Consider the following 142,916-nt stretch of genomic DNA (forward strand, 5'->3'; position numbering starts at 1 on the left):
CTGTACATTTGGAAAGAGCCAAAGTGAAAAGCAGCCACAGCCTGTGCACAGACAAGTGATCCAGTGCCTAAAAGGGTTCTTTGAGAATAAACCTCAGTGCTCTGCATGAGACATCTCTGCAGTGACATCTGTGACACCCCAATGACACTCAGTGCAGCCCTAAAGCTGAACAACAAACTCCTGTTTCCAGCCCATCCCACTGGCTGCTCTCTCTGCCTGAGGTAACCTCAGTGCTGAGATTGTTTCCTTCCAAATCAGAGGATGTAGATTACATTTTTACAATTTTCAGAGACATAAAGCTCCCCATTCACACACATCATTCTCCTCCTTTAGTGAAGGATTATTTTTGGTTCCTTCCAGCCTGTACAAGGTAGCAAAGTAACAAACATTGATCTAACAGAGTCACTGGCAACCAGACCAGAAACCTCTGCTTCCCTGTGAAACCCAGCCCAGCCTCTCCTGCTTTAGGTTCCTCAGTGTTGTGTTTTGTTCCCCTTGAAGCCAAGCCCTTGTAGCAAGACAGATAAGGGCTGCTCACAGACTATTACCTTCTTCCTGACTCCTGTGGTTTTCACATCCCATCAAATTGTCATTTAGCTGAAAGCATGTCAGACCATTTCACAGGACCATACTGGAATAAATTTAACTGTACTGGAAATTGATGCTGGTGTGCTGTGAAACTGATTGGGTTGGAAGTGAACAAAACATTGTTCCTCAGTCATACGTGGAAAAGACTAATGGTATTGAGAAATAATTTTAAAACATAGTAACTCTGTTAACCTTATGTGTCCTGTTTTAGGTGAGCCACAGTGCAGTTCCAGATAAGATCTAGCTGAAATTTGAAAGTGATGGGTCAATATAATGTGCTTTTATTAATGGAAATTATACCTTGTGGTCACAGGTTGTGTATGTGGCCCAAGTGACTCTGAATTTAGCCCCTTTCCTCATATTATCCCCCTCACTGCTTTATCTGCCTCACTAAAGTGAAATAAACTAAAAATTCACTAAGTGTTGAAATAAACCTGCGGACTTCAAAGCACAAAAACAGACGCAACCATGAAGAAATAAACAGAACAAAGAATCTTCACTCCCCACCAGCACCCCACTTTCAGTTTGGTGGCTCCATTGACAGCAGCTTCCCTGGGTGCAAAATCAGATTTGCCGGTACCAGATTGGAATTAAATGTGAACACAATTCTTGTTAATCTAAGCTTTTAACCTCTCTAACAACAGCATCATTTAGAGTTCCAATACAGGACTGAAGAAGTGGCCATTTTCTCTGCTTCCTTGATAAAAGAAGGGCTCCCTGATAAAGGAAAGGCTCTTTATTCAGTCCATTTTGCTTTGCTTTCCCCAAAGATCACAAACGTAGAGAGCAGCCCCGCACCCAAACGAGCCACGGCAGCCTCGCCCCCAGCCCTGCACGCACATCTCTGATTTCTGTCTGCGGCTTTCCCAGCGATGCCTGCAGGCTGCCGAGTGGCACCCGGCTAATCCGCGATGCTCCAGCCCGACCCGAGCCTGACAAAGCCTTCGCACCTCCCGCAGCCCCTCCTCCTCCTCCCGAAGTGAGAGACGGGCGACGCTTTTATTCCTCACCGGGGAGCAAGACGAGCCCAGCTCTGCTCTGAATCTCCTCTGCTCGCTGACACGCGTCAGACACAACATTCTCATCCTTAAGAGCTGGAGCAAAACAAAAACAAAGCAAGAGCCCAAAAAAACCCAGTGAGCTCCAGTCCCTGTCTGGAAAAAATAAACAGCCATTATGCTCCTCTCGCCAGAGCCCAGCCACGTCCTTTGTTTGATGGAAGCTGGGTGATTTCTCTGCTCCATCTTGGCACTGCACAGGTTAATGAACAAACCCCACATATTTACAGTCTCTCAGGAGAAGTGAGATCCGACTGACTGCCACGTGAGGAAGCACGAAGGGACAAGGTTTATGGACGTGGAGATCTTCTCCCCCAGCTCATTCCCTCCCTGGCTGCGGTCACAGGCCAAGTTGGGAGCTCTCTGTGCCAACAAACCGGCCCTTGCTGCTTAAGGCCAAGGCCTGAGAAGTCAGGCTGGCTCTGCTGCTTCTGCACAGGACAATGGAGTGCAGGGGCAGTGGTGCTGCTGGGCCAGAGAACTCTGCTCAGGAGATGGGGCCTGAATATTTAAAGTAGGAAAATTCACTTTAATCTACAACTTTTGGGGGTCTTGAGCCAGGTGCCAGGTAAAGGGAACACACTGCAGTGCAAACTGGACAACAGCCTGGTTCCCAAAGAGCACTGCTGATGCTTTTGTTCTCCCAGAAGCTGTGTCCACAATAATTCCAGTTACTTATGTGCAAATGAGAAAAGCTCTTGCCATAGATTTACCCAAACCAGGTTTCTCACAATGTTTGTTTGCCCTTCTGTTTGTTTAAAGCAGGAGTTCTGAGCAAATCTGTATTTTACTGGGATAGCCACAAGCAATGGACAGCTTGAGCCTTACTCCTTCACCTTGGGCCAGAGCTGTTTAACTTGAGAGGGAACCACCTTCCTCATACTCAACAAATCTCAATTAAAATATCCTGCAGACACAGAATTCTACACTTAAAGGACTCACAAAGGAGAAAGAATTGCCTAAATCTGCTTTCCATTTTCCTTTATTTGCACTGTTGGAGTCACTGCTAGTCCATCCTCACCTGGCAGCAGTGACAGGCAGGACCTGGCTGGTTGTGCTGGGCAGCCAGACCCTGGCACTCCCTGGTTCTCACTGCTCCTGCTGGGGTTAACCAGCTGTTGAGAGTTTCGGGAACACACAAGACACCAAATTACATAAATACTGTGATTATTTGGAATGTGTTTTACATTCATCTCATGTGTGTGTTTGGCAGTGTTGGTGCACTTGTTTTGAAGCTGAATAAAGCACATGCAGAGTGGTCATGGATGTGTAAAAGCATCCAAATATGAGAATGGCTCTTCAAACCTAGTGAGCCAAATCTTTCTCTTTTGGAGAAGGGCTCTGTAATGATGATTTACATATTTTCACTGTGGAAAAGTAGATAAATACACAGCATTGCCTTGTAAGCCTCCTGAACAGTCCCCATAAGGGCAGATGGCAAAGTTTATCCTATAGCTCAGGTTCCAAAATGTTGATTTGTTCACCTGGTCTTGCCCAAACCCCGTGAGACATGAAAATACAAATTCTTACAAGACTCTAGTCCCAGTTCAGGTCTCTCACAACACTTACAAAACAAACAAGCTTCACTTTCTCTCCTGATGACTACAGCCTTCCCTGAAAAATTACAGCTTTATTATGCATAATTCAATTTCATCAACTGCTTTTCTTTATTGTCCCTCCTAATTATGCACACATATACTTGTTATTTATTGCAATACATAAATTATGCCCCAAGCATAGCACAGAAGTACACACACATTTCTTATGCAAGAATAGAAAAATCAGCTAGGCCTATCAGGGATTTATTTACTCCCCTGTCCCATTCTGGATTTGTAGGTGTTTGTACAGATTCAGAAACCACATCTGAATTCTGTCTGAATTCTCCCCTTAGTTGAGGGGGGAGAATTCCCTACATTATGGAATTACCTGCATTCCATAATGTACCACACCAACTTTAAATGCTTTTTTATTTCTGAAGAACAAGGCCAGATGCACAGAAGTTTTTATGCTTCTGACAGCCCAATGATGACAACACAGTAACCCAATTTGTTGCCTGATTTTGGCTGAGAGGGGCTCAGGTCAGTGGTGTTTGATGTGCCACATGCAATACTTTTAAACTCTGGTCATGATTCAGGACTGCAGTCCAAATTCAGACTTTAAATGATGCACCACAGGATCCCTGTTCTCCACAAAGCTACAGAGGGAGCTTGGGCAATGAGATCTGAACTTTAGACTTCAAAGGTATTGTCTGAAATGAGTCCCTGTGGATAAACCCCTTCAGGGTAGAGCTTGCTTCTCCTGAGCCCACTTTGGCTGTGCTGACCACTCACCTTCCCTGCAAGAACATCTGCATACAGCAAACTAAGCCCAAAATGTCAGGTTTTTACCAGCACATATTGAACACCTATAGAACATAATTAATCTCAAGGGTACATTCCCTCTGCAGGGTGTCAGGAGAGCACAGAGTGCAGAGGCATCTGTGGCAATGAAGAATGTAATGCCTGCAGGTCTCCTTCTCCCCCAGAGGAGATTTGAGAGCCCCCTGTAATGGATGTTTATTTGTCTGTGGTATTGATTTATTAATTTGTTACACACTAATCATTAATCAGCATCTGGTGCCCAGACAGTACAAGGGGTCACACAATGCAGCATCACCCACTGCCCTGCCAGGCCTCTCCAGAACCCTCAGATGCTAAAACACCAAACTTTCATTTCATAAAGGAATTGCCAACACTGCTCTGCAGTCCCTGGCTGAGCCCAGCCATGGGAGCTCTCCCCTCATGTCCCTGAGGTCACAGTTTGGCCAAACACGTGCAGAACATGCTTGGCTCATTACACATGTGCATATCAAATCCACACTCAGCAGCAAGGGAACATAAGACAATATATGGTAAAATACTGGGACTGCACTTCAAAGATCAGGATGCAATTCCAGGGACTCCCAGGGTGACTTTGGCCACAACAGTCCCTCCCCTGCTTCAGCTCCCATCTGTAAGAAGCAAAATAACCATCCCTCATCTTTACTTCATCCATCTTTGCAATTTAAACTCAGAGTTCTTTGTAGTGGTGTCTCTTTCTCAAAATACATCCAGCTCCCAGTACACAATGTCCTCCTCAGAACAGCCTTATGAAAATGCATCCAAAAAATAAAATAAAAAGAACCATATAAAACATCTACTGATGAGATAAGACCACCAGCATAACAATGCAGTGAACAGCTGTAATCTGTGGGAGGATTATTTCTCTTTGCCACAAATGCCATCTATTTTTCAAGACAAGCTCTTCTCTTTCATAGATCAGGGAACTCAGTATCTGCAGACAACTTCCCTTCCCACCAGTATGGTTTTTAAAGGCTCACAGTAATTTGTGACATTAATTAGAAGACGTCACATTTTAATGACAAATATTAGTACTAGTCTGCTTGATTAACATAATTTATTTTTTCATTGGACATTTTATTCCAGATGAGCTGCTTTTCATCCATCCATATTTGCTGGGGGAAAAATGCATCCTGACATGCAATGTTAATGTGCCCTCTGAGCTGACCTCTTATCTCTTAACTTTTCATTCTCACCCCCCATTCTGTGCAGTGCCTGAAATGAGCTTTAGCAGCAGCTCCTGGTCAAGACTCTCATACATTGGAGCCCTGCCAAGGCTTTTGGGGTGTTTAGCACTGACTAAAGGTCTATTCCTATGACATACACATTTAAATTTAGCACTAAACTGGTGGGGAAGAAAAGAGAAAAATATGTAAAATGCCACTTTCTGACAAGCAGAAAATTAGAATTCATTCCCCTGAGAATTAAATGGACTTTTCTGCTTCCAGTCACTAACTATGACAAGGTTAACATTTTTCAGTCTAATGACTAAGGACATTAAGTGTGCATGTGAATAAGAAATAAAATTCCTGGAGGGTATTAGCTAAGTTGTGACAACAGCCCAAGCTGACAACAGAACTCTGAGGCTGCAGATTGCAGCCAACACTGATCCTCTGCTGAGAACCAATGGATACCACAACATGGAGGGCATCCTTCTGTCCTGCAACAACACCAAAATCACAGCAAGATCCACGCCTGGCTGGGGGCAGAGCTCATCTCAAAGGGCATCCAGAACATTCCCAGTACCCCAGGAAGGGGCACCATGTCAATCAGAGGCCACAAACCTCTGAAAATACTCCAAAAATAAAAAATCCCAAGTGCATCTCTTACTTCCCCAAGGATTCTTTCCCCACTCCTGATTTAATTCTGATATGACACAAGGATTAGGGTAGGAGATGAAGTTATTATTTGTGACTTGCCTTAGCTTCTGTCCTTCCCAGTTGTGTTTTCCCTGTAGCTCCTCACTGTCTGACTCAGCTGTGGCTTCCAGACAATAAAGGATTTCATGGGATGCAGCATAGAGAGCTCAGAGGAAGAGAGAAGTCTCTGTGTTATTGATATGCCCTTGATGATAGCATTAGGATACTGGAAATTATGGACTATTGGGAATCTGTCAGGGCATATGTAAAACTGGGGCACTAAAAGGTAAGATAGGAAAATTTTAATTTCAAATATCTAATTTCTTCAGTGAAAAATAAGTGCAAAAATTACATTTAGAGATACAGGTCAAGTTAGAGAAAGCCCTTTTAAACAGGGACAATTAATATGGATTCTATCAGAACAAATAAAAGCTGTGAGAACATCAATAGAATTCAACACAGAGCTCTCATTTTATTGTTTCTGCCTTTGATTTGGTTTCAAAAGCTGCTTGGCCACAACTAAGAAAAATCCAAACCTTACAATTTAGGGGAGAAATTAAATGTTTTAAAAAATTAAAATAGACATTAGGACTAAAAAGAAGGAAAGAAAACCAGAAGAAAACAAGTACTTTCAAAACCACAAAATCCACCTTTAGATTAGCCAACTGGAAGGATTCACCAATTTCTCTTTGCTTTCCTGTGGCTGTCAGGGCACTCATCAGTCCAAAGCAATCATTTTTTAATTTTTCTAGTCTGAAATCAGCGTGATGAACTATTAGGCAGCTCTGCAACAAACCATGTGTGCTGTAACATCAAAAGCTGGATTCTCCTCTCTCCATGTGCAAAGCACCAGGCACACCTCAGCCTGTGGAAGGTTTGTGCTTTGCCAGAGCAGTGTGAGGATTCCTGCAGGTTTGGCACCAGTGTGAGTGCTGCACCTGCCCTCCCCCAGCTCTGACCACATCCCACACCACTCTCACTCTGCACTCTCATTACTTTTGGTCCCTGGTCTCATTACCTCACACTTCCCTACAATAAACTGCATGAGCCACTCACCTGCCTGTAATCCTGATAAATCCAAATCATTTAAAATGAGTTTGTTACGTTCCTCTGCCCCTCCAAATTCCCCAGCCTTATTTTATGTCATCAGCATATTTCAGGCACTTTTGAAATTACATCCTGCTTGAGGTCACTGCACTCATTTTAATTCCACCCCCTAGCACATCAGTGCTTTAACTCCCTCCTGATTTATTTATACTGTTTATTATCAGAGCCCAATTCAATCAATAAAAGCTGGGATCCAAACACATGCACACGTTTGAATTATGCATACAAACACTCATCAGGGGACAGAAGACAACTGCTATGGTCTGGATCATTCCTCTAACATCTGGCAGCTCATAGGTAAGGGGGCTCAGAGCCATGAATTTTTATACCTTGACTTCTGCTTGACCCCAGTGGTTGTTTGGCTACTGGAAACCAAATGAATTGAAATAGCATCAGAAATTCCATGGAAGAGGCTTGGCCAGGGGATCTCTGCATTTCTATCCCAAGCCACTATAACTGTATTTATGGCTTTCTGAGCTGACAGTTCCTTTATTAGCTCCTGTGCACACAGGAATTCCAGAAAAACACCAGCAACCCACAGCAGACAGTCATGTCAAGCAAATGCTGCAAACAGAACAGTGTACAGAGAACTGGAACCTAAAGGGAAACCAAAGCACAAACCTCAATTGCAGCCTGGCTTAGGCATCAAACCAACCCAAACAGGCTGCTGGAAGCAGAGTAGGAAATTAATAACTTCTGGCTCCCCTCTGCAAACCACCACCCTCCCCAAACCTTACTGGTCAGCAGATCCTCAGGCACAGCTCACTGCTGGCTTCTGCTTGCCTTTGAACACAGTTGGTGGTTACAACCCTACAGCACTGCAAATTCAGAAAATGAAGGCAGAGAATGTGTGGACATGCTACAGACAGACTGCCCTTGGAATTGTGTGCCCCAGTTCATCTGCAGTTCCATTTCTCTCAGTCCTTTGCCACCTCCTCACTGCTCTTCCCTCCCTACCATGGCTCCTTAGCAGCCATCCCTCATAAGCAATCATCCTCCCTGCTAATCACTCTTCTGAAAAGCTGTTTCTATTTCTTACTGCTCCAAGCTCTTGTGCCACAGCAGAGCAGCACAGGGAAGCATGGCCTGAGTGCTGGGGACTAAATCACAGCCCCTCTGCCCCTCCTCATCAATTTGACACTGACAAAATTCCCTCCTGAACCTTCTCTGGCCTAGAGTTACATGAATTCCTGGAGTCTCTCTGAAATCCTGTTTTAATATTTCACAATTTATGCACAGAGTATTTCAGCTTTTCTATCAATACATTTCTGCTTGGTAACTCCCAGTTTGAATGCTGACTGTGTTTTGCATAAATTAACTAAATTGCAGCCCTTCTGTTTCATTGGTACTTTTTGTCTGCTTCCATCAGGAACAATGTCAGGGAGATTGCAAGCTGACTACAATTCTCTTTCCTAAGCAAGAGAAAAACATGTAAGAGCCCAATCAGCACCAGTTTCCTGATGCCTGTTGGGCTTTATTGTACTCTGGCATTTAACAATTTCTGTTCATTTGGTTCACTTTAAGAAGGGAATGTAACAATTGCCACAGTGTTCTGAGCCTCTGGTGTGTATTGATAAATATGGAACAGGTGTAACAACAGCTTCTTTTTCTTTCTCCTTAGAAACTCCCTGAGCTAAAAAGTTGTTTGTGCAATGCCAAAGCAAGAACAGAACTCTGCTGCCAAGCTCCACCACTCAGCTTCCAATGGAGATGTGCAACAGGCTGGATGGAGTTCACAGGTGAGACAAGACCAAGCTTGGTGTGAAGCTGCCAGGAACACAAAACTCTGCTCAGGTGCTGCCTGAGGCTTCCCTGCAAGTTCCATATCCCTACAGGTAGAGAAAGTTCCATCAACTGATGGCAGATTTTAAAGATTCTTTTACTACACAGCACAAGGAATTCCACATTCAGCCCTGGTTTGGCAGACAACAGTGCTTCCACCCAGGAGAGGTTTCATTAACCAAGAAATGCACTCACATCTCACCCACAGCAAAAATCAGTTACCACAAGTTGGTTTATAAAACAGTCACAGGATTTATTGAGATAAATACAAAGTTACATAGATTCTTTATTCTGACAAATGGGTGACACTTCCAGAGTGTCCCCACTTAACTGGGCTCTGAACACCACGGTGTAGTGACACAGCTGCCACATGCCCATCCCACCAGGGCCACAAGGAGGCTCAGACCTAAACAACACGACCAACATGCTTTGGATCACAAGTGCTGGCTCATTCCCTACAGCATCCCAGCAATATTGCACCAACTACTGTTATTGTCATGTTCCTTAGCTGGAAATGCTGAAAAGTGATATCCTTACTGCTGCTGTGCAAGTGGATGGACTACCTAACTTTGCTCCACCCGACTTTTTAAATACATATTTTTGCATAATTTAAACAACCCAGAGAACTGCACGTGAACACACTCATTGCATACATTTGTCTAGACAAGACATAAAGTGCAGCCTTTAGTCATGCTGAAATCATTTCTAGTTTAAAACTAAACCAAAAGGACAAACTTGCAGAGGGTAAATCTGGGTCACAGACCTGCACATTGTCTACAAAAATCCCATCCCAGAGCTATGCTGGCCCCCATTAGGACATGCAACTGTGGAGTGTAACAGGAGGTTTTAAACACCTGACTGAAATCACCTCGTTCAAAACCAACCTGAATTTGGGAGCCAGAGAGGTACCAAAATATTGTTAAAAAACAAAGAACTTTGTTCAGCCTTTTAGTGAACTTTTATAGCTGGTGGCTTACCCTTGACACACATCCTAGTTAAAAACTCCTACTGAACACTAACCAAACATGCTAAACCCTATGGAAGCTTGTGTTTCCCAGTGGATTATTGCAAGTCAAGGAATTATTGAAGGTGATCTGACAAACAGCAACCTGGCTTGGGTTAATGTTCAGGGTATTTCATTTATATACAGTTATTTCAAACATACTTACATATACACACACTTAAAAAAATCTGTTCAGTGCTGAGAAATTTAATGAACTGATAATAAAAAACAGAAGTGAAACCTTGTCAGAAAGGCTTTAGAAAATCTGAACTGTTAGAAAATATCAGTATAATGCCAGCATTAGGAAAAGATATTAGAACTAGAAAAAATTAATTTGAGGGGTCTTTTTGTTAAGAAATTGTAATCATAAAAAGTCTGTACTGAAGAAGCATTTGTTTTAAATTATAAAAAAACTGTAAAAAATTAAATGTAGAATATTGCAGAGTTTACACTGTTTGCTGCAATAGCAGTGGTGTATTTCTGCCTGCAACTTCCAAACAGCATTTTGTGATCTTTCAAGACAAACATTTGCTACAAATACTGTACATATTATAATACATGACTGGTTAACTCACACAAAAGTGAGCCCTCCCAAAATACAGAACCCAGCTGAGGAACCTACTCACTGTATTGCCACATTCAAACAAAACCAGAACAGGTATTTCTGAAAACCTTCCCCCATGTGAACTACTTACTATGGAACATGAAATAAGGGTGAATATTTACAGGTCTGCTGAGGAGAAAGGACTCTGCTCTCAGAAAGAAAGTAACTTATCACATGAAAGCATTTCTTTAGTGTTTAAGCATTAGTTTTTGAGCTGGACAAAGTTTCAATCCACAATAAAAAAAAGACTGTTTTTTTTCCAGGACCCACATTATTGCAGATTTGGGATCCAAAAGAAGACAGGGTCCAGCAGAAGTATAGGCTTTACAATTTTTCTGAGGCCAATTTGACTAACACAATTCTGCTCTTTCTTCCAAGCCCCTGTTCCAACAGACAGGAGCCATCCCACTTCACCTCACATGTCTGACTTGGTGTTTGCCCCAGAGCTTGCCCTACAACCCACAGAGGCTGCAGAGCCAACTGTGGCACCACCTTTCCCCTGAACATTTCCCCACTGGGGTTTTGCAGAATTTAGAGCTCCTTTGTTTCTTAGGAGAAGCTGTTTGGGGTTTAAGCAGTGGGCAGGTTAAAAGGTGTTTGTTAAATGAGGTGTGCATGTAGAACACACAGACCCAGGCCTGTATCTCTCTGTAATTCCCTTGTACAGCTCCTGGTGCAGAACTGAATCTCTCCACTCAAGTGACCTTTGCTGGGGCAGAGGAGGAATTTTCCACTTAGGAGCTCTCCATTCTGCCTGCTCCTGGGAGAGGCAGCAGCAACAAAACCTGACCTGTAACACCTGCAAGGGCACTCAGAAATGTTGCTGTTATGATCTGTTAGCACTGTAAGGGTATAGCTCAGAAGGAACAAATTAATGGAAACCTCACAATATACAAAGAATCTTGAGCTCTCTGTACTTTGAAAAGTATCACACACAAAAATGACCAACCAATGCTTAATTCTAGTAGTGAACCTACTTTAAAAAATGAAATGATTTTTGAGTTATTCCCACTGATACAGAATTAAGTTCTTCATAATTTTTTGTTACAATTCAAAACTATTCACATATATACACTTTTTTTTCAAATAAATGCAGTAGGTGGAACAGTACAAAGATTATAATAAAAGTGAGGAAAGAACAGCTTCAGGAAAGTTTGCTACAATCAGGTTTTAAGATTTAGCAATCTTTTTAAGCTTATAGCAAACTTGTACTAACAGAAATATTTTGTTAAAAAATGAAATGTAAATTCCAATTATGCTTAAACACAGAGTACGGTGTAAGACTTTACAGACAGTACTGAGGTGCAGGTGAGGTCAGAGTTATCACCTCCATTTATAACGGGAAAACCAAAAGGAAGGAGTTACTCACAGGAATCAAACACACCGCTGCAGATGAAACAAGGTCATGAAATGGAGACTGCAACATTTCTCAACACCCCCTTTCCTGCTCAAATAGGTAACAAAACCCACCTTGTCTGTCCTCATTACTCACACTAACAGCAACTAGGTGAAAAACCATCCTGCTGTTCAGCCTTCACTGCACAACAACTCCTTATTGTTTTTCAATGGTGATATTGTCCATGTTATCCTGTTTCAGTTTTATGGTGGCAAAGAAAGACACATCTTGATCTCTGTCAGACTGCAGGGCTAGAATGGTTTCTTCTGCAGCTTCTAGATGAGGATTGCCAACACTTTTAAAATAAGCTGGAATAAGGGGAGAAAAAAGACAATTTAAATCAAATCCAAAGGAATAAACCCTAGAGCATAAGTAGTGCAGAAATACAGAGAATGCCAAAACCATCTGGGGCAGTTTATCCAGCTTACAGTCTCCTTACAGAAACCACAGGAAACTAAGGAAGCTGACAGATAAAGAGAAATATGCTGCTTCTGATTCATCTTATTAGCTACTTAAATACTTCTAAGATAAACTTTTTTGCCAAGCCCTAAATAGAAATGTATCAATGAGCAACAGGAAACTGCTACTGTACAACACATTCCAAACATTTTCCATACTTTATTCTGACAAAAAGATAGGAGATTTCTGTGCTTCTTTCTCTGAATAATCAGAGGGCAGGACAGAAATTAGATCTGAGATTCACCAGAAGAGCCCAGATGGGTGTTCAGGAGGCTGGACCCGCAGGCAGAGCTGCCGCGGGCGGCTCGCGGGGCCGCAGTGCCCCCGTGTGGGGCCGCTCGGCACCTGCAGCCCCCTCGGGATGAGCGTCCCATCGCACCTTCCGGGGCTGCAGAGCCACTGCAGCACTCTCAAATCTGAATCTAAATCCTAGATTTCAGTGCGTGGCTCTGTTTTACAGCCTTGCACCGACTGAGCTGCAAGAGCTGTGCTCCAGAGGAGAGCCCGAGGTGCTGGATCTTTCCAAGGGAATGGAGGACCACACCTTTCTCCAGCAGTGTCTGCCTGAGAGCCTTGGCCAGCAGCACCCTGACGTTGGGCACAGGATCTGATGCAAGGCTTAGAAGGCTGGGGAGTAAGTGTTCAACAAACTGGTCCACAGGCATGCACTCCTCTTCTACTACAGCCTATGAGAAAAACACAGAACAGAAAAAGCAAGATTTATGTTAAAAATACACTATTTGCCATTCCTTCAGTTTCTTTCCACCTTGTCCTTAATTTGGTCTGTTAAAAAAGCTCTGAATGAGAACACCTCACCCTGTGTCTCACCATTTTGAATTTCAGCCAAAGATAGGCCAGAAAGAGCAGATTAATTTCTTTCAAGAATGTTTTAAGAAATGCTGCTCTCTTGCCTGTCATCACTCTTTTCCCTTTGAATGCCCAACCCTTGCTCCTCACTGCTACCCAAGTAAGCATTTTTGGTTTGGAGGGGGTGAGTGGTGGCAGTAAAGAGGGAAATGGCTCCTGGCATCCAGCACCTGTTGGTGGTGTGAGGAGCTCTTGTGATGATCCTTTAGCCTAACATTTGTTTAATCCTTGGCCATGCATCTCTGTTTGCCTCTGGGATAGCAGATATTCCAAGGACTAGCTGTGGCAGCTGGAAGCACAGACCCAGACAGGGATCCAGCCTGGGCTGGGACAGCCAGATGCCAGCACTGAGACCACACTGACTCTGACCAAACCAAAAATAACAAAAAAAACTGTGAGTCAAATTCCAGCTTTGCCCACATGCTGCAAAGCCCCAAATTTAATGTACACATAGAAACACAGAGAGACAACATTCCAACCTGACAAATGAAGGCAAAGGCTTGTCTCCCAACCCACTTGGAGCAGTGGCGAAACCGCACCACGAGCTCATTGATGAAATTCAGTCCCAGGGCATTGGCACTGTTGGCATAGAACTTCTGCAGTATTGCTACAACCTGTGAGCCAGAGGAATGGGAAAAGGAGGGGAACAAAAAGAACAAATGAAACTTCAGCCCTTAGACTTAAAAAGGCATCATTTCATTTGAATTCTACAAGGAACACCGTATTCAATGTAGTCAGCTCTGCTTGTAGGCTTCATAACAAATTAAATTAACTCTGAGGAAAGATCAGTAGTTGGTTGTTCTGTGTTTTGTTGTGGTTTTTTTTTTCCATAGAATGGAGGAAGGTTTTCCAATTCACATATACTGGCTTTCATTCACTTCAAAGGATTTCTCATTCACATACAACCACAGAGAAAAATTTCAGTATCTGTGGCAGTCAGACAACTCAAAATATTTTATAAACTTTCCACTTCACTTTTTTCCACATTGATTCCTGTGTTTATCAAAACATCCCTATTCACACTACTGTCTGAAAACACAATGATTTCAGGTACCCTCTGCAGGACCATTTTGCTGCTCTCCTGCCAGGAAGTGAACTACATCCCCTACCAGTTTGAAGGAGATCCACCGAACTTCTGACACTTTATCAGAGCACAGAGTCAGTGCAATGTGCCTTAAGTAGTCATAGACATCATTGGGGTTGTAGAGCTCCAGGATCAGGATCAGCTGCCTGGAACACAAAGGAAACCATCACTGTACCAGGTGCAGCACCAGCCTGCTGCCATTCACCAGCCCTCACAGGTGGGGAAGGAGCACCAAAGCACCAGGGTTACTACAGAGCCCTTGGGCAGTTTGTTCTTCTCTTCACTTGTTACAGGCACAGGCTTTAATCCATCAGGGAGGCCCAGAGAAACTGTGATCCAAACACATGTACCAGTGTATCAACATTAGCCAAAAGAATAAGGAAAAGCTACAAACAGAAGCATGAGAAGCCTTTTCCAGCTTCAAACAATTACCCTGGATATTCTTGCAAAGCAGACGCTGAATATTTACCTCAGTGTAGAAATCTACATTTCAGAAAATAATTCCTATCACAGAACCACCCAGAACTCAGTCCAGCCACAGAAGCAGCAGCCACACAGAGCCCAGGCAGTGGCAGCTCCCCACCAGGGCTCAGGGAGCTGCTGTGTAACTTCTGTGCCACTGAGAGTTTGTTGTGCCAAACTACAAAGGGAGAGCAAGTCCTCAACAGGCCAAACACAGCAACAAAATAAACAAAGATCAGACTTCATCTGCAAACTATGGCTACAATGGTGCTGCAAATATCTACAGGGCTTGTAGAAAAACAACTGCAGGATGTTAATCTACTTCTGTTTATATACCTAGTCTTATAGAAGTACCAAAAAAAAAACCAAACCAACCTATTTTTTAAGAACTGATTTTTCTTTCCTACACATTAAAAACATTTTTACATGCATGTCACTAATTTTTGCAAGAGTCTTGAACTAATAAATTCTCACTGAATACTATCTATCACATTGTCATATTTCATCAGCTGCAAGTGAACCAGATCTCCATTTTAGTAAATCACAGGCATTTTAGTCATACATTACAACACAACTCATGAAGAAAAAAAAAAAAAAATCAAAAATCCCAAACACCCTCAACTCCCCCCAGATAACCCTAACAGCCAGTGGCTTTTTCCTTCCTAAAGAAAGGTTGTGAACTTTTAGCTTCTAATCTAGATGTGCTAACTTCTGAATGTAATTACTTATTTCCAAGTTAGTAATACAGATTAAAAATCAGAAGTTAACAAAATTACATACTCTGCCAGCTCGTAACGAAACCTCCAGTTCCTGCTGTTATCAGTCACCACAAATTCTTGCAGCTGGTAAAGATACTCCCTCCTTTTGTCTGCATGAAGTAGCTAAAGGAAAAACATTACTGGTATCAAACTGATAAAACTTCAGACTTGCAGTTCTCTGGTGTGTCACTATTCACACCAATGTGCATTTTCCTACTTGAAAGCCAGTGACCAATCACAAGGTGCTCCCTAAAAGCTGTGCACAGTCAGCTGAGTGCCTGGACACACACAAGTGACATCCAAAGCACAAGAAGTCATCCCTTCAGCAACACCCAAAGCACCATCTCTGGATATGAGAGTGAGGAACCAAAAGCTGAGGATCTGTGTGCATTCCACAGCAGCCCACCAGGATCTGCTCTCTTCTCTCCCAGCCCCAAACACAAATTGCTACTGGGCCAATTCTCCCAGTTTACAACAGGCAGCAGCACTTACAACCACATTTACAAAGGGTTTTCAGCTTGGTATTTTGTTGGGATATGGAGAAAAGAGAAGCAAGGCACATTAAAAGAAGGAATCGAGGCACACACACAAAATGGTAGCATGGTGAAAAACTAAACATTGATTAGATACTGAGACATGCACAGGTCATTCAAAACTCTTCATAAAATGGAGTCAGAAAAAATTTCATGTTGAGAAATTTATTACATTTTCCTACCTTCAGAAAGTCATAGAGGTGTTTGAGGACACCGATTCGCACTTCATCCAGGTCTTTCAGGAAGCCATTGAAAATTGGCACCAGATCAGCAGCTGTGAGCTGATCCCCCAGGATCACAGCCAGCTCATGGATGGAGAAGGCCAGAGTGCGCCGCACCTTCCACTGCAAACGGGCAGCAAGGGAACCGTGAGGCACCAGGACTACAACAAACAAGCTTTTCAACTACCCCTGGGTGAGGGCTGAGAGCAGGACAAACAGGGCTAGGAGAAATGTTAATCATATTTATGAAGTCTGCTTTAAATCTGGAATTTTGTATTTTTAGTGCACATTTATTCCTCTATATGAAATTATGTGATCTTATAACTACAGTACAGACTGAAGAAAAAAATCTCCTCCTCAAAATTCTGATTTTTGTTACAAACTTTTTTTTCTTACCTGTACATCTGAAGCCAGTGTCTCGTAGGTGTCCTTGAGGCAGTGCCAGTTCTGCCTGCCCAGTGTCAGGGCCACCCCAGGCAGGCTGTAGGCACAGTGCTTGGCAATCTCAGTGTCAACAGTCTGGGCCCGAGCAGGGTCAGTCATGGACAGGTACTGGTCCAGTAAAGGCTGGGGGATGATGTCCTACAGACAGACACACTTCCATTTAGGAGCAGAAAGAAAATACAGCTGCTGTGCTACAGTTCTACCCATCAGCCAGCACCAAAACACAAGAGACACAGCACCCCCTGTGTGTTACCCTCACCAAGGGTACATGGCTCCAGTGGTTATTTATCCTCTCGTCAGGACAGAGCAGTCAGCAAGGAACAGTCATTACAGCTTTATCAACACCTTGCACCCACCAAGCTCAAAGTTCCTTCTATGGTGATGCCAAACAGAGAATCAGTGACAGAGCAGACACTCAGTGCCTACCTTGCTTGCACAGGTTGCCTCTAAGGCACCAAAAAGGCAACAGAATGTTGCTAATTTTCCCATCTAAACCAGGGCTCTCCTTGAGTTCTGGAGCATTCCTTCACATTCTGCAGCTGATCCATTGCACAAGGTATCACTGCTTTAAGGGTAAGATGAATTACTCCAGTACTCCACTAAATCCATTAGATGCCATTTTAATCACCTGTAATTTTGACTTGTCATCTTCAAATGGTGGATTATTTTCTTGCTCTTTCCTCAAAAAGACACTGGTTCCTCTGTGTTTTTCCTCTGAGTCCTGTAAAAGAAGGTACCAGGTAGTGAAATGAAGGAGATTTGGTGGTGTTTGGGCTATTTCAAAGCATCACAGTGCAGAACAGAGCTCAGATTCAGAACAGCCCTGCACAGGCAGAGCCTTGTTCAGTGTGTTTATGCAAGTACAAAAAGACAACAGTTGCACACTGAGGCAAACAGACTGTAGCAGCAACAAGGGCAGCAGTAGTTAAGGTTTACTTCTAAAGAAAGCAATCTAACATCTCAAACCTAACATTCATACACATTTTGGATGGTTACTTTTAAATAGTTTTTATTCTTGAAATTAACTTAAATTATATTCAACAGAATTTAATCAGAAAAAAAACTTGCACAAGACTACTGCAAATCTTTACCTCCTGGGTCATTTGTGTGCAAACAGAAATGATAACCCTTAATGGCTTTTCTTTTGTTAATTAGAGTAAGTAGAATGTGATAGCTTGGTCTAGTAATGTTCAAAGGCTTTGGATAAAAAGTGGATCAGTTATGCTAGGACTACATAACCCCACACAGCTCAGACATGAAGCACAATGTGTACTTACTGTGCTTTTCAGCACACTGGTGCTTGACTGGTCACTGATATCACCCTGGGAGGCAGGGGATGAAAGAGTGTTCCCCTGCACCTGCTTGCAGGCAGCATCTGAAACCACTGTTTCATCCAAAATCATTTTGTTCTGAAGATTGTCACCACTTTCTTCCATTTTTTTGGTGTCACAGTCACCAACAGAATCAAACTGAGCAGCTCTGAGAGCAGCAGACAGCACTTGGACCTGAGCTGTAGAAAGCAAAAGCTGGTTATTTAGTCTTCTTTCTGCATTTAAAGGCATTAAACTTGTAATTAACTCATCTGAAAAGAGAAAAGGTAGCCCAGTAGGAGCTGCACACAAATGCTGTATTAGCAAACATTTGCTCTTGGAAAGAAAAGGCATTTTACTGCAGAGCACTCCAGAGACTTGGTGAACACAAGAAACTGAGCTGGCTATGGATGACAAGAAGGATTTGGTCCATGAAGCACAGATCCCACTATCAGGCCAAAGGGCCTGTTTCAGGTGGGTAAGGAGGAAGAACTGAAATGAGGGCCATTCTCAGTCAGCCAATATTACATGAATTCAGCTTGTAACAGGTAGCACTGTCCCTAAACCCACAGTATCTACAGTACTCAAAACCTGTTAAAACTGTCTTTAACAAGCTGTTTTCCCTTTTGTCTTTAAATCAATTTATTTTTATGCAAACAGAAGCCAGGAACAATTCCCCAGTTACTCTAGAAATAATTTAGGTCTTATGAAAAAAGCTGTTACATAACCTTCTACTATAATTTACTACTCAAGGTAGGTTCATCACCCTATGAAGATCAAGCTAATTAAAATGCAGTCCAGTGTTTTGTAAAGGCCAGAAAACCTGCTCAGAGAAAACACAGTTTTACTGTCAGAGTCCCACCTTGAACATCTGGATCATCTATGTGCTCCTGTAAGCTTTCTAGAACCTTTTTTATTTCATTGCTAGCAACACAGTTATTGCATGGCCCAGAGCAGCCATCGCTGTGCTTGTCAGCCTTGAACTGCAGCAGCTCCAGGTCCTGACTGATGTCGGGCAGAGGAGGGCGCCAGTACAGGAATGTGTTAAACACGTCCTCGGCAGGCGGCAGCCCCGGAACACTGCTCTCCTTCGTGCCTTCAGAGCCACCAGCAGCAGCTTTGTCACCCTGACACAAGGCAGACACATCTTCTCCTGGGCTGGCACAACAATCTGAACTTTGTTCCAATGAATTTTTATTTAGGTCCTCAGAGAGCTTTGTATGAACTTCTGCTGAAGTCCCCAAAGTCGATGATTCTGCTTTGATTTCCATTGGTTGTTCTGAGCTAGAAACAAAGTTATTGAAAGTAAATTTTAAGTACTCTGTAACAAGAAGTTTTCAGTTAAATACTTCATAAAAGACAGCAGCAACAACAGAAGCTTTTCTCTCAAGAAAGACAGAATTTGCTACCACTATGCTTTACTTCACTAGTTATCCCTTTGCCCTCCTGTGAAGCCAAAGTGAATTTTTCAATAATCTGGTTTACACTCCAATGGGTGACCTCACTCTTCAGACCTTTTCTGGAACTGCATTCTCAAATTGAATTTTTAGCTTTGCCAAACAACAAAACCCACTTTTTTTAACCCCTTCCACTACATCCCATCTTTCCCAGGATTTACCTGGACAGTGCAGCATTGGCACTGGAAGACATCACAGTGATATTGTTGCTTGGCTGACAGGGATTGGAATTCACATCTTGTGCTGGTGGTCGGATACTCAGTGTCCCATCCTCTCGAATGTACAGACCAGCACTTGAAGGGTTTGCAAAGGTAGAAATAAATGGGCCAAGAGACTGAAAAGCAGCCTGACGAACCTGTGGTGGTGTGAGAGCAACAGTCAGGCTTCGTGCAAGTCTCACAGAGTTGAAAAATCTAAATTTGGTGCAATTTTTAGTAAGAATCAATGTGTTCTTAATATAACAGCTTCATTTAATACCAGCTATAACCAATTACCAAGTAAGTGCCACTTAAGCAAAGGGTGATACACTATGCATGTATCTACAATCACTATACAGAAATCTTTTGGGAGTTATAAATTTGAAGGACATCTGTTTACTTCAACTCATCTATTTAACACAAGCAACCTTTTCTCAGAAGAGTATTTAAATTCATAAACTGTTGAGAGAGAGAAAACAAACTGTCTCATTAGAGATTAGTTTTTAGCACATGAAGCTCTGATCTCAGCAAATGCACTTCAGAGCACTACTAAATGTGTCCATTATTTGTTTAGGATGTGCCTGGGAGGAGGCATCCAGCCCAGAGGGAGTTACTCACCCATCTGCAGGTGTCACTGATCAGGCTGATGAACAGTGGGGACAGTTTGCTCCTGCGAACCTCTGGGGACGTGGTGTAAGACACTGCCATAAAGCATTCAGCACAAGCCTTCCTCATTCCCCACACACTATCAGAACACAGCTCAAAGAACTTGGGAATCTGCCAAAAAACACCAATCCAAAACCAATTAAAGACTAAACAAAGACTGCAGTAATATCAAAGTATTTGTTTGAAAACTGGAGACAATAAGTAAAAGAACAGAAGAAACAGGGACAGGTTAAATGCATACACTAATTAAAGGAATTGGAAAAAACCCATCTGTCTGTCACTTACTCCATTAGGAATATGTACACAACTATTTGCAGAAAGGAAGAATAGAAAGAATTATTAATGGCCAATTTTCCCTGAAATCATAATAGAATTGATGATCATCTAGTTCAGGAAAAAAGTGGTAATTCTACAACATGTGTGCATACATAAATATGTGTATATATATATATATATCTGCTGTCAATTACATTGTTAAACATGTTTTGCAAAGGAAGAACTTGGCATTTCTCTTAATTCCCAGTTTTGCTGTGTAATTGCAACCAAGGCCTTAGCCAAATCAATTAAAAAATGCATGCACACTGATTAATTTATAGAGAAGACAATAAAGGAACTCATTATTAAACTTTCTGAACTGAGAAATACAGGTCTTGCAAATTGATTTGGTTTTTACATACCAGCAGTCTTTCAGTGGCTTCTTGCCCAACTGCATTACAGATGTCACCAAAATTAGCTGCACAAATCTAAGAAATAAAAAGTCATTAATAACACTGTGTCTCTTTCAAGGGCATTAGTTTGATTATCAACTCCACCATGCATTATTTATCCCATCAAACAACTGCACATGTTTTGACTCCTCCAATTTCAGGCCTGTAACTGCGTCATGTAATATTAACTCATCCAAACAAAGAGTCACTGGAGCAAGTGTCCATACACCACATGCCTCTGGGATCAATAGCAATAAAGGTTTCTGCATGAGGAGCATCATCTGCACCAGTAACCACCAGAAGGGACAATAAGCCCCCATGAAAGTTTAAATCACTTTGAGCAACAGCTGTCAAACCCAAAGCAGGCCAGAACATGATACCAGGGTCAGGACTTAGGTGTACTGACAGCACTACCCTGGCTCAAGGTGGCTTAAGTGCTTTGCTGAAGCAAGGTTTAATCAAGGTCTCGAGTTCGTGCCATTTACAGGCCACTACAGAGCTCTCATTAAGGCAAAAGGGACATCCCCTCAGAAAAAGATGTTGGCAAAATCTGAAATCATTTAAGATAGAGCTGTGTTCATACACATTTTAGTCACTCCCTGTGCTTATTTAGAAGGCACTAAAAGCAGCTCAAATTCCAGCAAGTGCAGCTTATATTGCAAACCAAGCTGCAGCTTGGTGTGACCCTTAAGTCTACACAACTATTTTAATACTTCTTATGCTACAAGTTTCCTTTTGAACTCAAACATGAGTTAAAGTAAGTCTTACACTTTGGGGATTTCTCCTTTCAATAATAACAAATTTCTTTTTAAAGGAAGGATTTCTCAAATGTCCATTACTTCTGAATTTTGAAATAAGATGCTAGAAATTATAAAAGTTGCTACTATCCTATAATCAAGCACAGCAGCTTACAAAAAGACATTGTGCAAAACTATTAAATGTGCAAGACCAGTTATCAGTTTAACTACTGGACCCGACCTACTGGCCAAAGTCTGTTCCTTACTGAGGCACAGAAACTAGAACCATGTCAATAAATCAAAACTTCTCTTCCAGGTGCTTTGAAAGTCCATCAAGTAGAGTTATAACTAAGCTATGCAGGAAAGCATTTGAGCAGCAGCACAAACTCATTGTCAGGTGGTTTAGGGCTTGACACACACCAACCTTTCGGACTTGGAACAATTTCCCATCACTGCACAGCTCACAGAAACGAGGGAGCAGCATGTGCTCAACTGTTGTTCTGCTCAACATTGAAGCCATTTTACAGATTATCTGAAAATCAGGAAAGGAATATGAGTAAAGAGAAGAACATTATAAAGCTTTTAAGCACAGCCAAATATTCCTCCTAAAAATTACCTCAGAGAGCAAGACAGTGATTACAATCAAACAGATGAAACTGCTACACATTATTTGTATTTCCATACACCTGTTTTATGTAAAGCACAAACACAGCTTTACTTTCAATCATTATATGCCAGAACATAACATTTCTGCATTTAACTCCTTGTCTTTTTTATCTGATTTAAATAGACTTTTTATTAATAGATTTGTTTTCAAGGTGTTTGCAATGTGCAAACACTGGCATTTTGTATGAAGAAAAAAAGCTCCATTGCACTAAGGATCTTATAAAAACCACACTCTTGGAGCATATTAGAAACATCCCAAGCTTCAGCATGCAATAAGAGATTGGTCTTTAACAGCTCAGATACTTAAAGTGCACAGTCCCAGCTCTATAGGCTCAGATACCACAATAAAATAGAAGTTTGCCATACAGCAGGAGACAAAAAAGGGAGTGCAAGAAAAATGAGTTATTTATGTGAGCCACTGCACACTCTGCAGGAATGATGAACGGAATTTTAGGAGTTAACAGTGTAAAGGAAGTTAGCAACATGCTCCTTAATTCAGCTTTCTCTGAGGAACCATCAGTTTCCTCTACCAACACAAACCATGTTTCTGCTGTGAAAATCATGTGCTTTGGGTTGGGTGTTTCCTTTCAGCTGTAATTCTTGTGTTTGCAAAAGGAGAAAGTGAGGGGCTCTGATGCACCAGGGGTTTAATGCTTACACAAACATCATCAGATTACAGTCCCCATCTTTCTGGTTTTATTTTTAAAAAAATATTGAAGCTTTCTACCTTCACAAAAAAGAAGCTTTATTCCTTTCTAGGAATGCTTGTCCTTGTAATAGAATGCTCAGCAACTAAGGAAGAGACCATTCAAGGACTTTCCTACAAATTTTCAAACTCCTAAAAGGCATCTGGTGCTCAGATGTCATCCTGGAAAATTGCCTAAGCAATTCCCAACTCTCAAACAAGGAAGAGGAAAATCTAGCTGGTAAAATATTTTACAGGTCAAGTGTCAGATATCCATGCTGAAATGTAATTACACACCAGCACTTTTCTGTGGAGTCAACTGGTTTCTTGAAAGTCACCAGGCAATGTTTTTTTCAGAACACTTCAGAACAGAGATCAGGTCACATTTCCACAACATTACTGTGAAACCTGGTAAAGCAAATGTAAAGAACACTCTGGGGAATGTAACAATCCTAACAAGAATTTTAAAAAAGGCTGCCAAGGACCAATTGTATTTTAAAGCTATTCAGCTACTATTTTGACATCATTTGGCATCCTGAAGCATAAAGATGGTCTCTTTAAATCTGATATTTTCAAAAATGCAGAATAAAAATTAAAGACTTGCTTTGTTAAAGGAAAAATCCAAACATCTTACTGAATAAACACAGAGTTTGATGGCTTACTTTTTTAATGTCAGCACTATTCCTGGACCTCATCTTAATCACCACTATAAATTAATGTTATCAACTTACATTGACAGCTTCCACCTTGTACTCATCATCACTGTCAGGAGCAGAGAGGTCCAGCAGAATTGGACACACCTTATTTTCAATGTCACTCTGAGCCACAAGATCTTGTTCCAGCAGAATCAGCAGTGCTTCCTGGCCTGCCTTTCTGACCTATAAACAAACACACAAAACCAGTCTGTCACTATAAAAACAACATTTACAGATACAAGAACCACAAAAGCCTCTATGCTTTGAATGGACACAAAAAAAAAAAAAAAAAAACCCAGAAAAAAAGTCTTAGTTTTATTATCATAAGGAATTAGTAACAAATATTAAAGTTTAATACAATCATTAGATGGCATTTCATCACATTCTGAAAATAAGATAAAAGATGAAGTAGAAGACAGAGTTTTCAAGTCATGACTCCAGTAACAGATTCTGTCCATGTGCTGTCAGACAAATCCTGAAGTCTCCCATTATCTATCTGCTAAGGGAAGTACTAAAAACAAAAACCAAAAATACAAAAAAAAAAAAAATCAGACCTCCCTAGCAGAATGTACTGAAACCAATAAACACAGAGCTCTACATAACAGCCAGATATCAACCAACATGGAATTTTCTCTTATCCTTTCTCATGCCTTAAATTCACTGAACCACACAATTTTCCAAGGATTCAACTCCTGTTGTTTGTTTTTCCTACCTGATTGTTAACATCTGTGAGGTACCTCACTACTATGGGCATAAGGTATTCAAAAAATGCTGTTGGGAATTTTGGTCGACTTTCTTGTAGAAAGATGGCAATGGGAGGAATCTGCTCTATCAGCTCTGTGCGAACAGTGGGCTCTGGAAATACAAGTCAGGTTACATTGGTAAACATGAAATGAAGATCAGGTATCTTAAAAAAAAGGTAGCATTTTTCTTTATGTTTTCACAACAGGAAAATTAAAATAACTGAAACATAGAAATAGCATCACTGAGATTGCCTGCTCTTAAAAGAAAGCTGAATAAAACAGAGTAGCCTTACATACATCATCACAGTTCAGAGACTTGGGAGCAGGTCCCAAATCGATCCAATAAAATGAGATAAGCTAGAAAATCAGTCACCATGAATGTATGCATAAGAACTATTAAAACACAAAACTGCTCTGTGCCACTTAAACCAAATACAACAAATCAAATTTAACAAATTTCTTGAAAAATGTTGCTTGAGGCCCTATACTAAGAATAGGCCTTTTATTTAACATTTACCATACAAAATATTTCAAAACCAAGAGATAAAAATGAATCTGTTTCCACTGACAGATCTTCCTGCTGGATGATTCAACTTCCTTAGTTCATTCATTGTCTTCTCAAAATCGGAAGTCAGCATTTCCTATGTTGCAATTTACATAAAATAACTTACACAAATTAAAAAACAAACAAAAGCAAACTTTCAAACCTGCATCTTCAGAGAGCCTGACCACTATTTCCATCACAGTCAGAAAGTCCTCTTCATTGTTACTGAAATCTCGAAAGACATCCAGAAGACCCCTGGCAATAATTTGTCTGTGGAGTGAACACAACAATTGCCTTAAAATCCAGCCAGTGCCTCTTAGATGGGATGCAAGGGGAACTTATCACATGTAAATGGCACCATAAAACAGATCAAGCTGTTCTCTGAACATTGCAATACCAACAAAATAAAAATGGAATCAAGAGATCTTATTTGATAATCAAGGCTGAAAAATCTCTTTTCATGGAAGTGTTATACAAGTTATTCAAATAGAAATAACATCAGGCATGTATTTGGGAGAATAATGAAAGACAGTAACATCTTAACATGCACAGTGCACTCAGACTCAGGCACCACCAGGTGTGCCAGCTGTGCCCTTACCTGTTAAATACATTATCACTGAAGGCATATTTCTCCAGACGAGCCAGTGGAGTTAAGTTATCCTGGCCAGGAATATCCAAGAATGCTGTTATCCTCATGCTATCACAGTCTGGTCCATAATCTTCAAAGCCAACTTGAAAGACATGAAAAGTAACCCAAAAAAAAAAATAAAAATCCAAGAGTCAGCAAGAGATGTTACAATGTAAAATACAAGAAACCAGTAACTATTTCTTTAAAAGAAAAGTAATTGCACATCACTGCAAACAGCTTACAAAATCATCTTAAACTATATCTAATGAAGTTGAGTATAACACTTGCACACAGACTTGTAAATCCAAGCTTTAAAATTTAACTGCCAAAATCCTTGGCTTTAAACACTTTACTTTGCCCTTTCAGTGGAGGATCCACATGCATTGAGTTAAGAGGGCTCAGCTGACACAATTGCAGATCACAAACTTTGGGAAAAAACTTCAGCTTCACAGAACTTGTGAAGGTGCTGGGAGCTCCCTGCTGCACCTATCAGCTATGGGCTTTTTTTTGTGTAAACCCACTCTTCTCACACTTTATATGTTAAAAATCCTTCTGTTCCAAGCCTCAGTTTGTTCCCAAATTTCCTATGTAAAACCCTGCTTTCCAATTATTCAGCAAAAGTCAAAATACTGTCAGAAATAGAACTCAGTAAAAAAGGAAGTCATCTGAACATACTTGGAGAAAAATGCTATATCTGGGTCTTCAGGAGAAAAAAAAAAGCAGATTGGTTTAAGGTCTCCAAGGAGCCCAGGTGAGTTAAAATACTACAGAAGCTCCAAAATCTGCTTTTCTCGCAGAGAACGTGCTCAACAAATCAAATAGATTTCAAACAAACAGAACCGTGGGGTTAGATTAAACATTGACATTTCAAATGTGCACACAGATACAAGTGAACCCACAGCCACACAATAGGAAACAGATGCTAATGATTCCCAGCTTTTTAAAATGATGACATATTGCACTGGCACCCTTATTCCCCTCCACTGGTCATTATTATTTCTCATGCCCGCTCCTTACAGCAGGGTCTGTCTGGTTCAAAACATTTTTCTGCACAAGTGTAAACAATTTACAGAGCTCAGGTCTGTCTGGGATAAATCTGCTCCAGGACTTCCCCCAGTCAGAGCAGCTGAAGAGGGAAGATGCAGATTTGCTGTGTCCCTGACAGCTCAGGGGAGTTACAGTGTCTGCAGCATTGCACATTTCCCTTCTGAGGTTGCAACAAACTCTGGCCATCCTTATGTCTGTGCAATTATTGTGTATATATTTGAAATTCACACAGACCAGACACTCAGTAGCTGATTTTTGAGCTTAGTCACCTGTTACACAAAGAAAGACTGATTAGAATCAATATACTTGTCATTAGCTTTGCCTAGTTCCCACCTGTCCCTAATTAGAAACACTTTAACAATTAAAGCTATTAGTTCACTTCAAATAGTGCAGAATTCCTACCAATTCAAACAACAATTAAATAAATCCCAGTTCTAACTTTGACTACAATACCACACCTGGGACTAATCTTGTAAACATGATGTACATGTTTAATTTTACTGCATGGAGCAGCTCCATTATTCATTTAAAGTTCTTAAGCACACACCAGTGCTTCCAAGAGCAGAGAGAAAACAGAGCACCACTACTTATGCTCAGGATTGAGAGTTAAATACCTGACATTTTTTCCATACACTCTCACTACACATAAGTAAGAAATAATCATGGCAGAATCCATTTTGTCTTCTCTCAAGAATTTTAGTTTTCTTTTTCCATAAAATAGGACACCATGGATACTCAGAGGTTTCAGAATGCATCAAGTCCTACAAAGTAAATCCCAAATACTGAACCAGTATTTCTTATTCTAATGTTCCTTCACAGGTACATCTATTATTCAGTATTTTCTCCTCTAACTAGATCAAAAAAGTGAGCTTGAAATCTGTTCACCCATAAACAGAAATAAATGTGACAGTATTCACAGCTGAACTTGAGTTCACTGTGCTTAAAAGCTGCTCAGAGGTGTGAGAAACTCAGGGTCACAGGACCTAGTGGAGCAATTCAATGTCATCCCCCAGTGTCACCATTCAGATTTCACAGCACAAACCAGTAAATACCAGCACCCAGCACCATGCTTTAATCAGCTCAAGAAGGTAATTTTCCCTCTTGGTGTTTGTAGAAGGAAAAACAAATTATTTAAATACTTTCTTATTAATTACACAAAGGGCATAAATAAGCTAATTCTTTCTTCCAGATGACCCATTACCTTATGAAAAACAAGTTTTAAGCTGCACTTGATTTTAGCTAGATTTTACTACAGCTTTTTCTCATATTCAGAATAAGTCCCTAGACTTCCTGTTTCAACACAATTGACCTTCACTGTGCATGACACTATTGCACCTATTTACTCAAGCAAGTAAGAATCCAGTTCCAGTGATTTATTTCACTGAGGCTTTCCTAAAACACACCCTGACCTCTCTCCTAGCCTGGTCTCTGGACAACGTTACCTTAGTCATGGGACACCTGAACTCTGCTACAACAGAGCTCTTAATTCCATAATTCTAAAGGCAATGTCAAATTAATTAACATAATCAAAGAATATTTTTAAATAGTTCAATTTTCATAAATCTCTAACAGGTACATTTATTTCCATGCTCATCCTGGAATGGGTAACTTCTTTAATGAATTACCACTTATGGCACAACTGCCTTTATCTGGACATTTTTATTCACTCAAGTTTTGCCTTACAAGCATCAAGCCTCTTAATCAACTTAGCAGACAAATCTGTTACAGTCTAAACAGAACAGCCAAGGAGTGAACACTAATGGACAACAAACACACCCAGGGATGGTCCAAGGCCAAAACCCATAAGGAAACAACCTTGAAGTTTGCCTTTATTTTTGCTTCTTACACTTTGCACAGTGCTACCTACTAGGGAAAAGCAGAAACCTCAGAGGCTGAGAGCAACAACCAACAGAATTCCACAGAAGCAGCTCCTCCCACAGAGGCAACATCCCTGCACATCTTCCAAACGAAAGACTTTAGATCCCAGTTGTATTCCAATATTTCCCCACCTTTCTCCTAAATCAGCTTTCTCACGCTCAGCTGGGAAGGTGGGTGGGATGGGTCAACTTGTTTCACATTTCCAAGCGGTATCAAGCAATACAAGTCTTGTGAGAAACAAAGTTTCACACAAGAAATGAATACAACATCTTTCTTTTTAAATAGAAAAGTCAATCGAAAGCGTCAAGGAAGCCTCCCCACAGAGAGAGCTGCTTTCTAAGGCATCGGGAGTTCGTATCACTGTCAGTCAAAGCTTTATCTCCTGAAGTCACAGCGCTGACCAGGCTGGCTCAGGTCTGACAGGTGTCCAGCTCCTCTGGAACACAGCCCGGGATCACCGGGGTGTGTGACGGAGCCGTTCCCTGCTCTGGGACCGTGGCTCGGTACCCAACCCAGACCCGAATTTGTGCGATCCAACCGGAGCACGCACGGAGATCTTCGGTTCACCCCGAGGTGCGCTCGCAGCACATCCCCGGGATGCAGGAGCAGCGGAAAACGCGTCCTCACAGCCCCTGCAGCTTTGGAAAGTCTCCTTGCTGAGCTGAGCAATCCCTGGGCTAAGTATCCTAATTCCCACTGACAACAGGAGCGGGGCTGATCCCCTCGTCCCTCCGTGCGCCTTTCCCAGGCTGCCGGAGCTGCTGTTTACACCGAGCCCACCGGGCACTGGAAGCAGCGGGGATAGTCCCAACACCCCGGGAGCCTTCACCTGCCAGAACTGCCACAAAATCCTCCCCTCGCCCTCACCGGGGTGCAAATGCGGAGGGGGAAAGAGGGCGACAGGAGGACCCCGGGAGGGGAGCGCGGGCCTGAACAGGGAGCAGAAAAATAAAAAACAGTTACTCACAATCATCTAAGTCATCCTGCAAATCCACAAAATACAAAGGGATCCCTACAAACAAAAAACAGAAGAGAGATACCAGGGGGTTGGTTTCGGAGGGACGGCGGCAGCCCGGGCTGAGCCGCCCGCCCGCCGGCCCCACTTACCGGCCATCTTGGAATGGACATGGGCGAGGAGGAGGAGCGGGAGGGCACAGGGAGGAGCCGCGGGTGCTTCCTGTCGCCGGGTCAGCCCCGAAACGCCACCGGGTGAAGGAGCAGCGGCTGCCGGGGGTCGAGTGATCCCTCAGCGCCCAAGGGGGACAACAGCGAGCGGGGGGCACGGGCGGGGACTCCGGCGGCCGCCCAAGATGGCGGCGCGTCCGCGCAGCCTGAGGAGGAGCGCGGTGTGCGGGTAACCGGGGCGGGCGGGGGGCGGCCGCCGCGGGGACGGCGATGATCGTGCTGGGCCGCGTCTCAGGCGCTCGCTGAAGGCGCTGCCTGCCCGGCCATGGCTCTGAGGGAGCTGAAAGTTTGCCTTCTGGGGGTAAGTGCTGGGCGGCGGGAGAGAGCGTGGGAGGGAAATGAGGGGCTGACTGGAGAAGCTCTGTGGTGGCGGGGAGCCTCTTGTCAGAGCTCGGGAAGCCTCTGGTGATGGCGGAGAGCCTCTGTCAGGGGCTGGAGAGGCTCCGTGGTGATGGCGGAAAGCTTCTCTCAGAGCCTGGAGAGCCTCTGCCAGAGCCCGGAGGGGCGCCGAGTGTGCTGAGCGCTCCCCGGGCGCTGCCGGGCCCTCGCCCCGTCCCTCTGAGGGGACCGGGCGGACGCGCCTTCCTCTCCGCGAGAGAGGCGTCTGCCAGGGGTCAATATCGCTTCTTTTCTGCCCTGTTGTCCTTTTTAAAAAATAAGATGATTATCCAATGCGTCCTTCGCTCTTCCTCGCAGGCCTTTTCGGGCTTGGAGTGCACAAAATAAATAGAAGCACCTGAACTCTAACTGGTGGGAGAGAGGGAGGGGCCTGAACTTAAATTGTAGGAACATTTGCAGGAAAGTCTGGCAGGTGGTGGAAGGAGGAGACGCGGAGTAAAGCGAAGCAGAAGTTTAAAAATTTAAGAATATGAAGCTGCTTGTTGGCTTGGTTTGGTTGGAGGGCCCCACGGTGAACAGGTGGAGGTGTCACTACCAGCATTGAAACTCTCTGTTCAGAGTTGTCTTCTGCTTTAAATGGCCACCCTGCCCTTCAGAGGGGAAGATTATATGTTTGTGTGCCCTTCGTGTTGTGCAGGTACTTGGGATAACTACTATTTGTGTTTGCCTGGCCTGAGAAACCTTTTGGTACAAAAGAAAAGGAGAATAAGCACTCAGGAAAACTTGTCCTTGAATTCCCTGAGCCAGGAGCCACATCTGCGTTTGTCTTTTTAAGATTTGCTCTGATTAATGAGACTGCAAACAGTGAAAAATACAGAGCTGTGATGTGCTTTTTTTCAAAAGGAAAATAGTTTGGCAAGATGAACACAATTGTACATAGTGTACCCAAATTACTGCAATATTCAGGAGGTTTGAAAAAAAAAAGCATGAATGATGTAAAACTTCATTTTCAGTGAAGCAATTCTTCAAGGGTTTATTTTTTTAAAGTTTTAATGACTCAGGAAATGTAAAGTAAAAAGTTTGTCTTCACACATCTTAAATAAAATACAATTTCAAATGTCCAGCTTCTACTGAGAAGTGTTTTACCACTAAGAGTTTAATTTCACTTCTAAATGTGACTTCTCTATATCTTTTGCTTTTTAACCATGGAGTTGATGGTGCAAAGATATACACAATCCAGAATCTTCATGGTTTGTTTCCTCTTTCACCATTTTTAGCACGTAGAGTTGCATTAGTAATGTGTTTCAGGTGTGTCACAGAAGAAATTTCAAGTCTTTCATTAAGCAGGGTGGGACAGCATTAGTCAGAGGTTGAATGCATGTGTCACACTTGTATAATTTCATGTACTCCACTGGTCCTCTATCCTGGTAAGCTGTACTCAGTTGCTGTATGTTTTACCAAAAGTGGTCTTTTCCCACTGCTGTTCTATTGGAAGGTGTGCATAGCTTTGTAAAAAAGCTTAAAGTTTGAGTGATAATATGTGAATGCAGATTTTAACAATTTTGTTTAGAAAACTGTAACTTGTTACAGACCTTTCATTTTCTACTAAATTAATGTAATACCTGAAGGATTTCACAACTTCTCTGAGATTCTCTGCAGGAATGTGTTATTCACTGCAGTTTACTGCAGGATTTGAGGACAAAAGAATCATCTGTCTGTAGTAATTAATAATGCTTTCAACTGTTTCTGTTCTTTCCTTAGGACACTGGTGTGGGCAAATCAAGTATTGTGTGGAGATTTGTTGAAGATAGCTTTGATCCCAACATCAACCCAACAATAGGGTAAGAAACTAAATGAAGTAAATGTGATTTATGCAAGAATTAAATGAAATTACCTGAATGGATCACTTGGGAGTTCTTCGTGTGTGGCAGCTGAATGTGGTAATAAACATAACTGCAGCCTTAATTAAGCTGGTGAGCTACCTCAGGACATGTGGGAGTGTTCTCAGCACTCCTGCAGCTTCCATTTTCAGGTGTAATGTCTGGACCCATTTTTGTATTGTTAATCTAAGCTAACAATGAATAAATTACACTACAGATGCTTCTTCTAAAGGGACAGCATGCTTTTCTTATGGACAGCTCTTAAATTTCAAATTCTAATTATTATGCAACTCCACGGTTTCTAATTCATGTATTTTAAGACTCAAGTACTGTAAGTCTCCTAGGTTTTTGAGGATGGTTAACATACTAGTTCAGGTAGGTCTCACCATTAATTAGTTAAAATGTTCCACATCTGTAGGCAATGCACACACAGATCTAACTGATGAAACTGTTTTTGCAGTAAGTCTCATAGGTAAGGGGAATATTTGAAATTTGAGCCTCAGAGTAGCAACATTATTGATCTCAAATCTTTGAATGGATGGAAGGAAGAGCAAGCATCAGGAATTCTTGGAGTGGTTGGATCTTTTTCTTTCTTTTGCTGTCTTTTTTTTTTGGGCTGCTTTGATGAGAATCAATTTTTGGCTTAGGGAACTTTGCTTGATGCCAAGAGGTGTGTGGGAGTGTCAGTACAACTTCCTGTCTCAGGTGTGGTGTCCCACAGGCTCTGCTGCAGCTTCTACCAAAAAAGATCCTGCTGATAAAGATCAGCTGTGTCTCATCCTGTCCTTCTGAAAAATTGGGGTCTCTGTGGTCTCTCTCTTTTCCCTTACACCCTCCTCTTTTTTTGAGCATAAATACTGATGTTGAACTGCAAAATGTTCTGTAGAAGTGTGCTTTTGTTTGAATTTCTCTGTTAACAGAGGTTTATTGGTAGTACTGAGATCATTATAGCTGCTTGAAGTGATAGTGAATCTATCTTTTTTAGACTAGTGAATCTATCTTTTACCAGCCTTAGCAAAATCATTCACTGCTCTTAGGACTGGTTATTTTGGTAATTTGCTATATTAAAGAGTCAAAACTTGCCCACATGTAGGGATTATGTAAAGCTCCAACAAGATACACAGTCCAAAAACTTAAAGTAAATTAATTTTTACCTTTTTTTTTTTTTGCCTTGCTTTTAATTCCCAATTGGGAATAGTAGGTGGAAAAGACAAAGTAAGGATTAGAAGAGTGTCTTGCAAAACTAAAGCTGAGAATGTTTCAACTTTATTCTCTGGGTCTTTGAGTTCATGAGATACAATCTTGTTTCCTGTCCTGTTTTCATTCCTCTTAGAATCAGCTGAGCAATCACACTTTGTTGTTGTCAATGTTCATTGCTCAATTCCTGACATGGGCAGCTGCAGAAGCCTTGTCACAATTCTGCAGCTTTTCTCCCCTCAGGATGCAGAGGGCAGATTTAACCAGCAAATACTTTAGGTACTGCCAGATATTCATTATAGCATCAAAAAGGAATATCAAACAAGTTATAGTGCCTACTTGGCTGGGAGAAGCAGCTGGGAAATTTAATAACAAAGCAGACATTATTCCTACTAAAAGTCATCAAGGATAACTCCTGTTTGGAGGGGTTTGTCCACTCAATTGTCAAAGGATTTTGAGAAGCCTCTTGTCAGGTACCACTGGGGATGGTGTAGTTGGGATGTGAATTACAGAAACACAACTTTACAGTTCAAATTGACTGCACAGGATGTTTTGGCTTGTAGAACCAAGTAAGATAAATTCAGTGAGAATCTATGATTCAGGAAACTGTTTCCCTATTGACCAGAGAATTCAGATTTGATGCATAATTTGCAGCAATCTTGAAGGAAGTGAAAGTCTCTGCTGTGCTTTACAAGAGCTGTCCTCTCACTTTGGTGTTCTTCCCTCATTGCAGAAATACATCAGCTAATTAATGGTGTTGAAATGCAACTAGGCTCACTTTTATTGGAATGTGAACCTTCTTGAAAGCTCATGGTGGTAATGAATGTTCTGAAGATATATTTATATTCTCAATTATATATATATAATGTTCTGAGGATATATTTACATTCTCAAAAAGCATGAACTGTGTCTTTTTTTTCAGAGCCTCATTTATGACCAAGACTGTACAGTATCAAAATGAGCTGCATAAATTCCTGATTTGGGATACAGCTGGACAGGAGAGGGTAAGTATAACCAATATTTGTGGAGAAAGTTTGGGTTGTTTTCTACTCTGCCCCTCAGTCACAAGTGATCTGGCATGTATTAGAACACTTTTTTCTGTGCAGATTCCTGTCAAGATGTGGGTGCTGTAGATATGTTTTTATTTTTCATTGTCATGATTTAAGTGTAAAGGTAAGGAAGATTACCTAGGAGGAGTTTATGAAACAATATTCTGAGTTTAGATTCACTGAAAGGGAATGGTCTTTCCACAGAGAACAAGGCTGCTGTGGGGGGAAGCCAGCAGCTCTCTCCAGTACCATTTCTGAGCTGTTTTAAACCTCCAACTGCAATATTTGCTGTCAGTGCAGCAACACAAGAATCAAAGTGAGATGAATTACCATGTTTCATAGTACAAGTATTCTGGAAAAATACACAACTGCTGACACATTCTGTTAGCTTCACTGTTGGGGTTGTAAATGTGAGTAGGATGTAGAGTTAGGTTTTCCAGAGCAGTTTCAAGCAGTGTTGCAGGTGATAACTACTCTTATTCTTTTGTAAAGTTTTACTAATCAAATCTGATGGTGTTAGAAGCTGTGTCCAATCTCTTTTGAAATTTAAATTTTAATTTGGGAGTTTGGTGTTTTGATCTCTGCAGCATGCATAGTTCTGAGGGAAGCAACAAAAGCTTTGAAGAAAATGACTAATCAGATGAAATCCCAGCTAATTAATTTGCATGATTTTCACTTGGAATTAAAAGGAAGACTTTTCTAGGGAGCTTGATTGCTTATGGATTACTAGTAAGAGTGGTAGAAATTACAGTAGCTGCATTAACAGTGCTTATTCTTGCTCTGACTGCAAGTGAACTGCTGGCAGCTGCCAATTACTGGAGATGAGTTTATTTAGGATGTGAGGTAACTGTGATAAAGGTTGGCTTAGAACTTTAGGATAAGAATTGGCAAATACAGCTGTACTGCTTTTCAGGATTGGCTTGAGAAACAACCCAAACAAACAAACCAACAAAATAATCCTCCCAATAATAACAAACAAAACAAACACTTTGTAAAGCCTCAGTCATCCCTGTCCACAGGGACCTGACCTTTAGGGTTCCTGGTGGAGCTGAGCTGCCAGCTTTTTGGCTTGATAACAGCCTAGGAAGTAACTCAAGTGTATTTGTATTGTGATTTAGTGCTGTCAGTTTTGAATGACAATTTATTTCCTTCCAGCAGCACCATATAAAGCAAACTGAAGTTGTCAGGGATGTTTCCTAGGAATATGTCCAATAGTATCTGTGTTATCAAAAATATCCTGAGCCCTTCCATTCCCAGCAGTCAGTCAGCATTTGCTGTAAATAGTTTGTCTTGAGTGAACATCATAGCCCATTCTGGAATGTTATTGCTGCAAAGTGATATTCTGAGAGGTAGAGTATGAATTTTTAGAGGTTGGTACTCTTAAATGAAAAGCTTTATAAACATGCCTGCCACTATTTGGCAGGAAGCATCCATTATGTTTTAACATTCCATCCTGTTCACTTTAACTGTGCAGGCAATGGGAGGACCCTGGAATTTGGCTTCAGCACATCTAATCTGAGGAAGCATCTCTGTACATGACCAGCATGTTCCTGGTCTATTTTTGGACTCTCAGTGATACCTCTTACTTTTCTTCCATACAAGTTGCTTGATATCTTTATTGAATCAAAAAAGGAAAGGTGTCTTTACAGGACTCTGAGCCAGGAGCTGTGATACCTGTGCAGTTTATATTCCATATCTGAGAGAAGTCACTTGAGACTCCAATATAATCAAGGGAATCAGTGAAATGTGAGCAGGGATGTTTACTTTGAAATGATTCAGTATCTTCACAAAGATTCCTTTTCCAGAGCAGGGCAGCACTGTCACTGTTGTCACAAGTGGGCTGTACACCTGCCTGTCCTGAAATCTGTAGCATGCAACATTTCTGGTCATGCAACATATCTGCCAATGAATTATGGAAGGGATTCCCTCTGTGGAATAGATCTGGAATACTAAAAATGTCCACACCATTCTTGGAAGTGAAATGTCTCTGCTGAGCTATGGTGTGGAATGCATGGAATTCACAGTCCTGGCTTCTTGAGGAGTGTTTGCTGTTTCCCATTTCAAAAGCCCAGATGCAGATAGTGCTGCACTGCACTGGGCACCCCCTTGCTCTCAGTGGCTTTGGGGTGGCTGGACAGCCTTGTTCCAGAGCTGGAAATGTGCACCAAGTCATTCACACTCCTCATTTACACACATACCTTATTTCTTCTCTCATTTCTTCTGCACTGAGTTCAATTGATAGGAGGTCACTTATGGTAATTAGGATTTTTGCTTTTGCCTTCTTACCTAACAGTTTTGAGTTTCCCTGCATAGTTACATTATGCATAATTGCATTAATAATTCTCTCAAAACACAAATTGGAGGCTGGGGGGCAAGCTGAAGTCTTTGGAAAAATTGCAAAAGGAAAATCCAGTGTTCCTGGTAACATCTGTTTTGTTAATATATTTTATCTGCTGACTGCTCTTAGGTGGAAAAAAGTATCTAAGTGTTAGCAGACAGGAAATGAGAGTAATACAAAATCAGCAAGTGAAAGTTGGTTTATTCCCAATGTAAATAGTGAATAATCAAAAAGCCAGGTTGCAACCAGTCCAAGTGGTGGTTTACCAAATATGTTTCCCTTTATATTTTAGTACTTAGATGGAAGAGAGGGATTATGTCCCAATGTGAACTGAATGCCTGCCCATGTTTCCCTTTCCCACTATTAAATATTTTTATATTCTGAACTTTGCATTCAAAATCCTATTTTCAAAACAGAATTTGAGAGCCAAATGTAAATGGTCTGGAATTCTGCTTTATAGCAAGATTTTTATGATTTATTATATTGCTCTCAGTTGAACTGTACTAAGCAAAAGGAAATTGGTATTTTATTAGAAATGAATAAGCCTTTATGAAAAACTGTATCCAATTCATTACTTTTACCCTGAGTAATAAGATGCACAAAAGCTCTAAATCATAATGCTTACATGAAACCAATACATGCAGTTTATTCTGCACTTTGAAGGAGAGTTCTGATTGCTAGATTGGTTGTCTTGGCTTTTTTAAAGTTGGCAGAATATTCCACTGTTCTTAAGAATGCTTCATTGAGATTTTTGATGCAACTTGATTGTCTACTTTAATACTTTATTTTAGCACTGGATTCATAAGGTTCTGTCTACTCAAAAGTACAGCCCTGCAAAGCAAGCAGACCTGCTGTAGATTTCATTCTGAAAATCACAAGAAAGCAGCCTTTTATCTAGCATGTTCCTTAAAGCTCTATTTGCGACAGGGCAGATAGGTGTGGGCTTTTGCAATTTTTTGGTTTAAACATGCTTCTAAATTTGAGGGAAAAACTGAAGCAAAAGCCTTAAAGCCATAAGTTAGATTCTGAAGAAATCAACATTTCTAGTATTGAAGACTGGTGATTGATCCATGGGGCTAGAAGTTGACAGCAGTTTCTGAACATTTCAGATCAAAATTAATAAATGCTAGTTTTCTTAACTAGCATTTTTGTCTTAGTCAAAGTTGACCTTGCTTCTCCCTGCATTTTTGCCCTTGTTTGGTGTTTGAAGTTGAGCACATGCATGTTTGTGTAGACAGTGTGTTCAGGGAGAGGTTCTAATCTGGGCAAAATAAGATCAAGTTTGCTTTGCTGCTGTTTGCAGTAGGTGCTGCTGAGCCCCACAGGATTTATTGCCTGTCCTTAGGAGAACAATGCCTTCCTGGGAGATTATGTGCTCTACTGCACAGGCTAATTGTGACTGTAAAGGAAAGTTTCTCGCTGCTGTGATCTTGGTTTTCCCTTTTTTCAGTAGTACCACTGCTGCTAGTGAGGCTCTGGAGGCAGTGGAAGATCAGGTTTGTGTTTGCTCTCTTTTCCAGTTCCGAGCTTTAGCCCCGATGTATTACCGAGGGTCAGCAGCAGCCATTATAGTGTATGACATCACAAAAGAGGTAAGAAACCTGATCTTGACCCAGCATTACAACTTCTGGGGTTTTTTATTTGTGTCATGGGCCAGTTCTGACTCTTAATTTCTTAATTCTTTCCATCCTCTTCTTTTTTTTTTTTTCTCACATTAGGAAACTTTCTCAACATTAAAGAACTGGGTTAAAGAGCTTCGCCAGCATGGACCTCCCAACATTGTTGTAGCTATTGCAGGAAATAAGTGTGATCTTAATGATGTCAGGTAAATAACTGCTGTTATTATATATTTTATATTTTGTATATTTTTATATTTTTTATATATTATATATTTTGAGGCTTTTTCTTAAGCCCTAGCATTAAATATTTTAATATTTTAGAGCAGCTGAAAGGTATAGAACAATTTAAGCTGTTCTGCTGTAGTGTTGTAGTTTCACAAGGGATTTGAGCTGTTTCTGCTGTCAGAGGACATGGGGTTTGAGCTGCTTGTGCTGTCAGAAGATGTGGTTAGTCTGCCCTTGGATGGTCTCACCCACTTCCTCCCCTGTGCTGGTGTGAGTACACATGTGATTGGGCAGTAAATTGGGCTGTAAAATAGATCCAGATTAAAACTAACCCTTAAAAAAAAAAACCAAAAAACCTGATCCAAGTATATTTATCTTTCTCACACCATGAACACTTGCTGGCATAGCGGTGTGGGGATAGCAGAGTTAGGAATGAGCAGTTTACAGGGAGACAGGATTACCTTTTCTGGTGGCAGTGCCAAGTTACACAAACCTAAACTGCCTGTGAAACGATAGTGTAATAGAAGCTGTTTACCTCACTTTACAAGAAGTGCCCCTGTCAGTCTGTAGCACCTCATTTTGTTAGGAAAAACACCAAGCCTGTTGGAAAGCATTGTGTAGGTTTTTCTAACTTGCTTGTTCAGGTGCCCTCCTTCCCTGCTGAAATATTGGGGTGGAATTGGCTGTGGCCAAAATAGTTGCAGGGAGCGGGAAAAGCTCTTGAGAAACTTTATGAACAGCCAAACTTTCAGGAAGGCATGTACTAAAAACAAAAGAAGGCCTTTTTTATTGATGTCCTGGTTAAATAAGCCAAAATTCAGAAAGAAGGTGTGTGTAAACTTCTTGGATTTAGGTTTTGCTGGAAAAGGCACCACAGCTGGTGTCTTAAAGGAGACAGCTGGTTATATGTTTAAAGAACCACTGCAAAGGTTACTCTGAGTATGGTTTTACAAATTGTTAATACCTAGAAGTTATCTAGTGAGCTCTAACAACTTTCATTAGAAGTAGCATGTTTTTTGAAGGAAATAGGGTGTAAAATTCTTTGAAACAGAATTCACATCTCACATGCTCAGCTGGCATCAGAAGTGTAAACATTGCTCTTCAAGCTAATGAGGAAGATTCCTTGTACTTTAGTCAGAGGCAATATTTGAGTGACTGCTCAAAGTCCATGTTCTTGATATCCTAAAGTCCCTCATTACTGAAAGTAGCCTGTGTGTGGTAGAAATTGTACATGAAGTGATACAATGTAAAGTCCAGAGTTCCTTGCAGCTACTGGGGTTTGTATTTTTCATTTTGTTTCAGGAAATATACAAAATCATCAACTTGCCTACTTTGGGGTGCAGAATAACTTGTACACCTGTGTGCTCAGTATAAAAACATTCCTTTTTTATAGCTAAATATTCATGCAAAGTAAATGCTGTGCTGATGATTTGTGCAGTGTTGGGAGATACTTTGGTTTGGTAAACAGTCATAAGAAATGCACAACATGATTGGAAATAATGCTTTAGGGTCTTAGGACATATAAAGGTAGTGGGGTGAATAGCACACCAGAAGGATTGATTGCAGGCCTAAGCTTAGAGCACTCCAGACAAATTCACTGCAGTGTTGTCAGATGGATGAAGGCCTTGGGTAGTTCATGACTGTGCTCATACCTCTAGGCAGGGAGACAGCACAGGGTAAAGAATGAGCATCAGCTTCAGCATGAGGGAGCACTGTGATGCTAAACAGCTAAAATATTCATAATAGGAGACACTAAAAAACTTTATCTGTCCCTTAAGGTTTTGAGTAATGGTTTCTTGTGCATTCATGATTTTTTTTTTTTCCCAGAGAAGTCATGGAAAAGGATGCTAAAGACTATGCAGATTCCATTCATGCAATATTTGTAGAGACAAGTGCGAAAAATGCAATAAACATTAATGAACTCTTTATAGAAATCAGTAAGTATTTAAACAGTTTAATTAGTAAGTATTTAAACTACTTTCTTCTGCAAAAAGCTTGAGTAGAAATTTGATTTCTATATTACTTTTTTTTGCTGTTTGGGTGAAAATTTACAGACTTTATACTAAAGTCATTACAATCTGACATGGCTACAAACTGCAAAATGGGCCGCATGAATTTCTGGTCACCTAATGACCTCTAAATATTCCTTCTAGAGGTTTTCAGCATACTGTGATGCTGCTGGATAAACAGCAGGCCTGGTACTCCTGTCAGAAGTCAGTGTCATCTTACCATGTCTGTTATTGAATGTTCCAATTAGTGCTTCCAAGGTTATGGAGGAGGAAAGAAATGGCATGAGGACAATCCAGACTTTATACATCTGAGAAAATGAATTAAGTTCTCACTCTTAGTGCTTGTACTTAGGCTAAAAAAAATGTATTTTTAAAAATATAAAAATTCATAAATGCCAAATTACTACATGGGGAATAGCAACTACTGCACGTAAATTTTCCTCAAGTATTTTTGTAGTACCTTGGGGGTTTTTTATATTAAATTGCAAATCTTTTCTGTCCCATTTGTGGTGAAGACAACAATGATACTTTTTATATGTATGAATAAAAAGACAGTATTCCAAAGTGAATTCTATGCAATACTATTTGGAGGATTTGTATCAAGTAGCAGCACCAATGTGCAGGTGTGTCAGCCTGTTTGTGAAAAGAGGACTAACTACAGAAACATCAGACTTAAGGAAAAAAAAAAGGTCTATAGAAGCAGCTGAATATATTGAAGCTGATGTAGAAACTATGTGCTGTAGATTAGCTTCCTGATTTATTGACTTAATAGTTGCTCTCTGAAATTGGTCTTGAATAAATTATGGGGGGAAAAAATCATAAATCCTCCTCAGAAGAGAATGCTCAAGCAGGAACAGTCCATTGTAAAGACTGATGAGATGAGTAAAGCAGCTCTCTCTACAAGCACTCCTTTGTTAAGCCCAATGCAGGTAATCTGTGGAAATCCAGGTCAACATGGTTGTTCTCAAGCTATTCCAGATGGTATTGCATCCTGCAAAGTATTCTCCAAGTGCTTTTACAGCTTAGCTGTCCAGGTCTAGATGAATCTGAAGTGGAACTGCTGCTAAATTGACTTCAGACTGCCTGTGCTGTCCTTTTGTGCAGCCGTCCCTCTTACAGACATAACACAGACTGTTGCTGCCATCCTGCTGGGCAGGAATGTCATCCCTAGTGACCTACAGCTAATTGAAGGCACATTTTTGTATACAGAGCATACACCAGATGCTTAGAATCAGTTTCAAATCTAACATTTCCTATATATTTCTTTTTCCTGCCTCCTTGTAGGTCGCAGAATTCCATCCACTGACACCAACCCCGCCTCCAGTGGGAAGGGCTTCAAGCTTCGACGACAGCCATCGGTGACAAAGCGCAGCTGCTGTTGACTGACCCCTTAGAAAGTCAAACTTTATATACAGTAGGTGGTCTTGGAAGTTAATAGTTCACGTTGGGTTTATCTATCAGTCTTAGATCTTTATCTGCTGGTGTTCAAACACGCGAGGTCCCCGAGAAGGGCCCGGCTCGTCGGACACCTGCGCGCAGCAAGGACTGCAGAGGGCAGGGCAGCCTGCTGGCCTCCACAGCGTGCAGTGTGCCTGCCTTCAAAGGGAATCCACCATCACTTCTTTGGCCTTGCTCGATTGGAAGGTGACTACATGGATGGTAGAACTGAAATCTTTTCGTAGCTTTGTAAACAAGGTTTTGGGAGGGTTTTTGTAAAAAGGGAAATGAGCACTTTTGTGGGAGATTGGGTTAGGAGGAGTCTGGAAGTTAGATGGCATTTCTTCCTTTTCTTCAGTGAGCCTATTTTAAATTTTGGTGTAGCTGCTCCAGAGTATGATGGGACAGTTGATATGAGATGGCTACAGAATAAGCAGCTGAAGACAAATAGTAGGCAAATCAGTCCATCCAGTCCCCAAATCCCATTTGCACTTTTTATTTAAGGATGATCTGCACTGGGGGTGGGGACACAAGCAACAGATCTTAAACCACAGACAATCTTCTTTTTCATGCTGACTGTAATCACTTTAAGGCAAACTGGTATGCTGATAGGCATCTTTTTGTTGTTACGAGTTTTTTTAATATTAAGATATTGGTTAAAGAAAATTACTCGTAGATCTGACTAAATGAAGTGGTTACTGACTAAAAAGAGATGCTGTAAACAGATGCTGCCAGTGGTTCTGATAAGACCTACAAGGTTTTGGGGAAGATTTTAATTGCTTGGCATGTGTAAAGTGTTCATATTATATTTATGAGACCAGTGTTTAAAGTGTTATAAATTATGTAAAAACAGTAAAAAATAATAAAGTCTTCTACACTCCTTCCATTCCACACCTAGGGATAAACTCTTGGGGAATCTCCATCAGGGTTTTTTCCTGCATTTTAGATATTGTCACTGTGAGTTCATCCAGAAGCAGATGAAGTTCTTTCTCTTTCAATGACATTTGAAAGGGCCAATAGAACATCCTGTTGGGGCAGCACATGGCCTGTCTGTTGAACAAGCTTTCATCTAGGGTGCACCAGTCTTTCCTATTTTAGGCACAAAAATACACATAGGAAGTAACCTTAAGACATGTGGTAATGTAGATCATTACCTCTTGGTTCCTGGGGTTTTTCATCTGTGAGGGTTTTTAGCAAATCAGTGTTTAGCTTATTCTGTATGGATTTTAGTAGGCTTTCAATTAAACTATAGGTTGACCATACCTGTTTGTGCTATTTTATTTATTTTTACTTTTTGTTTCTTACCAGCACTAGTGAGAAACTTTTATACTTTTGAAGAAAAAGAGCTTAATAGACTTGAGTATATACTAAAATATGCTGGTTAGCTTTAGTATCCAACTGAGCTCATGATGATGCTTATTCTTTTTTTTTTTTAATCTGGTTTTCTATCATCTCAAGTATTTTCTCTGAAGGAAATGTAGAAAAAATTGTAAGAAATGAAAGGACTTGTACTTCAGATTCATTTGTGTTACTGAAAATTGTTGGAGAGCTGGAGCAGAACAGGCAAACTGGTACATGGTGGTTTTTGGACAGATCAGTGAGTTTAATGATATTTGGTGACTACATTTTGGTCATGCATTTTGCTTCCTCTGCTGCATTGCCAATTCTGCCTTCTTTGCCATAGTCCCACAGGCTCCATGCTTCTTGAGAGCCCAAGAAATCCAACTTCAAGGGTATACACCCTGCTCTTTCTGCAGTTCTGATCTTGGATTGCTGCAGGTAAAGTGTAACAGCCAGTGTTCCAGATTGCCCAAACTGCCAGCCCTGGAGTGAGGCTGCTTCTTAATATTTGCCTGTTTAAAAATCAGACAGTTGATGTAAGTTCTTCTGAGTCCAGATAAGTGTTTATTGATCACTGGCCCTGCTGAATGCTGGAATGCAATCTTCTCTGCATGAGATGCACATGCTCATTGCTTCATTTTTGGTAGAGAAAAGTGGTTTCTTTTGTATTAATAATTTGTTAGGTCAGCTGCTTTGATCTTGCACTAGGCTTGCTGGAATTGATTATATTTTGTCCTAACATAGCTTCTCTATTTGGAGATACGTTGGTATTGGAGTGTTTGGAGTGCAGATTATCAACCATTCCAGCTAAATTTTTAATAACTTTTTTCCTGGTAAGAAGTTGTTAAAAAAGCTCAGGATTAAAGTTTTATTCCACCATGTCTTTCTGTTTAATGAGTGGAGCTCACCAGAGAGACTCAACTTTCAGATGGTGTCAAAGGGGATTACACAATCTCAGAATGGTTCAGGTTGAAAGGGACCACAGTGAGTAATCTGCTTCAACCTTCCTGCTCAAGCAGGGTCATTCCAGAGCACATTGCACAGATTAATTTCTGCAGAACATGTTTGGAAGGGCAAAGTGTCATGTATGTAAAAATGTAACAAGGTGTATGTTATATCATTGATCCAGAGCATTTTTAGCTGAAAAAATATGACTAATGCAACTTCTGAACACCACCAGTTCTTTCTCATGAAAGTTATAGAATTGAATTAAATTTGATAAATATTTCATTCTTAAGCTTTGGAGCAACCTGAATGTGCTCTCCAGTTTTGGAGGGTGTCTTCATCTGACCCTCTCTTGAAACAGCCACTTAGCTGACTTGCCAGGTTCTTAATCTGTGCTGCAGGTAGTTTTGTAGAATATTTTATATACATGCTGAAAACTGGTATGTCAAGTGTCCAAGTAGGTGAAATTTGGAAGCTGACATTTAGTAATCATACTACTGAAAATTGGTATAGGTGCTTTGAAAAGTTCTAAGACAATTCTAACAACTTTTGCTGTTACTGTGAAGGTAAAGACTTTATTTTAGGTCCAACAAATCACTGCACTCCAGATCCCTGCTGCCATCAGTGAGACCCTTCCTTTAGGTGCTGCAGGATCAGACAGTTAATGGTTTAGAGGGTGTTTTATGCAGACTGGAGTCTTTGATGTGTTGCTTTACATTTAATGCTACCAGCCTGCTCAAGAAGGATTATTTACTTGCTTGGGAAGAGGGTAAGAGGAGAGGAGACAGGACCTACTTATTGATTTGGAAGTCTAATCCTTCAACCTGGTTGAGGGAGAGCTACAATCTTGGTTAAAGCTTCATTTTAATTATCAAAAAGTAATTCACGGTGAAAATCTTGAATGGTTTAAAAGTTGGCCTCAGCAAGATTTTTTTTTTCTTACACTGTTAAGGTTAAATTAGTCCTTCACATTAGTGTTTAGTTCCAGCAGAACACATTAGTAGTTGGAAAAGGAAGCTTTAGCAGTGATGTTTGAATACTTGCTTGTGAAACAGTCTTTAGTGTGTGTTAAGGATGGTGTAGGCTATTTGTGGTGAGCTGTGTCAGCAATCTGCACAGGAATGGATGATTTACAGGACAGAAGCTGTCAGAACAGTGGAGCTGCTCACCCTGGAGTGAACCTCACTCAGCAGCAATAGCCGCAGACAAGCAGGGCAAAATCATCTCCAAAACAAGGGGAATCTGCCTAATTCACTGGCTTCAACTTCTGCACTGCCTGCTCATTTTGTAAACAGGCTTCATGTATCTCTCCTGAATACTTACAGCCTCTAGAAATGGCTTTTGGCTCATAGTTGAGAGAAAAGGACAAACTTTCTTAACTTTTCTAGCAGGGAGTCATTGTACTGAGGTGGTTTGTACATCACAAGTCAGTCACTCAAGGGAGAAGAATTATATACTTGGAATTAAGTCTCTAAAACTGCAAAAAATTCCTATAGAAAACTGTTGGTGTTTCATGTTCAGATCCCATCTCTGGTAATAGATCACAGCCTAGTGATGGTAGGTGACAGCAGATTTACAGAACTATGATGATGGTGTGAATTACCAATGTAAGATGGAAATAAAGGTTCTAGTGTTAAAATAGTCATGTTAGCTTTCCTTTGAGTCATATGGCTCCAGCTTGTCGAAAGGAATATGCTTGAAAATACATATTTGTGTATCATACAAAAATTCAGGTGCCAAAATGTAATTCTCTAAAATTATTTTAGGCCTTCTGACACTAATGTTTGTTTCTGAAAAATCCCTTCTGATATTCTGGAGGTCTCAAAAATCTGAATGCAAACCACTTTTTGCTCAGCTACCATCAGAAATGCACAATTTGGAAAAGTTTGAACAAGCATGACCAGTCTTTATCCCTAAAGTGTCATGGATACAAATCTTTCAAGGATATAAGACTATCCTGAAATCCAAGAATACTGATGAGCTTAGCCTCTGACATGTCAAAATGTTCTTAGGGTCAGCTTTTTCCTCCTTCCCCCCTCCATTTCCTCCCACCACACCCAATCCTGAATTTTTAACATAGTGTTGTCAGAGTGTACATGCTAAAAGATCTATTCAGAAATACTTAGAGAAGTTTCTAATGGCTGAGAGTTACTTGGTGCTCCCTATTTTACATGAGGGATCGAGGCAGTAGGATGAGTTTTCTCAGTGTAGAATTAAGACTTCTTGAAAGAAACAGTCTTGCTGTTCCTGTTACATCAACCCGCAAATTGATGTTCCTAAGTTTTTGCTTAAACACTAAGTATAAATTTTATTTAAGGAGCTAATTACCTTTGTAAAGATTTTCTTTTAAAAAGTTTGGGGTTTGCTTTGCTTGGCTTTTGTTGATGTTTTCACATAAGTATTGTTGAACAAACCAACTTTTTCAAATGTTGAAGGACACAGACCACCCTTCTGTCATGCTCTTCACTGTGGGTGTGATACTCCATCCAGTTGTTGCACTTGAATATTCTGTAACTCTGACACCTTGATAGATTCACTGCTACTATCTTGCCTCACTTTTACTCATGTTACAGTATGTATTTCCTATTAAATCCATTATGTTTTCTTGGCAATTTGTTCTTTGTTTCCTTATGGGATTTAGACAAGGATAGGTGGTGAGTGTCTCTTTTGCCACAAAGTTCTAGAAGTATTTGTCACAGCAGCAAATATTTGTAAGCAAAAGGGTAATTCATTAGCACAGCCTTATGAAACTGTCCCAGCAGCTGAGACCTGTGCCATGACTGTATTTTACCACATAGTGAAGGCTAAATTCACCTGGAGGAACAAGTTATTGTAAGCCTCTAGTCCACTCTTCTGTATTTTAACTTCCTTTCTTGTACTTCCTCTTTCTGAAATTGTGTATCCAACACTGACACTGTGAGGGTGAGTTAATTGATTTGAAGCACAGGAATGGATTGCATTTCTGTAGCTAAGATGCTTAAGACCTCCTGGCAGTCTTCCCACTTGTACCCTCCACACTGAGGACAATGAAGAAAAAAAGGTTTTTTTTCTGAAAGAGAAACTTCATTTGTGTGTTCAGGACACAAAAATAACCTGATATGCATAGAGCTCTTCCAGTGTAGTAGATGTTTGCCTGTAAAATGTGTAAAGGTTAACCTTTGTGTCAGCAATTCTTGTCACTCGTAACAACATTCTGCCTTTTCATTCTAGGATGGGCTAACCTGTTCCAAGGGTTGAAAGGTCTGTGCCTTCTTACTCTGTTATCTCTTACTAAAACAAACTTAAGCCGCTCCAAGTTACAGAGCATTTGCAGCACTGTAAACTGCACAAATTCCCACCCATTGCTTCACTGCATGAAGTGTAGTCAGATTACTAGTGATGAAATATTGTAGTGATGAATTCCCAAGCTTATGAATGTTTTAAGACTTTTTTTAGTCTTCTCTTGGGCTGGTCCTGAGAGCGTGTATAGGTTTGTCTGTATTGTTGGTTTGTAGATGCTAATGAGGAAAACCAGGCTTTTGTTCTCTCCTTTTTGTTTGAGTCCTTACACTCCCATATAGTGCATAGAATGCAAATAAAGAAATGTTGATTTGACATAATGTAAACAGCCTTTTCAGCCTAAGCATTCATAATAAACTTTTATAGTGTAATAACATGCTAAATCACTACCAGTCTGATATATTGTGCAAAAAAAAAAAAAGGTGTAAACATTTTATTAATAAAATGCTTTGTTTATAAATATGCTGGCTTGTTTATAAATGCTTCCAAAATTCTCCACATCTTAGAAAACAGTCTCTATAGCAATATAATTACAGAAGAGGAATGTAAGCAATAGCTTACATGTACAAATGACTGGAATAGCTGTTTTCCAGAAGTCCTGACTACTGGTGTGCAGAAACTGGAGCTTTTCCCTGGTCTGTGTACACACAGACAAAGGCAGAAGATCCTGTGCAAAGAAGGGATGTGGGCAAACAGCAGAGAGAATGCAGCTTTTGTGTAACTCTTCCTTTCTTTGCAGCACCATGCCTGAGAAACTGCAGGCCACACACAGGCTTCTCTAGCAGGGCAAGGCCTGACAAATTCTATCAAGGCCAAGTTATTTAATACATTGTTTTTACCTTGGACTGCATGAAATGCACAGTTCTCAACTGCTTAGGCCAGGTTTCTGTCAATCAAAACTGTAAAGTGCTTTTAATATCTGCAGAGTGTTGTGGGCCTGTTGTGCTGGGAAGGGATTTCTCCTGTTTGTTAATACAGCCAGCTGGTTGGTACCTTGCTTTTTATAAACCACTACTCTGGTGCTTATGTAGTTCTCAAAAATATGGATTTGGCTGCAGTTAACTCACTTGTCTTACATGATGCTTAAAAGATGTGGTTTGGTTGCTTTAATCTGGGATGCATATCTAACCTGTTGACTTAAAGGCAGCCTTCAAAAGCTAAATAAACAAAGTCCTGTTTCTGAACTGCTCTTTCACATGAAAAGGTTGGGTACAAGTTTTTATTAAGCAAGTGGCTGCAGTTCCTATGCAGGAAACACATACCATGTCATCTTTTGTTTAACAGACACCTGGAATGATTTAAATTTGTTTTTACCTGCAATTTTGCAGTTATGCTCTTAGATGTGAAAGAACTGCTTTTGAGTAGTGTCAGATGGGTTTGTCTAAGATGGCATGAATGTGCATCAGGGAGAGCATAAGAAATGTAGACACAAGGAATATGCTGGAAGAGAGAAAAAACCATTTGCATGTGTTTGCATAGGGAATCTGAGAACTAAATGCAAACCACCTGGTTTGCACACACACAATGAGAATGTTTCACTTTCACAGCTTCCTAGGTAGAAGTTTTGCAACCAATGAACTTGTTCTTTAAAATTGTTCCAGTACAAAGCTTTCAGGTGCTGTCCAGCATTTCCCTGCAGTGTTCATCCCAATTTTCTCTTGTAAATCAAAAATTCTTGTGGGCACAATGTTGCCTTTTAGTCTTGTGGCTGAATTGTCCCCAGTGAGAGCTGTCTGTGGGACAGGGATGGGGTACTGCAGGTGGCCTCCATGCACACCCGGTACAAAATTAAATGTACACACATTATTTACATGCAACAAAATCGTGACAACCTACATTCATTAGACTTCATAAATTTTCAACTTAAACAATGCTGTGCTTTATAAAACCTTCAGCCTGGATGAAAACGTGGGCGAGTCCTTCAAATACAAACAGGTAAGTTCAGAGCTGCCAATTAGGGCAAGGTGATACATCTTGGCAACTCCTTTGAGAGGTGGATCATAACGCTTCAGGGGCTTCTTTGTACTTCTTTCAGGAAAAGTAGAACTCGGAAAGGTCTGGGCAGCAACACTTAATGGTTGTTTACTTTAGGGCTTTTATTATGCATGACTATATGCTGTGTAAAGCTTTCTCTCTTACTCCCCGCGTTAGTTTGCAAATAACTTACTGATATGTATAAAGCTTGTCTTTTCTACTAATTACTGCTCCAAGCCTGCCTGGTTTACAGAGAGAATCTGTAACCTTCCCACAGTACCAGCCAAGAAAGCTGCAAAGTAAGAACTGAATTCTCTCCTGACTTGAGATCTAAAATGTTATGACAACCTGTTGCTTAGGCTAAAAATTATGCCCCATCCCCTCAAGGAGTAAAAATACCATCCAAATCTAGTTTTCTGGAAAAGAAAATACACCCCTTTATGATGTTATGTGACCATCCTTTCCCCAAAAGAGAAGGAATTTAAAGAACAAGAGCAGTATTTGAGTGTATTGCCCTGCAGTGCTGAAGCTTTAAAAAATCAGTCCCATCATCCTGCCTGGAAGGAGTTGGCAGGTTTCACTTGTATCATGCAAAACTATAAGTTTCGTACTAAACACAGGTGTGGGTTTGGTTTGTTTTGGCATGGAATGAAAGATGACAGAGAACAAAAAAGATGAAATAGGATGGGAGGTGGTAAAGCACATGAGCAGAACAGGGATTGTGGTGGACAGGAGCAGCTGAAGGTGAGGTATAAACACTGCAGATGTGCTCAGAGCAGGGAATGCCACTGTCCTGCTCTGGGGTGTTAATTTTAACATACACATCACTCATTTGACATTGCTCTTAGTGCCAGGAAGAGAACAATACTCTTGTTGTAATTCTAGATTCTTTTAGCTACCTTACGCATTTTTGGAATTTATTAAGTCAAATAACATGATACAAAGAATTTGTGTGAGGGAAAGGTGCCCTGCATGTAGATTATACTGGTGTGAGAAATTAATTTTCTTTGGAATCTTTTTATTTCATCTTTTCCAGAAGTCATGTATGTATAAAGTCCAGTATGTTTAAAGTCCAATGAATACTTTTTAGTGTACATAAATTACCAGTTTTTAAGACCAGCATATTTCTCCTCTTAAGAGGGGCATCCCAAACTCATGCCTCTGACAGGTTATAGCAATGCTTTATAAATTCTTAGGAACTTTTCAAATGTTTAAAACAACCGAGGAGAGAGGGGAGCAAAAAGTGTAATGTTGCTGTAATTACACTGGCCTAGGGCTATCAATAAAGCTGCACTCTATATTAAACCATGCTGTAAGTTTCAAAGAAATGTTTTAAAACATTGGAGTAAAAACCAACCAACCAAAGCTAAACACAAACAAAAATTCCCAAAACACAACCACCACAAACCACCTCAAAACAAACATAAAAACCCCAACGAGTTACCCAAAACTTTAAAAAGGGGAGGAGGGATGTCTTAAAATCTGAGGTGACCTGAAGTTCTGGTTTGATTCATTAAAAAGCGAGTATTGCCTGCAGCTCGGTGCCGGTTCCCAGGGCTGCCCTGGCGCTGGGCGGCCCCGGGAGCTCCTCCTGTTCCCGGGAGCGCTTCCCTGCCCTCCCCCGAGCCCGGCCGGAGCTCCGCTGGGAGCCGGGCAGGGCGGCGAGGGGCCCGAGGGCTTCCCCTGCAGCCCTGAGGGCGCAGAGAATAGAGGCCTAAAAAGCCACGCTGCTTCTGGTTAAAAGGCGTTTATTACAAACCACGCTTTCCAGTGACGATTAAACGTTGTTTATTAGCCCTCTTTGTTCCCGAAACGCTCCGGGGAGGCACCTCCGGCCACGGGAGCGCCCGAGGAGCGGCGGCGCGGAGCCTCCCCCCGCGGCCCCTCACGGCGGGGCCGGGCTCACGTCAGCCGCCGCCGCAGCCTCTCCGCGGGCCCCTCGGTGCTGCATCATCCCGCCTCCCGCCCGCCCTGCCCGGCAGCGTGTGCGCCGCCAGCCGCCGCCCGACCGCCGCCCGCGCCTGTCCCCGCTCCGGGGCCGCCGGGACAGTGTGAACAAACACCCAGGGGAGGGTGAAACAGCGCCCGAGCGAAGAGCGAACGAGCAGCCGGGAGAGGGTGAACCGGCACCCGGGCGAGGAGTGAACCCGGCACCGGGCGCGCCCCCCGCCCGCCTTCCCTCCTCCCTCCCTTCCTCCCTCCCTCCCCTCTTCCTTCCCCTCCCTCCCCGTCCCTTCCTCTCTCCGCCTGGTGCCGCCACCGCCGAGGAGGAGGAGGAGGAACATGGCGAAAGCGGAGCAGGTCCTGAGCCTCGAACCGCAGCACGAGCTCAAATTCAAAGGTACGAGGCGGCCGCCGCCATCCCTCGCCGCCGCTCCCCGCGCCGGGCGGGCGGCGCGGCCGCGCTCGGGGCCCGCTCCCGGCAGCCATTTTCCGGGGGCCGGGCACCGCCGGCAGCTAAAATGTCCTTCAGCGCCGCGCCCGCCGCCCCGCCGGGGCCCCCCGCCCGCCGCGGAGCCGCCCCCGGCCCGCGGGGGTCTCCCCGCGCCTCCCTCAGCGCTGCCGCAGCCGCGGCGCGGGTGGGGGCGGCCCGCGGGGCCGGCGCGGGGGGGTCCCGGCCGCGCCTTGCCCGGGCGGCAGCGGGAACACCGGGCTGTGCCCGCCTGACCTTCCCGGGGGCGGCGGCCGCGGACGGGGGGGACCCCGCGGGGCAGCGGCGGAGCTGGGCTGCGTCCCCAGGCCCCGCCGGGGGTGTGTGCGCGGCCCCGGCCGAAAGATCTGATGCTGTAATGTAGGACAGCGATGTCCGTGAGGTGGGACTGGGAACTCAGGTGCCACAAACCCCAGGAACGGATAAAGGGCTTAATCAAAAGACAAAATCGGGAAATTGCTAGCGATGGAGCCGTTTAAGTGTTCTGCGTGGGTCTTCTGTATAGAATCTAGACCCAGGAAGGATGTTGGGAATAAGATAACGAATAAGGGTTTCTTCTGTAATGTGTCCCAGGCAGTGTGGGGTTGCAATCATGTCTCTGGCCAAAAACACGAGGCCTCTGGCCAGGTGCTGGGCAGCACTTCCTGGCTTTTCCTGCTTATTATTATAATTTAGCAAGCTGTTTGGCTAAATAAGTCACGAATAGGCTGCCTGTGCAAAAATCCATCGTTTAAATAAAAGTCTTGAATGGGTTTGGGCTCCCACTGGCACTGAAATTCCTGCCTTGCAGCCTGACAGCACAGCTGTAATACAATATTCTGGGATTACAAATAAGCAATCAGCAAGTTTATTTATGCCACCAGAGTCAGAGGTGTTTTATAGCTTCACTTGATTATCTGGCAAATAAGCTTCTTTTTTTAAAAATGGGAATCTGTTTATTGGCCTCTGGCAAAAATAATACTCCTTTAAAAAAAGCTTTCATGTACATTTTTAAATATAGAGGAGGTCTTTACCAGTTTTTATTAGTAAATATATTTGAACTATTAATACAAAGTGGGTTTTCTCAAACAGCCTGTTAATAAACACTGGGGGGAATGAATATATCTTTGTTGTAAGCTGAAGTTGTTATGGCAGCAGTATCAAACATGCTTAAGAAGGAAACTATTGTTGTTTTGACATTCTTTGTGTTAAGTATGATTAGATTAAAATCACCTTTTGTTCTGGATAAAATTGCTTTCAGCAAACAAGCAAATCCAAGCTCAGGTGGGCAAAAAGTGGGCCCTTAATTGGCACTGACTTGCTAATGAGACATAATTGTGGTTCAGGGTTTGTTTTTCATTCTTTGCTTCATCGCAAGTAGATATAAACCTTGCCAGACTCTGCTTTTTCTTGTCAGGCTGTCTTTCTTTCAGATGAGGTTCTGGGCTAAAGAACCAGTAGCCATTGAAGTTAAATCAACTAACCATAGCGCTTTTGGTTGCCAGATCTTTAGCCAGCAGCGCGCGCTCCTTACGGCATAAAATGCTGCTTGACTAACTGCAGCTATTAAATGGCTTAGTTTCAAAGTACACTTAAATATTAATGTTCAAACAGACTTAGTGCTGTGGGCAGCGTTCATATGCTTTGGCAGTACCTGTGCCTTACAGTCCTTTCTAGCAAACAGTGCTGACCGCTGCCCTTCATTCAGGAAACACCAGGTTGAAGTATTCATGAAGTAAATTGTGCTCTAAGCATTTCTTGCCCTACTAATCTTGTGATGACATACTGCCTGGTGATAGGGGTGAAATGATATTGTTACCTTTGTAAATAGTTGCATTTATTTCCAGAGTGTTCCTTGGCCCCGTACAAGTAGATCCAGGCTGACAGAGGTCATGGAGCTGCTGACTGGTACAGGCATCCTTGTGGTGTGTGCTGAAAGACATGGTACTCAATGTGGGAAACTGAGATTGGGCTCTAAACCTAATACTGAAAATGGGGAAGGGCTGAATCCAAATGCAGAAAGGTAGAAAAAGCAGAAAATTGTTCACTCTGATGCTGTTGAAAGGCTCTGTGTAGCTCTTCAGTATAAAATTTAGAGGGAGGTAGGATGTCAGGAATAATATAGTGAATAAGGATGTCTTCTATAATGTATCCCAGTCACTTTGGGGTTGCAACCATGGCCTGCACTTTCACTTCTTAAGGGTTGAAAACCATTTTATAGAAGCTTTTGTAGCCCCTTAGTTTTGCAGTGAATCTCATAAATTCATTTGGTGCTCTGTTTCAAAATACCGTGCTTGTGTCTCGTTTGAAAAAAATATCAAAGGAGTTTTTCATGCTGGAATTTTTTTTCACAGCATGTGAACATGAGCAGGGGTTGTCTTTCCTCCCGCCTCGCATCTCCTACAGCAGAGCACACATGCTCCAAAATAGCATCAGCGTGTGCTGTGCTGAAATGCAGCTGTGAGTCGTGGGAGGCAGAACACCATTAGGTGGCTGAAGGTGCCCACTTCTTGCCCTCCTCTCTGGTGCCGTGTGAAATAGGAGCTTCACTGGCTTGCCAGTGACTTCCTCCACTTCTTGGTCATTGTAGGGTTGCAAAAAAATTATCCAGCTAAAGGTTTACAGCTCAGCATTCACTGGTAACAAATGGTGAAAAAGAGCGTTGTTGGTATACGTGACATTTACATTTATGTTTCCCTTTCTTCTTTTTTTCAATCTAAGAGATGACATTAATCTGCCAAGAATTTGTTACAACATTCGGGGCTCTGACTTTAAGAATTGCTAGATTTAAAGCTGAACAAGGATGTGGAATTGTGCTGCAGGAGCCTCCTGCCCCTCACAGGGTGGCTGCCCACCGAGGCTGATCTGTCTTTTCACCATATGTGCCCACCAGGACTAGAGATCGGCTGTTTAATGCCAGCAAGTAAAATTTTTTAAAATATAGGTATTTTAGGACTGCCCTGGGTTTGTAGTGTTTGAGATGCTGCTGGGGCAGTGTTGCTCAGGAGGGGTGGCACAGATGGGCGGTGGCGGAGGCTGAGGGACATTTTGGTGGCGTTTCTGGAGGTTTGCTCCAGGTTAGGCTGGACTTATGACTCAGCACTCTGTCCGTGCTCCCCAAGTGGCTCCCGGCAGTACTGCCAAGCAGGGATTAGTGCCTGCTAAACTCTGCAGGTCGTGCCAGTTGGAAATGCAGGTTCCTGTCCCCAGTATGTGATCCTGGACCTATGCAATATGTCACTGTGTAGCTTTGCTTTCTGCTAGGGGCACAACAATGAACCAGAGCAATGAACCGATCCTCTCTGCTGCTAACAGAGCCCCTGACCTGGGGCTGTCACCTGTCACTGGCTCGGGGACAAGCCCTGGCTACCTCAGAGCTGCAGCCCAAAGGTGTGGCCTCGGCCTGTGTCGGTGTACTGAGTCAAGGAGTGCATCTGCAGCATTGAAATGTTCAGAATTTAGTGTTTACCCCAGTCCTGTGCAGTTTGTGTTTGCATGGTGGGGTGGCTGCCACTCCCTACTGAGACACTCGGAGCTCCTCCAGGTCAGGCTGAGTGAACTCCAGCCAGATCTGCTCATTGCAGTGAGGGTGTGCAGAGCCTCCTCTGTGTGACAGGAATATCCCCTTCTACCAGACAGCAGGCTAAGGCTCTTCAGTGCAACAGGCCAGTAACATTTGGGATGTGAGATTAGTGTTTGCTGAAGCTGCTGCTGCCAAGTCTCAGAAGAGAGGTTCAGGGCATGTGCACTGTTCACTTACATCTCTGTCCCTGTCCTGATCCACTGGGAATGGTTGAATCACTCCTGCACTGAAGGTATTGGGAGGAATTTGACTTCGTGCTCATTGTCTCCTGTATTGGATAAATAGGAATTTCTAGTCACAGGCCATGTTTAAGAATGTAAAATAGGGACATTATTGTGAGTAGTTGGCTGTTTAGGATAATTAATGTGCATCTTTGAAGTTGAATGTTTATATGCTGTTTTCTTTAAATTCTTAAAGGCCTCCTGGTATTCAGAGCAGAATGGCAGCCAGTTCTAGCATTTCTTTACTCTTTGAAGGCTGCTGTGCCAATGGCTGTCTGCTTTCCTGCTGAAAAATGTACCAGCCCTTGCTTCCCTTTGTCTGGCCTGATTCCAAGTCAAGTCATTGTTACCGCATTAAATACGAGTAAACCTTTGCATCTCTCTACATATTTGAATTTAATTATCAAATCATAGTCTTGAAAAGGGGACATAGTATTTAAATAACAGGCAGGCTTCCTAAATCTACACAAATTTATCCTAAAATATATCCCAGTTATCAAAGAAAATCAGTCTTTTTCTGGTGCAGTTAATGATGCACTCAATTTTCTTGCAGCTTAGCTAAAATCAATAACTTATTCTATTAAACATTTGTTTAGTTGCACAGACCTGCTGCATCTCAGTGAATTACTCTGATTTCACGTGCTCCATTGGTTTTAGAATTAATTCATCACTTTGCATAGTCTCTTCACTTTAGAAGAGAGGTGTTGAGGGAAAAAACTGGAGGTAAGAGAGGGTAGTGATGCATTGTGCATTTCTTACAATACATCCCTTTTTTGAAAGGTAGAATTAAGTTGAAGATTGTGCTTCTCTTGTGCTTTCTTAATCTGCTGATGTCCTGTACAGTAGAGACACAGCACTCAACAGCTCCACTGGGAAATGAGAGAGGAGTTGTACATGTGGGACTAACAGAAATTTGGAACTTTGAATAGGATTAACAGAAATTTGGAACTTTGAATAGGATGGTTGGAGCACCAAAGAACAATTGAGATGTGTGAAGCAGTCAAGGAGGTATAACTGCATTTTCTGTTAAATTTAATTAATGTATTTAGGTCTCCCAAGACTATTTCCAAAAATACCACAATCTCCTTGAAGGCTTTGGTCAATGTGATTTACGGGTTAAGGACTTTTGAATAATTTTGTACTGCACAGATTTTAAGAATTCCAGTTGAAGTTATGAGCATTAATAGGATCAAAGTATTACTATTTCAGGGAAAGACCTAATGCAGTGACAAAAAATGTTACTTGGCCATTGCTTTTCTTAGTTTTGTGGGATTTTGTGTTTTAAATGTGGTCAACTCATTGCCTTTACTGTACAGAATGGGCCACATACATTCACAACTTCCTGTTCCTTGGGAATCCTGTGTTTGTCCATGGATTTTCAGCTCACTTTGAGCTATGGAGCTATTGTAATGATACATGAAAAAGTTTTTCAAGTTTGTTATTTAAAGCTCATCAGGATGGCAGCCTGCCAGTCTGATTTGGTTGCTGTGCTGTGACCTCTATTCATCACTTCAGAAGATAGATCTGATAACAGATTATATTGAAAATACAGATGGAAGGGGTGGCTCTCTCAAGTCCTGGGAGCATGGCTATCATGGCAAAATGAAGACACACTTAATGTGTCAGAGTGGATGCAGGTTCACACTGGTACTTAGCAGTAAATTGTATTTACCAGCTGCTGCCCTGCATGCCATGTGCAGTGTCCTGTCACCCGTGAAAGGAATATAGAGTAGAAATTTAAACAGCAGCTCCTGATAGTGCCTCCTCATTGGAAAATAAATTATTACCTATTTTTCCTCACAGTGCAAGATTCATAAATTAAAAACTTACCAGTAACTGTGTAATACCTTATTTCTTTTAAAATAGGTTAGCTGCCATTAAATACAAGAGTGAATTCTGTTTAATTGCTCTCTAATTCAGAATTAGGATTGTAAAAATTCAAGTACAAACCTTTAAATAGATTGTCAGATCTGTTTTGAAACTTAGCTGGAAAAAAGGCATCATCACCATAGCAAATGATCCAACTTCATGAGCTCAGGTCAGCTTACATCTATGAACAAATACCCAATTTTAAAAGCAGCTTAATTTGTTCTATGCAGCCAGCTCTGGAAGGTATTGATTGCATCAAATGAGTTTTGGATCAAATGAGCAACTTGTACATATGTTATAATGCAGTTTTTGTAGGAAGCAGGGCGAGGGAGGGTTTGTCCTGTTGCTGAGTGCCTCTGAGCAGCTTTCTGCCCAGCTGAGGCCGTGCAGGCATCAAATGACCCTTGCTAATTCTGCCCACATCTTGCAGTCACACTCATTTTCTACTATCTTGTTACCATATTGGTCTTATGTTTGCTGCCTGCTGGGTACAGCTAATAACTACTGAATGCATTTCATAGTTGGTACAATAACAGCCTCTTTACTTTGCCTGTCAGTGTGACTGCTTGGCTTTGAAAGCCTTATTGGTGGTGTTTGCAACACTTCTGTTTGTGGTGACAGCTGTTGTTTCAGACTTAAATTTCATCTTTGTGTTTGTAAGAAACGCGATCTTTAACATTATCATCTTGCTGCTGCGATAGTTGTTTTGTTGGGTTTTTTCTGCCAGTAAATCCTCACTGATGAGGTCAGGAACTCTTCCCAGTCAGAGCCCTCTCCCCTCTAGGTGAGGGACTGGCACTGCTGTGACAGTTCCTGCCACAGCACTGGAGGTCCTTTGTCTTCCTTGTGATGACCAGAGGCAGAAAGGAAAGCTTATTTTTTATTCATATATGAATATTTAACTACCAGTTTGTCCGAGCTAGGGGTTAGATTCATGCTAAGTCTTTTCCTCTGGCATTTGACCCAGTATTTTTTCAATATATAAACTCTTTCAGTGCTCTGCTGACCAAGATGTAGAGCCATGTAAGTTATTTTCTGGGATGTTGTTGAGTTTAAAATTTGGCCTGCTAGGCAGCCTTTTGTAAGGAGGGATTTGTGCCGTGGGTCTGGAGCAGCTGTCCCAGTCCTTGGTGTCCCTGGCAGTGTGTGCACAGCAAATCCCCACTGCCCTGTGGGATTCAGGGCTGCACACCTGCCCTGAGTGTGGCTCTGTGTTCACACCAGCAGCACCCACCAGCCTGAGGATGCTCTGTTCTTTCTCTATTAGAGCTGTTCTGAAAATTGCTCAGTTCAGCTGGAATTCTCGTGGCCTCAAACACATTTGTACAGATTGGGTACTGCTGCTGCCTGCAGTACTTACCCCACGTTTTCATAAATACTTTATGAAAATAATCTCTTTGCTAAACTACTTTAGTGTCTAGTTTTCTGAGTCCCTCATACCATGGTGCATGGATTAAAGATTTTATCATTCTAAATTTAATCCTGTTTTCTTGGTTGGTTTCCACGAGGGGTGGAAAAATGGAGAAGGAGGAGGTTTGCCTGGTGATCCAGTTATTTAGGATGCAGATTATAAAATCATGTAGGTGTGGGGATCACTATGGAGCCAAATCTTATGTTTTTGCAAGCAATTGAAAAGACAAATTAGTTGTGCTTGTAGAAGGCATGTCAAATGACTATGTAATTCTTTTAAGAAAAAAAAAATGCACTTTCTCCTTTTTCCCAAGACTGCTACTTTTTTCATCACACTGGTTACCTTCATCCTTGCTGGTGCTTCTGATGTTTCTCCCAGCTGTTCACCCTCCCCCTTGTGCAGTTTCATGTTTGTTGTCTGTTGATATTTGCAGTTAGTGCTTCTTCTGATATGTGAATTAACAATATATTTTGTGTTTTCTCAAAACATTTGCATTTCCTCTGAATTGTGATTTCTCTTCTTCTGGGCTTTCTGTATTTTTACCAGACTAGGAGCAGAGATATAAAGGCAGTAATATTTTTTCCCCCTTAATTTTTGTATAGCTGGTTTTACACTGTGCTTAGTGATGTCATACAATGGTGCAGATGATCACAGAATCGTGGAATTGTTTAGGGTGGAAAAGGCAGAAGTTTAGGCTTCAAGAACACAACTTGACATTTGTTTCTTGTTCTATGCCACACATATAAACTGTCAGATTTTTTTTTTTCTGATTACGTTTTCTCTCTGCTGCTGGCTAAATTTCTGATTTTGTTTTGGTTTTTTTTCCTTTTTTTTTTTTATTTTTTTTCCTTTCCTGAGTAGCTCCCTGGAATATATCTTGCTAAGCTCAGGATTCCTTCCTTTTTTTGTTGCCATAAATAGTATCCCACTGCCTATTTTATGTGGCTTGGGTTTTTTAACTTATTAGCAAAGCAGCTATTCTTTGTGCATCCCCTGAATATCTAATTGTGTTTGTTTCTTCTGGTATTTTCGACTTATGCACAGTTTTGCACTTTAAAATATTTGCTCATTTGCTATTTAAGCTGCACATCAAATTTCTCTATTTGAGGAGTATATGTGAGAGTAAAATTAGAGCAGTTAAGTTGCTCCTTCCCTAACATTTTGATGTGCATTTGAAATGGAGATTAGTGATGAAATTAGACCAGGAAAAAATCACTTTAGAAGAAAAAGTGTAGCTTGGATTGGTGATTAAAATCAGGATGGTTCTTCCAGGGAAACATTTTACATTGATTTCTGTCTTTGGCAGTGTTTTTGTCAGGGAGGTTTGCACATCAAGGCTTCATTGCTGTGTTGCTGCATCCCCACTTCTCCTGGGAGCCAGGGCTTTGTTTTTGTCCTTCCCATAGCCCGTGGATGGAGCTCCAGGCTATGTGCAAGAAGGAGATGTCTTACCTGAGTGAGTCTGGCTACGTCATGGTTATTGAAAGAGCTGCAGCTGCTGTCCCAGTGTTTCCTGAGCTGTTTTCATACCTGGACAGAGTTGGCTCCTGTGATATTTGTGTGCAGAATGAGCAAGGTAATACAATCTGTCTGGCACTCGCTCCTGAAAGGATCTGAAAGCACAGCTGAAACAGAGATCCACCTCTGAGAGCTCACCAGGGCTGCTCGCAGTCTCTTGTTCATGCCAGTGTGTGCAGAAATCTGGTTTGACTCCATGATGCACAGAAGATATTTCATGTTCTGTGATTTTGTTGCTGAAGTTTGCTGTAGGTAATGTTTGGTCATAAAAAAACTCTGAATAGATCAACTGGGGAAAAAACAAATGACATTGGTACCAAAATTATATGAAGGACATATTCTTCTATTTCTCTTGGCAAGCTTATGTGTGGCCTCTCAGTTCTTACAGCTGTGAAGTCAGACTGTTAATGATCCTCTGAGGGATAAAAGGTGACAAAAATTACATACTAACAAATACCCTGAAAATAGTCTTCAGTCTCATGTTTGTTTGGGGTTTGGGCTTTTTTCCCAATTAAGCATGAGGCGTGCTCTGAGAAAAATAGTTTATGCTAGAATAGGCCAGGGAAGGACACTGATTAATCCATCTAAATGGAGTAACTTGCTGCCAACCTTGCTCCAACTTTGGCATCTGAATCATGTAATTTTGTTGGGTTTCTGCACCCTTTTTTTTTTCCCCTCTTAGGTCACTTTATTGATTGCATACTTCTTAAAAAAATTGCTCCACTGCATCAGCTATTGCATAGGCAGTGATGTAGATGTTGCTTCTATTTTTGTAATATTTTTTCATGCAGGCATCCACTGTTTGATACAGCAGAAGTGGAAGGGACCACTCTCCTCCTGTCACTTTGTTTCAAGGGCTCTTTTGGATGAGGATGTGGGTGCTGGGAGTGAAGATATTGATTCCACAGGGCTGGAGGGTTGTAGCTAGTTCCTTTTAAAATCTGAGCTGAGGTCAAAAGGTTGGCATGTGGTTTACACAAGGATTTTTAAAAAAATAATTACCAAATTTGGGGGATTTGGGCTGTCTCAGTGAGTTACTTGTGAAATCAGATATTTATGCAACACAGGCTTTTCTTGCTTCTGATTTTTTGGCTTCTTTGATTTCAAAAGTTGCGGATGCTCACTTAATTATGAGAGTCTCCAGAGCCAGATGATGATGATGATTAAACCTTGGCACACAGTGCTTTTTAAAACACTAATCTTCACAAGATTCTGTGTAATTAGGTAAGTATTCTCCTTACTTGACTGAGAGGGAAACTATAAGGGTCCAAACCTGCTTCTGTTTTGGAGCTGCTGTCAACTCTTAAGGCTCTTAATAGCAGAAGATCAAGCCCTTAAGTGATTTGTCTAAAGACAAGTAAGGTGGTGGGAGAGTTTGATTGGATCTTGGGTGTTGTTGATTCTCAGGCACCTGGCTGATAGCTCAAGATGTCTTGCTTGACATTTCAGCTCTTTTCATTTCAGTGTTTATCTTCAAAGGTCATCAGCTTTATATATGACTTTAAAAGAAGCCTGCAGTAAGTCAGGGTCCTCACCTGTTATTGAGCCCTCTTGCACATCACTGCTGGTTTTATTTTGCCTCTCTTATTCTGATAGACATCCACAGAAATAAAATGGGAGAGCCCATGGAAATAAAATGAAATCACTTGGTGTTGTCAGGGGCAGTAAAGGAATTGAGAAACCACTCGGATGTGAAGATGAGAAAAGTTGCAGGTGGAAAGACTGAAGTGATGAGATGGAGACAGGGGTATGGTGGCTGTTTGATGGTGCTGACACCTCCTTCTAGAGCAGGGCAAGGGGCATCCCAGTTTGAGGGGCTGGCAGAGCTGGGGGAGGCACTTAATGCCATGGGAGAGGGGCCAGTGTAGGTGTAGGGTGGGGAAGGGATGAGTGTCATGTTCAGGCCCCATCCTTTCCCCTCACACAGGGCCAGGGTGACTCTTTCACTGGATTAATTACTGCTGCATGTGGACATCTACCAGTCACATGGAGGATTTGGGCTCTTGAGAATAGTCACAAAACAATTTAAGTTCCCCCTCTATTGCTTTCTACCATCTCCCTTATTAAAGATTCTTCAGTTACCTTTGTATGGCTGATTAATGTGTCAGGTGATTAATGACTTTCATCTGACACATCAGTGGGATTAAACCATGGTGAAATACATCCTTCCCCTCCTAATATTGCATTCCACTGCTTTCCACAAAGGAAGTACAAGAGAGGTTATCTCATGAGAGGCTCTGCCTGTATTGCTGGCTGTTTCCAATTACCTTGCTGTTGGATACATGTCTGTGGTGAGCTGGAGTTGCAAAAGTTGTTCAGGGCAAGATGCTGAAAGTGCATCTAAAACACTCTGGGAATGGGCAACTGGATAAGAATTTATTCCTAGTCTTGTGGATCAATGGTTGCCAGTTGTATCAAGTATTCCTGCAGTGCTCTTCTTTGGAAAGTTCACTACATTTTTTAGAAAAGCCTAGCTTTTAGCAGATGAGAATTTGCATTAAATTTAAGTACAGACAAAATGATGAATGTGCCTTAATTACTTTCAGCAGCTATGCCAGCACTACAAGTGTGACTGCAGCACGTATGCCCAGATGTGCTTGCAAGCTTTAACCTGCAACTGTGAGGCCTTAAATTGGCAGAATGCTGTGCAGGAAGATGCAGTTTTCCTGATGCCAGCTCTGAGTGCTGCTGGTTCTGGCTGAAAACTGATTCTCCTTTTTCTCTCCCCACTGCCCCCTCCCTCTCTCTGGTGAGGGATTAATTTCCAGCCCCAGCAGCTCCTGGCTCTGCTCTTGGCCAAGCAGAGGAGCGCAGTGCAGCTTGCACAGGCAGCTGGTGGAGATGAGGGCCAGACCACCTCCCCTCTCAGCAGTGAGATGGGCTCATGCAGGAATGAAGCAACCCTGTGGGCCAGCTGATGTGTGTAGTTAGTGATAAAGATGTAGTGATAATTGCAGGTACAGATCTGCAGAGACTGTCCCTGCTGGGTTTGAACGTTCCTGCCCAAGCCTGTGCCATCAAAGCTTTCCCTCTGCTGGCGCTTATGCTGAATTCCTTCATGTGCCAAACAGCATGAGGTCTGATTATTTGCCATACCAAAGCGTGGAATTTTGGTTAAGGTGAGGATGGTTGTGTTCAGATGTAGTACAAATGATGGGGCTGTGTTAACGTGGTTTCTCTGAGGAGTGAGTGGCAAGGAACTCACAGTGAGTACTGTGCTCATCAAAAAGTTATCAGCCTGAATTTGCTGAAACAATTATGGGCAATTTCTATTGCAGTGAGGGTTATTTAAAATTTAAATAGAGTTGACATCATGATCTTTTGACCTAATTCCCAGACTTTTTTATCATTACTAAAATGGTGTGGGATATTACAGTGCCATACACTGCAGCATGGCTCTCTAAGGAAAGGTTGATACAGCACTGGTGTTTGAATAGGAAATGGACTGTAAAATTCTGAGGTAACATTGTGATCTTCAAATGTGAAGGGTTGGATTTGTGGGTGAAAAGCCACAGTTCAGTAACAATCCTGCTGAAAAGTAGTCCTGTGAAAAACCAGGATACCTCTTCCTATTTGTTGTTTTATGAGTATAGAAGGTGATATTTCGTTTTCTTTCAGTAGTACTGCTAGTTTGTGTATCACTAGATGCCCACTTTGCATTAACATGAGTTGACTTTATTTTGGCAGGAGAAAGTCACCAAGCCCTTGTGGAGTATTTCAGACTTTCAGCACCAAATTCAATTTACTACATTCTTCCATGCTCCCATGACACCCCCATGTCAGATGATGCATGTACAGACCCTGTTTCCCATAACTTTGTCCTTGGGATGACACCAGTGGCATTCTTCTCATGATCTTTAAAAAACCTGTGAGAAAAACAGTTGGGATGATTTTAAAGAGCAAATTGTCATTTGGAAAGCACCCTGCCTTAGTATCAGTTCCACTTACCTAGAAATATTATTATAAGCAATCGAAAAAACATTCAAAACAAAATAATGTGATTAAGTTAGGATTGTGGGTTTTAAGAGTCAATCTTCATCTTCACTTGTTGCTTTCACCCCAGAACCATCCAGATGCACCAGTCTGGCTTCACTGTGCTCTCAGCCCACCTTGGGAGTACAAGCATTGTCCAGATGTTGCATAAATTTGTATCAATAGTTCATCCACTTGTAATGAGGACAAAGTTACCAGAAAGATTGTAGTGTTTTCTCTTCCTGTATTTGGGTAGGATTCCCAAAGTCCCAATGCCTTGCATTGAAAAATGAAGCTGCAGGGTTGATGTGCATCTCACATGACTGTTAAAACCCACACCAGCTTTATCTGCAGTGCTCAAGTCCAGATGCTGGAAAGCAAAGGTGTATTTCCAGTGCAGAATTACCTTGTGTCTCTCCTGGGATAAGTTCTCCCACATACACCAACCTCCCCAAAAACCTGTAACCTTGGCTGTAGTAATCCAACTACAGGCAACCAAGATTTCATTTCAGCTAGCAGTCCATGGGCCTTGCTCTTAAAAGGCAGGCCAGCCAAGTGATAATATTTCACTGCCATGCCCCAGTTACCCCTGAGTAATACCCTGTGGTCTGTTTATTTTTTTCTTCAGGAGACCTTAATTGGCACGTTAATCCTGCATTTGTCTGCTGTGTTTTGCCTTGCTGCAGAGTTTGAGCAGCAGGGCTATAAGAATGAGTGTGCTTGCCCACAGGTTTGCTGGAAGCAGATGTCAACCTTCTAGTACAGTTGTGGTGGCTGTAAAACCTGTAATTTGGGGGAAATGTAGCTAAAGAAAATGTTTAGGGTTTAGTGGACAGAACAGAAGAGGAAACACCAAGCAGACAAGAAGAAATGAGTTCCGTCTGCTGAAAGGTTTTGCTGCCAAATATTTTGGTGTGATCTATGTTAGCAATAAGTAATTCCATTTGGAAATTATTTTCCACACAGAATCGTTGTCATATTACAATTTCAAACAGCAGCTCTGTGCTGGGGCACACAAATCCCGCACACATTCGTGGATCAGCCAAGTCAAAACACGGTATTTCCCCCAGAAAATCTATCCCAGCATGCAGACCAGTAAAGCACTGCTGAGGATGCAGCCACAGATGAAGGGCTTTGTACAGCCAACCCTCCCCCTGTGCTGGAACAACTCAAGCTGTAATTTTTTTAGTAAAGACACATCCTTATTGCATAGGCATCCTATAATTTCTTCTGAAACGTTTGATTTCTCCCTGTTAGGTCTGTTTTGAAGATCTGCTACTGTCGTTACACACCTAAATGTTTGCTGGATTTTTCTGATGATTTGGCTTGTTTTAACTTCTTTAACAACTCATGGCTGCTTCTGGCCAGTTATTTTCCATTAGCTTAAAGTCTCTCCCTGCATGCAGAACACAGAGAAAACTTTACAGCTGTGTTTCATTCTCTTTCACATCTCAGTGTTTCACCAGGCACAGGTCTAGTGAAACCTTTGCCATGGGATCTGAAAATTTTATTACTTCAGATTTTTTAGCTCCCATTGCATTGCCAAGCTGGTCTGCTCAGGGTGCAGACAGAAGTGGTGCTGCCTTGTTGCCTGGTTGGAGTTATTATGTGTGTAATTCTTTTGAGGTTTTTCCCCTTCTAATTACTTTAAACAAATTGGATCAAGGATAGAGGTTGCAGGACTGTAGTACTGTTACAGCTGCATTAAATATTGTTTTAGGAGACAAATTTGTGTAGAATAAGAAGCAAACTTAAATTACATCAAGGCATCCATGCTGGCAGAGGAGGGTGGTGGAATGCTGCCTGCCAGTATTTTTATTATCATCATCATTCACCCTTTTTCAATTTGAGGGTTGCCATTTCTGCAAGGAAAAGTTTGATGCTTTTTTTGGACTAATTTATTTTTACTCCTGAGAACAAATGAAGATATTTTATTCAGGCCTCAAATTAATCACTTCTATGGAGAAGACAGTTTATCAAAGTGTGGTTATATTTCTTTTAATTTTACTTCTTTACCATCTGTGAAGCACTGTAGTTGTGTGCTACCTGTCTGATTTATCAGTGTCTTGTAGGAAATCAGCCTGAGGGATTTGGGAGTTTCAATTCGGTGGTGACCCTGAGAGAAAAGGATTTGCCTGCACTTGGTTTTGCAGAACTTGACAATGGTTTGATTTTGGCTTTGCTAATATGGAAATTTTCACCAGTGCTCTCAATGTCTAAAAATTTTCCTATTTCCACATGGTTATTTCCTGTCCTGGGCGAGGTAGGCTACTTTATTTCTTTTGCTTTATAATTTCTAGTTGCCAAGACAGTTTATTAAAAAAATAAAAGAACTTGGTAGGCAAAAGGAGATGCACTCTGTATGCTTGTCTTGCTGGTTTTGATATGGCATTCCTGAAAACCTGGAGGAGTCCTGGCTCTGTGGAGGTCCAGCTTCATGTGCAGATGGATCTGGGGTAGTCCTTGGTTAACAAACTGTGCTGTACTCACTGCTTACACCTACAGCATGGGTGTATGTGGTGTCTCTGCTAGCCTGGGCTTCTGGGACTAGAATGGAGCAACTGTGACACAGCAGGGAATTTGGCATCCTTTGAATGCCATGTTGTGGTGTTGGTACCATGTGTGGATGATTTCCCCCTTTTGTTTTGCTGTTAATGATGAGCTCTCGGGCTGGGGCCTGGCTGCAGCCTCAGCTTTGCGTGCACGATTATCTGGACGTGCTGCAGATGGAAATTGAACATCTAATTACTTTATAAGATTTGTGAACAGAGATTTAGAGCCTGCTTAGCCTCTGCTTGAAAAGTGCTTTCTGTGTGATTTCAAGTCTGCTTTTGCTCTCCTCCCCAGGTCCTTTCACAGATGTGGTCACTACAAACCTGAAGCTCGGCAACCCCACGGACAGAAATGTGTGCTTCAAAGTTAAGACCACAGCACCACGTAGATACTGTGTAAGGCCCAACAGTGGAATTATCGATGCAGGAACATCAATTAATGTTTCTGGTAAGCCATTCAAGCAGTTCTTTGCTGATTGAAAATAGCTTCTTATGATCAATTATTTCTTGGAATGCCTTCCAGCCTGAAAGTGTTTTGGTGAATCCAAGAGGTTGTTTTCATGGAGAAGCAGCAATTTCATGTATCCTTACTTCTCTTTCTCCTGGTCTAGCAGGAACAAGTTTGGTCTTCTTGTTTCGGAGAGGAAAAAGGCAGAAATACACAAATGATTGATATGGTTCATTAACAGCCTCAGCCAGCGTATCCAGACCAGTCCTGCTGCAGCCCTGCCCTCCCTGTGGGATTATTTTTGTACAGTCAGTTTTTTGCCAGCTTAACTTCCTGAACCAGCTCACCACGGGGTCAAACAAGTGCTTGGTTGAGCACATTGAGGGAGGAATAAAACTGGGTGGATGGTAGCCACTGGTTTGGGCTGGTGTGGGCTGATGGCAAACTGCCTTTGATTTAACCAACAGTGAAAACATTTACTTTCAAACCATGCTTGTTTTGTGTGCCTTGAAGATTCAGTATCCTTTGGTGTTAAAAATGTCAAATGACTAAATCTTTGCTGTTGCATGGGAAAAGTTAATGATTTTCTCTAATGAGTCAGTAGCTCTTCACTTGCCTAAGTTTGGTAATGGAAAGGCAAAGGAGTGGCTTACTTTGAAAGCATAAAGAGCTGAGTATTCTTACAAACAGTATCTGTGTGTTATTAACTTACTGATAATATATTCTCTCAATAACTTCTCTGATGCATGTTCTTAATAAAGAATTCTGTCAAAGGATGTAGTTGTGGCATATTGGATGAATGAGGTCAGACTTGAGTTAAGAAAATTATTCCTGTAAACCTGCAGATTCAGATTTGCTTTGCTATTCCTAAAAAAATTAATATTGGCATGATAAGAAATATTATTGATAGGTTATACAGTTTGCTCCTACCAGCCTCTTTTAGCCTGGGATAAAATTTTGGGATGCCAAAACCAATGCTTTTTACTTGAAAAAAATTAACATGTAAAAATTGACTTCAGTTTCTTACTTAATAAAATTCAAAATATTTAAACACCTCACCCTTAGAGAGAGCTTGCTTCAACAAAATAAAAATTGATCCTGAAACCACTTTGCACTGTAAAATTAAGCAACTCTCATCCTGTGAGTCTTCTTATACATGCCCATATTTGCACACTCATTGATCTGTTGTCTTTGGGATTTCTGTGGTGTCAAATTGAGTGTGCAAAGGGCTGCAGGATTGTGCCTCCCTTGCAGTTAATCCCAGGGGAATGGCAGTGGGGAGGTAACCAGGGAGTGGTGGCAGCTCCAGGTGGGGCAGGCAAAGCACTTGTGCTTCAGGAGAGGGCCAGCACTACCCAGTGAGCTCTGGAATGACTAATATGTAAATGGAAAAGCTCTCTGGAGAGAAATGGAGATGTTTAAAAGTCGGAACAATTCCCAAGTAAAGCTGTCTGTCATCTATACTAGCTGCAGGCAAGCATATCAAATGCACTAAAATCAATGAAATGATAATGAAAATTAGCATGGTTTCTAGCTACAAATTATCTTTGTGCTATAAAGATGTGGATGCTTTTCATCTTGCAGATGAACTTTGAAAATTAAAAGCCTACTTCCTTTGCAGGCTCTTACCAGGCTTTTTGAAGTGTTGTCTTGATCTCAGTGTTGAGTTTTGCTCACAAGTGCCCCTTAGCTCCACCCTGAGCAAATACAGTGCAGGCAAGTGTTGTAGGAGCCATCTCTTGTTGTGCTGCCAGCAGATTGCTTTTCCAGCCTGGCCCTTCCCTGTGGCACACCAGCTACAGTGTGGATCTTATGAGTAAAGTATCCCCTTATGAGACTGCTGTGCTAACCCTGAGCTGTGCTCTGCTCTTGCTTACACAGCTTTAAGAATTTCCCTTTTCTGATAACCTTATTTGTAGTGATTTATGATTTGGTTAGTGTGGAAAATGGCTGTGGTATATTTAATCACAAGCTCACATGTGTGTTCTAATATTTCCATGCTGATATTAAGAGTAGTAATAAATAACAATCTTAAATTGTCAGTCCTTATATTAACATTGTATTTTAAAATGCAAGTAGCACACTTTCATTGTTCCTTAGGTAATTAGATAAGCTCCTTCAAACCATGCGTGGGACCTGATTTTGGTCTTGGGGATGGCAGTGTCTTTGGTTTTGATCAGCAGATGGGATCCTTTGGATGGGAGGCATCAAAGAGGGGACTGTTATTAACTTGCAAAATAAAATTGTTTTCAGATTCACAGAAAGGGAGGAAGATGTGTTTAACCTTTACTTTGGAGTAATATTGCTCGAGAACAAAAGACTGATTTTGGAGTTAATGAAGTGAAAAATAAATAGAATTTGTTTCTTTGCCTCTAAATCAGTTATCTTTTCAGTCATTTAATTCAAGTCTTGCACAGGGGCATAAAAATAGGACTTGAATAAATAGGACTTGAATTCCTTCAAACCTAGTGAAAATACTACTGATGGGAAATTATTTAAAATATAGTTAATACAGTAACTTCTGGACACTTAAGCTAATTGGGTTGTGTTTACTAAATGCAATCTGTTCCCTTCACAGCCACTGATAGCCCTGCATTGGTGCTGCACCTTGTCTCCAAAAAAATCAGTGCCTCAGCATTTGTTAGTCTAGAATAGAGAATATTATTGCCTGGAGCTGAATTTGGGGCAGCCTCTTCCTTCTTGCTCTGTAGTAACCAGATGCCTTTGTTATATTCCTGTGAAACTGTGCCTGTACTATTTTGCTGTGAGTGTATGAGAAGATATTTTGCTCTAAGAAGCAGCAGTTCCACTTTATTTCACATTAATATGATGGCTCATTTAAAGACTTAACAAAATGCTAGAAAAATAAAGCTCACTTTAATCTAGTGGAGTCTCAAATGCTGCCTTCTTATGCCATATCACAGCTTTTGCTAAATACCAGCATTTGAGGCCCTGTCAGCATGTGCTGCCTGCTGGGATGACGGGTTTGGAGCCCGTGTTTTCACCTGTTATATAATGGCATGTAATTTTAACAGCTGAGTTTATGTAACTGTGTGTGAGCTCTGTCATCTGATTCCATTGCACTGGGGCTGCAGTGCTGGGAAAGCACCACTTGCACACATTGCTGCTCAGCACCTCTGATTCCAGCACAGAGAGCTGATTTTGTGGCTTTGAAACCAAAATAAAAGCCGTGAATGGATTACAAAGGAGAAGTGAAGGAATGCCAGCAGACGCTGGTGAGTCTGCAGTGGATGGATCAGGAGGAGAGAGGAATTGCAGATGGCACCATCTGTGCTCAGTCCCACTGAAGAGAGCAGTCTGAACACGCCTCCTGGGAGGGAGGAGCAGCTGAGTTTGCTGTCGAATATCAGGGGGGGGATTTTTAGTCTTTTCTGAGCTTTCCTGACTTTGGAAAGGCAGGAATGGAGCTGCAGCCCTGTGCTCTGCAATCACAGTGGGTCTGCCCCATTCCCTCAGGCACGGACTGTGTCCCATCCACTGCTGCATTCCCAAGCTTTCCTTGGCAGGAAACTCCTGTGCCCTGTTCTGGGTTGTTCTTGCCTGCCTGCTTTAAAATTCTATCTTGATCTTCACAAATTCAACACTTCTTAGTAACATTGAAATATTTACAGAAATTTTATGTTTATTTATGAGAACATGGAACAAGGTGGGATGGTGCAATGGATTCTGCTCGTTTCTGCAGATGTGAGTCCTTTGCTCACCTCTGCCAGAGCTAATGGAATTCCACAAGGATCTTGAGGCTTGCCCCTGTTTCTGGTTGGGGTATTTTATGTGATATAAGTGTGGTAGATTTGATCCATCCAGACCATGAAGAATTCCATGCAGTGCCATTTGGGAAAATGATTGATAAAGGTAGCATTGAGCTGTTCATTGAGCCTGCTTAAGAATGAACAGTGATGTGGATGGAAATGTGAAAGCAGGGAGCTACTAGTGATGTTTCTTGAGAGTGATTCTTGGTTCCAATCTTGTTTGATGCTTTTACAAGCAATTCTGGAACAAAGAGTACTCTAAAAACTCTGATGATGTTGTAGAGTTGAGAGATTGAAGATATACAGCAGAATTAGGTGTCCTTGAAGGCTACAATAAGAGAAATGGGATGAGTTTCATTAGAAAAACTGCAGAATCACATATTTGGAGAATAAAATAGTCTGGCTACAGTTGCAGGCTTGTTGAATGAAGGGACCTGATTGGGGTGAGCAAGATAATAGAAATAATAATAATAATAGTAAGACATAATGTGGCTGTGAGGAAGGCAGATGTAGCACCGTACATCTGGATAAGGGAAGAGGTGAGAGGGCATCAATGCTGTGCTTCAAGGCTCTAGTAAAGTTTCCTGCACGTGTAATCAGAGGAGCTCAAACCAAAACAGGTGCAGAGGATGAATGGGGAGCCTGGCCTGGAGAGAACCCACCAAGTCTGGCTTAGGTTTACCACTAGGCCAGGAGCTACTGTGATTGATGGCCTGGAGGGCACCAGAAGTAAATGACTCTTCCCCTTCTCTGCTATTTCAGCATTAGGGCAGTGCTGGTCCAGGACCAAGTAAACAGGCCATTAATAAATTTAGATGGAAACTAGAGGAAGGTTGCTGACCATCTGAGCTGGGAGACTTTTCTGTTCCTTCTGCTCTTGGAAAGGACAGCTAGATCCTAGCAGGTGTTAAAGGGGTTCCCTGCTTCAGATTTCCTCTGTTCTTTGGAAAATCTGGTTTATTCTAGGAAAACCAGAGGAGTTTAATGCTTCTATCATTGTAACTAACTAATTGTAACTAACTTTGCCAGTGAACTGTTCTATGGAAAAGAAGGAGCACATTGGATGGTCAGTGCCTCTCTACTGAGGATAAAATGTGGGGATATTGCAGGAATGTGTGAGAAACCCCATGTGCATGGGTCTCTCAGTGACTCTGCAGTTTTTGCTTGTGGTAGAGCAGTGCTGGTGCTCGAGCTCTGGGGTGAGCAGCCTGGGAAGTGGTTGAGGATCTCTGCCTGATGGATGCTGCTGACTGTAAACCTGAAGATCACATTAATAATTTTGTTTTTTAAAACCCTGATTGCTGATGAAAATTGAAGCTTCTGACCAGATGGGACCTGTGATGTGATAAGGCATTCTGTAGGAACATACTTCTCACATAATTTTTGCATAAGGTTTGTGATTTCCATTCAGAGCAAAGGAGCCACATTCTCACTGGCAATTTCTCCAGCAATTAGGGCAATTTTATGGAACTAATCTTTCACAGAAACCCCAATAGTGTGTGGATAAATATTAAAATGGTTTGGTTTCCTCTTGAAAAAAGTACATCTTTTTGAGCTTCCCATCTGGCTTACAAGACATTTGCTGAATAATTTGTGTCAGTGTGGCTTTCATGTATTGATCTAAAAATACAAGTGCTAACAACGCCTGTGCTGTCAAGCCCTCTCTGGCTCTTGTGGTTCAGTGAATGGAGCTGGGAGCAGTGATCATTTGGCATTCCAGGATGGATTCAGCACTGTCCCTTGGGAAATGAGGATTTTCAAATGAGCTGATAGGTGCACTCAGCAAAGCAAGCTGAAAAAGCCACAACTGTGGAAGTTCCATAAATGCTGAGTAGTTCTGGCTATCCAGTTGGATCTTACAATTGAAATTATTTAAGTGTCTGCTCCAGAGGAAAAAAACAATGCTGCTGCTTCTCAGTGATGTGTCAGGCAGTGTTGAAATAGTTGTGCTTTCACAGTGCAGTCACTCCTGTTTGGGAAATAGTTTTAAAGGTAGCCAGTTAATTTGCAAACTTTTTTTTTTAATAATATCCAACTACTGCAAGGTGAGTTTAAAATGTATAATAATTTTTAAAGCACCTCATCTGAGAGAATTTATTGCCTGCCTTCTCCCTGGGCTTTAACAGGCATGTGGTTGTTGATGGCCACAGACTGTGTGCACAGTAAAGATGGCACAGCCATAACATACCCTGCTCATTAAGGGAGGCAGATTGGTTTGACTTGCCTTCATTTGCAATAAATGGGATTTTGGATATTGCTTTTATACAACAAACCCCTACAATTCGTGCACATGAATTTGGGCACATAATGGTAATAGCACCAGTACTTGAAAATGTTCCTAATTTTTGACCTGCTTCTCTTCTTAGTGATTGAATTGAGGGGCTGAAGTAAGAGAGGTCATAAAATGTGAATTTTTAAACCTTACACCATTTTTTTCTGTTAGCAGTAATGGCAGTATTTGCAAGCTTTGTTTTCAGTTTGAGGGGGTGGAGGCTTTTTGCAGTGTCTAATAACATGTTTGTGTAAACTGTGCTGCTGATTTCCACATGTTCTGTCTCATGGTGAAGCCAAGCTCATGGTTTTTAATGCCCCAGTAGCTGAACATCCAGGTGTTATTTGCAAATGTGGGAGTTCCAAGTGACCACTGTGATTAAAGATTATTCTGTGTAAATGAAATTCCCATCTGTCCCTCTTCAGGTTGCTTTAACCCAAAAGCAAAGTCATGGAAATTCCCAACATTGCTTAAAAAAATAAATTAAAGCACACACACTCCCTAAACCTGCTGTTCCTTCCTCTCTTTCTCCAAAGAGAGTAATTTTCTGCATAAGTAAATTTTGGAATGCTTTTTATTTTTTGAGTGAAGAGAAATACATTCCTTGCATACCTTTCATAGGCAAAGTTTGCATCCCATTTAACTATAAACTTCAAGCTATAAATTGGTAACAAACTTTCAGTAACTTATTTGTGGAAGCAAAATACTTGTACTTGATAAATCAAATGCCACGAGACTCTTAAACTTTTCAGAGGAAATTTCCATCCTGAGACTTGAACCTCAAGGTTTACAATGTTTGACTTTGCCTCTGTAGCTTTTCTCGGGCACCATCAGCAATATTGTGTGTACAGCTCATCAAAATGCTCCTTACTCCTGCCCCAAGGATGGAGCAAGACAAAAAGATGCTGTCTTGGAAAATGTTTCCCTCTGTCTCAGAAGATATGTAAATGATCCTATTTCCTATAAATGACTATTGTTGTCTTCTATAGCTGTGTACAGAATTATGTGGAGTGATCAGCATTTCTCAGACCAAAGTCTAGACAGACTGAGGAAATCGGTTTCTCTTGCCTCCTTTCAAAATTCTGGTTTAAAGTAGGTTCCTGATCTCAGCTGCTGCTTTGGTCTTAACAACAGACAACTTGAAACCATTTTAATGTTTGTTTTTCTGGAATCTGGTGACTGTGTCATCAGTGCATGACTGCAGCAGAGCAATGTTAATGCAATGTGTTCTGGGTTTTTTTCTTCCAGTGATGCTACAGCCTTTTGACTATGACCCTAATGAGAAAAGTAAACACAAGTTTATGGTTCAGTCTATGTTTGCTCCAGCTGATACTTCAGATATGGAAGCAGTAGTAAGTATTGAAATTATTTTAAATGGATTTCTTTCTAATTGTAGAATGTTGTAAGTCCTTTGACTGCATTGTTTAAGGGGTGTTGTCAAACCACACTGGAATAGTCATTAAAAGCTTTTCCAGATTTTCATCTCTGCATGGCAAGGAGTTTTCTGTTATTTTGAGCCCCAGGAATCTTGCACTGAGTTGTTGTCTGTGGTTGCTGCTTTAGGAAGCTGCTGTCAGTAATGGGATGCCACACCATGAAACAAGTAGCTGTAGTTTTTGCCTTATATCCTTCTTTAGAAAGGGCAGCTTGAATATATTCTAAGGATATACAGAATATATTCTAAGTCTGTGGCATCATTTTGATGTATCTACTCTCAGTCTTGAGTCTTCTCTTGAGCAGCTCCTTTGGCAAGATGCGAGAGGATGATTTACAAATATTGTGTTTTATTTTATCCCTACCTGTGTCTGCTGTGGCTTTGTAAATGAAAGGCCCTCACAGATTCTGTCCTGTGGATTACAAATGAGAGCAGTAGAATTATGTAGGAGCTGGAGCAGAGAAGGACAAAAGACATAAAAATGTCAGGCTACAGTAAGACAACCTGCAGAGGAGTAAACCACTATGTCAACTGCTGGCTTTCCTTTTTCAGCAAGATTTGCCCCCAGAAGAAGGCACAAGGAAGCTCTCTGTAGCCTGGCTTTTGTTAGCTTGAGAGAGCATCCAGTGGCTGTTGAGGACACAGTGTAAAAAGGAAAAAGATCATTTTTCTAAAAGTGTGTGGCTTTTGTGTGCTACTTAAAAACAAAAAAGCCAACCCAGAAATACTCTACAGTAGTCTTCACAATATGTGTCTTCTTCTGAATAGCTTCTTAAGGCTGTGGCACTATGCAGGTTAATAATTTCCCTTCTGAAACTGATTTATGGAACTATATTTGTTTAATGGGCTCAAAATAAGATCCAGTGGGAGAAACAGCAATAGTAATAAAATGTCTGCATCAGTAGAAAGATGTCAGTCTGCCTTTCTTTTGAGCTCTTTAATTTTTATGAGTTACTTTATACCATGACAAATGTTATTCTGCTGGCAAAGAATGTTTTTTAGGACCTAGATGGGCCTTGCAATTTTCCAAAGCTCTGCAGACCGATAGGATTCCTTTTCCTGTAACACTTTGATCAGTTCTCAGTTTTGTTACCACTCTCCAGATCTCTTCCTATTCTGGATGAACAGGTGAGACCAGTTATGGGAGTACTATAAAGCTTTCAACACTTCCCAGGCAGCCAAGGAGCTCGAAATAGATCTGACTTCAGCCCCAACAGAGCTGAACTTGGATTCAGCTGTTTAGGATGAGTTAAATACTACTCCAGCTTGCATGGGCTTAGCCATAATTTGTCACCTACTTGAGATATGCTGAGGAATACCAAGCTACCAGGAGGATGGTCAGAGTGAAGAGGAGCACGTGAGAACTCCAGGATAGAAGAGTGGACACTTCTTGCTGTTTGTTATCGCTGAGAATAAATCTCTTCACTTCAGGGTTACAGCTGATACTGAGCAATGGTTTATTACTGCTGATCCCTGTTAAAAAGGTTGCAAGGAATCTTGTTTATGGCAGAGTCCCCAGCTGAAGGGGAGAGGAGGAGTGAGGGGAAGTTGTCCCTCTGTGTGCTGCACATCTGGTGCTGTTCAGACATTGATGCTGGAAAACAAGGAGGGGGAAGAGCAGTCCTGTATTCATTCCAGTCAGGAAGAAAAGCTCATGTGAAATTGGAGAAGTTTGAATAGGAACTCCACTGGCCAGAGAGTTGAGATATCACTCTGTGATTTTTTTGGGGGGCTTGTTATCTTTCCCTTCCCTTGAATTCATCCCTCTCTTTAATTTTTTTCCTTCTTTTTTTTTTTAGCAGGCTCATTACTCCCCCCAGTCTCTGCTAATTACTCTGATACAGCTCCCAGTTCTCATAAATTACCTGTGGAAGTTTCAGACTATTTAGAATGATTTGCTTCATAGTATCTGGTCTGTCTTTATGATACCACTCAGTTTTGGTTTTGATCTCATTTTTCATCCTGAGTGTGGTGTGATAAACACCTGTGGGTTCTTTCTGAGTGAAATGATGTGATTTGTTTACATAATGCACTGCATTTCCAATCTGCCTGATTGTACTCATATGTTTAATATGAAATTAATATTAACTTATTCCAGTGGAAAGAAGCAAAACCAGAAGAACTCATGGATTCGAAACTTAGGTGTGTGTTTGAGCTGCCAGCAGAGAATGATAAGCCTGTGAGTATTTTCAGATGCATACTGAGTGATTTGACTTAATACCACAGTAAATCCTGTAAAATGGCATGTTTGTACAGACAGCTGGATAAGCACAAGACAGAGCCCTCTGTTCACTGCCTGGATGGCATCACCCTTTAAAAACACAATGTAAACTATTTAAAATCTTGGTAATCCTTGGTGTAACTAACAGCCAGTTTAAACTTCATAAATACAACAGTGGCACAAAGCAATTTTTGAGTTGATCTGTTGTCATTTAGTGAAAGGTCACAGGATAAAGAATACTTAAAAAAATTAGAGGTGCTGATTGCTGGTTGTGAAGCTCAGAGTTTATAGTGAAGCAGTTATAATCATCAGCAATATAAATTTCACTGCCTGTCCAACATTCCTTAGAACAATTCTGATTTTGTCAGGTGAATTGATAGAAAACTCATGAGGAAGACACAAATGCAGTTAGGAATTGTATTGAAATTATTATCTGTAATATTGTAGGATCCTTTCTTTTAGGGTAATAGACACGATAATTTGTAATGCAAATATGTCTTGTCCAGTATAAAACTGGTAATGGATTGAATAAACTGAAAAATGCTTCCTAGTGTGCTGGTACTAAAGGCACAGTTGTTCTACCTTGCACTGAACATCTGTAATTAGGATTATGTAATTGGCTGGGGAGAGGTTTGGTTTTATGGGAGACCCTTTCCAAAGTGCAGAGCATGGAGGAGATCCAAAGGCAGGAGAGGGAGCAGGGTTGGGTTGGGAGAGCTGAACTTTGTTTCCAGCTTGGGTTGCAAATTCCTGCATCCCCACAGAAACTCAGAAATAGGGAGAGGGGACAGCCAGGAGTGCAGGGGAGGGAGCTGCAGCCTGTGCTGGTGCTGCAGTGGCTGCTTGTGCTGTGCCTGGGGAGGGACCCGTGGTTGTGCACCTGGTTTAGGGACATTTCTGTACATGCAGGGTCTGAAAAGTCAAGGTTATTCTCTCTTCACTTACTGCTGCTGATCTGATGTTTTCTGGGATAGCAGTAAAGTTACAGAAAGCAAAATGTTGTTTATTTCTTTTGATACAGGCACGTGTCAGGTGTGCACAGACAATTTTACCTGATTCTCCTCCTATGTATCAGGTGTGTGGTGTGGTGTTAATAACTAACCAAAAATCACTCTATCCTTTTTTAACAGCATGACATAGAAATAAATAAAATTGCATCCACAACTGCAACAAAGACAGATTCCTCTATAATGTCTAAATCAATAAGTTCTTCTTTGGATGACACTGAAGTTAAGAGAGTAATGGAAGACTATAAGAGGCTTCAAGTAGAAGTTCAGAGGTTACGGGAGGAGAATAAACAGTTTAAGGTAAAGATTGCTGTTGTTTTCTTTTCAGATTTACCCCTTTCCTGAAAAAGAAGCTTCCATCTTAAAGGTTTGGTTACCTGACCTTAGCACAATATTTTACTGCTGTCTATAAAGTAAAAGATAATTCAGGTTTCTCTGTAAACTGCGAGAAGGTGCTGAAATCAATGGTTCCTTTGAAAGGAGGCACAAGTCATGCAGTCACAGAAGGAGATTGGGTAGCAACCCAGAGCCCAGAGGAGTGAATTCCCCCTCTTTTTTCTTTTCCCACCTAATTTCTCAGTCTGAATTAAGCATTCAGTGTTGGACTTGGCCCCTTCTCCCAAACCATGGGAGCTTGAGGGCAGTGTTGTGCAAATACTGAGTGTTTCAGTAATTGCACCTGTAATGTGCTGCTGAAATGGCCAAATTAAGACAGATGAATGGGAAATGGGCTTCCTGTCATATCCAGCACATGGCTGGGAAATCCAGTAATTGAGAAGCCTTTATCACTCTGCTGAAAAATTCTTTTTACAGTAGCTTGACTTGCTGTAAGTGTCTACTTCCATGGGTATCAGCACCAAGGAAAGTGTGGATGCTGTGACTCCTGCAGCCCAGTGAAAGGAGCTCTGTTCTCTCAGCTCTGGTGCTGCTTGGCTGGCTGATGCATGAAGGAATTCTTGAAAACAGTTTTGTTTTGCACAGAAATAATATGTGTACGTAACAGACATGGCCCTAACTTCCCCTTGTGTTCTTGTTTTGCCAGTGACTCAGTACTGTTAAATTCTGTATGATTTTATTTAATTTTTTACCAAATTGTTCTTGACTAAACACTGTACAAGAGCTATCTAGAATTGAGCTGATGTCTTACATAAACATCCCAGATAGGTGAGCTCTTTGTCCCTTTGTGGAGTGTTAAAAACACCTGTAAAATACCAGGAAGCAATGCTGAATCACTGCCTGCTGTCAGTGCTGTCAGTGTCAGGCTGGAGTCACTGTCAGAAGGAAATTAAAATATTTTAAATGAAAATTTGTTGTTTCTATATCAAGTGTTTTGTATTTAAACAGCATTTTATTGTTTACAAAAGTCAGTTGTCTCCATTCAGAATTAGAGCAGCAGTGAGGTGTTGGGTAGCCTGTGGCTTTCAATTAGTCAATAAATAAATTATTAATAGAAAAATAAGTTCACCTTCAGATCATGTAGGTGTCCCTTTAAATTCAAAAGTGAGAAACACTGACATACCCCAAGCCCTTTGAACTCCACTTACCTGGCAATTTTGAAGACTGCAGTAACTTTCATTACAATTGGGTTCCTTGAGTATTTAGGTAGAGACTGGAGACTTTTGCTTTGATACCTTATACTTTTGCACTATAATACTGTATCACATTAAGAAGTCTAACACTGTTGCTTCAGCTGGACGCAAATTAAGTCACAAAAGACTCATTTCCCCTCTCCTGGAGTGCTCAGAGTGTGTGTGTGTGAGTGGAGTGTGCTAACACACAGCTGTGCTGCGCAGCAGCTCAGGGAGAGCTGAGGGGAGCATCATTCCCACCTGGAATGAGAATTTCTGCTGGTGTTGCTTTGTTTTATCTGTTGTCTCATCTTTAAATCAGGTGAGCTGCCAAATTCCTATCAAGTAAAATATCCTAATTATTGCCATTAGATTCATGTCAGAATGTCAGCATTAATATGATGGGGAAGCTGATTTCCCTTCAAGGGCTGGGAGATCTGCTTGTGACATCTGACATGGAAAATGAGGAGTGTAATTGCCTTGGCTTGTGAAAAACATGCAACTTCCTCTTAGTTATACTGAGAAACGTTTTCCCCAACAGCACCTTTGTTACAGAGCAAGAAAAGCACCTTCATGGCATTTCCTCCATCATTTTTCTGAAGTTCTGGAGCCATCTCCAGATGGCTTTGGGCAGGAGTTCCTGCAGGTTCCTCAGTGCTTCCCCCCTCGCTTGGCTTTCCCCTCCTGCCTCACTGCCCTTCCTTCTCAGGATCATTCAGGACACAGAGCTCTAACTTAGCTGTCAATTTGCTTTCACCTATTCTGTAACACCCACCCAAATAAATACGAGAATATCATTTAAATATGAATATTTAAAGCTTTTTTTTTGTAGAGATAACCAATCTCTCCTCCTTTAGGAAGAAGATGGACTGCGGATGAGGAAGGTACCCCAGACAAACAACCCAATCTCTCCTTCTGCAGCTGCTGTCAAGGACGAAGGGCTCAGCTCCAGACTACTTGCTTTGGTGGTTTTGTTCTTTGTCTTTGGTGTAATTATAGGAAAAATAGCCTTGTAGAGGCAGCATGCTGGAAATTGTAAATTGGTTTGATGGTTCTGCCATATCATTGGATTAAATTTATTCATAACAATGTTTAAAAAAAAAATTAATGTATGACATCTCACAGGTCTTGCCTTTAAATTACCCCTGCACAAATACTATGTAACATAATCTAGAAAGTTCAAAATGTACGGTGAGGGAATGAATGAAAGAGAATATGCTTCAATGATGAAAGGGGGAGAAAATCCTGATTTAACACTACAATGGAATATTGTATATGTCATTTTAAACATTCTTAGGCCCTGGTACATGTTGCTGGATTACCTCTTTTTTAAAAAAAAAAATTTAAAAAAAAGGAAAACTAGAAAAACCTCTTCCTCCACTGCTGGAGCTGGCCCTAGGGATGTTTGGAGCTGGGTTAGGCAGGAGGTGTTGATAACTTCTGTAAAATACGTTAATCCACCATTCTGCTCATGAATTTAACAGTTTCTGTCAGTGTCTTCAACTCTGTGCAAGTTACCAATTTCTTGGCACTTCAGTGAGTAGTGAGAAGCTGCAAAGCCTTGGGTGTGGCAGCACTGAGGGAGCTGGGCAGCACCGAGGGGCTCGTTCAGAATAAAGGTCAATGCCTTGTTCTCACCAAGGGACCAAGCTACATTGCTGTTGGTTCATTTAGTTGAATTAAAATGTTATTCAGAGATGTTTAATGCATATTTGACTTATTTAATGTATTTCATCTCATGTTTCCTTATTATCACGAAATTGACTGATTCTTTGTGGTATGAGAAGGCGCCTGTTCAAAGCCAGTGACGAGAACTAAAAATTTGCTGCTGTAGTGGTGCAAGATTCTTCTGCCTCCTGGTGTTTTGGGCACTACACCATTGTTGGAGTTTTGATCATCTGAGCATTGGGAAAAACAGTGGTCAGGAAACTGTTTTTGTATGTAAATAAGTCTATTTAGGGGAGAAACAAAGATATCAGTAGTAAATTAGTCCTATGCCGTAAAAAGACCAATCTTGTTTGACTATGTAGCATCTTAAAAAAAAAAAGAAAAAAAGAAAGAAAAGAAAAATTAAATAAAGCCCCCAAATTAATGTTTCCTTTGTTACTTTTGTCCTGTTCTCACAGTTTTAGAGGTGGGGAGGAAGCAGTGTTCTCTTGTCAGCTGTGTTCATAGCATAAGGAAGCTTGCAGTCTGATTTCAGGGTGAATTTCTCTTTTTTTCCAGACTAATTTTAATATCAAAGCAAACCATCCCATGGTGAGCCTGACACACAAAAGTTGTTCAGAGTCTCCATGCTGAGGTACAAGGTAACATCCCACCTTCCAGGTTAGTTGGGTTCAGCAGTTCAGACACTTGACAGCGCCTTTAGAATCAGGAGATTTTGTTTCTAAGCTTCCTTTTACCACAAGGTGTATAAGCAAATTCAGTGTGTTTTAACATGATGGATTCAATAGATTAAACAGTTTTTGAGCAGGTAAATTCACATCTATTCTCAAATGGGAGACCCAAAACCATTCAGTGGCAAAATTTGTTGCAGCATGTTACAAGATGAAGCTGAGTCTTTTACAGATGACTTGTGTCATTCCTTGCCTGTTCTGGGGTTCTGTGAGAGCTGTGGGGCTGCAGCCTCTCTGCTGCACCCTTGACCTTTGTGTTTGTCCCACTTGTGTCTCAAGGGCTTCCTCCTCTGCAAGTGCAAATAAGTGAAATTTAATGTAAGGCTTAATAAGAAAAATAGGTGGGAAAAAAACCTTGTGATTGGTGTGTTCGGCTTCTGAACATGAGTCTGGAAGTATTTCTAGGAGATTCAACAGAAAGGAGAGGTGTATTTTTGGCATTTTGAAGTGCTGGTGCCTTGTCTGCTCAGAGGGAAGGGACAGAGCCACTGCAGCCTGGCTGCAAAGGGCAGGGCAGGAGGGAGAGGAGCTGGAAAGGACAAAGCAGGGAGTTCATGGCACAAATTGGGCAGAATTGATAAAGAAGATACTGCCTGGGCAGTAGAAGCTGAAGAAAACTTTCTAATGAAGCATTCTTTTCAGAAAGGCAGGGTTGTGAGTGACACTGCAAAATTAATTTTCATGGCTTTGAAGAATATATTTGAGAAAACCTTTGCTGAAGGAAGACTGAGATATGAAGTAGATTTTTTTAAGTGGCTGTAAATATCTTGTTTTCTTATCAGAATTTCTGATTCACTTTGAAAAAAATAAGGCTTTTTTGAGTCCTTTGTTCAGCTTAAAAACAGCCTAAAAGTGGTTGGTTTAAGAAAAAAAAAATTTGCTATCTTTGCAGGATAAAGGGGGAGGATTTTAGATTTAAACTGGTCTCCTGGGAGGGTGTCTGAAGTAATGTTCAGGCAGGTTTCACACCCAGTGTAAGCTGCCTTTGCTGGCCCAGGGCAGGGCCAAGAGCAGCTCTGTCCTCCCCAGGGCTCAGCAGGGACCTCTTGGTGATCTGAGCCAGCCTGGAGCTGTTCATGAGCAAAGCTGTGCCTGGTGTTTGCACTCTGGGATCATAAAGAGGTCCCAGAAAACCTTCTCATGCTTTTCCACTGAGCAAGGAGACCAGGAGAGGATTTCAGTGTTGGTCACATCTGTAACCTGCAGCTGGGCTGACCCACACCATCAGTCCTAAACAAGACTCTCAAATTAACTGCTTGTATTTTGGAATTTAGCAAAATCCTGAGGTTTTCCCTCACCATTTTTCACAAGAGCCTGAACACAGTAGCCCTGAATTGTCTGGGTAATGCTTTGCTTTGCTGAGCTTGAAATAAAGTCACTGATCAGGGGAATTCTCAGCCCCTGTTTGACCAAACCCTTCCTTCATAGGCAGTAGAGAGAAATCTTAAGGATTTTTTTTTTCTTCCAAGGTTCCTAAAAGGCCAGTTTGTAGATAGAGTGCAAATATAGATTGGATGGATATTCCTAAGCCATCTGGCTCTTTCTGTAAGTTGTTCCTTTCATGGCAACACAAGAGCAAATGTTCTCATGAAGTATTCACAGAAAGTGAATTATTCTGAAGGACACTGTGTATCTTAGGAAGTTGTGCACAAAATGTAGAGTTTCTAAATAAGATAATTGTCTGGGGTCCTCACACTACATCAGATGTTAGAAACCTGTGATTGATTCATGGTAGTAGAAATCAAGTTATTACTAATCTGATTATTGTCCTTGCTGTTACTTTAACATGACCACTTGCACATTTATTGCTGATTTTTGTAACACCCAGCAGAGGCTGCTTGGTGCACTCTTGGCGAATTTGGGATAAACAGAAACCTGAAATATCTCGAAGCCTAGAGCTGGGAAACAAATGGAAAATGATTTCTTCTATTTTAAGATGTAGTTCTCCACATCTTAAAGCAAATACTCCGTGCATGGATGATCATAACTATTGCTGTGCATGGCAGTTGTCAGCTGGGAGTGCACAGCTGGAACAGCTGCACTGCAAGCCAGGAGCAGCTCAGGTTACTGGGGAGTAGCCTGGGGGCTGAAGAGCAAGATCATGTCATGTTGTTATGTTGAGGGGGATTGATGTACCATAATGTCATTTTCTAAAAATACAGGATTGTAAAGCTCAATGGTGGTGTTACTTTTTCCTCCTGAAATGCTGTTAGTGGGATAAAGTTGGAACTTCACTTTGCAATTCACTAGAATTTCTTTTCATCAATAAACTATGAAGGGTTTGTATCTGCTGCACATGTGAACTTGCAATTCTTGTCAGCAATTTTACATCATGGTGTGCACAAGGAATGGATCATTTGTGTCTTGGCTTACTTGATGTTTCATTGCCAGTGGAAGAAAACTGTCATCCCTTTTCTTCAGAAGATGGCACTTCTGCCTCTTCAGTGGAATGTCCCTCATTTTCAGGCACAATAGTGGCTTCACTGTAGTGCTCCTAATTTGAAATTATATTTCTCTTGCCCTATGTGATATCCTGAAATTCCACATCCTGAGTTCTGTTTTCTATAAAAAATAAGTGAGGAAAAAAGCACCACCAAAAATCCCTCATTTGAAATTAAAGCCCCTGTAAAACAACACTCTGAGGCTCCTGTTTGTTGTGGCTGGGTCACAGCTGCACGGGTGCTGCACTGTTGCTGCACTGCTGCTGCACAGAGCCTGGAGAGCCACTGTGCCAGCTTTGGGAATGGGGAAGCATCCCTGGCCCAAGTCCTGGAGTGAGCAAGTTGAGAAGTGACAGGTGGTGGGTGAAATTCAGTTTATGTGTTTGGGATTTGGAGAAGATCAGCTTCACAGAACAAAGTAATTGTGTTTCCACTGCTCAAATCTGCTTAACTATAAAAGTTGGTTGATTAATGGGTTGGGGGTTTTTACTGGATAAATGAAGATTATTTTTAAAATAACACAAGTGAGAGCCAGCTAGGAATCTTGCACATGGTACTCCAGTGAGCACACACCTGCACACTTGCTGGTGACTGTGTGCCTGTCACTCTCTCTGCCATTTCCTGTGGCTTCAGTTCCCGTTCAAGAACTAATTTCACATTTGTACTTGAAGAGTAAAACTTTAAAACCTTTCCTAAACTTCCACATAGCTCTCTTTGCTACAGTCCAGGCCTGGATTTGTCCTGAAGCCTCCACAGAGTGAAAAGTACAAAAGGGACACGGGGTCTGTGAGCACAGAAATGAGGCTGCTTTTCCTTGGAGTAAACTTGAACTTTGGATCTTTCCTCCTGTGATCTGTCATTAGAAAATGGCCTTTTCCAGAGAGCAAAACAAAAGAAGTTAAGAAAACAAATGAATTAAGAAGAAATAATTGAAGCTGTGTATTACAAGTTGACATTATACATCTGGCATTTCTGTTTATGTTTCTGCATTGGTACATTTCATTCTGATTTAATAAGTTCCTAATTTTGTGGGGTTTTTTTCAAGATTCTGAAGTGCCTATGAAGAACAGCCTGTAGTAAAGTATTGTTCCCAGTTTAGCTGTACTTCATTTTTTTAATCAAATCTTTCTCTTTAGTGGATAAACTCACAAGATTAGAAAAGCCTCTTGAACTCCCTCATGTTTAGTTTGGCAAATGTCCTACACACAATTACCCACAGAGAGCTACTTTTGAAAGACCCTTATTAAGGCTGTACAAAGTCAAGCACTCAGGAGGTAGGAAATGGCAGAACCAGGTTTGTGCTCTGTGAGTTTGGGAAGCACAGTGCAGTGTCTGATCATTTCAGTGATCAAAAACTGAGCTGACACTGCTCAGAAATTGTCCAAAACTGCCCAGCTTTGTGTGCCTGGACTTGGAGACCCCTAAATTCTCTGAAGTTATGTATAATAGGTTTTTAAAAGTTGGATTTCCAATGTGGCACTGTGGTGTTGGGTGTAACCCCCCATGTGTGTGCTGGGGGAGTTCTTTGTGTTCTGTGTGTGGATCCCCATTCTTGACCTGAGCTCCTGCTGGGGAGGAACCCGGAGCTGAAGCAGCAATTTCTGTTTCCACATTTCACTGGGAGGCCACACACAAGTGTGATTGCAGCCAGGAATCTCTGCCTCGGTGCTGAGCCCAGAGGAGCATTTCTGTGGGGGCTGGAGGCTCTGCTGCCCAGTCTGCCTCCTGCTCTGCTCTGCCTGAGCTGTCACATCTCGCTCCATCCCCTCCCTCAGCGCTGTGCTCCAGGCCAAGTCATCCTCGTTCTTCCCTGCTCCTTGGCAAAGAACCTTGTTCAGCCAAGCATCTTTAATGGCTTTTCTTCCCTGCTGCCCCTTTTCCATCTGGGTCTCTCTTCCCATCACCCTTCCAGGCTTGCCCTGCCCTGCCTGGGCTCTCCCTGGCACAGACCTGGCTGCTCCTGGTGCCTTCCCCATCCCCACAGCCACTCACTCACCTCCTGCTTCCTCTTTGTTTTCTCTTCCTCCTCACTCTCTGGGGAGTTTGGAGCAACAAGCCTTGTCACCCATGTCCTTTCTGTCTCCAGCTTCCCCCTGCTGTTCCAGTGCAGTGGATTTATTTATAGTGTGGGACAGACTTTGATATTCCATGTGGATTGTTTCTCAAACAAAGCAGTAGCACAATGCTGTTAATGTATCCAAAAGTGCTTCAGATTTATTGGTTTCATTTTATCTGGGAAATCTAGAATGCAAAAATGCATTCTGAGGTATTTTAAACAGGGAGGCTTGAAGGTGGTTAATTGGAAAAATAAGTTACTGTTAATTGAGCTGTGTGTCAGACCCAGGACTGTTTGTCTGGCAGACTTGGCTCACACTTTAAACTTCTGCACCTGCTAAAGAAGCAGAAAATTGGAAAGGCAGCTTGTCTGAGGAGATTGTGATATTAAAGAAGGTACTGAAGGCTCAGTCTCAGTGCAGGAAGCCAGAAAATTGTTTGAGACTTGGGAAATTATTTTATTTTTTATTTTTGGGGTGGTTAAAAAAGAATTAATCTTTTAAAAATTATTCTAAGAGAAGTGAATGTGGAAGAGTTTACTAAGACACATGTGCCTGTTACCATCAACTTCCAGCACACACTGGCTTGGGTTTTCACAGGGACAGTAAAAATGTATTTATTTGTTTTGTGGTGGAAAGGAATCCAGTAGTCAGGATTAAAGCTCCTGGTCTGTGTCCTAGACCTGTTTTTCTGAAGCAGTGCTAGACATGAAGGATGAAATTATTTGGTCTTGTTTATGCCAGATAAAGATAAATGAATGTCAGAAATGAGGTTGGAATCCTGATTGCAGTGGAGCTCAGCAAACAGCCATGTGAGTTGCTAATAAATTTAATTGGTGCTTCAAAAGGGCATAGCTGAGCAAATTTCATACCAGATCTGGAAGTGGGGAGGAAATTAGATGAAAAACTGAAGTAGAATTGACAGTTTTCTAAGTGAAAGGTATTAAATGGCCAAAAAACAATAATTTTGCAATTGAGAAGGGGGACAACTTTGGCTAACTGCCCATCCTACTTCAGTGATGAAATGAGGGGGGGAATTAGATGGAAAGTAATATAAAACAAATAAGAAAAAGGGAAGCAGACAGCAATCCATTCAAAATGGGAGTTAGGAAATGCAGAAAATAAGGAAAGCACAACCCAAAGGAAAAGAAAAATCTGGGTTGGAGTTCTTGGAGAGGGTGATGAGGAGCTGAAGTTCAGAGGAAATCTGCAATAGGATAAGAACTGTTAAGAAATAGATGCAGGAGATAAAACCTAGGGATGATGTAAGAGAACTGGAAAGGTGATGTCATTCCTTAGCAATGGTCAGGATTTAAAATTAACAGTTTTTAATTCAGGAGGCCCAAAAACCTCGATCAGCATTTGGAAGGGAGGAGCCTGGGGCAGTGTGTGAGCTGCTGCTGGGGGTGGGCAGTGGGACAGCCTGGAAAGAGATGGCAAAGGACATGGATGTTCCTGATGGAGCCTGGTGTGAGTCCTCTCATTCTGTCTTTTGGGTTCCTTTGGGATCAGAGTGAGCTGGGTGTGTCAGGGCCCTGCAGAGCTGTGTGCTCCCTCAGTCACACACTGCTGCAGCTCAGACACAACCACCACGAAATGGGGATGCCCAGAGCAGGGTTCTGCAGGGACCTGGCACATTCTGTGCTTCCAGATCACTGAGGAACACAGCACAAAATCACTACTGATAAAACATTACAGAAATATCCATGGCCAGGACCAGAATGAGAACAGCTCCATGCACATTCCCAGTGCAGTCCCAGGGTAAAAGCCTAATGAATACGAATGTGTTCTTGTTTTTAATTACTGTTAGCTGTAAGTGATTATCCTTCTGTATGTCTCAGCTGCGAGAGTTGGGAATTTTGGATGCAATTTGGATATTTACATTCTACAAGAGAAGCTGAGTAATTGGAATGGATGCAAAAAATATGATTCAGAAATTACTGGTGGAGTGTGAAAATGCCTTAGAGAGGGTGAGAGAAAACTCAGTTGGCTGAGATTTTCTACCAGAATTGAGACTGTCTTGATTACAGTGCACTAGTACCTTCACAGGCAGAAAATACTGCACACTGCAGCTCTCTGATCTTAGAAAGCAACACAAGAATCACCAACTGGCAGTCAAAGCCAGGCAAATTCAAATTGGAAAAAGGCACAAATTCTTAAGAGAGAATAACTGTGTAATTTAGGAATGTGTCTTCAAAAACTGTGAACAGAACAATAAAAGTTATGATATTTATGCAAATAGCTCTTCTGTGGGTTTTTTTCCTCTCAGAGGTGTCCTTAGAGGGGGGAAGGAGCTCCTGATGAGGTTTCACAGGGCAGTGCAGCCAGCAGAGCAGTGGGGCACTGGTGCTGCTGGAGCCAGTGGTGCCTGAGCTGCTGCAGGGCAGAGCCTCCCGAGGGCTTGTGCTGACATTGCGTAAGTGTGGGATGGTGTTTCACACCACCTTAATCTCATCCCCACCTGGAGAGGATCTGTGGCCTTGTAAGAGCTTTTACACCGTGCAGGGCCTGGACTCTTGTTAAGTTTAATCCATTTTGGTGCCATGTAAATGAAAAAAGTATCTGCACACAACTCAGATTCATGGGGGTAAATGTACGGCAGGAATTGCCTTGTGCCTCTCCCAGCCAAGCTCCAAAGGCAGCACAAGGCTGTTCCTGTTCCTGCCATGGGATCTGTCCTGCAGAACAGGTACCTGTGCTGATGGGAGCCACAGGAGCCTCTCCCTGGGCTGTGCTGAGCACAGTGATGGGAAACTCCTGAAGGAAAAGTTCTGCCAGTGTGTGGCTCTCAGGAGGTGCAGCTGAGCTGCCCAGGACTTGCCCAGTTCTCAGCATCCTGAAGGGAACATCCCCAAGGAGACACCACCTGCTCTGAGATCACTTCAGTGGCCCGTGGCTCTCCGTGCAGCAGCAGGGAACAGAGCACAGCCAACAAGATTGGAAATAAGATTTGCCTGCTGAAGTCTCCAGGGATTAGGGAGGGAACCCAGGGCAAGGCAGCCAAGCCTGGCCCTTTTGTGTTATCACCTTCAAGTAGAACTGTTCATGTGCATGACTAATATTGGGTCATGCCTGGAACATGTGAACATGCTGACAACATTTATGTCACAACTGTAATGCATTTAATAAGCTTCTCATTTGAATTATTAATGTACAGATCCCCCCAAAGTATTTTTGTGTTATAAACCCCATAATTTATCTAAGTACAAGCTGCAAGTTCGTAAATACAGCATTAAGAAGGTGGCTATTGCATAGCTGCTTTAACAAAATATCTTTTGTGGGTAAGATATATAGGCTTATTTGGCGAGGATTTAGCTGCTGGAGAAGGGCTTCTCGAGGAAATTATATGATGCTTAGCTGCAGCAGACAGGGAATATAATTTCATAGTTTGTCCTGCTTGTCAGTAGGAATCAGTTTGACCTGACTGTGCTGTCTGATCTGAGCATCTCTTCAGCTCATTGTTCACCAGAGGCAGATTTATAAAACATCTGTACAGGAACGAGGCTGGAAGTGACACTTTGAGAGGAGAGCTGGATTAACAACTGCTGTGCCAGAACTGCAGAGGAGGCAGTGGGAATGCATGGCCTGAGAGGGATGAGGGATCTTTCCCTTCCCAGGGTTCACAGTGACAGTGCCTGTGCTGGGCACGGCAGCAGTGACACGGGGACACTGCTGGTGGCTCACAGCCAGGCCAGCTCTGCCCTGGGTAACACAGCAGGGATGCAGTGCTGCAGCCAGGGAATGCTGAGGCTCTGAGCTGTGCACAGAAGTGTTTTCCATCCACTGTAATCTATGCCCGGGGTCAGGTGGAAAAGTCGAGCCCTCAGTGAGAGCTGTTTGGGGCATCTCCAAGTGCAAAGATTGTTTGTGGGTCCCTGTATGTGACATACACAGGCAAAGTGCAGAAAATATCTGTAAACTGCAAGAAGCATGTGAACCGTGCCCTTCTCAAGAACACTTGCTGACTGTTTATTGCTGACTGACTCTGCAGATTAAATTTGCATGAACAGCAAAAAGGAGTGTGATGGGAGGGAACTTAACCTCACAGAAACTCAGCAGCCAACACTTGGGATGTTTGAATTACATTTGAATCAAGCTCTTGATTAAATCTTAGCAATGTCAAAAGCTCAAAGCAGCAATTTTAATTGATGTCACTATTTTCCCCCCTCATGTTGCTAAATTATCTGTTGCAATGTGCAGTGCATCCGTGTCAGTACATTAAATTTGCACGCAAAGAGGGGAGATTAGGCAATAAAGCCACAGGACAAACAGTGTGGAGTCAGGCATATCTCCTTGGCTTCATTCACTATTGGGTGTTTTTAAAAAGTGTTTCCAAATCTGAGTAAAACTGATTCCAGATGTGCTCATCTGAAGGATATAAAAATCACGCTAGCACCAAGATTTATCTGAATTCTGCATTGTACCTGAAGAGATAACTAGTCCCATCTTAAAAACAGAAGTGCTATAAACAATAAAAAGGCCACAGGCAAAGGTTTTAGTGCTTCAATCCCGTTAGCATCCTTTCTTCCCACGTATTTCAGACTGATGTAGTTGGAGAATTCCTCTGAGGCTGCAGCACACTGGATCAGAGGGGCCTGGTAGGAGGTGGGTCGCTTGTCGGGGCTGTCGGGGCTGGAGCCGTCCGTGGGCCGCTCCCCGATGTAGAGGAGGCTGCGCTCCTGCGTGTCCTGCTCCGTTTTGAACAGCTCGTACTCGGTGTGGGGCAGCTTGATGCCCAGAGCCAAGCAGCCGTTCGTGGCTGTGATATCCTGCTCCACGCCGGCGCTCCAGGAGCCCTGCAGCCCGCAGCTCCCGGCTTCCGAGGAGTTGAGCATCAGCACCGTCACCTGGTCCATGGGCGTCACCCGGGCCTGGGTGACCTTAAAAGCCAGCTCGGTGCCGCCGCGCACCTTGGAGGAGGGGATGCCCTGGCTGTAGTGCCCGGAGGCGTAGATGGTGAACGTGGGCTGCCTGCAGAGCGGGTCGGAGTAGTGGTAGTAGTGCCCTTCCCAGGTGTGGTTGTTGCCGTGGAATGTGAAGTACCTGGTGAGGAAGAGCACGGCCGGGCGCACCTCGCAGTGGGTGCTGACCCAGCTGCCGCTGAGCTGCATGGGCAGCGCGGCTCGGGCGGGCAGGATCGGGGGGTGATGCTCATCGGCCCTGGAGATGATCCCGCACGCCGGGCAGGGGTGCACGTGGTGCTGCAGGAGACAGAAAATAACAGTTCTGCAACTGGGAAGCATAAAAATAAAAAACCCTTCCAGAGTATTTCAAAAGCCGCGACTCCCCTCGGCCGCAGCAGGGTGCGAGCTGCGGGGAGCTTGGCAGGGCTGCCGAACAGATTAAGGGATAAAGCGCTGCCCTGCTCTTTGCTATTCTGGTAGCCGCAGGACACCGCGCTGCGCCCTGCTGAGGACAGCCCGGGAGGAGCCCGGGGCAAGGGCAGAGCCGCTGCCAGGACGGGGAGCGCTCCCTGGGGACATCAGGGTGCTCCCATCAGGTTTCCATGGAGAGCTGGGTGAGGATGAGGGCGCTGGGCGGTGCCAGAACAGAACCACGCCGCAGCTTTTGGCAATGAAGCCAAGGTGACACCTGGCCGGGGAGAGCTCTCCAGCACAGCCCAAGGTGTTCTGCCTCCCCTGGCCCCGTTCCTGCCCCTGGTCCCACATCCAGGGCTGCGGGGGAGGACCGGGATAAGCCGGGAAGGAGGGAGGGTTTCCCAGCAGCCAGAACGGGGGAAGGAAACTCAGGCACCCTGTGCAGAAGGAGGCCCTGACCTTCCCTTCCCCGCCGGGGCAGAGCTCTGAGTCAAACCAGCCCTGCCCTGATCCGCTGCCAGCAGGGGTTTTGTGTAGCTTGGAAATTTTTCTTGTACTTCATATATCACAACTGATTTATTTTTAAATAAGCAGGGTTGGAGCATTATATAATTTTCTAGAACACGAGCTAATCTTTACTGAACTGTCATAGGCAAGAAGGTTAAATAACTCGGTAGTTAACTGTAGGGTGGGTAATTTACATGCAAGTTGATTGGAGTCTACTGTAATTTAGTCATTTTCAGCTTGCTTTACTGCTACTGTCACAGTAATGAGTGCTGACAGTACACAGTACATTATGGCTAAATAATCCCAGAAGTTGGCAAATATATATGCTCTCCTTAGGCAGGAAATTCTTTGATAATGAAAGGTAATTTGGGGAGAATGGGTTTCTTTAAAACAGATATAAATTTAAGGGGAAAAGAGTGATATTTTCAAAAAGAGAGTTAAAAAATAATTTCTGACATACCTGTGTAACTCGCTAGCACTGGCAAATGGATGTCAGTTCACAGAAAATAAAAAAAAAAATTAAAAAAGAAAAATCCTGTGCCCAATAAAATTATCACTATGGACATAGAGCCAAAACCCTTACTTGCTTAAACCAGTTGTGTGAAGTTATTTCTAATGTATGGCAGCTTCTAATTATGGCCAAGTGGTGACATCATGTGCGGGTCCATTGGAGAGCTGTTGGCTGATTAATTACAGGGCTGCATTCAGAGAGTGAATTTCAGTATCTTTAGGTTTGGGTTTAAATTAACTTTTAAAAGTGTTTATGTTTACCATCTGGTTTTGCTCATATATATGGTTTTGGCCCAAGATAATACAAGTTTAACCAATTTGAGAATGTTACTTTTGAGAGGGAGAGGAGTGTTGCTCTGTGTTTTTTGAAGTTCAGTTGGTGTGGTTCAAGGTGTGGGGAAATGCTGCCCAAAAATAATTTTTTTTTCATTTATTTTCTTTCTATCTGACAAAGTTCAGAGAGATTTTTTCACCACCATATTTCTGATTTGATCAGCTTCAATTCGGATGGAAAGCTGCTTTCGTGGGAATAAACTAAGTTGCTATAAACCAAAATAGAATAGAAGGCAACCAAAGTCTGCTGTTCAGTTTTATGTACATCAAAATGGAAGTCTGATTCCTATGTAATAACATTATTGTATTGGGGACAAGTTCCTGTGCTACTGGCATTGCAGCAAGGGCTGAAGAGCTAAAGGCAGATCCCTTGTTCCCCTCAGCCGGTAGCACACCCCGAGGAGCAAGGAGAGGGCAGAGCAAATGAAGGGCAGAGCAGACGGGCTCTAACAATGTGCAGCCTGAAGCCTTCACTGACTTTGGTGCTGGAGACAAGGAAAATGCATTTCCTAGGAAAACACGGCCAAACAAAAGCTGGTAGCTCCAGGCCCATGTCAGTGCAGCCTTGTTTCCCGTGTTGGCTTTGCTGAGGCAGAGGATGAGCCCCACATGCCCCAGGGTCCCACCCCACCTCACCCGCGTGTCCTTAGGACTGCGGGGGCCCAGTGCTGCAAGGAGCGGCTGGAACAGGCAGGGAATTGCTGGCCAAGCCCTGACACAGCGAGGAGGGGACTGTGCAAAGGCCTCATCCTTACCAGGGCGCTCTGCAAGGGGCGCTGGTAGCCGGTGGGGCGGTAGTGCAGCCTCTCGGCCCAGTCCGTGTGGATGTCCCCCAGGTAGAGCTCCTCCACCATGCGGCTCCCGCTGTGCTGCGGCTGCAGCAGCGGCTGCAAGTGCCCCTCCACTCGCACCAGGCTCAGCTCGTGCATGGCGAAGCCCAGCGCCGCGGTGCAGTCGCGCTCGGTCTTGGCGCTCAGCACCTCGTACAGGGCTCCGGGAGCCCAGGAGCGCCCCGGGGGCAGGAACCCGCGGCAGCCCTCGCCTGAGGTCTGGTTGATCCGGGAGGCCACCTCCCGCATGGCCCTCGGGCTGTGGAACACGATGCCCACTTTGTGCAGGTGGTAGTCGGCCTCGGTGGCGCCGCGGGTGATCCAGGAGGCCTGGCGCAGCCGGAGCTTGCCCTTGATCACCAGCGAGTAGGAGGGGTCGCGGCAGGACGGGTCCCAGTAGTAGAACTGCAGGGCCTTGAAGAGCCGGTTGGTGTAGAAGAGGTAGGATCGGGTCAGGAACTCGGGCCCCGGCCGCACCTCACACCTGTGGGGAAGGCAGCGAGGTCTGGGGATGCGGTGGATGGCGGTGGATGGCGGTGCCTTCCCAGGAGAAGGACGTGGCTTACCCAGGGTATTAAGGGCGAGTTCCCAGGGATCTGGGGCGCCTTGAGATGGATGTTCCTTCCCAGGTTTGGGGTGCCTTCCCCGTGGTTTTAGGGGCGCATTGTCAGGGGAGAGGGGCAGCTTCCCAGGGTCTGGGAGTGCCTTCCCGGGGTTTGGGGCGCGTTCCCGGGCTCTGGGGGTGCCTTACCCGGGGTGTGGGGGTGCCTTACCCGGGCTCCGGGAGTGCCTTACCCGGGCTCCGGGGATGCCTTACCCGGGCTCCGGGGGTGCCTTACCCGGGGTGTGGGGGTGCCTTACCCGGGGTGTGGGGGTGCCTCACCCGGGCTCCGGGGGTGCCTTACCCGGTGGAGACCCAGCGCCCCTCCAGGCGGGGCGGCAGCCGCGCGGCGATCCCGGCGCTGTCCTGCAGGTGGCGCAGCTGCTGGCGGCAGGGCGGCTCCGCGGCCGCGCAGGCTGCGGGACACGGAGGGGGCGCGGGGTCAGCGCGGCCGGGGCAGCGCCGAGCGGAGCCCCCCGACCGCCGAGCCCCCGACAGTGCACGGACCCCGCTCAGCACCAAACCCTGAGCTAAGGACACACGGGGTTTTAGTTCACTCAAGTTTTCCGATTTGAGTTTCATCTGAATCCAACTGGTTTTTAGATGAAATCTTCAAATAACAAGGAGCGCTCTTTGTTCGTGTTCTTCCCCTCTGATGCTATTGTTGAGGCAGTGGCTGGAACGGGGAATTACAGCATGGGAACGCTGGCCTCGCCTGTCGCCCGCCATAAGGACAGTAATTCTGTCACTTACCTCATTTCCCATAACAACGGATGTTATTGGCTTAGGGAATGTGTGAACACTCAGCTAAATCCTGAAGACCTTTACATGCACGCACACATATGTACATATATTCCTATGCATTATTCACTCTCTGCTTAAGCTCTCCGTGGCACTCATTGCAGGCCTGCTTCTCTGAGAAACTCAGGATTTCCCTCTTCATGGCACCACGGAATGAGCTGTTGGTGAAGCTCCTCCCGAACCCCCACTGATTCTCTGTGGTACAACTGACCCTGGTTCCAGTGGAGCTCAGCCCAGCCAGGGCTTTACGAGCCCAGATGGGGTTCGTTTGCTCCAGCTGTACTTTGCATTTTACCCAGGAGTGCGCTGGACATTTTGAAGCCAACTCTTACTCACTCCATACCAGTGTTAGGACACAGGTTGCTTTCTAGCCCACTTATCAGCTGGAACAAAAGATCCAACATCTCTGTGTTGCCTTCCCACTGAATGAGGATGTGAAAGGTTTGCACACCCCGTGCCTAAGTCAAGGAGATGAACACACAGAGTCACAATATACAAGCTCTGGACCAAGTCAGGTAGGAGGAATTCAGTAATTAAATGTCTGCTGTGCAAGTCAGAGTCTCCTGGAGAAGGAGCCCCACTAAAACCCTTCTAAAAGGAGAGGGAATCCCACTCAATAACTTCAGACTTTTATCTGATGGACAAATTCAGCCACTTCACTATGGTGCTGCCATTTGCGAAGGTTTTACAGGGCACTTGAAATGTATTTGTGTAGACTTGAGCACACAAAGCCTGAACTACCACAAAAGGAATAAATACTTGGAAAGGGAAGCCCCCAGTGAAGCAGGAGAGCAGTACCCAAAGGCCAGGGAAACCAGCCTTGCATTTTCTGGTGCCTCACCCTGCACTGGAGTGTATGAAACAGCTGGAAAGTCACATTATTAGAGTTCAGGGCTCTTTTGGGAGCAGGCTCACAACTGCGCTGCTCTCACCATCCTTAAGGGCTGGACAAGGTGAGCAGGCACAGCCAACTCCTTCACAATTGCTTGCGCTCGTGCTTCCTAAAATGCAGTTCCTGTGATTCATCTGAAAATGGAAAAATATGGGATGACAAAACCCACTGCTATTAGTTAAACCTCTAATTTGGCAGCTGCAGTGTGTGTGAGGCTGCCCCATGGGTGCCTATTTAGGAGAGCCATGAGGAGCTGGGGATCTGTATCCTCCCTCACCCCAGCTCCGCCATGACTTTACTCTGTGGTCCTCTGTGCTCCCTACTCCCAGGGCTTTTTTTTAAACTCACACTCACAATATGCCAAGATTCATTTGACTGCCCTAAGAGGCCTAAACACTGGAGAGTCATCAGAACAAGGGCAGTCCAAACTGAACCACACTTCAAACAAACACAAAATTATTATCCTAGAGAATACAGTAAACTAAGAAATAACTGTATTTGTATTAGAGGTAATAATGGACATTAGGGTCAAATTTGCTCTTGCCCATAACCACAGAAAGACTCCAGAGGTATCAGTGCAGTCTATAGATACACAGAATGCAGCTGTAAAATACACACAGTGAAGTCACAAACTGAGCTCTGCGTGTGTTTATTGCAGCAGAAGCTTCAATATCTCGCTGAACCCTTCGTGCTACTCTTGGCAGAAGCACTAATAGTCCGCATTGTTTGGGAGCAGAGACACTTTGGCAATGCAAGCACTGCATTTTGACACATTCAATACAAAAGGGAATTTTTATAATCGGGACCAAACTTCATGGGGAAAAAAAAAACAGCCTCCAGAATGTAAATATCTGACATGATGGGAATTCCTAGGGATTTTGTCTTACTTAATTGTGCACAAGACTCCAAGCTGGATGCATCCTCAAACCAAAAGCTATTGGCTTGTGTCCAAAATTTGTGGCTGCTTTTTTCTCTCTCAAATACTCCAGCCCCACCAGATCCAAACATCCTTTCAAGCTGGAAAAGTTTAGTCCCAGACCTAAAATCTGTAGTTAGAGCACCTCTCTATTCCAAGAGCAGCATAAAGTGGCTGTCACTCATATGTCACTCTGTTACTCAGCCCCTGGTAAAGCGCATCAGAGCAGCTCCTCTTTCTTAAGAGAGACACAAATTAACTGCTCTATAGAGTTCTCAGGCAGGAGGAAGGAATTATTCACAATTCATCTTCAAGACAAAAATCCTCATTCATGGGAAACTCTAAAAAAATGCCCAACTGTGATCTCTCCCCTCTCTCGCTTTGCCATCCGTCTGTATCGATTAACCACAAGTGTTTCCAGAGAGCTCCCAGCACAGCCCTTAGACAAAACAGGGGCTTTTCCCAGCTTTCCATGTGTGCTGCATCCCAAAGAGCAGCCCAAAGCCTCGGAGCAGCACAAGCACCCAGGCAGGGAGTGGCAGAGCTGGGAACTGCTCGTCACCACCATCAGCACAAACCCAAGCAAGCCTGGAGCAAACAGCACCAGCAGCAGCTGCTGAGCTGCTGACCAACCATTCCAACCCTCACTTGTGTAAACCACTTCCAGGAAAATCAGATCCATGGCATCAAATTATCAAAAGGGCAGAACTGGAAATTCTCAAATTCTCCTCACTGTAAATTGCTGGTAAAATTAAGGTGGAAGATTTTGAGGCAACAGCCAAGCCTGGAAATGAGAGCCTTGTGCTACACAAGAGCTGTGTGCTCCAGATGCAGAGCCACTTCTCACTTCTAAAGGAAAAAACCATCAACCAAGAGAGAAATGCTGTCGTATTCCTCCTTGGAAACAAATCTTGTTTGTGCTCCCCCAAGCAGATTGACTCTGGAAAAAAGCAAAGTTGAGTCACACATCTGTTTCTTCATAAATGGAGGAGAAAATGCATATATTAGTTTGCAACAAATTAGTTACTGTGGATCAGCTCTTCTCCAGAGCTAGATTGTTTAATCTGTTACATGTTATTGCCTCCTATGGCCAGAATTTATCATTCCCAATTATAATTCTAATGTTTCAGTTAGTCACCCATTCGCAGGGATAAGATCAGGGCCTGAAGTCACGGAGCATTACACATTTCTTCATCTAGAGATGACATAAAACCTTTGATATTTTCTGAGGAATGTTCAGACTGGAAAGAAATAGGCGATAAGAAATGTATCAATGTATTTTGCATAAGTGAATTATACTTTTCCACACAGACTTCATTAACACAGCAAAACAGTGTTTCTTTAGCATTTTTCTCTCCTGAGAGCACACAGAATGGATGTGGGGTTAGCCACTGAAGGAATAAGCATTCTTTTAGGAGCAAACAAAATGGTTGTATTTAGCAAATCAATTTTTCTTGCATTTGTGTGGAGATTAAGTTAGTGGTGCCTTTAATTCACTCGGAAAAAGGCATTCTCAAGAGAACAGCTCTGTGGGAAGAGATAAATTTTATATTATAATGTTATAAAATTTAAATATAACCCACTGGGGATGGAAAAGTATATCACAGCAGAACCTTGCATTTTGCCTATATGCAAACTGAACACAGTTCAGGGCAGGACTTAAGCACACGCTTAAGTCTAATTGGTTGCAGTGAAACTTAAGCATGTGCTTGAAATTAAGCCAGTGCATGAGCATTTTTCCTGATTAGTAATGCCTCCCTGAACTGAAGCCAGAATGTGGTCAAGTGGTTGAGGGAGATGCCAGTGCTTTCACTGGAGCACTGTTTGGTTTCTGGAAAAGTATTTCTATTATTCATCCATTCTCTTATTTGTCTGTAAAATGGGTATATTCACATTTAGTTGTTTCACCATTCTGGTGCTCAGTTCATGATATTCATAAAATGCTTTGAATTCTAAATTCTAACTGAGAACTAAATGTTTCTCAGTTATGCCCTCAGGGCTGGCACAGTAACTGTACTACCCATGAGCTATCATTGCAGAGCATCACCCTCAGTTTCCTCTGCACAGCTGAGCATAATCACACGTGAAATCCTGCAGACACTAAGAGGAAACTCAGCCGACTCCAAAGTCCCAAGTAGTTTGGGATTTTAGAGAAGTTTTCAAAACATACTTTCACCATATACATTTAGCACAATGGCATATGAGCTCAGACATCCCATTCTATGGTTTTAGCCTGGCTTTGTTCTAAGGCTGTGAGCACTGCCTGATCTGTCTCATATCCAAAATTAAAATAGTGAAGGGCTTGTGGTGAGTTGCCTGGGGGTTTTAAAGGCACTAGAGAAGTAAATATTTTGCTCTTGGAATAATGGAATCATGTCTTTTTCTCATTAAGTGTCAGGTCCAGCAACAGATGACAAGACAGATGGGATTTGTGGTAGGGAAGGGGAGGAAGGAGAAGTACCCCAAAGATCTTCTTCAGTATAAACTACATTTAAATAAAATGGCTTCTTCAAACTGCCTCTCTGGCTGTTTACCCCAAAGACAACCAAGCCTAACACTGCAAAGGGGATTCAAGGGCTTGATCCCAGTTTTACTGAAGTCCGTAAATGGCAAATATTTAATCTATATTCTTTAATTCAGATGAGTTAGAAACTCAACAGAAAAAACAGCCCATGGATGTGAAATTAATGCCACACTGTTGTTATGGATGTATAGAGCACCCATGCAGGTTTTGGCAGCACCCTGAACCCCTGAACAGACATTTTATTAGTGGCTATCATGGCCATTTGTAATAGTGATGGCTAAGCATATTTTTTCCTGGAGTGCTTTGAAGAGCAGAACCAGTAATCAACCATGGCTTGGCTATAAAATGTCAACCTCATTTCAGACGTCTAAATCACTCACATGGACCAAGAGTGCAGAGAGGACCACCCACCACAAAATATTAACATAAATACAGCATTTACTCAAAGCAAAATGAGCAACTGGAACTGGCGGGAGTTGAGAGTAGAACAACAAAAATGATGAGGGGGTGGGAGGGATTGAGTTACAAAGGAAGATTAAAAGAGCAGAGTACATATAGCCTGGCTGAGCAAGATGGATATGATAACAGCCTATAAATATTCACAAAGCACAAACACCAAGGAAAGGAAGGAATTCCTTGCAGTGAATAAAAGGATTCTGTTGGGAGTGAATGAAGAGAGGAAAAACATGTGGCTTGTGTGGCAGAGTGAACTTCTCGAGGCACAATGTAGTAGGCAACCTAAGTCCACTTGCTTGGCAGGATTTGAGGGATTGAGCAAAGCATTAGTTCAGCAGGGAACAGCCCGCTCTTGGCAGGGAGCTGGCAGGATAATCTGAGTGGCCTTTCAGTCTCCCACTGCTATGGAGCTGTCCCAGTTCCCTGCTCCCACGGGGGACAGCTGCTCTCCTGTGTAAGCACATTGTTCACTGTCCTGCTCTTCAGAATCCCTGCCTGGCCTCCACAGGACTAGAAATGAAGGCTGGATGCACAAAGGCATTTAGGGATGTACAGACCTAAGCAACTGCAATAGGTACTAAACTGCTGGACACAGCTGGGAATCCCAGCAGGTCCCTGCCATGTCAAGTACTCACTGCTGAAAATCTAAGTCCAGGAAATTAGGTTATAAACCCACTAAAGCAAAAGCAATCCTTTTGTTCTCTCTTTATTTAGCACCTAACACAACAGGACTCTTGGCACTGCTGCAAGGATACTGTTTATAGTAATAAAAATAGGATCTAATAGGATCTAATATTCTGAGGCTACTTGGCTCCTGCAAAGCCAAGGATGAGAAGGGCATTCAAAAGCAGTCATAGCAGAAGGCATCCTCAGGAAAAAAGCTCTGCAGAAAGGAGGGAAACTGATCCGGAGCCCACACCAGCAATACACACATGTTTAACTTAGAGCCACCAGTGACCACAGAAAAAGGTTACTTGTTCAGCTGGAGCACAGAATTAAAGTTACTTCTAACATGTGTTTTGGGGTCTGGGTGTGGTTTCTAGATAGCCTGAAATTTCAGTCTACTGTTTTGCCTGTCCACATCAGCCAAGTTTTGATGTGTTCCAGTTCTCCTAAACTCTGCCGACAGATGCTAAAATCAGAGCTGACATTCAACCTACGTGCTGCATAATCTAATAGCAGGACTTGTGCTACTCAAAACTAACAAACTCTGGGAGCTTTTCTGCAGCAAAACCTTGCTGTCATTTATATTCTCATCTGTCTTTTCCAGGCAGCCTAACTGGGAAATATGGTTTTTTTTCTCTGAAAAGCTTTAAAAATAACATGTCATTGTGTTTTTGTATCAACAGGGGAGAGCCAAGCCATAACTTGCTTGTCCAGCACTTGTGGATTTAGTGAGAGTGTGAACAAGGTGAATCCAATTGTCTCAGTGGGGAGCTTGGTGTATACATTGATCCCAGAGTGCCAGGAGAAAGCTGCTTCCAAAGACCACAGTCTTGGAGTTAGACAAGGCCAAAATGTCACACATTTGTCAATGTTTCTTATTAACCCAGGAGAAACCATGGGGGACTTTTCCAGTGCTTGACATACGCTCAAGTTTAAAGCATTATTTTAAAATCTAAACTCAAGCAAATCTCTTCAAGCACTCTGTGGTGAGACTTCCTTCTCCTGTTGATTTATGTCCCCTCACACCAGCTCTAAGTAGAAGTTGCACCAATCCAAATATCTATTTAACAGTGCCACGGGAGCTGAGCTTCTTTGCAGCACTCAGTTTCAGCTGAATTCAAACCGTGATGATTCAATAAGCTATTCACTGAAAATGAGAAAACACCACTATGAAAGCCACAATTATCACACCATCACCCTGCTAAAACTCAAAAATAATGATGGATTTCAGCCCTCTTATCACTTAACACCCTGAAGCTCTGGAATTTCAAATAGATATCAGAGCTTCTTTTCTAAGACACAGAAACAGAACTTCTCTAATTTTGCATTTTAAAGCATGAGATTTTTTAACTCCTTAAAGCAAAAAACCCACAGATTGCAGCTTACTAACCCCTCAGATCTTTCACAAATTAAAATGGGAAGAGAAGGAGCTGTTCTATGAATCATATTTTCAGTTTCTGGCAGCACTCTTAGCCTACAGAAGAAGGGTTACACATTGAAATTGTCACGTTCTCACTGTCAGTTTCTTGGGATTATTATATCTGAGACACACCAACTTAAAATCAGGAAGTTTCTCTTCTTTCATACCTTTATCTTCCTCAGCAAATGAGTAAGAAAACCAAAGAGCATTGTGTAAGAGCATTGTATAGGTGCTTCCTAATTTTGAGGTTGATTTTAGCAGTGATTGTATCTCACCCATGAAAGCTTTGTCTTTATAGATGACATATGCTCTGTTGTGGGGAAACACAGGATCCCACTGAAAGCAAAACCTCCTTCCAAACTTTGTTCTGCCAGATGCAGCCTCCCCTAGCATTGGATTCCAGCTTTGGTTTTCTTCACAGCAATTTCTGGCTTTTGAAAATCTCCTTACTCAACAATTTGTGCTTGTGGGGAAAATATAGAAACCACACAATATTTTTTTCACTTGTGCTTTTTTTACCTCTGAGCTCTGTTTTTATCTATATCCATATACTCTGAAACGTGGCTAACCCTATAATTATTGAACAAATAGAGTCATATCACACAATCCAGCATAGCACATTAGTTGTTGATTTTTTTTGGCCTGAGAAATGAAGAATAATAACCACCAACTGGGTAAAAAAAAATTAGCTAAGTAAACATTAACCAAATAAATATTTGAACCAAAGACAATTATGTTGGTTTGGTAGTAAGAACAGATATATTATTGTGTAAATAGACACACATCTCTGTGCTGAGTGTTGTACTATCTCTTATGGGATTCTCTTGCAAATCTCTTAACTGAATGCAACTGGTGATCTTATTTTATCTCAACATTGTCACTTTTAAACTTAAAAATAAACATTGAAAGCAAGAATAGATCTTTTGTGTTAAAACCATGTAGGAGAAGCTACACATGAAAAATATCAGTGCAGTGTTATTGGAATGTACAGACTTTCATGAAAGCTTAGGTAAAACTCAGCAGGTCTCTGGGGACATTTCCAGGAATGAGTGATTCTTTTCTGGAGGAGACTCCAAAGTCAGATCCAGTTTCCTAACTGAAGTGGTTTTTCAACTAATTATGCACTGGTGTCATGCTCATGCTAATGTTCAGCCTTATGCAAAATGCAGAATGCCAGTCTTGCTCACAGTCAGCAAAGCTGGCTTTGATTTTAATGAGTTCTGGATCTGCCTTAGGTATTTAAACAGTTACTTTGAGGTTCAGTTTCTGCTCTTACTGAAATCAATGGAAATTCTTTCACTGACATCAGATGCAAGAAGCAGAGAGTTTAGGTTAGAGCAGACTAAGAGAAACTGCATAAGGATTTAAGAAAGAATTATTCTAATTAGACTTCAGTGAGTAAACTTACATAATGCAGTATAACAGATCCCTGAGCAGAGCAACTTGAGCTAGTAAGATACTTAGAGGATTCATATTTCTCAGCTTTATTTTGCAAACACATGACAAAGATCCCACGTAAGGAGAACAGGAAAGCAACTCTACAGAAGTGCCCTGCTCAGAGATTTCTTTCTATAGTCTGGTCCTTTACACTTAATTCAAGTAATGTCCAATAGCTCTCACTACACAGTTCTTTTGCCTTGATCACTAAACCCTGAGCTGGAGAGGCGAGCCAGTGTGGTATTTGCTGCCCAAAACCTCAGATGAGTGAACTAAGTGGTAGAAAGAGCAGTAGAAGCCAAGTGCCTGGATTTTCAGTGTCCAGACTGCACAGGGCCCTCAAGGACATCCTCCCATCCTTCCTTTCACCTGTCCCTTCTGTTCAGGAGTCTCAACCAAGGGTCTTCTCTGCACTTCCTAGGAAAATACTGTCTGAGGATGGAGGAGTCTCCCTCAGACTTTGCTCTTTGTCATAAACAGAAATAATTTTGTGTATTTTTCACAGCACAGTTGCCTTTGTTTTCCCATATGGTCTCTTAAGCCAGATCCTTTTCTTCTGAAACTGCTCCAAGAACCATGGGGTTGAAAGATGCCTTTCTGAAAGAGAGCTCCAAAGATGCAGCTTGTGCTGCTCCGCGAGTCTGCACAGCTGGGGCTCACAATCACGTCCCTGGAGCAGGAGGCTACTTGTGAGGCTGCCCCTTGCCAGAGCAGGTGCTGCAGCCTCCCAAGGAGAATCCCCAGCTCCAGTGAAAATCACCTCTAAGCCCTTCCTGCCGCCAAACTCTGCTCGATGCTCTCCGTGCACCAAACGCGGGACAGGAGTGAGCTGCGGTGACAAAGGGGATCCCCGACTGCCTCTGCCAGCACCTCCCTGGGCAGTTCAGCACCGGACGGCCAGCCCTTCTGGCACCCCTGCACGGCGCTCACTCCCTCGGAAAAGGCTCCAGGGGTTCTGTCCCCGCTCCCAATCGCACAGCTCGGGGGCAGCAACCCTGGGCTCCGCGGCTCTCCCTCCCGTCCCTGCCCCGGCGAGCGGCGCTGGGGCTGCGGAGCCCCCGGCACCTCGCGGGCGCATGGCGCGGAAACCCTGCCCGGGCCGGTGGGCACCGAGGCTGAGGGAAACCCTGCCTGGGCCGGTGGGCACCGAGGCTGAGGGAAACCCTGCCCGGGCCGGTGGGCACCGAGGCTGAGGGAAACCCTGCCCGGGCCGGTGGGCACCGAGGCTGAGGGAAACCCTGCCTGGGCCGGTGGGCACCGAGGCTGAGGGAAACCCTGCCCGGGCCGGCGGGCACCGAGGCTGAGGGAAACTCTGCCCCGGCCGGACAGAGGGAAGTGTCCCCGCCCGGGCACCGAGGCTGAGGGAAACTCTGCTCGGGCCGGGCGGGCACCGAGAGTGACCTGGGCAGGGAGCTCCGGGCGCCAGGTGCCTCTGCCCGGGCGGGGGCACCCCGGTATCCCCGTCCCGGCGCCGGCCACACCGCGACCCGCCGTGCGACTTCCTCTGGTCCCCTCGCCCCCTCCTCGCCGCTTCTTTGCACCCTCTTCGCACTCCCCTTGCATTTTCCTGCATCCTCCTGCCCAGTCCGCTGCGCTCTCCTCGCACACTTCTTGCACACTCCTTGCTGTCCCTCCGCATTCCCCATAAAGTCAGTCCCCTCGCATTCCAACCCCTTGCACCCTCCTGCCCGTTCCTGCCCCTTCACCGTGCCCGGATGGGTGAGGGAGGTGACAGGGAACCTCATGAGAGACCCCGGATCCGCCACCCGCTCGCCCTCCCGTCCTCTCGCCGCGGGAAGGCACCGGCCGCCAGTGGCACCTACCTACGAGCAGCCCTGCGAGCCACCAGCACCGGACCATGGTGCCCACTGTGTGTCCCGGCCAGAGGCGCGATCGCCGCCGGTGCCCGCGGAGCTCAGCGGGGCGCGGCGCCCGGCGGTGCAGCCATGGGCCGCCTCCGGCGCTCCGGTGCCCGCGGCGGCGGCACCCCGGCTTCAGCCCGCAGGCGTCCTGCTCAGCCCGAGCCTTGCGAAGAGATAAAGGGGGGGCGAAAAAAGAAAAGTATATATTTTAAAATAAAGCCCCGCAGCCCACCCCGCCTTCGCCGGGGAGCGCGTCCCCCCGGCTGCTGATGGCTTTAATGGAGCTTGGCAGCCACAGGTTCCCGCTGCCAGAAGAGGTGGAGACTCCGCCGCCTGCGCCCCACATGCGGCCGCGCACCGCACACGCGGGGGAGGAGGAGGAGGAGGAGGAGAAGGAGGAGGAGAAGGAGAAGGGCAGTCCCGGCCCGGCACCACAGATCGAGGTGGGCGCCCGCCTCGGGACTGGCGCTTCTCCCTCAGGGACCGGCCCCACCTCACCCGCCCTGCGGCCCTGGGGCTGCCCTGGCCCCCGAGCTCTTGGAGGCCGTTGGGGAACGCGGGCCAAGTCTGCGCTGTGGGACGCCATGAGGGAATAGTCCCTCTGTCCCCACGCCATGAGGGGATCGTCTCGTCATCCCCACGCCATGAAGTGATCATTCCTCCATCCCCAAGCCATGAGAGGATCATCTCGTCAGCCCGGGACCATGAGGGGATCGTCCCTCTGTCCCCAAGCTATGAGGGGATCATCCCCATGCCCCACACCACGAGGGGATCATCCATGAGGGAATTGTCCCCACATCCCCACAGCCTGGTCCTCTTGCACACTGTGTCCCTAGCACCCTCAGACCCTTCATTGTCACCAGGGTCATCAAAAGAATGGGGTAAATCCCTTAAAAATCCTCTCAACACTCTAGACAGAAAAGATACGGGACCCTTTGAGGGCAAGTCAGAATGCCCACCTCAGGTGGTGCTTGCCCATGCCAGCCATTCCCTCTCCATTCCTCAAACCAGGCCTGTGGGACAGAGCTGCAACTGACAAAGGACTCAGAATCAGCTGTCGGCACGAAGCAAAGCACAAATCTGAACCTAGATGTGTCTGGGACAGAACAACACTTTTCTTTGTTTCGGTGAGTATCGATGAACCCTCTTGTTCTCTCCCTTTGAGCACATAAAACAACGCGTGTGTCCCATAGTGTGAGGGCCAGGCTGCCTTTGGAAGCAGTGAGAGAAGAGGCTGAGCTGCCATGGCTCTGCCAGGCCAACACTTGTGGTGCTGGCACTAAAGGCAGAAGTTTAATGCATTTTTCCAGACTGAAAAACTAGTTTCAGTATTTGCAAATGAGGCAAAGAAATCAAAACACATGTATGCCCCCGGCAGAACCCCAGGACCCTGCACACTCACTTTTCCTGGTGAAACTGGCTGTTTCACCAAATAAAAGGAAACTTTAGGGGAAAATAAGGAAGCTTGTCGCCAAGTTCACAGCAGTATTCCTGCTGATTGCAGTGGGGAGAAGTTGAGGCCTTATTCCACAGTCCCATATTTTCTAAGCAGGACCTTCAGCATGCTGGGGTGAGGTCTCACTGCAATGGGTTTAATGACTTTGTCAAAAATAATGCATAACATCTTTAATGTGAAGTGAGACAAACTTATCTGTCCTGGGTGCATAAAGAATTAAAGTTTAATGATACTTGCCAAGATAAAAAATAACAAAGTCCATTTGTAATGCAGGCACTCCTTTTTCTAGCTGATGTTTTTATCTCTTTTTGTTTCTCAAATTCCCCAAACCAGTCATTCTCGGTAAATGTCCAAACCACTGCGGTTTTATTATATTTACAAATACATAAATTCTCAAATGCATAGGCAAAAAATTTTGTCCTTTATAATGACAATAGAGAGAAAAAAAATAGTTTTGCAAGAAGTTTTCTTTATAAACCAGCACTTACTCTTTTCAGGCATAGCCAACTTAAATGAGGAAAATAATGGAACAGGTAGTCTTTTACCACTAACAAACTTTTATTTTGGCTACACACCTCTCATATGACACTTCCAGCCTCTAACACTAATCTTGATTTCTTTCAGAGTATTCTAAAAGCATTTTTTGGGGTGAAGGAATAAAACCAAAGCAGAGTAATTTTCACGCAGGTGTCTGAAAATTTTAATAATCATACGTAAACCATCGCAAGCTTCTATCACATATCAGCCCCACAGGGCATAGTGATAGATTTCATTCATCTGGCCTCTTTCATCCCTGTGGCTCCCAAGGGACCTTATCAAAGTAACCGAGCCCTGAGCCCTTCTCTCTCTTTTTTTTGGAAGAATTCCTCCCGCCACCCTGGTGCTGCAGAACAGCAATGCAGCTGTTGGGCCGTGCACTGCCCCGGGAGGGTGAGAAGAGTGCCACAGCCTGTTAGAAATACCAGGAGGATTTAGACAGGCGATGGAGTCTTCCAACCTGGAAGTCTGCCAGGACATCAGGCTTGCATTCTCAGCTCGTGTGAAAATGGCTGGGTAATCTTCAGCTCCTGCAGAGGACCAGCAATGTAAAAATGCCTATAATTTTTATTATCAAATAATTACAGGCTACCTGCTGGGCAAAGCACGTGGAGGGAGACAAATGAGTGCAAATAGCCTGTAATTCCAGCAGAACTATGTGGCCTGATTTATGCATTCAAAGAGAATAAAAGCTGTTCCTATTCTGATTCAGGGGCACTTCACTCGCAGTGCTGTAAATACTAACACACCTGCAGGGTAACTGGGAACCAGCCCAAGGTGTTTTTACATTAGCTATGCTTCACTTGCCTGGCACCTTGTGTAATATTCAATCCTGTGCAAAACAGGTACAGAATATTTGAACTCAGGATCATGCACTCTTGTTAGCTGTACAGGGCATTGAGTTGTCCGGTTCCCAAAGGCCAAATATTTTCTCTTCCTCTTGCCAGAACAGCAAGGATAGGCAACCACACGTGAAGGCAGCAGGCCAGGAAACCAAAGACTGATCAGCCAACTGCTCTGAAAATACTGTTGTCTGAAAAGAGGGGTCCTCTGAGTAGAGGCTTGGGTCCCCAAAAAGCCCTATCCATAAATCATAGCAGTGCTGCTTCTGAGTCCTGTCTCTAAGAGGGAATGCCAGGGGATGTACTGGGTGACCTGGAAGTGCTGAGTATGTGCATTTACAACTGATATTTACCTCTAGAACCACTTGTGTTCTATTTCAGTTTCAGGGGTGTATATTTCAGGAGGTGGAAATTGAATAATATATTCCTCTTTTGGGCACTTGTGGAGAAGAGCTAAGTGTCCTTCATGGAACCTCATTGAATCTCATTGGCAAACTCTGGAGGGAGCTATATACATTTAACACTCTTGGACTCACCAACAGATGGACCATGATGCACAGTTGGAAGATGGGGACTGAAACAAAAAGTTATAAAAAAAGTTACAAAAATAAACAAACCTGGAAAAATTCTTGAACTTCTCAGGGGGAAAAAATAAGGTGGGAATGCTATTCATTTCACTTCTAAGTAAAACCAGTTAATATGTGCAGAGGATTCTTCAGGAGAAATACAATGTGCAGAGTCTTCATTATTTAACTCAAAACATTAAGAGAAAAGATAGCAGCATCTTCCCCAAGGGACACTGGAGCCGTGGAGGATATGTCCTGCTCAGACATGTGAAAGGTGCCATCAGGGCCTCTCTCAGGGCATTTCCCAGCCGGAATGGGCAGTAATGAGTAGAAATGAGTACCCTGCTTCTCTCAACTCAGCACAGGGCAATACTTCCATGCTGTATTACTGCCACACTCCTCACCATTAGTAAAAAAATCATAGCATTGTCCTCATTGATCACCCATAATTTCTGACACATGCCTGATCTTGAGCAGGTAATTCTCTCTCACTTCTGCATGATTGGCAGCAGCCTGTTTGGACTTGGCCATTTGAGGTTTGGTGGATAAAGACAGAGTTTTGGTTGTCTTTAGCAGCCACCTGAAATGAGCAGTGAAGAAAGTAGCACCTTTCTTTAGCCTCTTACTTTGCATTATTCACTAAGAAATAGTATTTAAAAAAATATTGCACAGTCATGCAATGCATACCCAGTGCATTTTACAGAGCAACAATAGGAAAATGTGAATAAACCTTGCAGAGCACCTGGCTCAGTGTATGTATTTATATATGAAAAAGCCCTGCAGTATTATTTACATGCTTAGCTGGAGTTTGTCCTTTCTAGAGAAGTCTGGGCTGCTACCTGTTATACTTGGCTCACGATGATTTAAATAAGAATTTATAGACCCTAAACCATCTGCAAAATGTCCCAGCTCTTCAAGGCCAATGTAAATGCAATGAGGGGGGAAAACCGCAGAAAGAAAAGGTTAACAAGGTTTCTCCTTGCCTCCCCCTTGGCACATTTTATAATTAACTTTATAATGTCCAAGAGCAAAAGGTTGAAACAGATAAAGTTCCCACATCCTTGGAGATAATTGCAACAGTTTGTGTGGCACATGAAGCAGCAGCAGCTCTGTTTGGTGTCACTGCACTACAACGTTGCTGAGTGTGTGCACTGCAGGGCACTCTGGAGCCTGGCTTCACATCTCCACATGAAAGCAGCTTGCTGTGATTTATATCATCATGCTAATCAGAAAAACACATTAATTCAAGGTCCCTTTTGGGACCTTGGGAAGAAGGAAGAATCAAAAATGAGCCAGATTTCTATTTTGTGCAAGGTGCCACTGTTTTCCAAAGTGTGAAGGAATTAAATGTGTCATTAATGTTTGCAGACGCGTTAAAAGGCAGCTAGAGGAGAGAGCTCACTGCGTGCTGCAGTGAGAGCCATGGGCAGAGAACCTTCTTCTGCCCCCTGACTCTATCAGCATTAAGGAAATTTAAAATTTAAATAAATCTTGAAATTCTAGTCCACGTTTTCTTATGAATGACAGATCCTTCCTGCCCTCAGTCCACCACATTTCTCCAAGCCTGAAAACTGACGCTTCCTTCTTAACAGCAAAAAGTAGGAAAGATGTTTGTGGTCTGGTGGTTACACCATGGGGTTGGAAAGCAGAAGAAGTGGTGTTTCAAATCTGGGCCAAGATTCTTGTTCACCATGGACTTGATCCTGCCAGATACTGAGCACCCACTGATTATCCAAGGCCAGGCCCTCATGCAATTCATGTGAGTCCAAGGTCTTGTTCCAAAGTAAAAACTGGGCCCGTATTCAAAAAAATTGGTGCTGATTCTGTGGTTATGCTGCTTCCTTCACAACCCCAGCAGTCCAGCATTAATTTTCATTTTCCCTTCTAGTGGCATGAGGGCTGGGACAGTCATATTCCAACACTTGACACCTCCCAACCTCTGATTCCTTATGAAAATCTCATTTTACTTCTGTCTAGCATTTAGTTTTTTCAGATTAGTGGGAGGTCCTGTTCTTTAATGTTTCTGCCCATACCCAGGAAAGGAGAAGAATAACAAATCTGGAAAGAAATTGCTTTTATTCTGATGAATTGCAAAATCACCACTAGCTCTCTCTTTGGCTAGAGGACAACCCACTATAGATACAGACACAATCTGTGCTGAAACTGGTTTTTAGGGCAACATGTGGCTTAGAAACAGCAGGGAAGCACAATCATATACCTACTCTGGTTGTTGGGCAAGGAATAAAAATCTCCTCAAGGTTTTTTAATGCTCACCCATTAGGAGGAATTTAGGTGCTAGTGTCCTATAAATACCTTAGACCTGTGATTTTATCTGTGTTTTCCATGGGCCTTGTGGCGACTCTGAACTAATTCTAAGGTTCTGCTAAATGTATAACCAAGAAAAGCAGGTCTATTGTCAGAGACTCCGTGGGGGTCCATGAATCCAAAAGTCTGGAAACTACTACCAAGGTCAATGGATGGATTATTTAGATTGGATATGGCCCCTTTTTTCACATCCTCTTATTTAATGCAATTTTCAGGGTGAGATTTCAGTGTGCCAGTTGTACCACTACAGGCAGAAAACTGCACAGACCACTCTGACTCCTGCAGCTCCAAGCATGGCCTCTGCCATTCTGCAAAGACAGAGAAAATAAGAGGGAACTTGGGCCATCAGAAAGGAAAGGTAAAATAACCATATCTTTGTTCAGTGACCATAGTAACCATAAGCAGTTGTTAAATCAGGTTTTGGAACACGTTAAAAACCCAAGCCTTTCTGTGCTCCCTACTCCAGGGCTGTTGTAATGAGTCTTGTTTTCTCCTTGTTAAAACAATCATTTACTCTTTACTTTGAGGAAGATTAATGTTCTCAAGGCACATAATGATATCAGCAGAGATAAATCACAAAGGCCACCAGCCAAACTCGGGCTGCTGTGAGGACTGCACCATAAATTGCTGCAGCAGACATGCACCTGCTCCCACCTCAGGCCAGCCCCTTGCATGGCAAATTCCTGCAAGGCATGAGGAAAGCACGTAATCACTTATTAAATTCTTGCTCTATCTAAAAAGTATTTAAGGACATGAACTTCAGTTCAAGCCTTGCATATGTAATACCCTTATATGCCCAAAACATCATTCCACCGTGTGCATTTTTTCTGGTTTATGTATGTGCATTTTCCCTGACACTGTACAAGCCTATCAAAAAATGTTTTCAAAGCTTTTTTTAAATATACAAGGAAGCTGTGGAATGAGGGTGTCTTTTGAGTGCTTTGGTCTATATGGCACACATTCACGTGAGGGTGCCCCATGGGTACCTGGGGCTTCAGCATTCTTGCCAGGATGTCTTATTGCACAAACCCTCCTTGCTGCCCCATAAAAACCACCAACTGTCCCAAACTGCTGACCTATTAACCAAACAAACTCTGCTAAATATTGCCATGTGTAAGTGTACTATTATTTTTCTAATTGCTAAAAGCATGTCCTTCCTGTGCTCAATAGCCTCTAGAAGAGATTGTTAACAGCTGGGTATTTAGCACAACAGAGGCTTTAGACTTAAAGGAACATTGTCCAGGTTAGCCAGTGAATTTGGCCATCTGTATTTTTTTATAGATGATTCTTTTCATGTTATCCATGTTCTGTTTGAAACTGTGAATCAATGGCTCTCATGAGGGTTAAGTCAGCAGAGAGCAGAGCTCATTATTAAAAGAAAAGTCATGAGAGAAGATGGATGTAACCTTGGATAGCTGATGATGGATTGGAGCTCTTTTTAACTGGATGTACAACCTTTTGCTGTGGGAATGAGGACTGGGGGGGTGAGGGGGAGCAATATTTTCTGGTATTTTCTGATGTGGTTGTATGGGATAGCTTGGACCCAAAACATCCCAATTGCTCCCAGCTATTTAGGGATCATGGATAAAGAGAGCTCCAAACTGTGCTTTGCCCGTGGTTTCAGTGGTGAGGGAGTCCATCTTACATATGGCTGCAATAACTTTGAAAACCTAATTTTATTTTCCACTACTATGGCAAGAGGTTTTTGTCCTCCTGCTTTTTGCTTGCTGTGGAGGACCAGTTGTTTTTATTCTCATTTCTAGACAGCTCCAATTCCTGAAGCTGTGAACTGGTTTGCTGTTAGGGCATTTGTATTTTAGGCATGAAAAACAGATGTCTAGACCCATTAGTGTTGGGAAGAGAGATTTCTTTGGTATTTGAACTATAAATATGGCAAATTTCCCCTCATCTTATATTTTGTAAAGTTTTGTTTTTTGCAAAAATATCTAATCTTAAATCAAACTGTGTCTGTTTGGTTATACCAGTCCTTTTGAGCCAATACAGTCTATCATGTCAGCAGCAGTTTAGGTATTCCAAAAATAAAATCATTATAAATCTGTGCTCTGTACCCCTGTGTACCAAAATCTTAGGGATAAAGCAGAGATACTCTGCATTTACAGAAGCAAGATTTAAACCTCAGAATCTCAGTGAGTTGCACGTGTGCTACAGCAACAATGATCTTGAGTTAGGCCCGTAAGTCAAGTGTTCACAATAAGAGGTGACTTCTAGACTTTCAGAGCAGCCTCTCCCTTTCTGTGCATCACCACTGCAGCATCACGGAGCACAGCTGCCTGATCTCAGGGATGCTGAGGGGTCACAGCTCCACCAGGGCTGGAACCACCCCGGGATGCCCTGAAAGTGCTGCAGGACTGAGGGGAGGCAGGACCTGCAGCCAGCCCCCAGTGAGTGCCCAGGCTGCAGGCAGAGCTGCCAGGGGACCTTTGATCCTCTGCAAACAGAAAGTGCAATTGATTCTCTTCACTTAGAAGCATGACTGGTGTTACATTTCCTGAGCTGGACAAGGGTGGTCCAGATGTCCATGACAGATTTTTGCATAAGCACTTTACATTTTTTGTTTTTCTAGCTGTTTGCTCTTCTTCTCTGGTTTAAAAAAAAAAAAGCTCTTCATACACTCTTGTTGAAATCATTGCCCTGAAAAAGGACTTACATCAGCCTTTAGCCTTCAATAGTTTATTGGATCTCTGGTTGCTAGTGGGGAAAATAGACAAAATTAGGCAGACAGGAAAAACTGTGGGACAGTTATTTATGTGAATTTTGGGTCATTTTTTTCTTTCTAACAAGTTAGTGCAACCATATGGTGGAAAAAATATGCCAAGTTTTACCCAATCTACTCACAAGTCAAATAATTGGACATATAAACTGATTATTCAACCACATATGCATTTTGAGCAATCTGGAATATTATTTTTTATGGACCAGATTCCAGATTATTCAGACATTCTACAAAGAGTCAAAATACCATAAAAATGTAATGATTCTCTCTCCATTTTTATGTGTCCACTCCCCAATCACTGTGGACACAGAGGTCCCAGCCGTTCATGCAGGGAGCTGGACAAGGTTCCCACAAAGGAGAGACAGAGTATTTGCACACCCTGGGGTTCTGTAGAGATGGGCAGGTCTAAACCATGGATCCACTCACTCTCCAGTGAGATAATCATAGTAATAAATAATATATTAATACAGATCACTGTAAGTTGTCACAGGTTATCACTTTTTAATTCCTTCTGTCCTTTAACATCTAAGGAAATAGAAAATACCGGCTGTGCAAATATTAGCCCATCTTTCTGAGAGTGCCAAATCACTGGCTTCAGTGAAAAACCTGCTCTTCTGCTTCTCTGGGCTGTGGTCACCCCTGCGAGCCTGCAAGGTACTTATTTCCCTGATAATAAAAATAAACTTAGCCAATTTCCAAGCCACTTCCAAGTTTGCTTCTGGAATATCAAACATAAGTTTTCATTGTCTTATTTCTTGATTAATGCATTGAGCATCAACTTTTCTCAGTCACTTCTAAACTTTAATCAAGGATAAATCACCCCCAATGGGCATTTTAATCTTGTTTCCATATTTTTAAAGGAAATTAAATGTTAATTGCTGCTAGGTAAATTTATCTAAAACACTGATTTTCAATTCATCCCACAAACAGTAAGAAAATAAAGATAATTGTGAGGCATTTCCTGCTGAATAAAGGGAGCAAGGACTTTTTTCCCCAAATAATATTTCTAAAATAAAGTATTTTAAAAGATTACTGTTATTGTATATTTTTAAATGTCTGTTACTTTCAAATGCCCAGCTAAGCTGACTGCAGTAATTGTTAGGAAAATATTTCTCTCCCTGTCTCCGAGGTGACTGTGGAAGAACTATGACTTTGTTTAAGGAGAGATTAAAAAGTAGAGAGAAATTGCCATTGCATATTCAACAGCAACCAGAAAATATAAAGCCCAGCTGCTTTAGTGAGCTGGTGTGTGACATCCCTGCTGCTGTGTGTGTACTCGAATCCTTTGGGGGAAATCATCCCTGGCTAGAGCTCAGCCTCTGTTCAGCTTCCAAGTCAAGGCCATTCATTTGGGGCTCTCACCACTTGTACTTGCCTTTTCATTATCTCTTGGGACTGCTCCTCAAATCTCCTGACTACACCATCCCAGGAAATTGGGAGTTTCAGAATGTCACAGCCTGGCTACCCTGAAATCAAGACATCCCACAGCACACACAAACAGGGACCCACACTCTGCCTTTCCAACAGCGTTACCCACAACCATCTCAATTTTAGGATTGAGCTCTTGCATTGCCAAAGATTTAAACCTAAAAAATGGCTTTGGACTAAAGTTTTTGTAAGATTTACCACTAAAATCATCTCTGTAATCAGCAAACAAAATCCTTATGGTTTCAAATCCTACTTTTTGATCTTTTTCACAAAAGCATTGACATTATTCTATGAAGCAAAGAAGAAGCTGTGAAGGTCGAACCTTCTACATCATTGCAATCATAAGAAGAAAAATATAAATTGAAAAATGTCTCTATTATATAATCTGCACATTAACAGGTGGAAAAACAGCAACATAATTTACCTTTCGACACAGAAATTTCTTCCTTGGAGCCAAGCAAATTCACTCTGGTGTTTAATCTGAATAGTTGCCAATTTTCTGTCGGTAATGGGAATCCAGTGGAAACTCAGGAAGGAGAAAGAATTAAAGATAAATGCCACTTTCAGGGCAGGATCTTTGTCTGAGGATATTTGGTCGGGGTGGCAGAGCACAGACTTAGGGACTGGTCTCAGGTCTAGAGCAGATTGTGCTGGTTTGCTTTTGTGAGCCTGTGCCAGAGTAGCAGGGTGATTTTCTAGAGTGCAAAATTATCATTACTAGTGAAGACTTTAGTGAAAATACAGGTGAGGCCCTCCAGGCTCACTCACTCTCACACACATGCACAGACAGCACCTTGGCCACATTCTAGCCCAGACATTTCAGGGATGCTCTGCAGCCACTCCCTCCTCTAGTCCATGACCAGAGCTGATGCTCTTTGCCTCAGGAAAAGCTTAGAGAATCCACTCATTATGGTCCTGAAGGTTCCCTACTTTAAAGAAACATCATTTTCTTATAAAAAGGTGCTGGGACTAAAACCTGCTCCCAGGAAAGGCTTGCAGAAGGGGTGACTGCCTGCATTGAGTTAACAGACCCATTAAAAATCCAGAGAGGGTCAAAATTAATATTATTTTCTAAATTTCACAGATGTTACTTTATTAAAAGGAAACCCCAAGATTTTCAAAGGAGGCAGAGAGCTAAGCTGCCAGTGTCATTGAATTTTAATGATGAGTGTGTTCCTGAGGCTCTTTTAAAATCCCAGCTTTAATGTGTTGCTTCATGCAAGGCTAGAAGGCTTGATTGCAAGCAATAATTAAAAGTCTTCTAATCCCAAGAAAACTAGATTAAACCAGAGCTCCTCTTTATAGTGCTTAAATTAAAGCTACTAAAATGGAAGCTTCTTCAGAGACATTACTTTCCATTTTTTATTCTTAGTGTCTCCCTCTGAATCAAGAGCTGCTAATAGGGGTAAATATAATGTTAAACAGGCTAACAATAAAGTTTTCAGTCTAATCAATCTCTCTGGTACTACAGCAAGTGCACTTATTTTAATGGAATGCCAAGATAAGTAAGAAACTGAAAGTAATCTGAAAATTTCTCTAACTGCCTGTTAATAGTGGACTTTCCTTCATTTTCTCCTTTGAAAACATTCCAGGAGTGTTCAGAACTTGAGTGAAATATCTCCCTAAATATTGCTTAAGAATGACTTTTGTGCTGTCTGGTTCAAATGCAAAAAAATCTCAAAAATCCAGCAAAAAAACCCTTTCTGTAAGTTACTGCAGTCTTGCCTTTTGCAAGGATGATGAAAAAAAATCTGGAACTTACTTCTCCTTTGTTTGCATTGATAGGCCTTTTATTCTGGTACTGGAGATTAAACAGACATTCAGCTTTTCACCTTCAGTATAAAACCAGGAAAAAAGTAGGAAAATGAACAAAAATGCAGGAGAGAAAACTGATAAGACAAAGTAGTTGCTCAGAGATAATAATAAAATAAAATGCTTCTGATACCAAGGATATGTGGCCATAGCAAGGCCTCGGCAGTAACGTAGCTGTGTTGGAAGGGTCGACACAATTTACCCATAAATATTTTTCGTGCAGGAAGGCTAAGGGATGAGGCATATATAAAGATGTACACATAAGATTTCTGTCCCAACTGGCAGCTGGTATCCCACTTTTCTTTTGAACTGGCAGCAACTGGGGCAGGCTGTTCCTGGCTCTGCTGCTCAGATGTCACAGGACCTGTTCTCTGGGGACAGGGACAGGGATGGTGTGACAGGCGTGCTGTGACGGGCACGTTGTGCTTCAGCACTGGCACACTCACCTGTCTGGGCAGGCACAGAGCCCACACACACCCAGTGTGAGCTGGGGAATTGTCACCAGGTGCCACCCGCGTGTCCCAGCTCCGCCCAGAGCCCACCTTGGAGGTGCAGGAGGTGCCCCGTCCTGGCCGGGGGACAGGCACCCAGCACAGGCACTTTTGGCAGAGCCTCCCTGCACCACAGCCTGCAAAACATTTCATTTTCCTCTCCTCGCCCCCAGCGCTCCCCTCCGGTTGTGGTGCTGCCTGTGTACCCACAGAGAGGCATCTGCAGCAGGAGTCAGGGCAGAGATGTGTTCCACTAGATTGAAATAGCTTGGAAATGCTCCATCCTCTTTGGAAAAGGACCTCGGGGTTTGTGCCATATCATGGGGGCGAACAGCAAGGAATCCTCTCGCACCATTTGTGCTTCTAAATGCCAGCCACGCTGCACTGCTGCCGAAAGATCCGTGCCAGGCTGCGCTGGAAAAGACCGGGGCAATTCCCAGGGGAATCACTGAACTCCATCAGCGAGCAAGAGTTCCTGAGCAATGGGCATCGCTGCCAGGGCGGCTGTGCCAGGGCTCGCTCCGGGCAGAAGGTTCGCAGCCATCCTCCCTTTCCCTCCCTGCACCGCCTGCCCTTGGGGCTCGCTGTTTCTGCAGCCTGCCGTGCGTTACTGAGGCTGCTCCTGCCATCGGCTCTCAGAAACAGGCTCCCTCCTGAGCCCCTCGCTGCCATGCCCTAAATCATCATCTGCCATCATTCCAGGCTTGTCCCGGCTTCTAAGACATATTGGTAGTGACAATAATGGCTCTCAGAGCAAAGCTTACACAACGTGCCCGTTTGTGTAGGTTTCCAATACACAGCAATCTAAAACGTGGCCATTTCTGTGGTTTTCTCCTTGTGAGCAACTGAGTTTCAGCAATCAGAGGAAAATGGGCCAGGGTAATTCTCCTCTCTCCTGGTTGCTCTTACCTGTCATACCACTCACAGATATTTCAACACACCAGCCCTAGGACAGCTGTAGCCTGTGAATAGTTCCCAGGGCTTAATTTGACAAAACTTCTTCCTTTCAGTTTGTTTTATAAAGAGGGAGAATTTCTCTGTGGTGAGGAATGTCATTGCATTTCTTCGTGCTTTTCAGTAAATTGAGAGGCCAGGAAAAAAAAATTACAATACACCTGGTGTCAGGATATTCAGTGCAGCCTAAGTGGGAAAACAACTGAGGCAGTGGAGGGGGGTTCAGCTGTGTGCTCTGTCACATGGAAAAACTGAAGTTGTACAATTATGTTGTACAACATCACCTGATGAAGAAAAAGATAGGAGCACCTAACTGTGGTGCAAGAGGAATCCAGGCTTTGGTTTGGTGTTGGGAAAAGCCAGGCTCCAATCTCCTGTTGCTTTAGTGTGCATAGCTGCAATAAAGACACCAGGAGCTATGCTCACATGGGAGCAGACACTCAGATATTATCCTAATTTACTTGCCCATTCTGTTTCTTAGTGCTTTTCTTTCTTAAACTCATGCAAAGTCCAGTCTCAGTTCAGGCAGAACTCCTCTGCCTAAAGAGCACTTTATGTTGTGTGGAAACACAAGCAATGCCTTCTGTACAATATCCCAGACACTAATGCAGGATTTTTAATCTTAACACAGCAAACCTGGTTTTCTCTAAAGATAGCTTAGTCTATCAAATGGCCCCGCTTATTGGAAACCTCCACTGACTTTTAATAAGGTTTCTGTCCAATGTATGTGCACAGAACAAAGTGCACTTTTTGCTGTGCTAGAAGAATTTGAATAATCAATTGTTTTAAATAAAATTCAAATAACTCAATTTTAATTGAGTTGAAGTAATCTTTCTTTCAGTTGAAGTAGTCTTTCTTTCCCTGCAAAAATACTTTCTGTGAAATCCTTTTGACTTTTTGTATCTGTTTATTGAAGTGTATTGATGCTCAGTGCAATGAACTCAGGTTTATGGAGAGACAGGGTGTATCGGACAAGATCTGGGCTTGGGGCAGTTTCCATGTCCAACACCCACTGAACATTTACACAGATCAGTATTTCAACCTTTGCAATCTGAACATCAGTAAGGGATGCTGTGCCCTGCACTGCTTTAGTATAGAATGTAAAAAAGTAAAAGCACTAAAATCTGTTCCATCTGCTGGCCCAAGTAGGAGGCAGATGCTCTGAAGGATTGCAAAGAAATTCCTGTGGGCTGTTGAAAATAATGCAAGGGATTTGGATGCAGCTCTCTGGCTCTTTGCAAAGCCTCTCTTTTTATCTGCCACTTACGGAGATGCAGTTTTCATGAATAAGATTTTAAGCCTTCCCTGAAGAGCCAATGCCATTAAAGGGCGCTGGGAATCCCCGCCTCTGTCAAGTTCAGACCAGTCTTGATAACAAAGTTCTGCTCCTGCTTTGCATCCCTAAGTGCCTGTGCCTCCCTCCCTGCCTTTTATGCCTTGTCCATAGACATATAAGGATCCCTGGCACAGGAATGGCATCACTATGGGCCATATTTGGGGTTTTTGTAAGGTAAGAATTATGAACAGAGCAAATGCTAAATGCTGCTGACCTGGCTGGCTTTGGTCAGGTCTGTACCTGGTTTCCCAGCTGCACACTCAGACTCCCTGTCTGGTTCCATCTCTGATACACACACATATATCTTAAAGATTCAGTGTGAACCTAATAAAACATTTTTGCAGGCCTTTTGAATTGAAATTGAAAAGGAAGCCGTTCCAGTCACCATAAGTATTCACTTTTCCTTTCTGGCATACTTAAGTAGGTGAGAATTTGAGGCAGGTGCCCTCCAGTGTCTGCTACTATTATTTGCTGAATTTTGTAATGTAAAAGTCATTATTTTGGATTAGTGTAGTGTGTGTTTGTGTACACATCTATGGAAGCTGAAAATAAGAATGGTTTCCAATAATGAAACCTTAACCCAAATTGCTGTAGTACTCTCGCATTATCCAATTATTAAAAAAAAAAAAAAGCACTGTTTAATTTGGAAAGAGATGGTTCCAGTTATAGAATGAGTTATGTGGATTTGATTACAGAGCAAAATTCTTGTTAAATTGGTATTACATAATGTGTGAGTGAGAGTTCTTTAGGTTTAATAATCTGATCTTCCTGCATTTTTCAGTTTTCCTGTTTATTGAGAAAGGTGATCTCTTTGCTTCATGGACATGGGACCTGTGTCAAAAATTTAGAAACTGAAAGTAAAAAGGAGAGGACAATCAAATGAAATGACAGGGGAGCTGCTGTCCTCCTAAATAAACCACAGCCAAGGAAAATGCAACTGCACTCCCCTTGCTCTATTTTAAAGAATGCACTTTGCTCCTAGAAACTTTTCATTCCTGTATCAGTTAATCTACTGAGAAAAACACTTGACAATAAAAAAATATAGATTTTGTAGCAAAATATTAGGGACAAAATTCTCTCTGTTAGAACAGGCTGCTGTTCCCTGCTGCTGCTGGCCTGGGTGATGGAGCCAGAAAAGGACAGCACTTCACTGCCAGTCGCCTGTCCTCAGCTGTGCCAACACCACCAGGATCAGCAGAGGCTGTACATTTGTAATTTTCTTTTCATGCACAAGCATGAAAGGCTCTGACTTGAAATGTGTCCCCTGGCATTTCTGTAGTTTGGAAAAATTCAGCCCAAAATCTGGGCTTTGGAGTGGTTCCCTCCAGCTCGGGGTGGTTTGTTCCCATGTGTTGGATGCAGGGACCCAGTGCTGGTGCATGCAGAGATTTGGGGGCACACAGAGAGCCTGTACACAGGATGGGCCACAGGTAGGGTGAACAATAAACTCCCACTGCTGGGAGGAATCAAATCCTCTTTTTCAAGTGCTGCCCTGGCTTCTCTGTATGACAGAGAGAAGAGAAGACAGTGCAGTGCAGTTTGTGTCAGCTATCACAGGAGGGTGATAAATGTGCTGTCAGAGTCCTACAGCTCTATCTGTTTGCTGTCTGGTGGTTGCATGATTCAGGAGCAGTTTATGAGTTTCTTCTGGAACCAGATGGTTGCAAGGCAACAAAACGAATGCCAGCCACATATAAATGTCAAATGTTCAAACCATTACATGTCAACATAGCCAGGGTGTGCAGCCAGCACTGCTGCAGAGCACAGAGCCTCAGACAGGCAGCAGGGCTTGTTTAGCCAAAGAAATACAGAATTCAGGAAAACTCTGATTCTAAAAGAGATACTTGTTGAAAATAAATCAACTCCTTATAACAAAAATATGACCAGGTCTGTGTGTCATGAGATAGCCTGCAATATATGTCATGAAAGCAAGTCCTGTCAGATTTAATTACTTTTTTCTTGCAGCTTTAAACAGAGCTGGCTTCAGCATGAAGGCAGCTCCTTATTAAAAAAGAAATATAAAAGATGAGATTACTAACCACGAGGAATTTACCAACAGAGACAGTATCTAATCCTGTGCAATATCCTGTGCAATCGTGAAATATCTGGGATATCTGCAGCATTCCAGAGAATTATATTTGGGCATTAATTATTCTTCTTAATTAGCGTAGTCAGACAGAGCCTAACTGCAAGGCCTTCTCAGGCTGGCAGCACACTCAGTGGGTTCCATTAGCACATAAGATGTACTACTTTAATCCAGAACAAAGTATTCTGCCCAGTAGTTCTGCCAGTTTATGCCAAATCCCATGGACTTGACTGGGGCCAGATTTTGTACTTTGGCTGCTTCTCTGTATTCTGGCAGAGATGAATGCATTTTTATAATGAACTATTCAAAATGTTTCCAAACAAACTCAGTTTTAAAAGGATTTCCCCGCTGTCAGAAATGAGGTATTTAGCTGATTCGTGATGAGTACAACCTTTTCTAATAAGGCCTGCATATATTTCCTTTTGAGCTGCACTTCATTCATTTGCTGGAAATCCAGGAAACATTTGAATCAAGTTAGGACCAAACAGTACAGAGGCTGCAATGTGGTTATCATCATGTCAGGCACAAGGAAAAGACTGGGGCAGAATCCACTCCCTCCAGAATGTTCCCATCAATATTATGGGTGTGAGAAGGAGCCTGCAGCCATCTGGCCTTCATTAGCTCTGTTTCAAGCTTGCTATACATAAGGAAGGAGTCTGAGAGACAGTCTGTTACAGCCAAAGACTGCATCAAATACCCAGTCCCAGTGTGAGTGATCCCAGGAACTACCTGCTAATGAATAGAACATGGCATTTGGCACCAAGGATGATGGTGAAGTGATAAGTTAAAAAATGTCCTTTATTATTGTCTTCCTTTATAAAATTACACAGGATGCTCCATTCATTTCAGAGCCTTTGTAACCACTCATTTAGCTCTGCATTATTTAGCAAGAATGAGTCTTTTGGTAAAATCTGTGCCATTCTAAAACTGATTTTTCATGGCCCATTGCAAAATTGTTTGTCTTCCCCATACATCAAGTTTTATTGCCATCAGTTGCAGCTGCACTACAGGGTAATGTGATTATATTCCATAAAAAATCAGCAGCAAATCACTGTGGGTGCATCTATAAACCTTTTGGGGTAAAGTGGTGTCTCATACCTGTGTGTTCAACAGCCCAGACAGTGAATTATTGCTGGACTCCTGTATCCTGAAAACTGGGACCAGGATGGATTGAAGTCCATACAAGGCTTGACCTTAAAAGACCTCTGCATTCTAAATTCCTGCTGACTCCAGTGGGCAGCTGAGTGTGGGAGGTTGGCAAAACAGAGCTGGGGTTTTGCTGCAGGAACCATTAAGGGACATCCCACTGTACGCCCCAAGAAGGTTTCCAAGGCCTAAATTAGAGCTGGGCACCATCTGGGTCAGTGGTTACTGGGGCTGCAGATTTCTATGGAGTCCTCAAAGGACAGGCAGTCACTCCATCACAGTTGTCCCTGGGTTTGTTTTCTGCAGCGGTTTGCACAGGCAGAATGTGGGGAAATGTCTCCCAAATCTATCAGCACATTCTGCAAAACCCCACTCCAGCCCCAGCCAGGACGGGCGTGGGGCTGTAATTACCAATGTGGTCCTGGCTCCTCCCTGGACAGAGCAGGAGCTTGCAAAGTCCTGGGTCAAAAATGACGTTTTTCATATCAGATTGAAAACTGCAATTCTTCCTAAAATAAAACCAACAAACCACCTATTCTAAGATTAATGTGCAACATAAATCAGAAGTAATCCAACTGAGACTGTTAAAACAAAGCTGCTTTTTCTTACCAAACTGAAACACTTGGATGTGACAAAAAAGAAATGGTAAAGGCAGAACTGCTGCTTTTGACAATTTTAAATGAGATTTCACTTTAATCAGTGAGATTCTGCAAAGTGTTTCTGACTTGTTTTCCCTGGCTATTTTCAGAGCCTTGCTCTATTAATATTTATTACCCATATTTTCACACCTGGAGGAATAAGTTGCTCCCTACTGTTAGCGAGCTACTATAACTTTGAATTTCCTATCATGGTTAGCACAGGAAGGGGAATAGCCAGGCTTTAGTCTTCCACGTGTTCGGGTTCATCATCTTCAGAATCTTGTCTGTGAAGTGGGAGCCAATGTTTGCCATTTTACTTATCCACAAGGGAAATTTCCTTTGAGATGCTCAGATGAAAATTAGGATGACTTTGGTACAATTGCCCTGGTACAACAAGAGGTTTGTCTGCAAAGGATAGAGTCTGATTGGCTGTGCATCCTGCTGGTGTGGCATTGACATCTGGGTGCACTTAATTGTCTTCACCATGGTTCTCCAGCTGTTTCTGAGCAGCAGGGTGTGAGCCAGCACGAAAACACAGCATCTTCTGCAGACAGAACTGTTGGGACACTGAAAGCAAATGGAACCTCCTGTGCTCTCCTGAAGGGCAGCTCTTTTACTGCTAGTTGTCCTTCCTCATTCTTCCTCCAAGGACAAGCTGATGAAATCAGACAAAGTCACAAAAAAGTGATTTCCAAGGAATATTTTTGCAGAGAATTTTCATACTCAAAAAAAAAGAATTTTCATATTTCAAAAAAATGAAGAAGTGCAACTCAGGATCTTTCAGCCTTCGAAAAGGTGCGACTCTATTGAGAAAAGAGCTTTTCTCCTTAAGATTATTCTACTAACTGAAAATTTCTCAGCTGAAAACCAATGCACCAAGATCTCTTCCAAATCACCCGCATCCTGGGTCAGTATCTCCTTTTTCCTGGCTTGAGGAGCCCCCGGACTGAAGAAGGCACAGTGGAGATGGAGCCAAGACCAGGCTGTAGTGGGGAGATGGAGCTCCTCCTCATGCTCTCCTCTCATCCCAAAAACTCAGAGGCTGCTCTGGGGCACAAGGAGATGCTCTGGCTCTCTGCTGTGTCTCCTGACTTGCTGCCTTCCATTTGATACACCCTCACTTTGTCCTTGTGCTCAGCCAAAGGTGTTTCAGGTTGCCTGCACAGGTAATTTTAGCTCCTCACTTCTCTTGGCACACCAAACGAGCGGCCTGGCAGCAGCAGCAGCTCATCAGGAGCAGCGGTGCATGCAAACAGCCTGAACTGGGTCACAGCACCTCCACTCACTGCAGGGCACAGCTTTTGATGTCCCAGACAGATACCTGAGACAAGACAGCACTTATACACTCCATGATCTGTCAGACAGAGATGGAAAAGGGGTGATAAGGAAAAGAGGTGTGGTGGGAAGCGCTCTGTTGACATTGGTAGGGAAGAAGTGAGTGCGGAGGCTCCTGGGTGGCCTTGGGGAAGCCGTGGAGGCAGATCCAGGCTCTCTGAGAGGGGCAAGGCTTGTGCCTCCTCAGCCCAGCAGCACGTACAGAAGTGACCCAGAGCAGTGCTGAGCACAAGCTGTCGTGCAGCCAGGGCAGAAGGTTTGCTTTGTTTACCAAAGTGAAAGAAGTCGTTTAATACAGAGACCCAGCCCAGTTCAGTCTGCCAGGAAAAAAGAGAAAAGAGCTGGGATTGGGATGGGACTGTTGTCCTGGCCTGCAGGCTGTGGACATGGTGTCTGCTCCCTGCTGTGATGATGCAAAAGGCTTGTCCATTAGTTTTGTCTCCTCAGGCCTTAGCCACTGTTCTTACTGAAGAAGAAGGAGTCAGACTGTCTTTTCGTTGTGGGACCAGGTCAACACATGGAGGAGCCTGGGAAGTGCTGCTTTATCCCATTTTCCTGCAGTCGTCCATCAGCACTCCAGGTTTGATGGAGTCAGCACTGCAAGGCAGACACTGCCATGAGTCACAGAGCGGCCAGCCCAGCACCGTGCCCTGGTGTCTCCAGCACAGATTCCCATGGGAGAAACCCCTGGATGTGATCCCTGAGCAGGGCCTGGCTTAGCAGACACTCGCTGACAGTAATTGTGATCCCCAGAGGGGACTGGGCTGACTCACGCTCAGAACTTTCGTACAACATTTGGGATGGGCAGTGTTTGTGCTCTGAGTCACACTGAGCCGTTCTGTGTGGCTGGGAGGATGCTCCTGCGGGGTCCTAGCCCAGAGCTGCACTGCAGAGGATTTCATGCAGTCGTCACGGGGCCTTTATGGAGGTCACATTGTTCTCAGGAGTATCAAAGTCCCCTGCCTGCCCCAGCCATTCCTACAGCATGCTCCAGGGGCTCAGCTTTGCACAGGAAACGCTCACTTAGCAATTGCAAGTAAATATGTAATTGGAGCTCAACACTCCAAAGTGTCAGGAGCCAACATCACCACCCTCCCAAGTCATGCCTGTGTTTAAAGATCCCAGGGAGGCCCTTGCTGTCCCTATTGTAGTCCCAGATGAAGAATGAGCCTCTATCCCTCTCTCTGAAGACAGCAGCTGCTCTACGGATGCTCAGCCGCTCTGGAGGACCCCAGCAGGCTGCCTCAAACCCCAGCCAAGAATAACATCAGAGCACAATGTAGTGAGTTTGTTTTTCACAAGGTTCTCCCAACTTCCATGGGCTGGGTGCATGACTCAAAATTAATGGAATGCAATAATGAATTTCACTTGTCAGGCCAGCATTACCCTATCTGCTGTGCTGAAACTGCTGTTGCATCACAGTGGGTGCTGGGATAGGTTGGAATCCTGGAAGAAATTTTACATGGAGAAGTCCTGAGCAGGCCTAACCTGGGACTGGATGCAGCATATCTCAGAGGGACTTTTACTCTTGATAGTTTCCTTTTAATTAAATGTAAGCCTGCCTAAGAAAATAGAACTCAAGGTCAGGGGTTTTGGATGGAAAATGAAATGACCGGGGCACATGTCATGTTTCACAGAGGGAGGCAGTGTGAGGATGTTTTAGTCAGGGTGTAGGGATTAGATGTTTTCCATGGCATTTCTAAAAAATCCTTTAAGTGCAAATACCCAAAGGGTAAAAGCAAATAGTGTCCCTTCTTCAACAGCACTTTATTTGAACCACTGCTGTCCTGCAGGGAGCCCTCAGAGCTGCAGGGAGAGTTACTTGGTGAATAAATGGGCAAATTTATTCACCAAGTGTGGGGTCAGTCCCCTGAACTTCCATTTCCTTCCTCTCCCTCTTGCAGACCCCAGTCAGCTCTCCATGGAGGGAACCTGGGCTCAGATGTGAGCTGAACACCTGAGCTCACAAAAAACCAAAGACTTCATTTAATAGCCATGTCTCAGTGACTGTGCTGCAGGTTTCTCAGCCAGGTGAAGAGGAGCACCTGTAACACTGAGGAGAGCCACTGCCTTCAGGGAAATATCACTTCCCTCTGTGTAGCAGCAGGGCTGGAAGGACTGGAGTTGGATGAGGCACTATTGCAATTACTGGTGTTGCTGGATGGATGTTTCCCTTCATGCTGTGCAAAGCTGTATTCTTTGGGAAAAGGAAAACAACTCAAACCTCCTCAGAAACCACTTAAGACATGAGATGTAGAGAAAGATTAATGAGAGGACTGGATGGAGTGCGGTTCTCAGACTGAGGACATGGCTTGGTTCTGCTGCACTGAAGCACAGGCTCAGAGGAGTCCTGGAGGGCTCTGGGAGCCACCATGTGCAGGGTGGGCTCTCTGTGTCTGCAGTTGCTCTCTCCACAGCAATGCACACGCTGCCAGAGAGCAGGTGAGGCACTGGCTTGTGTCACTTGCACACTTTCCTCCCACCTTCCGGACAGATTTAGTCTTTTTTCTTTTGGCCAAAACCACCCTTCACTCCTAGGAATAAAAATTATATTCCAGACCTGCTGGGTTTTCCCTTCCTTTATTGCTGAATATTGTTTGCTCCAGGACTGAAGAATCATGAAACCCAGACTCAGAAAAGTTATTTTCTTTGGAGGAAACAGTCTTACAACAGTGAGTTTTCTGCATGAATATTTGTTTGCATCCCACATTTGTTGCTCTCTGAGTCAGGCAATCTGGAGAGAACGAGACCAGGGTGATCTCTGATGTCCTGGGAATCACAGCCCAACACTGCCTTACTGCAAGGATCTTAGTTTATATTTGATCATTTTTTAATGATTTCTTTTTTTCAATAAAAGATTTATACTTGGGAAGACCTGTTCCAAATCACCTCAGCAAAGAGCAATTCCATTATGAGAAACTGATCCCTCTATCCTCAGTCCCTCTGGGAGAAATACATTCTTTGGTAGATTTGGTCCAATACAAATGGAAGTTACTAAACTGATCATGTAAACTTGTGTGATCACTAAGGTTCTGCTTGGCTTTATGGATTTCCTGTTGTTTAACCACCTATGCCTTAGTGTGGCATGTAATTCATTGCAAGGAAATGCAGTGATCCACTTCATTAAAACTTCTGCATACCTAGGGAATTCATCTTCTTTCAGATAATTTATCAAGCAATTTTTTTTTATCCTCTTTTTAAATGGTGTGCTAATTTTGACCCTGATTTAAGATTATTAACATTGAGATTTGCCCTCTACGGACCTCAAAATTCCAGGCTCATGAAAACTATTTGATCTCTAGGAACTGATTTCAATCCTTGAAAGGCAAGCACATGCCATGGGGTAATATTTATTTTATGAGATGATTTTTTCCTAGTGAGATCAGTTGATGGAGCAGCCAGTGTTGCAAAATGTGGAATAAATTTCCAATACTATACCGCAATACCCAGGAAAGGTCTCACCTGCAATTTAGCAGTCAGTAATAGGTGCATTTGAATAGCTTGCATTTTATGTACCTCTGGTTTCATAACTTCCTTTCCCTTCTATATCTCATATTTATATTTATTTATATGTATGAGATAGAATATATATATATATATATATATATATATATATATATTTATAAATGGCTTCCTGCTTTCTTACTGAACACTGGGGAATTAAAAGTCAACTCTGCTTCCTTGAGCTGCTGAAAGATTGCTTTCAGGTGCTGTAGGAGTTCTTCCCAAGGTTTACTATAAATCAAGGCAGCATCCACACAAGCCACTGCATACCCCAAATGTTTGCATAGCAGCAGGCTGGTTACTTGAAAGACACTAAGAAGCAACCCACACAAACCACAGCTTTATGCTGAAAAAAATCCAGTAAGCACTGAAAATTTTGTTGTGGTCTTGGAAGATTCTGCTCCAAGGTGTTGCCGATATCTGTTCCATAAATCCAGAAAGCTGTATTTTCCCTCGGCCCTCACATCAGCTGGAACCCAAGGATAGAATTGTTATTTAGCCTCAGTGCCCCATCACCAATTGATTTGGTGCCAACCCCTCCATGGGTACCAGACCAAGATCTTCTGAAATGCTGCCTTTTGCCACCAGCACTCTCCTGATTCCAGCTGAGTTATCCAGTCTCACCGAATTTCAGGAAAAGGAGCAGGACAATTTAAGGGCTGTTGTTAGATGTGAGCTACAGGAGAACTGTTCAAAACTGTGCCCTGGCTGCATATCCCACTGGGAATGCTCAGTGTGTGTTCCCCAGCAGCACCAGTTGCCCTTTCCCCACTCCATCCCAGCAGGACACCCCGGCTCCCACCGGGGCAGGAAAGCTCTCTGCATCCTGGATGCAGGCAGAGCCAAATGCTGCTCTTGTTCACACATTTCTCACTAACTTGGTGTTCCAAAAATGAAATTTTTTCCCGCAATAAAGTTTGAAAAATGCCAGGACGCTCCCAGGCAAGTGATTCATGTGGATGTTGAGGGGTTGGGGAGGGGATAGGGGAGTGTGGATGTTCACACTGTCTAATTTTAGATGTCTAATTCAATTAAGGTCTGGACTGGTTACACAGTCAAAAAGACACGCCTTCCAACGGGGGTTACTCAGAATTCCTAAATTAGGAGCCTGCTGCTGGCCATGAGCTGGGCAGCACTGTGAGCTGGAGTCAGACAGGGTTTGTACCTCCTGGACACATTTCTTTGTTCAGCTCTCCCCTCGGTGGCATATTGAAATACACCCTTCTTATTTTGTCTCAGAAAAGGCTTTATTGGCTTAGCCTTATGCCCCATTTCAACCTCTCCTTCCCATTTGTTATTTGTGAAGACTCAGCCCTGATTAAAACCAGCCACATCTTTTATACTGTGTGATGGCTGTTGCTTCCTCTCCATGGATTTCTTCCCCAGGATTCAGAGTTTCCTCAGCCCAGCACGTAGGAAGCCAGCATGCAGAGCAGGCCAGAGAACGAGAACTCCTTTGTAGTTTTACTTTACTTTTCCTCCTGTTTGATTTCCAGGAGAGGGATTTTATATTGCCTGATTTTAAATAAATTACTCAGGGTGCCTGACAGCCCTGCAAGACATTTCTTAACCCTTAAAGCTCTTGCATCACTGTCAGAGAGTTCAGCAAAAGTCTCTTTGTCCTTCATCTCTCCTCACCTTCCCTATTAATATAAAGTCACCATGGATGAACTGATGCTCATTTTCTCTGTTACTCAAATCAGAAGAGCTACATTGTTGGTACATTCATCACATTCTGAGCTCTGTGATGTCAGAGATTAAAATGACCAAACCCAAAGTGCATTTCTGGCCCCTTAGCTCTTTACCACTAACTATAAACTCCCCCACACTCTTGTGGAGCTGAGATTAGACTGGAGGTGTCCCAGACACCAGTTCAGAGCTGTCCTCATGGCCAGCAGATGATGGGAACCCAATGTGATCCCAAAAGGGGAGCCCAATTAAACCCTCTTGACCAACTCTGTTTTCAACTGGCTCTACATTCTTAAACCATCATGTGCAGGGGTGTGGGCTTTTCAGATAAAGAAATAAACATCTGCCTCTTGACTCCACCGTTCATTCCACTGAAAAAGTCCTCTCTGGCCATGGCAATCTTCCATGAGTCTGAAGAGGTAGGAATTGTACACTGGGCATAGTTTCCTGATGCTTTGAGCAATTCCTTTTAAAATTATGCATAGGAAACCCAGGCTGTAACCCTAAGTCATGCCAAAACAGTCTCCCCCTTCTAGATTTATAAAGTTTGCCCAGCTTTCTACCACTGCCACCCAGGTGGTACTTCACCTTACTACAGAAAAACACCTATAATTTTATTTCTTTGAAAAACATGTGAAACTTTTGGCTCAAAGGCTGGGTGGGAAAAAAGTACATTTCTTAGCGGTTTATTGCCCTTAGGAAAACATACTTCAGTTATGAAGTATTCCCCCCTGAAAACTTACTTGACATTTTGTCGAGAAAATAGTAACATTTCTACAAAGTTAGCCAAACTACTTAATATCAGAGCTGTAAAGCAAAGACCTATGGAAATGTCAGAGTGTGGATGAGACTGGTGACCTGGCTTCATTCCAGGGTTATGAGCCTGTGCTTCTGCTCAGGGACCATCCTGGAAGCTTTGCCCACAGTAGCAGGAGCTGCTCCTGCAGGAGAGGCTGGAGGTGTTTCCCTGCAGCAGCACCATTGCTGCCTTGCTCTGCATGAGGCTGGAGGGTGGGAGATGGAGGCAAGAGAGGTTTGGGCATCATGGTGAAGCTCCTGAAGGGCTGGACCAGGTCCCTGAAGGTTCAGGTGGGGTCTGGATTCTTTTCACCTGAGTGCAGAACAGCTTTTCTCTACATCCTGAGAGCCTCAAGCCACTCCCAATCCTCCTTCCTTCCCCTTGCAGGACTCCCAGACATGTGCCATAAGGAGCTCAGGATGGAGACAATGACACACTTCTGTCAGAGCTCATTGGCAGAGAAATAAGCCTAGCTCAGCTCAAATGAGCTAATTAATCAATATCTGTGTCTCTGTCTGCCACCCATCTCTTCAGCTGGAGTGGAATTCTGGCTCTGCTGAAGTCAATGGAAGTTTTGCTATTCACACATATGGGAGCACAATTTCACTCCTCATCTCTCTGCTTTTCAGCCTGACACACCAGAAGGTAAAACCCTGTCTCAGCTGCCACCACTCCAGAGACCTCTCAGGTGTCCCAACATACATTCATGGCCATGGTTCTGCTCTTCCATCTTTCAGGAACAGCTGCTCCCATTTTCAGGAACAAGAGAGTTAAATGCTGTGTCTGAGCAAATATGAACTGCAAGAAAGTTCAGGCCCATGCTGGGATGTGAACTTTCTGTCTCGAGCCCTTTTCTAGCTTTGCTGTAAACAATTTCAGAATGTGATTAGATTTTAAGGGAAACTTGTAATAGAGCTGTAATAAGATATGATGTAATAGGTAATAATAATAATATATAGCAGCTGTTAAGGAAAGCTTTTTCTCCATTTATCCCAAAAGGATACAAGGAGTCAGCTGCAACTTCATATTTTGAAAGAGGGAATATTAAACACTAGGACTGTGATGCAATGATGTTATTGTAAAAGCTAACAGGAAAGCCCAACGTGTGAGGGTTAAGACCAGCAGAAGATGCACGCAAACAGCTGCCCTGACACAAATTCCCTCAAGTTTGGGTCATTTTCTTTTATTTAACTCAGAGTTAATACACTGGACTTCCAGATATTGCTTTCAATAGTTCTGGGCTGCTGAGAACAGTGGGATTTTTACTCTTGCTTCCCACCATGGCCCTAATGAACCCTTAGAGTGCACCTAGAGAGCTTAGTGTGAGGTGTGTCTCCAAACACCCGTCTGCAGCAGTGTCACTCAACTTCCAGCAACACCCTATCCTCAGTTCCTGCCTCTGGGAGAAAAGAAATATAAAATCAACAGAAGTTCAGGCTGGAACGTCAACTTCAAAATGGAATTTCCTGGTGTTTTTTGCAGCATGGCATTACTTAAGTGTTAATTAATATTGCTCCACGTGTTTAATCTCCATGTGTTGAAGGAAAAAGATCTTTCATGGAAAGACTAGAACAGATAAACCTATATTTAGCCTTCTATAAACACCTCACAGGGTCACATTTCTGAAATGCAGAGGCCAAGGATTGCATGGAGAAAGTGGATGAACACAGGCAGAGTTATATTTGACTAAAATAATGGGCATTTCTGTGTATGATGAACAGGACCCATTATAAATTAGGCAATGTATTAAAATAAAACTTTTAATTGTTGACTGTAACAAGAAACGATCCAATAGGGGAGAAAAGGAAACACTTTTTTTGGATCGTTAACCTGTCAGAATGTTTCCAGGATGAAGTTACTGTGCCGAAACATCAAACAGGCAGAGGGGCTGACTGCTGTACACAGCTCTTCTTCTCCACCTGCCCTTGGCAGACAGCGGTGCCAAAAACCCGCCCTGGGCTCTGCCAACCCATTTCTGACATCAGCTTTGCTCTCCACATAACTCACTGACTTGTGCAGCCAGGGGAGAGCTCTGGGTCCTGTCCTTCCTGCCAGGAAGGGGCAGTTGGGACTTCTTGGTAAGATGAGGACTCCAGCATCTGCAGGCACAGTGAAATGGAGAAGTTTTTTCCTTTCAAACCTAAGGACAAGCCGGGATACTTGTGGTGTCAGTGTTAGGGAAGAGAAACAGAACTGAGTGTCCCATTACAGCGGCTTTCAGCTGTATTTGGGAACAACCATTACGTGAGAGGCACTGCCTACTGCCTGTTCTAAGTAATCCAGGCCTGATCCAAAGCCCCAAACCATCTGCCCTGCCAACAAAAGCATGTTAAATAACTTACCAGAAAGTACATTAAAACAGTCTCCTGTCCTTGGTGTTATTTTGGTATTTTGCTGCCTGTGCAATGTTGCCACATTGTGCTTGCTGCTCAACAGTGTTTTTAGCATAATAAAGCTAGGAAAAAAGTCATCCTTTCGCCTAAGTTGCAGAAACAAATTCATTTTTAATATTTAAAGCTGTCCTGGATTCAGACTGGCATTTGAGTTTTCTGTATATTTGTCTTTTAAGTTGAGGGGGATTTTCAATAAGATTTGCCATATTTTTTACTGTCTTTGAAGAAATTACGGCCTTTGTGTCCAGTTGCATTTCCAGCTACAGGGAGAAAAATGGTAATTGTGCTGATGAATCCAGTAGAATCTGAGAGTGATTAACTTGAAACAAAGAAGTTAGGTTGGTCTAATGATGAGATCCTTATCTGAGTTGAATGCATTTAAATGTGTATTTTACAGTCCACCGGTCAAGTCATAAAATTACAGTTAAATCTTAAAGGACAAACTGAAAGTTACTAGGTCAGAAATCAGCCACAGAATTTTACAGGTCAGGGAACAGCAGGTTTTATTCTTTCCAAGGTGCCCTGCAAGACAAGGTGGATGGAGGTCAGAGAGTTTCACACTCTGAAACGTGGGGATGGCTCCTGGGCAGTCACCATGCAGCAAAGGGAGGAAGATCATATTCCAAAGTGTGGGCTGTCATACTGAAGAGAACAATCACATCCCAAAATGTGGGCTGTCATACTGAAGAGAACAATCACATCCCAAAATGTGGGCTGTCATACTGCAGAGAACAATGATGCCAGCAGCAGCTGCCCGCTGTCCTTTTGCAGGGACACAGCTCCTGGTCAGTGCTGGCTCGATGGCACTTCATCCTTAGAAATCCCTGCCCAATGCCAGTGTGGTCACAGAGAAAAGGCCACAGCACAGCCTCTGCTTGTTCCTGATGAAGTTCTAGCACATCTCCCCTCTGCAGCAGAGCAGCTACGTTTTCTCTTTTGAAACGGGAATGTTGTTCTCCTGCAATTGTATTTATTTTATGAGTTGCACTAGGAATGCTGCGTGGCACTCTCTTGGCCCCTCTTGCCTGTGATTTACAGTAGTTATAAACATTCCAAAGTACACATGTAAGTTAAATGATACATTAATATCATAAAGTTACAATTCTGGTATAAATGTGTCATCGGTTTGAAAATTCAGTTTTTCCTTTGCCCAGCTTTGTGATTAGGCTGACTGGAATCAGCTCAGTGCAAAAGCACCACAGCCATGAATTCAGTGTGTCTGCATGTCCCCAAAGTAGAATGGTGTGAAAACAAGAAGAGAAGGGTATTCTGCCAAGCTGAAACAGTTCTGAATATTTGACCGCTTACATACATTTTCATCATATTCTTCAATAAATAGAACGAGAGGGGAAAAGGTAATTGAACCTCATGCCCATGACAGGAAGACAAATTAGACTCCCTGCAATACTCTCCAAGGTCCAGCTCTGCCCGTGGGGTCGCGCCATTGAAGTCGCTGCTGCAGTGCCAGAGACCGCAGGGCTGGGCGCGCTGCTCGGGCGGGCACGGCGGCCCCAGCGGCTCCCAGCGCTCGGATCCCGGCCAAGCCCGCTCGGCGCTGCCTGCCCGGGGCTGGCCGGAGCGGGACCTGCCCTGGGACACTGCTGGGACACGATCCCTCCTTCTGCTGTGGCTGCCAGGGCATCTCAGCCCCGCAGCTGTGGCACCGCTGGACTGTCTCCCGCTTGTCGCTTGATGAAATTTGCATTGCACTCCTCCCATTTGCATCTGCTGGGAGGAGTGACCCGGCCGAGCATTTTCGCAGGAGGATTCTCACAAAATTCAGAGACAGCTGTGTCTCCTGCATTTGCAGATTAACTGCAGCAGCAGCGGTGAAACAGCGAAATCAGATGATTCATTCAAGATCACGCAGGAAGCCAACATCACTGGGAGGAATAAAATGCAGCACCTGAGACCTCTACAGCTAAACTTTAACACTAGCATAAAGAAGCAATATACAGCTGGCAGGTATTCTGTAAAATATCACCCAGCTTTGCAAATAAGGCTGAGAATAATCACTCACATAATCAATGCAATATAATAAATTAAGATGAAAGAAGTTATCAAAGGAAAAGGAAATTTGTGGCATTAAGGTTTTAGAGGATCGATCTCCAAGTTTTCTGCAGACTGTTTATTTGTAAAAAGATGAAATTACTGCATTTATGTCCATCCAGCTATGTGCCACTAGCCTGAAAAACCCTCAAGAATGCTAATTTTCAGATAAAATACATTAATGAACTATTTAATAAAAGGAGGCAAGCTAATTCTTTACATTTGTATCACAACCCTGATTCAGGTAATTAGTTAAGCTGATTCATGGGCAGGCTGGAAAGTCCTTAAGACCCTGCAAATGTTACCTGTACTGTATTAATAGTCAGCTCCTCATCAGTCATTCAACAAGAATTTATTTTTTCTTTGTAAAAATCTATGAGAGAACAGCTTGGCATTCAGAAGTTCAGCTCTTGGAAAACATTTCTGCCTCCTCCTAGACCCAGTGAGGGGAGCCGGGTGAACTATCAGATGAAACAAACCTACCACAGAGCAGCTTCAGCTTTCATTGTTGTAATATGAAAGTATTTTATGATGCCTCATAATTCATGTGTGAGGCTCTGATAATGGTCACGTCAGCCCCCACATTTCACACTGCGTTTAAAAATACAGCTTGTTTATCTACCCCAGGCTGCACCCTGCCATCAGATTTACATTTGAAAACACTCAGCACCCGCACACAGCCTCAGACTGCCTTCTGAAAAGCACCCTGACATGAAACAATGCTGTCACCCTCTCTTTATAATCAGTGTTTTAGAATTTCACTTTTTTTTTAATCTCTGGGTTTGGAGTCAAACCCATACTCGGTGCCCTTTCAGGAAATGCATTGAGGTATGTTGCTCATCCCTTTCTCCCTGATCCCTGCACCCTGTGGGTGAGCAGGGTAGGTGGGTGGCCAGATGGCACAGAACCACAGTGCGTCAATGCTAGGGCTTCCCATGTCCTCTTTGCTTTATTGTGTTTTGGTGCATTTAGTATTTCACTTACAGTCCAAATCTTGCAGACAATTGTGAGAGGATCTCTGCTCTCAGACATAAAAAACAGCCTCATAACCCATACAATTACCCTGAAAATCCTCAATCTGTAACTGAGATGAACGTTTGGGTCGTAATGAACCTCAAGCATGCATTTAAACATACAAATAGATAAAAATAAAACAACGTGATGAGCACTAAGCCAATTTCACAATTAGGCTGCCTGAGTCACAAAATTAAATTGCTTGGAGTTGGCAGTAACATATGAACTTTTATTTGGGCCTGTGCTCTATTCCATTCCTGTATTAGCTCCTTAAATAGCAAAATGAAGTATGACTTAGCATTCAGCAGTAAATCCTCTCCTTTTTTTGTGCCCTGTGCTGCAGTAGCATGGTTTAAGGGAAAGTATTTTTGACGGTGACAATAAGTGCGAGATATTGCCTGACTGCAAAAGTAAGTTGGTGCTCCAGTTAACTATTTCTTCCTCAACGCAGAGCATTAAATGTCGAGCAGAGGCATTGAAGGAGCCTGTTGACGGTTTTAAATATTCAGCTGGTGTTTTTCTGCCGTGTTTGTACAGTGCTGGGCAGCTGACAAGAAGCCCTGCAGAGCATAACGGCTGCACTGTATCACCCCAGAGCCGAGAGGGAGCCAGGCCTTGCGATAGGAGGGACAGGGCTTCCAGCAGGCCAGCACTTCTTGCTCCAAGTGTGGAGGCTGAGTATTTATCACTAATCCATGTGTATTCTGGATGTGGAGCCTCCCCCCATGTCCCTGGCTGGCCCATTCCCCCAGCGCCCCCGTGCACCCCGTGCCATTCCGCCTCCAATGCTGCCTTTATCTGCCGGCTTGCCGAGGCTCGCTGCCCACCACACAGCGTCTCTTTAATCTCTGTAAACCCAATTCCTGGCCAGAACAAACTCTGCCTGCCAGAACACATTTGGGAGGGATGGCAGGGATGAGAGGCTGCCTGGCAGAGCAATGGGCAAAGGGGATTCATGGGTTAATTTTGCGCACCTTTTTCTACCAGGCAGACCAGGTGGTAGAGAATTAAAGCCCCTTGGAGGTTTTTCCATTGATTCCCGCACTGCTCCAACCTGTATTCTCAGGCTTAAATCACGCACAAACCACCTCGAAATGACCTGAATGTCAGCCCTGAAATGTCTTTTTGTGCAGAGTTCCCAGCCAAGGGCTGGGTTGGGGTGTTATTTCAGGCAGGAGGGCAGGTTGCTCTCCAAAAGTCTGGATGCAGGGAAAAACAGGCTTTCATGAAAAGCTTATTCTGAAAAAAACCACTGTATATTGTATTTGGAAGCACATAGGGGGTTATCCACACAAGCAAAATGTTATGTTTTCCAATTGTCCAATAAAATAGATTTACATAGAAGCAAGAAAGAAATAAGGCATTTTATAGGACTGTTCCTAACCTCCATGAACTAAGACGTCTTGATTTAAAACTGCTCTGTGCCCAGCAAGAGGAAATAGCTTAGACTATATATGAGAAGAGAATAATGGCTCCATCAGGTAGTCTGTCAGCTCATGTAAATAGGGCCAGACTGGAGATCAGGGGGAATGATCTACTCTCCCAGGAAAGGGCATCACTGAGGCATTTAATGAAACTGGAACAGATGGATTATTCCATGGGACTTGTACAGCAATTCCACTGGGCCCCTTTGAAAACTGCAGGAAACACAACAGGAAAAACAGAGACTGTATTTCCAGGGGAAAAGCTGAGTGCCAAAGCATTTACAAACTCAGTCTAAAGTCTTTCAGAAGTACAGGCTGAATCTGTATTCCTTAAATCCTATCACCTTCTCTACAGGACCTTCTCCTCATTCAGTAGAAGCAGCACAAAATATCCCATTTGACAGTAATGCTGCTCCTTGTGCAAAACTGGACTGAATTTATATTTCAGGATGTCTCTTTCCTGCTTTATTTCAGGCAAAACTTCACATTGCCAAAAGACTTCAATGCAGAACAAAGTTTTATGAACCTAAAGACCAAGGTCGATTGAAAATCAGGAATCATTCATGGAAAATTAGCAAATGTGACACATGCAGAGTGAAATCTGCATTAAGAACTGCCTCCAACTGGCAAGGCCCTAACCTGTGGGACAGTTTTATTGGATCTCCCAGGATTACTGCATAATTTTCTTTGACAACTCGTTCACGTTCCAAACCGAGCAGAAACCCTTTCTGGGGGCAGCTCTGAGGCTGCCTGCTGTGTCAGGATCTGTGAAAAAGATCAAACCAGAACAAGCAGGAGGGATTTTTCTGCTTTGTAGTGCATGAGGAAGAACCAGGTGTGAGATGGTGAGAGCACCGTGGCTCTGCTTCAGGCCCTGCAGCTCTTGTGTCCAGACACACATGGGACTCCTGTCACCATCAGCTGGAGCTGATGCCAGGCAGGAGGAGCAGATGCTAACCCAGGACCAGGCCTGTGTGTTTCCAGACTCCGTCATGCCTCAGGTACATCCAAGGCACAGCGTCAAGGCTGAGCTCTTCCCACACCTCCGCCATCTCTCCAGCACTCCTCGCTTTGTTTGATTGTTTAACCAAAATCTTGGCCAGAACAGATCATCAGAGCTGGCTCAGGGCCAATGAAAAGCCTGGGAGAGTTCATTCACACTGTGGAAAAAGTTGGGGCTCTTGGGCATTGCCTCCAGCCCTTTGTGATCCCCTTCCCACAGCTGCTGAGTGGAGAAGCTGATGGAGAGCACCAACCACACAGTTTAACAACAGCTCTGTGGATTTTGGTGGGGTTGGAACAATACCCCAGTGACTGAACATCCCCAGGGTGCTTCATCCCCACTGTGGGTGCCAGTGGGGTCACTCATATTTTGGGTTACTGGGCAGGAGTGATCACCAGGTAAAGGAGAGGTATTTTCTGGAAGGAAAGCACAGAGAGGCTCGTTGCAGTGCTGTGGCAGCAGGAGTGTGGAAGGGAGGGTCTGGGCCAGCTGCATGGTGTGCAGGACAGACCTGGAGAGGATGCTGAAGTTGTGAAACACGGGATGGGGATGGGATGTGACCTGGAACGCGGCAGCGATGCGTGGAAGGCGTGGCATGGGAAGCGGCCGCAGCCTGTACGCCCCGCTGAGATCCACATATGGATCCAATGCCAAGAGATGAAAGGCCACACGTCTGGGGATGACCAATAAAAATGCAAAATATATTTTGGATGGAAATGTTCATGAGGAAACCAAAGGGGAAACAGTCCTGCTGGCAGCAGTAGCTGCAAAGCAATCGGCCAGGGCTGGGGATAGTGAGAGCTGGGGTTCCAAAGCAGAGGAGATAACTGCTCCCCTCATCTGGACACATCATCAATTCTGTCATCAATGCAGTGCAGTTTTGTTCAAAAATTGCATGGGGAAAGATATTCCAAAGGAAAAAACCTGGTATTTGCAGGGGCTGTAGTCCCAGCAAAGACCATCTTCTGCCTTTTTTCCCTCACATAAGCAGCAAATGGGTCATGGAATGGAAGTGCCAAAACTAATCTTTCAATCTCTTGTTTTGTTAATATGAAAAATGTATTGCATTTTTCTAAAAGAAAAAAAATAAGACAAAGAAAAATTACTTTGTCTGGAACCAAAAAGTAAAAACCCCAAAACCTTCCTTGTGAAGTGAGCTAGGAGTGACTTGGATAAACACACCTATTGACTTTAAAATGTAATACTTTTCTTCAGAAGGGATGAAGGACATGGAGGGTGTGTGTATATCAGAAAGCTATTTACATTGCCTTAACCTGGATTCACCTTTCTTGTCTCTATGATATTTATTTTCTTTGTATAGTTCTTCTTCATGTTAGCCTTTCTGCCATAATTGCAGAAAAGGGTTTGCAAGAAACTCACATTTCATTGAGTGCAGTTCTGCTTTAACCTTGATGCAATTTTTGTTTCTAGCAGACTCTTTCTAATTTTCCACATTATTTCTCATTTCATCTCCTTTTCTTGATGACTCCTCTGCCATTGTTGAATCCTTTTTCCTCTTATTTTTCTAGAGATAAAACCACTAGGACAGATCAGCAAAGTAATGTTGGCTTTTGCTCAGCATGAGCCGAAGCTCATAGTCCAGAAGACTAAATTTGTGTCTTTTCTGTTTGTAAAACTTTGGTAATACAGCTTCTCACCATATGAACAAAGATCCACTTTAAAAAACCACATGGTGTTAATGTTCATGCATTTGATTTATTGGGACACCCATTGGAGGAGGCTTTGCTGTTACCAGGAGGCTGCCAATACTCAGTAATAACTGCAGGGCTGCTCCTCTCCCTCCAGCCTCAGCATGAAGAGGGATTATTACTCCTTTACAGTGTTTTCCTTCACTTCCCCAGCCTAAGGAGATGTGTGGGATGTGGGAAATGGCCTCATCACTCTGCAGAATAACTTGCTGAAACACATGATGGAGAGGAGCTCAAAGTGTATGGGCTTAGTTTGTAACCCCAAGGATGGCTGCAGAGAGACTTGAGCAGAGCTCTGCAATCCAGGGGAGGCCTGAGGAGGATTGTAAGGACACAGGCAGGCTCAGAACCAATGCTTTTAAACCAACATGAGCTACAGAGCTGAGGAGCTCTGTGTGCGATGTCTCATATTGGGAAAACAATGTCACACTGCATCCAACCACAGCAAAAATGGAGTGCGGTCAGAACTGATCCAGGGATGGTTTTTTCCCATGTGAAACCTGATTAAAAGTACCAGAGGAAGACTTTGTGGTTGAGAATTAAGCTTGTTCAGCAACCATATAGGATAATAAACTTGTCCAGAGCTATAATGGTTACTGTTAAACCCTAGAAGTATTTTTAAAGCTAATGCTTCTGAGCTGAAACCAACTTTCACTCGTTGCAGATTCAGAAGTGTCTAAAGCAGGGAAACCTCCCACACCAGCATCGAAGACATTTCATACCAGCACAGGCTGGAGACTGCTTAGAGACCAGGATAGGTTTTATCAGTAATGAGCATCTTGAATTGAAGATGCTTACATGAGTGCTAAACTCCTTTAAAGAGCTTGGCCCAGCCCAGAGAGAAAAAGGAAGAGTTCTCCAAGGTACGGTTATTTCTTGGGGCTGTGTTGGGCAGCTGCCAGCTTTATTCACAAAACTGCTGTTTTCCTCCCTCCATAATTGCAGTGGCACAGAGCCACCTCACAGAAAAGAACTGGCACATTCTTAAGGTCCTTCCTCCCCCCTCAGCAGAGCTCTTAGGATGAGCTGGCAGGTGCAGCCACTGTCTTCCCACAAAAAAATACATGTGACCTCTCTTTGCTCCTTCAAGCTCAGTGCCCACTCTCAGAGTCGAATTTTCCAGAGCCATGAATGTCAGCATTTGATTGTTCAGGTGCTTTTTCACATCAAAAGCTTTCAGTTTTGCTCCTCCAGCATGTGAAAATTGATTATTTATCCTTCCAGTGCTGAGGTTGATCCTGCCTTGTGTCAGGAGCACCATCAAACCAGTGGCAGTTCTACCCAAGTCACCAGGAAGTTTGCAGTGAATTGGGGTTTGTGTTGTTGGAAAATGGCAGTTAATTAGAACCGAGGTTTTCGGTGCAAATGTATTTGTTCTGCTAAATTTAACTCCAGACAAGGTGTGAAACTGCCGAGCGAGGAGGCAGAGCAGGAGTGTACCCCTTTCTGTCTCTCCTGCCTCCATCATCCAGGAGAGAATCTGGTGTCCAGGCCCCTCACCTGCACTGTGGAAAGTTATTTTCAAGTCTTTTTAACACAATGGTGCAAAATCTTTCACTTGGTGTGCCAAACAATGGGTGAGGGAGCAGAGAAATCACTGATTTCTACACCATGAGAGATGGATGCTCTGCCCTGGTGCCTCAGGCATTCTTCCAGAATAAAACAATTACCTTATTTTTTCTGGGGGAAAAAAAACCCCAACATCAGAAGTTTTCAATTTCATTCCTTTGCAAAACAAAGCAAATGTTGACACCTGTCTGTTTCACAAAAGATAACTGCGTTTCTCTTATCCCTGGCGTTTTGAGTGGTGTGGTGACCCATATTTGTACCCACCACCTCCTGCAGGCCCCTGACACTAACACTCCACCAGTCCTGGCACATCTGAAACTCCAAGGTCATTTGTAAGGACAAGATAAAATTTTCTTTTTAATAAACATCTTCTTGTAATTAATACCAGTTCAGGTAATTGGGAGACCTGGGTGAGGAGTGAGGATCAGCCCCGTATGTCTTATCCTGACTTCCCTGAGCTTTTATTCCTTCAA

The 142,916-nt window shown here is 43.2% G+C and overlaps 4 protein-coding genes across 7 annotated transcripts; 2 read left to right on the forward strand and 2 right to left on the reverse strand.

The window, feature by feature from the left end:
• Positions 1–9,000: 9,000 nt before the first annotated feature.
• Positions 9,001–29,794, reverse strand: LOC132078561 (serine/threonine-protein phosphatase 4 regulatory subunit 1-like). 2 transcript variants are annotated; one of them, XM_059480791.1, is made up of 20 exons: positions 29,671–29,704; positions 29,531–29,575; positions 25,609–25,741; positions 25,174–25,280; positions 24,436–24,578; positions 23,760–23,906; positions 22,102–22,209; positions 20,911–20,976; positions 20,186–20,344; positions 19,532–19,725; positions 18,776–19,197; positions 17,881–18,113; positions 17,232–17,324; positions 16,556–16,741; positions 16,121–16,282; positions 15,428–15,528; positions 14,211–14,331; positions 13,581–13,715; positions 12,779–12,920; positions 9,001–12,083 (listed from the first exon to the last, which is right to left on the reverse strand). In XM_059480791.1, the coding sequence occupies exons 1-20, from the start codon at positions 29,675–29,677 to the stop codon at positions 11,932–11,934; spliced, it is 2,856 nt and encodes a 951-aa protein (XP_059336774.1). In that variant the 5' UTR covers positions 29,678–29,704; the 3' UTR covers positions 9,001–11,931. The 2 variants fall into 2 exon arrangements, with proteins under 2 accessions (XP_059336774.1, XP_059336775.1); XM_059480792.1 differs by lacking the exon at positions 29,531–29,575 and having other exon boundaries at positions 29,671–29,794.
• A 51-nt stretch (positions 29,795–29,845) lies between these two features.
• Positions 29,846–47,866, forward strand: RAB22A (RAB22A, member RAS oncogene family). Its single transcript, XM_059480970.1, has 7 exons — positions 29,846–30,049; positions 31,849–31,928; positions 34,087–34,168; positions 38,072–38,143; positions 38,270–38,376; positions 40,223–40,332; positions 41,689–47,866. Exons 1-7 carry the CDS (start codon positions 30,014–30,016, stop codon positions 41,784–41,786), a joined length of 585 nt encoding a protein of 194 aa, XP_059336953.1. The 5' UTR covers positions 29,846–30,013; the 3' UTR covers positions 41,787–47,866.
• A 3,524-nt stretch (positions 47,867–51,390) lies between these two features.
• Positions 51,391–88,770, forward strand: VAPB (VAMP associated protein B and C). Of its 2 annotated transcripts, XM_059480823.1 has the most exons (7): positions 51,391–51,721; positions 67,212–67,364; positions 74,655–74,758; positions 76,940–77,020; positions 78,084–78,137; positions 78,398–78,436; positions 80,495–88,770. In XM_059480823.1, exons 1-7 carry the CDS (start codon positions 51,664–51,666, stop codon positions 80,651–80,653), a joined length of 648 nt encoding a protein of 215 aa, XP_059336806.1. In that variant the 5' UTR covers positions 51,391–51,663; the 3' UTR covers positions 80,654–88,770. The 2 variants fall into 2 exon arrangements, with proteins under 2 accessions (XP_059336806.1, XP_059336805.1); XM_059480822.1 differs by lacking the exons at positions 78,084–78,137; positions 78,398–78,436 and adding an exon at positions 78,193–78,369 and having other exon boundaries at positions 51,404–51,721.
• An 860-nt stretch (positions 88,771–89,630) lies between these two features.
• APCDD1L (APC down-regulated 1 like) lies at positions 89,631–105,842 on the reverse strand. 2 transcript variants are annotated; one of them, XM_059481082.1, is made up of 4 exons: positions 105,566–105,842; positions 94,935–95,046; positions 93,955–94,513; positions 89,631–91,732 (listed from the first exon to the last, which is right to left on the reverse strand). In XM_059481082.1, the coding sequence occupies exons 1-4, from the start codon at positions 105,600–105,602 to the stop codon at positions 90,968–90,970; spliced, it is 1,473 nt and encodes a 490-aa protein (XP_059337065.1). In that variant the 5' UTR covers positions 105,603–105,842; the 3' UTR covers positions 89,631–90,967. The 2 variants fall into 2 exon arrangements, with proteins under 2 accessions (XP_059337065.1, XP_059337064.1); XM_059481081.1 differs by lacking the exon at positions 105,566–105,842 and having other exon boundaries at positions 94,935–95,371.
• Between the last annotated feature and the right edge of the window lie 37,074 nt (positions 105,843–142,916).

The sequence above is a fragment of the Ammospiza nelsoni genome, chromosome 12 (genome assembly GCF_027579445.1).
Source record: "Ammospiza nelsoni isolate bAmmNel1 chromosome 12, bAmmNel1.pri, whole genome shotgun sequence".
Classification (NCBI taxonomy): Eukaryota; Metazoa; Chordata; class Aves; order Passeriformes; family Passerellidae; genus Ammospiza; species Ammospiza nelsoni.

Bases quoted from the DNA above. Each gene is read 5' to 3' on its own strand.
- LOC132078561 (XM_059480791.1), bottom strand. The intron at 19,198-19,531 runs GTAAATCCTGGG...CTTTGTTTCTAG, and splicing joins GCCAATGCTGCACTGTCCAG to CTCAGAACAACCAATGGAAA. The intron at 16,283-16,555 runs GTAAGAAAAAAA...GCCCGTTTGCAG, and splicing joins CACTGGCTTCAGATGTACAG to TGGAAGGTGCGGCGCACTCT.
- RAB22A (XM_059480970.1), top strand. From the start codon at position 30,014: ATGGCTCTGAGGGAGCTGAAAGTTTGCCTTCTGGGG. The intron at 30,050-31,848 runs GTAAGTGCTGGG...TTCTTTCCTTAG, and splicing joins TGAAAGTTTGCCTTCTGGGG to GACACTGGTGTGGGCAAATC. The intron at 38,144-38,269 runs GTAAGAAACCTG...TTCTCACATTAG, and splicing joins TGTATGACATCACAAAAGAG to GAAACTTTCTCAACATTAAA.
- VAPB (XM_059480822.1), top strand. From the start codon at position 51,664: ATGGCGAAAGCGGAGCAGGTCCTGAGCCTCGAACCGCAGCACGAGCTC. The intron at 67,365-74,654 runs GTAAGCCATTCA...TTTTTCTTCCAG, and splicing joins AACATCAATTAATGTTTCTG to TGATGCTACAGCCTTTTGAC. The intron at 78,370-80,494 runs GTAAAGATTGCT...CTCCTCCTTTAG, and splicing joins AGGAGAATAAACAGTTTAAG to GAAGAAGATGGACTGCGGAT.
- APCDD1L (XM_059481081.1), bottom strand. From the start codon at position 95,212: ATGAAACTCAAATCGGAAAACTTGAGTGAACTAAAACCCCGTGTGTCC. The intron at 94,514-94,934 runs GTAAGGCACCCC...CCTTCCCCACAG, and splicing joins GGGCGCTGGGTCTCCACCGG to GTGTGAGGTGCGGCCGGGGC. The intron at 91,733-93,954 runs GTAAGGATGAGG...TGTCTCCTGCAG, and splicing joins GCCCCTTGCAGAGCGCCCTG to CACCACGTGCACCCCTGCCC.